The sequence below is a fragment of the Chionomys nivalis genome, chromosome 8 (genome assembly GCF_950005125.1).
Source record: "Chionomys nivalis chromosome 8, mChiNiv1.1, whole genome shotgun sequence".
Taxonomy (NCBI): Eukaryota; Metazoa; Chordata; class Mammalia; order Rodentia; family Cricetidae; genus Chionomys; species Chionomys nivalis.
Window position 1 is genome coordinate 96,358,030 of NC_080093.1, and position 129,122 is coordinate 96,487,151.

At 51.0% G+C, this 129,122-nt stretch overlaps 3 protein-coding genes across 8 annotated transcripts in view; all 3 read left to right on the plus strand.

Moving 5' to 3' along the window:
- The first annotated feature begins 32,061 nt into the window (after positions 1-32,061).
- On the plus strand, positions 32,062-54,147 carry P2ry6 (pyrimidinergic receptor P2Y6). Of its 3 annotated transcripts, none has more exons than XM_057778113.1 (4): positions 32,062-32,142; positions 48,666-48,753; positions 51,996-52,197; positions 52,628-54,147. In XM_057778113.1, exon 4 carries the CDS (start codon positions 52,662-52,664, stop codon positions 53,670-53,672), a length of 1,011 nt encoding a protein of 336 aa, XP_057634096.1. In that variant the 5' UTR covers positions 32,062-32,142; positions 48,666-48,753; positions 51,996-52,197; positions 52,628-52,661; the 3' UTR covers positions 53,673-54,147. The 3 variants fall into 3 exon arrangements, with proteins under 3 accessions (XP_057634096.1, XP_057634097.1, XP_057634098.1); XM_057778114.1 differs by lacking the exon at positions 32,062-32,142 and adding an exon at positions 48,287-48,394; XM_057778115.1 differs by lacking the exons at positions 32,062-32,142; positions 48,666-48,753 and having other exon boundaries at positions 51,944-52,197.
- Positions 54,148-58,382: 4,235 nt separating this feature from the next.
- On the plus strand, positions 58,383-116,377 carry Arhgef17 (Rho guanine nucleotide exchange factor 17). The gene is made up of 21 exons (XM_057778112.1): positions 58,383-62,031; positions 96,045-96,122; positions 101,119-101,301; positions 102,924-103,040; positions 103,246-103,338; positions 103,487-103,663; positions 103,993-104,043; positions 104,290-104,399; positions 104,504-104,589; positions 106,383-106,501; positions 106,797-107,010; positions 107,466-107,539; positions 108,032-108,228; positions 108,402-108,703; positions 109,109-109,358; positions 109,601-109,687; positions 110,015-110,082; positions 110,443-110,591; positions 111,315-111,489; positions 111,568-111,837; positions 114,183-116,377. Exons 1-21 carry the CDS (start codon positions 58,855-58,857, stop codon positions 114,377-114,379), a joined length of 6,174 nt encoding a protein of 2,057 aa, XP_057634095.1. The 5' UTR covers positions 58,383-58,854; the 3' UTR covers positions 114,380-116,377.
- A 9,304-nt stretch (positions 116,378-125,681) lies between these two features.
- Relt (RELT TNF receptor) overlaps positions 125,682-129,122 on the plus strand; it is a 16,415-nt gene continuing 12,974 nt past the window's right edge. For 2 of the 4 annotated variants that reach the window (XR_009057615.1, XM_057779812.1), the window contains exons 1-2: positions 125,682-125,957; positions 127,368-127,506. The gene's annotated coding sequence lies outside the window, so the exon portion shown is untranslated. The remainder of the gene's footprint in view (positions 125,958-127,367; positions 127,507-129,122) is intronic. The other 2 variants (XM_057779813.1, XM_057779814.1) reach the window with 2 other exon arrangements.

Here is a 129,122-nt window from a genome sequence, read left to right on the forward strand (position 1 = left end):
GAAAACAAATATACCTTCTTCTCAGCACCTCATGGAACCTTCTCAAAAATTGACCACATATTCGGTAACAAAACAAACGGCAAGAAATATGAAAAAATTGGAATGACCCAAGGTACCCTATCAGATCACCATGGTTTAAAACTAGAAGTCAACAACAATACCAATTCCAGAAAACTCACAAACACATGGAAAATAAACAATGCTCACCTGGGTCACGGGCGAAATAAAGGGAGAAATTAAAGACTTCCTAAAATTCAATGAAAATGACCACGCAACATACCCAAATTTATGGGACACAATGAAAGCAGTGATAAGAGGCAAGTTCATAGCACTAAATGCCCACATAAAGAAGCTGGAAAAACCCACACTAGTGAATTAACAGAGCATTTGAAAACTTTAGAACAAAAAGAAGCAAACTCACCTAAGAGAACTAGATGGCAGGAAATAATCAAAGTGAGAGCCGAAATCAACAAAATAGAAACAAAGAAAACAATACAAAGAATCAGTGAGACAAAGAGTTGGTTCTTTGAAAAAAATCAACAAAACAGGCAAATCTTTATTCAAACTAACCAAAAGGCAGAGAATATCCAAATTAACAAAATCAGAAATGAAAAGGGGGACATAACAACAAACACGGAGGAAATATAGAGGATCATCAGGTCATATTTCAAAAACCTGTACTCCACAAAATTGGAAAACTTAAAGGAAATGAACAACTTTCTGGATAAATATCACTTACCAAAATTAAATCAAGACCAGATAAGCAAATTAAGCAGATCTATAACTGCTGCAGAAATAGAAACTGTCATCAAAAGTCTCCAACCAAAAAAAGCCCGGGACCAGATGGTTTCAGCTCAGAATTCTACAAGACTTTCAAAGAGGAACTAATACCAATACTCCTCAAATTATTCCACACAACAGAAACAGAAGGAACATTGCCAAACTCTATTTATGAGGCTACAGTTACCCTGACATTCAAACCATAGAAAGACATTACTAAGAAAGAGAATTACAGATTAATCTCACTCATGAACATTGATGTAAAAATACTAAATAAAATACTGGCAAATCAAATCCAAGAACACATCAGAACCACCATCCACCATGATCAAGTCGGTTTCATCCCACAGATGCAGGGATGGTTCAACACACGAAAATCTGTCAACATAACTTATCATATAAACAAATGAAAAATAAAAGCCATATGATCATCTCATTAGATGCTGAAAAAGCTTTTGAAAAATACAACATCCCTTCATGATGAAGGTCTTGGAGAGAGCAGGGATATAAGGAACATACCTAAACATAATAAAGGCAATATTTATTATTGCCAACATCAAACTAAATGGAGAGAAACTCCCAGCAATTCCACTAAAATCAGGAACAAGACAAGGTTGTCTACTCTCTCCATATCTATTCAATACAGTTCTTGAGGTGCTAGCTAGAGCAATAAGACACCAAAGGGAGAACAAGGGGATACAAATTGGTAAAGAAGAAGTCAAACTCTTACTGTTTGCTGATGATATGATAGTTTACATAAGTGATCCCAAAAATTCTACCAAGGAACTTCTACAACTCATAAACACTTTCAGCAATGTAGCAGGATACAAGATTAACTCAAAAAAATCAGTAGCCCTCCTGTACACAGATGATAAAAGGGCTGGGGAAGAAATCAGAGAATCAACACCCTTCACAATAGCCACAAATAGCATAAAATATCTTGGAGTAACTCTAACCAAACAAGTGGAAGACTTGTGTGACAAGAACTTTAAATCTTTGAAGAAAGAAATTGAAGAAGACACCAGAAAGTGGAAAGACCTCCCATGCTCTTGGGTAGGCAGAATTAACATAGTAAAAATGGCAATCTTACCAAGAGCAATCTACAGATTCAACGCAATACCCATCAAAATTCCAGAAAAATTCTTCAAAGACCTCGAAAGAACGGTACTCAACTTCATATGGAAAAGCAAAAAACCCAGGATAGCCAAAACAATCCTGTACAATAAAGAAACTTCTGGAGGCATCACAATCCCTGACTTCAAACTCTACTACAGAGCTACAGTACTGAAAACAGCCTGGTATTGGCATAAGAACAGACAGGAGGACCAATGGAACTGAATAGAAGACCCGGATATCAATCCACACATCTTCAAACACCTGATTTTTGACAAAGAAGCAAAAAATATCAAATGGAAAAAAGAAAGCATATTTAACAAGTGGCGCTTGCATAACTGGATATCAACATGTTGAAGAATGAAAATAGACCCATATCTATCACCATGCACAAAAGTCAAGTCCAAATGGATCAAAGACCCCAACATAAAGCCAGCCACACTGAACCTCCTAGAAGAGAAAGTGGGAAGTACACTTGAATGCATTGGTACAGGAAACCACTTCCTAAATATAACCCCAGCAGCATAGACAGAGAGAGAAACAATTAATAAATGGGACCTCCTGAAACTGAGAAGCTTCTGTAAAGCAAAGGACATGGTCAACAAGACAAACGACAGCCTACAGAATGGGAAAAGATCTTCACTAACCCCACATCAGACAGAGGTCTGATCTCCAAAATATACAAAGAACTCAAGAAATTGGACACCAAAAGAACAAATAATCCAATAAAAAAGTGGATTCCTCTCAACAGAGGAATCTAAAATGGCTGAAAGACACTTAAGGAAATGTTCACCATCCTTAGTCACCAGAGAAATGCAAATCAAAACAACTCTGAGATTCTATCTTACACCTGTAAGAATGGCCAAGATCAAAAACACTGATGACAACTTATGCTGGAGAGGTTGTGGGGAAAAGGGAACACTTCTGCATTGCTGGTGGGAATGCAAGCTGGTACAGCCCCTTTGGATGTCAGTGTGGTGATTTCTCAGAAAATTAGGAAACAACCTTCCTCAAGACCCAATAATACCACTTTTGGGTATATATCCAAAGGATGCTCAATTGTGCCACAAGGACATGTGCTCAACTATGTTCATAGTAGCTTTGTTTGTTATAGCCAGAACCTAGAAACAACCTAAATGCCTCTCGACCAAAGCATGGATAAGAAGAATGTGGTACATTTACACAGCAGAAAAAAATAACAACAGCTTGAATTTTGCAGGAAAATGGATGGAGCTAGAAATCATTATTTTGAGTGAGGTAATCCAGACACAGAAAGACAATTATCACATGTACTCACTCATTGGTGGTTTTTAAACATAACAAAGAAAACCAGCCCACAAATCACAATCCCAGAAAACCTAGACAACAATGAGGACACTAAGAGAGACTTACATAGATCTAATCTACATGGGAAGTAGAAAGTAGAAAAAGACAAGATCTCCTGAGTAAATTGGGAGCATGGGGACCTTGGGGGAGGGTTGAAGTGGGGAGGGGAGAGGCATGGAGGGGAGCAGAGAAAAATGTAGAACTCGATAAAAATAAATTTTTTTTTAAAAAAGAGTGCTCATTGCACAATAGTTAGAACCAGAGTCCGAATCTCAGCAGCCATGCAAAAGCTTCCTACCGTCTGGAAGCGGGAAGCAGGGACTGGATTGCTAGAGTTTACCACTCACCAGCCTAACCATAAACCACACGCTCCACGTTTGACCTTGGCTCAAAGGAAGAAAGTAGGCAGTAACAGAGGAGAGTGACCAATCTGTGCGAGCAAAGAGATGGGCACTAAAGCCCTATGTGGATTGGCGTACTACATGTGCTATCTGGGTGAATGTATGTGTGTCTAAGTATGTGCCGAGTTATCAGGTTGGTGTTGGAGGGACAATAGTAGTGAGAGGGCAGTTGACACCTGGAGATTGAAGGCCCAGGTGGATAGGCAGCTGATGGGATGTCAGAGCCACCAGGAGGTCCAGCTAAAACCAGGGGATGGCACTGGGAATGTAGCTCCATTGGCGGAGTGCTTGCCTAGCATGAAGCCCTCGGCTCCACCACTATCACCACAGAAAGCTGGGATAAGGGCATGTACCTATGATCCCAGCGCAGAGGTAGACACAGGAGGACCAGAAGTTCAAAGTCAGCCTTGGCTGCATAGTGTGTTAGAGCCCGCCTGGCATAGTGAGACCATGTTCCTCCATTCTCCACCAGAAAAGGTTCTGCGGGTCAGCGCGCATGATGCCATGAAGTCTGACAACCCGAGGTGGATATCAGGGACCCACATGGCGGAAGATCACAGACTCTCAAAACTGTCCTGACTTTCACCCGTGTGTACAGTACTATAAACAAATAAAATAGTGATAATAATAAAGCCAGGAACTGGCAGAGGACAGGCATGGGGGAGGAGCACGGAGTAGGGGCAGGGTCTCGCTGCAGTCCCTCCTCACGCCACTCATTCCTCTGGTTTGCACTTCCTGTCCCCACAGTTCCTGGCAGCAAAGGGATGCGGATGGAGGCAGGTCAAAGCTTACCTTTTACCCAATTGTCAGTCCTTAGCTATCCATGCCCTCTTTCAAGGCTGTGCTTCGACGGTGCAGGATCAGGGTCATTTTTTTTGACGCCGCACTGCTGCCCTCTGGTGGCCAAATCCTGCAGAGGCACTGGGTCGTCTATTTCTACCTCCGCCTGTTTGGCGCTCAGACTGTTGCTGGGTAAGGGGTGAGGGTGGGAAAGCGAGAGATTGAAACAGAGGACGCAATACGTTCCTTGTGATTTTCCAACTTGGTGATGGTGGCTGCCTCTGCCATGATGCCTGTTTCCTAGCTTCCTAGTCAGAGAGGAAAGTCATTCTGTCCTGGGCTCTTAGACACAGCGCATCTGTTCCTCAGGTCACGGTCATAAAAGGCTGCGGCCACAAGTAATCTCCAGACTGGGCTCTTCTCTCTGCCTCGTTCTAGTTTGAGACCCACCAGAGACCCCTGCCCTCTGTCTTCCCACAGTGCCCCTGCCAAAGCTGCACTCTCTGCCCTGGGAAGTGTGGCTAGCACGGCTGTTTCGGCAGCCTGTGACATCGTCTTCAGAAGGCAGAAGTTAGCCTTCATCCTATAATTTGGATAAAGAATATCCGACTGATGTAGACGTGGTGTCGAAACATTGGTCCAGGGAGGGGAACAAGATGCACAATGAGGAGCGAGAAGCCTTGACTAGAGCTCCAGGCCCCTCCTGTGTAGCACGAATTCTAATTGTTATTAGTAAGAAAACTCAGAGTCACCTACCAAGGGGCGAAAGCTGAAGGATCAGAGAAGCAGAGCTGCCAGTCACTCTAACAATGCTCAGACCAAAGGGGCGGTCCTGTCCTCAGACTGCGCCCTCAGACTGCACTGCTCCTCAGACCGCACTGCTCCTCAGACTGCATTGAGCTCCCACCGTGTCTTCCTCTTTCCAGGCAGCCACTTCTCGACCTCCCTAGTGCTGGGATTAAAGGCGTGGGATCCCAAGTGTGAGCTCTGTTTCTCTTTCAGACTGGATCGATTTTGTGTAGCCCAGGGTAACCTTGAACTCACAGAGATCTGTCTGTCTCTGTCTCACAACTCCTGGGATTAAAGGTGTGTGCCATCACTGCCTGACCTCTTTGGTTAACTAGTTAGTAGCTTAGCTCTGCACTGTGATCTTCAGTCAAGCTTTATTTGTTAAAACACAACCAAAACATCACTACACTTCGCTTTCCCTCCAGATCTGCTCATTGCTCGTCCCTGAGCTTCTACTGACCTGAAGACAGATAGAAACCCTCAAGTCCCGCATCGCACAGCCTTGAGTCTGAGCCCAGCTCTTACATCCATGCTGTTTAATTGCATCAGTGATGTTTCCACGCCTCATTAATCACATCTCCGTGTCCTAATCGTACAAAAAGGCAAAACTGTACTCATGTCATAGTTCTCTGTACCATCCGCCTCCTCCTGCTCAAATAAAACTTCCAGAAAGAAACGCCTCTCTGTGCCCAGAAGAGCGCATGCTTGTAGGTGACAGACAGCTATTTACGAATGAATGGACGCGGTTTGCAATGAGAAGTGGATGAATGCGTTGAATCCGTTGGCAAAATACCGTACAAAGGCAATTTAGGGGAAGGGATACTTTGATTCGCAGTTTCTGGACAAGCATGGTGGCCGAAGCTGGCGGCAGCTGCCATATTGTGTCTGCAGTCGCGCAGCGTGGAGAACGCTGCACTCAGCCCCTTCTCTTTTCATTCAGTTTGAGATTCCGGTTCACGAGCGTGCCACGAACCTTCAGGATGGATCTTCCTACCTCAGCTACTCCTCTCAGGAAATGCCCTCAAAGACAGGTCCGGAGGACGCCTCTCACGTGGGCTGACTCCTGCCCTCCTTACAAAGTAAGAACAACCCGGCTGCAGCAGCGCCTGCCTGCCATACCAGGGCAGGTGTGCAGTGAGCTTTCTTTTGGGCCACCGATCAGCTCCCAAATCATGACATGGAGACTTTATATCTTACACTTGTCCCACTAGCTCTTACAAACTAAATTAACCTGTTTCTCTTCGATTATGTTTTGCCTCAGGGTTTTTTTTTTTACCTTTCTTTAATTCTGTACATCCTATTCTGTGGCTTCCTGGCTGGCTGGCCTAGTCAGGGTGTCTCCCTCCCTCCCTCCCTCCCTCCCTCCCTCCCTCCCTCCCTCCCTCCCTCCCTCTCTCTCTCTCTCTCTCTCTCTCTCTCTCGTTTTCCTCCCAAGGCTAGATTCCTCCCACTTATTCTCTCTGCCATCCAGCCCCACCTACCCCTCTCCTGCCTAGTTATTGGGTGTTTAGCTTTTTACTGGACCAATCAGGTGCCTTAGGCAGGCAAGGTGTAACAGCAAAACATCTTTTTATCTTTTTACATAATTTAACAAATACAGCATAAATATATGCAACATATCTGTACATAATTAAACAAATACAGCATAAACAAACACAACACACCTTTACATGGTTAAAGTAATATTCTATCCTACAACAAAGGTGAAGGCAGGAAGATTGAAAGTTCAAGATCATCCTTAGCTGCACAGTAGCATGTGAGGTCAGCCTGAGCTAAATAGAGCCTGTCTGAGAAAGGAAAGAAGGAGGGAGGGAGATGGCCCAGTGGGCACAGGCACAAGCTGCTAAGCATGACAGCCCAAGTTTGATCCCCCACACCCACATGCTCCCCAGAGCCCCGGGAACCCTGCCCACTATTAGGAGATCTTTCTCACTTTTTCCTTAGTAAAGCTATGTTCCCTCTGCTAATAACAGCAATAATACTTAACAATACTATGTGCCATACTTTATAATATAATACTATACTATAATACTAGTGGCACACAACTTCAGTCCCTCTGCTCAGGAGGCAGGGAGAGATTTCTGTGAGTTTGAGGCCAGCCTGATTTACATAGCAAATTTCAGGTTAGCTAAGGCTACACAGAGAGAACCTGTCAAGAAGGAGGAGGAGGAGGAGGAGGAGGAGGAGGAGGAGGAGGAGGAGGAGGAGAAGGAGGAAAATAAAAAGGAACCTACTATCCATCAGGCATTTTCAATATGCTTGGAAATAAATAATTAGTGAATAAAAATATCACAGATGCTGTTCCTGTCTGTATAGGACAGGGGACTAATGATCAATAATACTAAAATATAAATTATATGCTGTAGTAGAAGGGGCAGTTGCTGTGGTAACAACCAAAGCTGGGAGAACTGAAAGCAGGGCAGGGGCAGCTGTGATGTTGGCAGTTTTCTCTTTTCTTTTCCTACAAGGTCTTGTGTATCCGGGACTGAACTCAAACTTACCATATAGCCCAGGATAACATTACTATTCGGATTCCCCCGGCGGTACGTGATTGTAAGCATGTGCTGCCCATGCCTAGACTTATGCAGTGCAGGGAATTAAATCAAGGCTTCATGCATGCTGGACAACCATTCAGCCCACCGAGCCACATTCTCAGCCCAAGATCCTTGTTTGTTGGTTGGTTGGTTGGTTGGTTGGTTGGTTGGTTGGTTGGTTTGAGACGGGTCTCATGTAGCCCTGGCTGGCTTCCCTGTAGCTGTGTAGCTAAGAATGACCTTGAACTTCTGATTCTCCTACCCCCACTTCTCCACAGCAGAGATTACAGACCTGCACCACTGTGCCCAGCTTGAAGCCAAGATCATAAAGACGTCTGATGAGGTGCCTTACCAATGGAGGAGAGGATGGGGTCCAGATGTAAGAAGGCCTCCAAGTTTGGGAGAGGCCTCTGCACAGGGAAGGGAAGGGCTCTTGTCATTTCCACTCACAAACCAGCCCCAGAGCAGCTGGGAGTTGATTTGATCTATGGTTTTTCCTCTTCCCCTGAACTCCCCTATGATGACCTTTTAATTGGGTTCATTTGTTCCCAAGACCATGGGCTGAGCTGAGCAGATGGCAGATTATTTTCCCGTTATTAAGTAGATTAGGAAATGGGCATCCGTCTTGGCCAGAGAAATGAGAGCAGCTGAGCAATGTACCCGAGGAGTGCACAACCCTCTGCACTCAGTACTGTGCCCTCCGGGCATCTGCTTTCCCCACCAGCCTTTGTCTGCAGGGCCCTTCCCTGGTTCAGCCCTCTCCTGTGGGTTGCAGTTCAGTGTTCACGGTTTATGATGTTGGAAGTACTGTTCCCAGCAACATCTCATCGTAACTAACTTCTACATCCTCTTTCTTGAAGAACTTTTATTTTTTCCTGGAGTTAATCATTCCTAAGTAGGACACAGTCTAAAGACAAAGAGAAGTATAAATGAATCATAAATAATACTTTCAGCTGGATGACTCAATGGTTAAGAGTGCTTGTTATGCAAGCCAAGGACCCGGGTTTAAGGATCTGAGTTCAAATCTCCAGGACCCGTGTAAGAAGCTACGCATTGTCACATGCATCTGGAACCCCAGCCCTGTGGGAGGTGGAGACAGGGTCACTCTGACTTGCTTGCTGCCGGCCTAGTTCCAGACACAGAGGGAGACACAGAAGTAAGGGAATAAGATCAAGTGATAAAGGAGGGAAGGGATGGTCTCCCATGGCCTGCTCCAGGACACACACCCTCTTACAGACAGATACACATAAATGAAAATAAAAGCAAATCTTTAGGGGCTTTTAACTCAGTGATAGACTGCTTGCCTAGCAAGCACAAGGCTGTGGGTTCTGTCTTCAGCTCTGAAAAAAATTAAGTTTAAAAATGTTTTCTTTTTTAGAAGTATAGGATCTACAGTGGACTGAGACAGACACGGATACTCATAATTCTCTTCCCTATAAACATTATAGGGATTACTAAAATGTCTAGTATTTTGATACTATATATATAATATATATATATGTTATGGAATTCTTAAATCAAGTGAAGCATTTCTTTCTTCTTATTTGAAGCATGAATAATAAAATCTCAGGGTCAGAAATTGGGACCCAACTGAACATCTGAAAAGCAAAACAGCCAGCCATTGCTTCTCATCTTCACCTCAGTCTAAAATGGCGATCCTGCCTCCAGGAATCTCAGAATGAGACTGTGTCTGGGAGCTGTCTCTCCCCATTTTATACTCCTCTCTCGGGCTGGGATGAAAGGCGTGCACCACCCAACCTCCATGGCATCTAGTGTGGCTACTGGATTAAAGGTGTATGCTACCACTGCCTGGTCTGTAAGGCTGACCAGTGGGGCTGTTTTACTCTCTGATCTTCAGGAAGTCTTTATTTATTAAATACAGTTGAAATGCCACTACACTTATTGGTGATTTTCACATGGTGAAGACTTTCCCAGAGGGCATTTGGTCATCCTGGTCTGGAGTACAGGAGATTGTGAAATACCAGACATGGGTACTGGAAGCCAAACTTGGGTCCTCTTTAAGAGCAGCAAGTGTTCTCAACCACTGGGCCATCTCTCCAGCCCCCTTTCTAGATGTTTTAAATGTACAATACGATTATGTACGGTGAAACTCATGATTCTACCCCAAAGCAGAGAGGGTCCTTGTAGCACACCTCTGTAACCCCAACATTTGAGAAGCTGAGACAGGAAGATTGAGTTCAATGGTTAACATGGGCTACAAAGTGAGTTTGAGGTGTTTTAACTAATACGTCTGTCTGATTATTTCAGATCCGAGCGGCCAGGAGTGAATGAGCAGCTTCCACCAACAGATTGGTGCCAGTGTGGTCGACTATATCCACGTAAAACCTGAGAAAAGGAATTCTAGACACAAAAGAACAGATTTAAGTGGGGCTTAAAAAAGCAGAGTTTAACACAGCTTCTTGCTCAGCACTCCCTGCCAGGGCAGGCCACAGGATTGGGTCTGCTAGGAATGCTCTGGCAGTAGGGCAGGCAGATTCCCACCACCATACACAGAGATATTTCCAGGCCTCGTAGTACGCTGCATGATAGATTTAGCTTTTACTCAGATAAAAAGGGTTTATATGCTGCACAGTGCTTCCCAGAGTTGAGGTGGCAAGGACGGCTCCCACCTGGCAGTCTCAGAGGCAGTGAACATGTCTCTGCCATGTTGGACTGGGCGGAGCCAACAGGCAGGACTGTTCCTGGTCAGAAAATAATTACAGATATGCATACAATAAAGACAAATCCAGATGGAAAAGATCTCTAAATGGGTCACAGTGTTGGATAAATGTACATAGGCTTGATAGAGAGGAAAAAGAGTATAGACTAGACAGTTATAATATAAATGAGTACATACAGTCATAGATTAAAGGAGTAAAGATAATAAAATAAATATTAAACTTGTAGAAAAAGAAATAGAGTAAAAGCAAGCCACATAAGATGGAAAATTCACAGAGAATCTGGATTGTGTTTATTATTGTATTTTCTTTGAATTTTTTGACTGTGAATGAGCTCAGTACAGAGAGATATTTTATTGTACGGGCTGCTAAGCTAAACCAAAATATAAAGATATCTTGATTTCAATTTTTGAGTCTAAGGATATGTTGCTTTGTAAAAAAGGTTCTACTTTTGTTTCCACAGAGGATGGGAACCTGTCGATTCCTTCCAGAATAATGTGGGTTGATCAAACAAGACCCCCTGAAACAATGCCCAGATGGTCCACCATTCGTGACGGCTTCAGGACTGCTGACTGCGATGGACCTACCACACAGGACACCCCATGACAGACCTGATTAACAGCTCCCCAATCAGCAGGAAGTAGTCTAGACAATAATGCACAAATTCCCTAAATGACTGCTTATAAATGCTTGTTTTTATTTAAAGGGGGATGTGCTATAGAGATGAATACTTTGCATTGATATGGATCTTGGTCTATTGAAACAAATTTAAGGTCAATTTTGTTATATGTGTATTTCTTTCTTTCTTTCTTTTTTTTTTTTTTTTTTTTTTTTGATTTTCGAGACAGGGTTTCTCCGTAGCTTTTTGGTTCCTGTCCTGGAACTAGCTCTTCTAGACCAGGCTGGCCTCGAACTCACAGAGATCTGCCTGCCTCTGCCTCCCAAGTGGGGATTAAAGGCGTGCGCCACCACCGCCCGACTGTATGTGTATTTCTGATCTTGATTAACGTATTGTGTTTGTGCAACTCATTTAAAAATGAAATGTATAATTAAGAAATACGAGTTAATAGATAGTCATCTATAATAGTCAAGCTTGTAGTCATGTTAGGTTTTCTAGACATACAAAGATATATTTAGATGGATAATCTTCAGATCTTTCAAAGACTTCAGAATATGGCATTTAAAATGTTCTAAGAATGTAGGATTTTTCATGACAATGAGACACATCTGCTCCTGGTAGCACCGATCTACTTCAAGAAGATGATGGGCATTGAAGAGGCTCCTCATGGAGTTGGTTAGCCATTTGAGCAATAAACTGCTCTTGCCTGGACTGCTTGATGCTATGCTGTATGAACTGGACATGCGGGACCCATGAAAAAATGACTGCTGAACTTGCATAAAGGTGAGATGGTCCTTTGGGGCTCCTGCTTCATGAAAGAGTTTGCTAGACATTCTTCAGGACACAGAAGAAAGTGATTGACACACTGCCTATATAGGTGGAACTGTCTTTGAAATTTCCTGCTCCATGGAAAAGTCTGCTGGATACTATGGGCCTGTAGGCCGAAGATAGATGCCCCAAAGTTACAGAAGAACTTTGGGTGACTGTCTAGGCAGTGAGATATCTCTGTCAACTCCAGACTTTTGGAAGTTGCTTACAATGCACTCCTGTTGACTTAGGTAATATTATGCTCTTCTGGAGTCTTTGATGGAGTTGAAGAATAGATAGTTATAATTATAGTTTTCTTTAGTTATGATAAAAGATAAAGTAGATATAAATATTGTAATTATAATTCTTGCTTTATAACTGTTTTGTTATATGTAATTCTACTATGTTAAAGTTAAAACCTTTTTTATTTAGACAGAAAAGGGGAGATGATATGGGAAGTCCTTCTGTATATGTGTTGCTTTTATTGGTTAATGAATAAAGAAGCTGCTTGGGCCTATGACAGGGCAGAAAAGAGCTAGGCAGGAAAACTAAACTGAATGCTGGGAGAAAGAAGGCATCATCAGTTGGGTGCCATGTGGCCACCAGAGGAGACAGACACTAGAACTTTGCCTGCTAGACCATGACCTAGTGGCGATACACAGATTAATAGAAATGGGTTAATTTAAGATATAAGAGATAGCTAGCAATATACTTAAGTAATTGGCCAGTGTTTTAATTAATACAGTCTGTCTGATTATTTCAGGTCTGAGTGGATGGGGAACAAAACAAGTGGCCTCCACCAACAGCTTGGAGTATATAACCAGACCTTGTCTTAAACAAACAAAATATTAAAATAAAAGCAAACAAATAAAAACTTCACAGTACATTTTTTTGGTTGTTAGCATGCAACTATGTTTTTCTGTACTATGAATTAGACAGAAAATGGGATTAACATTGTTTGTTCTCTTTGTATTATCTTTTTTAAATTTATTTTTCTCTGTTCCCCTCCCTTTCTCTCCCCTCCCCTTTAACCCTCTCCCATGGTCCCCATGCTCCCAATTTACTCAGGAGATCTTATCGTTTTCTACTTCCCATGTAGATTAGATCCATGTATGTCTCTCTTAAGGTCCTCATTGTTGTCTAGGTTCTCGAAGACTGTGATTTATAGGCTGATTTTCTTTGCTTTATGTTTAAAAACTACTTAAGAGTGAGTACATGTGATAATTGTCTTTCTGTGTCTGGGTTACTTCAATCAAAATGATGTTTTCTAGCTCCATCCATTTGCCTGCAAAATTCAAGATGTCATTTTTTTTTTTGCTGTGTAGTACTCCATTGTGTAAATGTACCACATTTTCCTTATCCATTTTTTGGTCGAGGGGCATTTAGGTTGTTTCCAGGTTCTGGCTATGACAAACAAAGCTGCTATGAACATAGTTGAGCACATATCCTTGTGGCACTAATGAGCATCCTTTGGATATATACCCAAAAGTGGCATTACTGGGTCTTGAGGAAGCTTGTTTCCTAATTTTCTGAGAAATCACCACACTGACATCCAAAGGGGCTGTACCAGCTTGCACTCCCACCAGCAAGGCAGAAGTGTTCCCTTTTCCCTACAACCTCCCCAGCATAAGTTGTCATCAGTGTTTTTGATCTTGGCCATTCTTACAGGTGTAAGATGGAATCTCAGAGTTGTTTTGATTTGTATTTCTCTGATGACTAAGATTTTTGAGCATTTCCTTAAGTGTCTTTCAGCCATTTTAGATTCCTCTGTTGAGAGTTCTCTGTTTATGTTTGTATTCCATTTTTTTATTGGATTATGTGATCTTTTGGTGTCCAGTTTCTTGAGTTCTTTGTATATTTTGGAGATCAGACCTCTGTCTGATGTAGGGTTAGTGAAGATCTTTTCCCATTCTGTAGGCTGTTGTTTTGTCTTGTTGACCACGTCCTTTGCTTTACAGAAGCTTTTCACTTTCAGGAGGTCTCATTATTAATTGTTTCTCTCGGTGTCTGTGCTGCTGGGGTTATATTTAGGAAGTGGTCTCCAGTGCCAATGCATTCAAGTGTACTTCCCAATTTCTCTTCTATGAGGTTCAGTGTGGCTGGCTTTATGTTGAGGTCTTTGATCCATTTGGACTTGAGTTTTGTGCATGGTGATAGATATGGGTCTATTTTCATTCTTATATATGTTGATATCCAGTTATGACAGCATCATTTCTTAAAATATACTTTCTTTTTTCCATTTGATATTTTTTTCTTGTCAAAAATCAGGTGTTCAGAGGTGTGTGGATTAATATTCTTCTATTCAGTTCCATTGATCCTCCTGTCTGTTTTTATGCCAATACCAGGCTGTTTTCAGTACTGTAGCTCTGTAGTAGAGTTTGAAGTCACGGATTGTGATGCCTCCAGAAGTTCCTTTATTGTACAGGATTGCTTTGGCTATCGTTTTTTAAAAATTGTTTTTTACTTTTCCATATGAAGTTGAATACTGTTCTTTTGAGGTCTTTGAAGATTTTTGCTGGGATTTTGATAGACATTGCATTGAATCTGCAGATTGTTTTTGATAAGATTGAAGGGCCTAACATTTATCCTTTCCAAATTACATTATACCGAAAATGATGAGGCAAGTTCAGTTTTTGGCCTCTGTTTATGTTTTTCTTTTGGGGGAGGGTCTCTTGTATTTCAGTCTGATCTATGTAGCAGAGGATGATGTTGGATTTCTGGTTCTCCTTCCTCTGCCTCCTGAGTGCTGAGATTGTAGTGTGCACCAAACCCAGTTTTATGTGACACCAGGGCTCGAACCCAAAACTTTGTGCATGGTAGGCAAATGCCCCATCAACTGAGTGCTCTAAATCCCCAGACCTCTGCGATTTTGTTTGTTAAATGAAGAAGAGTTGGAGTTTATTAAAAGACATTTTAATGCCAGGCAGTGGTGGCGCACACCTTTAATTGCAGCACTGGGGAAGCAGATGCAGGAGGATCTCTGTGAGTTTGAGGTCAGCCTGGTCTACAGAATGAGTTCCAGGACAGCCAGGGCTACACAGAGAAACCCTGTCTCAAAACAACAACAACAACAATCTAAAAGTCATTTTAACATATTCTGTATTTACAGTCGGCGGAGGATATGTAAACTGTCAGAGGATGGCTGGACGAGGTCAGTTCTTCTCTCCCCCGCCTTTCACTTCCCAGGCATTCAGAGCAAGCACCTTTACCTGCTGAGCCATCTTGCCATCTCTGAGCACAGATTTTAATCACGAGGGTTAAGAGGAAGACTCACAGGGTCTCACTGAAGAGCCCAGAATAAACTGGAACTCACCCTAGCTGGCTGCTTCAAACTCCAGACAATCCTCCTGCTGTGGCCTGTTGAGTATATATTTGTTATTATTATTATAATTATTAGTGTTTTATGGAGCCAGGGCTGGCCTAGAACTCCTGATTCTCCTGCTTCTGCCTCCTAGTGATGAAGTCACAAACATGAACCACCATATCCAACAATAATTGAGTGTTCTTATTTTATCTCTGTGTGTGTTGTGTATGAATGTGTGGTGTGTGTGCCTGTGTGTGTGTCTGTGTGTGTGGTGTCTTAGTTTAGTTTATATTACTGTGATGAAGACTGAGAATAGCAGCGATCTAGAAAGCAAAGAGTTCATTCATCCTCTCTACAGCCCATCATGAAGAAGAGTCAGGGCAGGACTGGGCCAGAAACTGAGGCAGATGCCATGGAGCACTGTACACTAGCTTGTTCCTCGGGCTTGCTCAGCCTGCTTTTTTATAGCACTCAGAACCGCCAACCCAGGGGCGGCACCACCCATGATGAGCTGGGCCAGTCTTTGGGGTGGGCTGTGAGACATTTCTTAATTAAGATTCTTTCTTCCAGCTGGGCAGTGGTGACACCTGCCTTTAATCCCAGCACTTGGGAGGCAGAGGCAGGTGGACTTTTATTACAGTCAGGTGCCTCATCCCAGCCCCTGGGACCCATCTTTGGAATGGAGCAGAAAGCTCCATTGTAAGCCCCCTGGGAGTTGCCTTGGTGCGGGATCCACCTCTGGGAAAGCCCACAAAGCAGTGACCCCTTCCCAGGGAGGGTCAGGACCACTCCCACAGGTTATTTAGGCTGTCCCCATAAAAGGAACACCGTCGTTTCCATGTTTTGCGTGGTCTGTCTCCCCTTCTCTCTCCCGCTCACCATGCTTTCTCAGGGCCGCCCAGGAGCACTGCATTAAACATGGGCATCTTTTATTTGGTCCGATTTTGTCTGATTGGAATTATTATTTGGTCCGATTTGGTCTGATTGGAATTATTATTTGGTCTGATTTGGTCTGATTGGAATTATTTGCTTCGGCAGAGAGGCTCGTCTTAAGAAACACTCCTAACAACCTTTATGAGTTAGAGGCAAGTTCCTGGAGAGCCAGGACCGTTATACCGAGAAAGATTCTCGCTCCCCTGATGTGTCTGTAGTTTGTGTCAAGTTCACATAAAAGCAATCAGCACGTGTAGTTTATGGATACATATGCATGAGAATGCTCACCCACCGTGGTGACCTGTATGAGAAGCGTCCTCCATAGGCGTGGGCATTTGAACACGGGTGCCCAGTGGGTTTGGGAGGTTGTAGGGAGACTCGGGCTTGCTTCGGGAAATACCTCTCTGGAGCCAGTCTTTGAGAGTTTGAAGCCTCACCGGACTTCCGGTTTGCTCTGATAGCTCAACGTCCCGCTCCTACTGCCACATCTCCCTCCAGAACAGGAAACAAACTTTTCTCCCGTAAATTGCCTTGATCATGGAGTTTGATTACAGCAGAGAAGAGTGACTAAGACATCCGTGCACTCAACTGCAGAGGCCAGAGGACATCCAACTCCTGGTCCTCCTGCCTCTACCTCCCAGAGGACCCAAGTTCCACTCCCAGCTTATAGCTGTATGTAATTCCAGTTCCAGGGGATCATACGCCCTCTTCTGGCTCCTGTGGGCACTGCAAAACAGACAAAGCACTCATACACATAAAATGAAAATAAATATTAAGAAGAAAAAAATGTCATCACTGCGTCCATGAAGGAGTTTTGGAGTCTTTCTAGACTGACATAGCCTTCCTTGCCTACACCGTGATTGGTGTCACTGGTTCCCTACTAGTAAAAACAGCCTGCTGATACAGACGTCTTCAGGAGCCAAGGGGACTGAAAACACTGGCTGTTCTTGACTACATACTTAGTAAAGTACTCAGTACTTTACTATTGGTGGGTGACTCGGCACTTGCGTGGGCAGCTGGGGTGCAACGAGACCATGAAGGGGCAACTTTTAGGAGGAGCCTCCCAGCAGGACAAAGGCTGGTCAGGCTGCTGGGCTACAGAACAGCTGGGAGCCATCTTGGGGCTCCTGGACCTCAGGAAGGGAGGTGGGTGCTGGGAACATGCTGGTTTTGAAAGTGCGGCACCCGAAGGCTGAGAATGACAGGGTTAGGGAAAGACTCAGTCTCTGGAAATGCCAGACATAGCCTGTCCAGCAGCACGTCTTGCTGGGTGCCTGCCAGCTGTTCTGGCAAGTCTCTCCAGGCTCTGAGGCAGAGGGCTGACTGGAGGAGGAAGGGGGAGGAAGTAAGTTCACTGCCAGGCATAGTTTGAGGGAGGGCTACTGACCTCTCCTGGGACTCAGGGCTGGGTCTGGTTCCTGAGCCAGCTCCTGCAGATCTCCCCCATCCAGGCCACTCACCAAACCTCAGTGACAGTGACCAACTCTCTCCTCTCACTTTGCTGGCTGCAAAGTCTGACTGGCCTTCAGTCTCAACCCGGGGCATCCCTTCTCCTTCACCTCTCCATTCCAAAGACAGCTCAACCAGTCTGGGGACCGCACCTGTGTCTCCAGCCAGTTGTGCTTTGAGGTGAGCATCGGGATCAAACCTCTCCCTGAGTTTCACAGTGATCGGGTGTGGCAACTGGAGCTCAGTCTCCGTAGAAGTCGGGATGATGCTCTGCACACTCAGGAGGATCAGGGACAGTGGTCAACCAGAAAGGATCGTGCTGGGCTTTGGAGCTTATGCTTTTATTACAACACTTGAGAGGCAGTGGCAGGCAGATCTCTGTGACTTCGACTCCCACCCTCCTCTACATAAGGAGTTTCAGGCCGGTCAGCCAGGGCCACACAGTGAGACTCTGTTTCAAAAAAAGGAAGGAAAGGAGAGAGGGAGGGCCAGAGGGAGGGAGGGAAGAGGGGTGTTAGGAAGCCGTCGGGGTGCTCCTGGTCCAGATCCATCTCCCACTATGGCTCTTGCAGACTTTTTCCAGGGACCACCTGGAGAGCCTGTCCCCCCTCACCCCGCAGCAGCTGCTGTGAGGTCATTTGTACCCACTGCACCCACCCCTGCCTTGGGCTCCTCACCAGGACAGATCAGCTCAGCTCTGCCCAGCGTCTTTCCCCAGCTTTTGAAGCACACAGGTCCTAGGATCAAGGCCCCCACGCCAGCCAGCATCAGGAGACAGATGTTTCATCTTTCCTGTCCTCAATGGAGGGTGAAGGGACATATTAGGGACATATTCTGTGGGGCTCCCCACCCAGAGATTCCTAACAGTTCTGCTGGGTCACCACCCTGAGTTGCTTCCTTCCTTCCCCTGGATCCCTCCCTAAATAAACCACTTGTGCTTGAACCTGTGTCTCAGCGTTCCCAGAATTCATTATATTCAACCTTACCCCAGGTTGGTTACTTGCTTTCTGCTCTCCAGAAACTCGTCCCCTGCCTCTGTCCAGAGAACCCTAGTCACTGAAAACTCAGCTAAAGACATTCTTGAGCCCTGAGGCTGGGCGTTTCCTATGTCTCTGCTCACGTCTCTCTGCCCCAATACCCACCACGACAGGCATGAACTTTCACCTTTGTCTACCCAGTGCCCTACACTAACAGGCATTAGTTAATAAATGAAGGATGAGAAGAGCTCCAAACCTCCAAAGAATCCTGTGTGATTCCTTCACTCAGACATCTACAGAGTACTGGGCCAAGTGTGGGGAGCCTGGCTCATAAATCATAGACACAGCGACTGCCCAAGAGAGGCAGCATTGGGCCAGAGTGGTGGGTGTTTGACAGAGGCCAACATGGAGCATTTCAGGTCCTGCGGGAACCTCCACGTTGTCTGAGGTGGAGCAGAGGTGCTGCCCTCCTTGTGGTAGCCCCACTTCATCCTCTTCATCCTCACAGAGCGGGAGAACCAGGGAGAACCGACTCCTACAATCAGGCCTTTCTTTCCTTCGAAGACAACATCTACCCTGCTGGTCTTGCCTAGTCATGTCTTCGCATGCTTTCTGTATGAGTATGATATTGTTTTGTATATGTTGTTTTTACTTGTTTGCTTACGTGTGTATTTATTTTGAGACAAAGTTTCACTGTCTAGTTCTGTCTGGCCTGGACCTCGGTATATAGACCAGGCTGGCCTTGAACTCAGAGTGACCTGCCTACCTCCCCTGAGATTAAAGGCCTGTGCCTTACTTTACATATTTTAAAACTTCATGGTCCTAATATCACACTGTGTGTACTCTCCTCTCTGTATGTACGTATGTTTTCTATTACACTGTGCTTTTGTGACCTTAGCTTTTTGATGTTTTTCTAGTTCATTCATTTTATCTAGTAATGCGTATTCCACCACTGTGTGTGTATACACATATACATATTACATATGCATAGCCCATGATTGTGTGTATACAGTCACCCTGAAATAATAAAATAGTCTATTCTTTTTATTATGTCTTCATTTATTTTTAATTAAAATTGCTTCTTATTTATTCATTTGTGGGAAGGGGGCACATCAGCACATCAGCACACATGCGTGCTAGAGGACAGTCTTATCTCTTCCTATCTTGTGGGTCTCTAGGATCAAACTCAAGTCACCAAGCAGTAAGTGCCTCTGCCCACTAAACTATTCCATAGGCTTAAAATGATATAATTTGTTTAAATCTATCCAAACTCTCAAGTTCCAAATATCATCACAATTCTTTAAAAATATTAGTAATCATTTCTGTATACTTTCAAGTTTTAGGGTCCATACGGCATCTATGAGTCACCTGGGGACAGGCGCTCTCTCTCTCTCTCTCTCTCTCTCTCTCTCTCTCTCTCTCTCTCTCTCTCTCTCTCTCTCGATGAATCCAGGGCCTCCCCACCTGCTCTACCACTGAGCTACATGCCAATTCACAGCTTATTTAAATATCAATTGTTGACCTCCTTGCTTAGAGTCTGTATTAGCAAACAGCAAACACACTGTGCTGGACTTGTCTTTACAGAAGACTAAAGCAGTCAACCCGATGACTTTGCTGGGATGACGCTTTAGAGACAGGAAACTGGAGGTCTCTTTCCACTAGCCAGATAGATCAGAAGAGTCAGAGCAGGAGGAGAAGGAAGGACAGGGACAAGCTGGGGAGCACCAACTCTGTCAGGCGCTGCCTGTTCTGCTGCTCTGCTGCCCATCGCCCTTCCCACCTTTAGTCTGAGGCTGAGTCACCACTGAGTGACCCAGAACAAGCCACAGTCTCAGAACTCCTCTTAGTCTGTAAAATGGACGGCTAACACTGAATTCTGGATGTCCTGAGCGCCAGGAGGCTGCTTACTGTGTGGAACCCGTGTAGAACATGTCGCAAACCCATACTCGGGCTCTGGAGTCGAAATACCTGGCTCCAGATCTTAGGTCTGCCACTTAACCAAGCCGTGTGACACTGATAAGTCACTTCAACTCTCTGTGTCCCAGCTTTTCCACTTTTAAAACATAGATCGTGAGAACCTAGTGGTGGTGGCACACACCTTTAATTCTAGCACTCAGGAGACAGACTTCGAGGCCAGCCTGGTCTACAGAGCCAGCCAGGACAGCCAGGGCTACACAGAGAAACCCTAGAAAACAAAACCAAAAGCAAAACACTCTCCTATAGCGGAGGACGCAGCTCCGCCGAGGACGCACTCCAGTGTTTGACTAGCCTGCACAAAACCGTGGGTTGGATCCTCAGCACTGCATAAATCTGAAGTGCTCACGCACGCGTGTCATCCCAGAGCACAGGAAGTGAAGGCAAGAGGATCAGAAGTTCAAAGTCATACCTGGGTACATATCAAGTTCGAGGTCAGCCCAGGATGTAAGAGACCCTGTCTCAAAATACAGACAAATACATAAATGATAAAATAAAAGCATAGCCCCTGACACATAGAAGATAATTGTAAAATTATACTAAACCTCTCCCTTCCCACCACTCCATCCTCATCACCACAGAATTATAAAACTCAGAGCTGGGGAGTTGGGGGAAATCACCATTCTCTCTCTCTCTCTCTCTCTCTCTCTCTCTCTCTCTCTCTCTCTCTCTCTCTCTCACACACACACACACACACACACACACACACACACACACACACCACAAAGTAGAAAGGGGGAAGAAGGAGGAGAGGAAGATAGGGAGGGAAACTGGACCAGGAGAGAGATGGAGTAGCTAGGGAATCCAGAATTCAGCAGAGCGGCACATTCCCAGCCCAGAAGCCCTCCTCTGCAGACTGCTGCTTGTTCAACAATCTGTCACCGCCTCCCTGCCCCACCAAGGGCGGGCAGCCCAGCCCTGTCCTGGCTGGGCGGGACTCCAACGCTCTGTGCCAAGGCCACCGGGCCACAGTCTTGCTCTGGTACCACAGGGGCCCAGGGACTCTTAGAGCTGCAGTACCACCCACGGCCCCTTATTCAGGTGGTGAGTTCACCTCCCAGAGCCGGAAACCCTGACTCGGGACCGCGCGGGCTGGCGCTGAGCAGCGCAGGTGAGCGTGCAGCGGGGCGGGACGCGCTGATGGTGGAGACCAAAGGACCGGAGTTGCGGGCGTTGGCACACGGCCGGCCTGTCGGCTGTAGGATCGTGGTCCCCTCCCGGGAGGAGAACTAGGGGAACAGTTCCTTGGGGTAACGATGTAAACAGTGCCTGATTACTGCGTACAGTTTGTGTATGTGCGTAGTGTGCCTAGTGTGCCACGTGTGGCGGACCAATTGTGCGCCTGAGTGACTCCAAGAAGTGTGTGGTGTCTACGGCTAGGAGTGACTTTGCCAGGGTGACACACAGGTTCCACAGCGTGGGTGCTGAGCACCATGGTGCATTGCTTTGCTAGTTGGGGTTGTGAGGCGTCTGCTTTGTCGGGTATAGGTGCCACCATTGCCGGGTGCTGCACTAGATGAAGGAAGGCGACCAGCATCTGTGTATTGGTACCACTGAAAGCCTCCTCCTCTCCCTTCGCCCTTTCTCTCTCCAGATGAGGGCTGCTGTTGCCCAGATGAGCCCTCCCTCCATCCACCTCCCAGTACTAGCGCAGTGTTTCTCGCCCTTCGCAACACAGTTCCTCGCGCTGTGCTGAAGCACAACCACAAAATCATTTTTGTTGCTACGTCATAACTGTAATTTTGCTGCTGTTATGAATGGTAATGTAAATATGTGTGCTTCCCAGTGATCTTAGGAGACCTCTGTGAAAGGGTGTGCTAGAGCTACTGCCCTCGACCAGCTGCTGAAAGGGCTTCAGAAACTGCAGGTGACTCTTGCTTTCGTAGGAGAGTGCAAGCTCACCATGAGTAAAGAGGGGTGTCAGAAGCCAGGCTCCCTGACCGTCTTCATCTCCCGCCCCTTCAATATGGAAGAGACAGTTCTCTGAAACCTCATCCTTTAGCTGTGCGTGTGCCTGTGGATTCCTCTCTAGTGTTCCTGCATTTGATCTCTGATGAGAGCATCTCTCCGACAGGGCTTTGTCTAGAGGGCGGGCTTAGGCTTGGCAGTATTTAACCAGGGATTGGGTCATCCAGCACCCCGCAGACAGACAGCTTCCCCGACCCCCAACTGACTTGGAAGGGCCAAGACTCAAGGACACATGGCTTCCAAGTCAGGTATTGTAGTGTGTGCTACAGGAGGGTGTCTTGTTCACTTCCAGTGCAAGAACAGAAGAGCTGAATTTCTAGGGAGAATAAGGGTCTCACTTTTATGGCACCTGCAGGACCCTGCAGAGCCATAGAGAAGGAGCTTCCATAACAGCCTGGAACGACAAGGGGACCTTCACATCCCAGTGTGTTTCAGCCCCCAGCTCTGCCTTTGTACGTACAGGACTTGGGGGAGGTGGTGATGTGATGCCCCCAGTACCTCAACTCTTTTCTTTGTAGAATAGAGATGTTAAGAGTATTTGACTTATAGGGTTATTGTGAGGCCTGGCCAACTTCCAGGAGAGAAAGTGTTTGTACACTACCTGACTCATTAAAACACTTAGCAGCTGGCGTCAAAACTACGACAGTAATGGAGGTCTCTGCATGAACGGGTCCCTGCGCACCTCCAGGAACTCACTTCTGAGTCAATGGCTCTGAGAGAATCTCAGAGTCCTCCAGTTTGGGTGTCTGTGGAGTCATTCCTGTCCCCAAACTGTATCATCTCAGTTACTTTCTCAGCGACTCTGTCTCCTAGCAAGTCACAGGCTAAGAGGGGACAGAGCGTGGGAGAGAGGCGGAAGGGACATGAGGGCAGCCCAGGCCTTAGATGGGTGTATCTCCATTCTGATAACCACTGTGAGGGACAGACAGACAGCCTGTACACTGTGAGGAGCAGAGGATAGTGTCCCCCTGCCTAGAACAAGAAAAGCTGAGGGGTGCAGGGTGCAGATGTTTGATCATATATCCAGGGCAATTCTTGGGAGTTGGGGGCAGGCTATGAGATCAGAGCTGAGCTACTGGTCCACACGGACCAGGAAAGCCCACAGGCTAGACTTTATTTCTGGGGCTAAAACATTTGTGTTGGCAGCATAAGAGTCCCTATTCCTGCTGACTTCACAGGGCCAGTTTGGAGATGGTGTGCTTTTATGGGGACATAAAAGGCAGTGTTGGGAGCTGTGGGGCTATTTTGGGGGAGGGTATGTAAGTACATCGCCTGTGTCGGGGTGCTGTGCAGACAGAAGCAGGGCCAGCACTGTCCCTGTTGTCCACTGTCCCCAATCAGTGGGTCCCTTGTGCTATATTCCAGTGGTCTGGAGGACAGAGCGCAGCTGAACAGAAGGTCTGCCCCTCACCAGACTTGCTGAGTGCCAGTGAGGCCAGTTCTTTCTTCTCAGCTGTTGGGAGGTGGGAGCTGGTGATGTCGACTACTTTTCTAGCCCGCTTGTCTTTAAACTGTGATTCTGGATGTACTTGCTTATGGCTCAAGTCCTAGTGTTACCTGGAGCTCAGATCTGTAAACCCACTGCCTCCATTTCTCTGTATTTCAAAAAGAAATTGGGAAATAGAGATCGGTAAAAGAAAATGAATTTATTAACAGTGTGGCCAAACTGTGGGGGGTGGAGGTCTAATTTCCACTATGCCTAGGACTATCTTAGAATTACAGAAAGCCACAAGAGGGCCAGGTGTGGCACAAGCCTTTAGTCCCAGCACTTAAGAGACAAAGCCAACCTGGTCTACACAGTGAGCTTCAGGATAGCCAGGGCTACATAGAGAGACCCTGACTCAAAAATAAATAATAAGTAAAAAGCCACAAAACAAAGGTAAGGATGCACATAAGTTTAGCTGTGAGACAGGTTAATGGATCTTCTCCAGAGCCGCAGGTGGCCTGGCCTGAGGTCGTCTCCATTCTCCCTTATACAGAGGTTTTCATTTAAACCCAAAGAGAAAGCAGAGTCTTAAAGATCCCGCAGGATTTTTTGCTTGCTTTTGGTTTCAGGGGTGTGGGGATTTGAGACAGGATCTTGTGTAGTTCAGTCTGACCTGGCTCCTGCCTCTGCCACCCAAGTGTTGAAATGACAGATGTGAGCCGCTATGGCCTGCAAGATCTGCCCCTCCTGTTTTGTGTACAGACAGGGTCTCATGTATCCCAGGATGGCCACGAATTCACTGTGGAGTCCACCTCCTGAGAGCAGGAATCACAGGCATGGACCGCTACACTCAAGTTGAGTCCAGGGCTTCATGTGTGCAAGAGAGGCTCTGCCATCTGCGCCTTGTGCCTGCTTCATGCCCACGTTGTGCCCAGCCGTAGAGAAAACACTCCCAGGGTATTGTGAAGGGTAAGATTCCTGCCTGTTCTGGGCCCAGAAGAGTTCTTAGTTGTTGGTTCTGCTTTTCAAGAGTGAAGAGAAACCTCTCCCAGTCTTGGGGGGTCAGCCTGACCCCCGCGTGCTCATGAAGTACACTCATTTTTGCACACGAGGAAAGAGTGGAGCAGGAAGAGACCCACGTGTCTTTTCTGTTTGTTGTTTTGGTTTCTTTGAGACATTGTCCCACTATGTAGCCTTAGCTGACCTGGAACTCACTACGTAGACCAAGCTGGCCCCAAACTAATAGGTATCCACCTGCCTCAGCTTTTGTGCTCTCCCAGCTATGGATAAGTGTCTTTTAGAATATTTCCTCTCCCATCAGGACTTCAGCATACTCACCCTGAGTCTATGACTATCCAAACATTCAAAATGGCTGGAGCCTAAACTCCAACTTTATATGCTCTTACGGTAACATACCCCGATTCCCGTTCTAATGCTCCAGAGTTCTGCACCCCAACACCTCCCACCTCCGTTGGAGAAGCTCAGGAAAGATCTCTTCCCTTCCAGGTAGACTGGATGAAGAATGGCCCAGGAATGATGACAGTAAGCCCCAGCCTCCCCCTGCCCCCCGCCCCCTACAGGCAGTGGCAGCAGGCAGTAAGCGTGGTTCTCGGGGTGACTGAACTCAGTGGAGAGGAACAACTGGGTGCTGTTAAGGTGACACAGGACACCCCTGAAGGCCGTTGAGAGGAGGACAGGAGAAAAGAAGGGATGCAGCCGAAGGAACCCCAAGGCCAGTCTGCTCCTCTGAGACAGACATACCTGCCTCCCCCATTGGATGGACAAAGACTCTCCAGTGGCACGTCAGGCTTGGGCTTGTGCAGCTTTAACTGTGTGTTTTTTATGAGTCTGATCCCCTCTCCTGGACTGAAAACTTGGCAAGCAGGACTAAAACTGCCCACGATCCTCTTTTCAAACGTCCGTGTGCAGCAGAACACCACAGAGGAGGGCAGTCCTCAGAAGCTAGCTGAGTTATCTGATGTGAGAACCAAAAACAACAAATACCTGGTCATCCCCTCCTCTACCAGCCTCCGCCCACAGAGAACCTGATCTCAGAACTAAGACCAACAGCCTGTGGCTTGGCTTGTCCTCTGGGATAACCCGGAACTGCTGAGAGTTCAGGTGGGGACTGGGCGTCACCCCCCCCCCCCAGGCATTTCCACACCAGTCCTGTCTGTAGCTTCAGGGGCAGTCCAGACAGCAGGCAGGAACACTCTAAAGATGGGGAATGGGTGGAGGGTCCTGGGTCCCACAGCTGGGAACCAGGATGAGTGTGGGGGTGGCCCAGGTCCGAGGAGTAAAAAGAGCCGGGAAGGGTGAGTGGGCGGCCCCGAGCTCCAGGCTCCCCACAGTCGGCTTCCCCAGTCTCTTTGGCAGGAAGAGCCTGTCGGACACATCCTGGGCCTCTGCCTTCATTTCCCCTGCTTCCCCGTCCAGCTCTGCTGGCATCTCTCCATCGGTTCTCTTATCTACACCCCTGGCAGGATCCCAGCTCTGGAACCCTCCCCAGCCTCTCCCACGCCCTTTCTTCTGTGCTTCCATCTAGCACAGAGCTTCTCCAGCACAGCGCCCCGCTGCTCGCTGCTCTCCGCATTCTTCACAGATGCCACTAGGCTCCTCACTGTCACCCAAGGTGACTCACCCCACTTAACATGTGTCTCTTCCAGCTGTGTTTAACACCTGTTCTTCCCCACTGCCTGCCGTGCCCTGAGGTAAGAGTAGAAGGAAAAAGAAAAGGAAACGTGGGTACCTTTTGGTGGGACCCTGCAAATGTGTGCCACCAAGCAAACACGCCCCGCTCAGCAGAGTTAGTGAAAGAGGTTTACTGGGGCGGGGCGGGGGGGGCGTTAAAGAGTGAAAGGGCTTGTCATAGTGGGGACAGGGGGAGGCAGCAGACAGACAGATAGACAGAAGGCAAGAGAGCCAGCGGTGCCTAGCGGGCACTTGTGAGGGGTGCACGTGCCGCGTAGTGGATGGTGGAGAGACACCTGGCGACAGGTAACTGCATTTGGCTTTGGCAGCAGAAGCAGGGGCTGCCATGGTGGGAACTACCAAAGCGTCATGGCTGCAGGTCCAGCTCAGCTCTCTCCACAGGACAGGCCCTGTAGCACACAAGCCCTTCCATGTGCAGCACCTGCATGCCATACACACCCTTAGTGAGCTCTGTCTATGGAACCCTTCACTGCCTCTGACCATGGCACACTGCCCATTCCTCGTGGCTAACCTTGAGCTCTCCAGAGGGCTAGAAAGTAGGGACATTGGAGAGAATCACAAAGAACCGTTCTAAGCCAGTGCACTGGCATCTGGAGACCCCCAAGCACTCGATCTTATGCGTTCTTTAGTTCTTCACTTAACTCCAGAGAAGAGTCTTGTTGTGAGTGAGCCTCTCTTGAAGGCCCATCACCTTGTCATTCCTGCCCCTTGACCAGGGCCTTCATCCCCAAGCCCAGGACCACAGACAGAAAGAGGAAAGCCCTCCAATCCCATGGGCCACTCAGCCTTCTTCCTGAGAGGCTCCTGGGCGCTGGAGTCCCCACCAATCACCCGAGGCAAAACTGAAAGGCGGCCAGAGTGTTTCCCCAAACAGGGCTCTGATCCTCATGGGCACACAGATACCCCTCACAGAACACAAAGACCTTCAGAGCTCAGCAAAGGACCTTCTCTTACGTTCTTCAGAATGTTCTTTGGCTCAAGGTAAAAAAACTTCTGTCCCATCTCAGTAGCCCTTGCTCAGTAGCCCATAGACGTTTCACCAAACACACATCCTTGATAGTAAAATGATTGTAGGAGTCTGTATGGTGACTTGGAAAGGTTACAACCTTGTCCTTTCCCTGTACCCTGTGGTAGTCTCTTTATTCCTATCTATCCGCCTATCTATCTATCTATCTATCTATCTATCTATCTATCTATCATCTATCATCTATCAATCTATCTATCTATCATTTATCATCTATCTGTCTGTCTGTCTATCTCTGGCAACTGGAGCTCACTAATGTTTAACTGGTTGTGGTGCCTTCCCAATGAACACAGGATTATCCCCATGGTTGGCTCCATCCCCTCAAGCAAATATTTGCTTTCTTTTTATCTGGGAGTTTTTCTCTTTCACTTTGGCTTCTAGAATATTTGGTTACCATCTTAGCCTGTGTTTCTGCCTTTGATGGGATCATGTGGTACACTTGGCTGTTGTCTGGGCCATCCAGCTCTTCTGAGAGAGTCCACTGGCTTCTTGGACTTTCTCCTTTTTCCTATTGTCTCTCCAGCAGCATGAGTAATGAGACGCTGCTCAAATGGGACAACATGGACCAGTTCAAGGTACTGTGCTCAGATCCTTGATCTGACTTGAAGCTTTGAGAGTGTCAGACAAATCACCCAGAACAGTGAAGCTAACACTGCAGCTCCCTTGGCTAGTATGGGAAGGCTAGCTGGGCCAGTCTCATCAGTCAGAACCTTCAGTTCCTGGCCCATCCCAAGTGTTGTCCTGGAGAGCCTCTGGGGAGGAGCTGACTCTGTCTGGAGCATCCTGCAGCTAAGCTCCTTGGATGTTGGAGATGCCTTCTGCTAAGTTAGGTCAGGGCTTGAGCCTGCAGCTCGCACACTTCACAGGATGCCCTCAGACACAAAGTTCACACTGTTAGTCGACTGAGGTTAAGCTGAACTGAGGCCAGGATCCTCCAATAGTTTCAGAAGGGAACGGAGCAGCCTGTGCCCTCGTGCCCACCCCGAGTTCCCCAGCGGCTGGATTCTGAGCTGGGCTCCGTACAGAGATTGGGTGTCCATATTTAGCCCAGATGGACCTCTGCCTCCCCAGTGTTAGGATCACAGGCATGCACTACCACATTCAGCAATAACTGTGTAGTTCTCTTGCTCATTGCTAAGTCTTCCAGAAGAGCCCACCAAGCACAGACAGCAGGAAAGTAGAGGGTGAGACTTCACTAGAGCCTCCTCTGCCTCCTCGGCCTGGGAATGGCCCTCTCCCCTGTACAGCCCCCACTAGCCCATTCTGTCCTTTGAACTCCAGAATGCAGAGTGACTTCCTGAGCTTTTAAAGATGTCATTTATTTTCACATTGGTGTGCACACACACGCCTGTGCCACGGTGCACACGTGGAGGCGGGAGGACGACTCCTTGTCTCTGTGGCTGCACTGTGTGCTTCAGGCTTAGCTGTCCTCGAGAGTTTTTGTGTCTCTCCTGTCATTGCCACCCATCTCAGTGCAGCGTTACAATGCGTTCCACCCTACGTGGCTTTACAATGCGTTCCACCCTACGTGGCTTTACAATGCATTCCACCCTACGTGGCTTTACAATGCGTTCCACCCTACGTGGCTTTACAATGCGTTCCACCCTACGTGGCTTTACAATGCGTTCCACCCTACGTGGCTTTACAATGCGTTCCACCCTACGTGGCTTTACAATGCGTTCCACCCTACGTGGCTTTACAATGTGTTCCACCCTATGTGGCTTTTTTTGTGGGTTCTGAGCTTAGGCCAGGCTGTGCAGTAAGATTCTGACCATTGAACCATCTCCCAGGTCTAGCACGTTACTTTGCACCAGCGACTGAATGGGTATGTGAGAATCACCTTCTGAGGGACTCCTTCTTGTTTTCTCTGTGTGGTCTGTGGGGTGATCAGAGAAGGTGGGCCCACCACACTGCTAAGTGACCTGTGTCTGAAGGAAACCTTATGGCCTGTGTGTGAAAGAGCAAGGGTCTAGCAGCCCTGTGAGAACTCAGATCCATTCCATTTATCTCTTTCCTGGTTCTGCCAGAGCCTTGCATCATCTTGCTGAACTAAGCTTAAACCCTGTGTGGGTTGGGCTGGACATGTATGTACACGTATGTGGGTGCACATGTGTGCTGTGGACCTGTGAACTGAGTCTGAGTGTGATGGACATGCTTCAGCGGGGGTTACGCCATGGGCACAGGCTCCCTGTTTCTCAGCTAGATGCCTGTACTTCCCTAAGATGGCCCACAGCAGCCCCTGGATCTTTGGGTGGGTTGGAGGTGTGGGACGGCTCGGCCAGAGCACCCCACCGCCTCCCAGTCTGAGTACACCACCTAGCTTACTAGCCAAGAGCTTGAAGTAGTGCCAGCACCCAGGGCTGCATCTCCTACAAAGCCCCTCCAGGCCTCTCTAATTCCAGACAGAACACTGAAGATAGTGCTGTCCCTCTCATACCTTGAGGGCAGCAAGGAGCTGCTGGATAGAGGTCTTAGAACCTAGGATATACAAGGGAGTGTCCCTGCCAGTGGCACTGGCTTAGTTCCTGCTCTGTGTGGGCAAGAAAGAGCTCCCATCTCTTGCTGTAGCGAGCACAATTCTAGGCGGGGAAAATGTACCCAAGTAAGGTCAGCCGGGAGACATGAGTTTGAGCTGGCCGTGTTCATCAGGATGGGGCTCTCAGGGGAACCTGACGGTATGGGGTCGCCTGACTTACGACGGATGATTCTGGCCGGAAAGGCATGTGAAAGGCCACTGAAGGTCTAAGGACTGTGGGGCTTTGACCCTTCCAGAGGAGGCCGTATCCAGGACTGAACGGGCAAAGCCTGCTTGGCCCTCTAAGCCTTCCTCCTTCTCTTGTGCATCTGCCTTTGTTATGGGAAAAGTCGAGGAGCCTGCTACCTCACAAATCTCCCATGACATCTTGGCTGCCACCTGATTGTGGCCCCGGGGTCCCAGGGCACACCAGAGTGAGGTGTGTGGGCAGCACAGGCAAGCACTCCACCCCACACACTGTGAATCCACATGCTGACTAGCCCCACACATGTGTGTACCCAGCCTTCCTCCACATTGGCTTCCATGTCATCTCCCCCCTGGGAGCCTGGCCCTCAGATACTTTGGGGCTGTGGCCCTGCTCCTGATGTCCCTTTCAGGGGGAGAGGGATCTTCCTGTCAGCGGCCTCCTGTTGTTGGGAGTGGCGGCATCTTTTTCTCTGAAGACTACGTATATCCCAGCAAGAGAACAGGCCTGTTCTGAGGTCTATTATCTTGGCCTGCACACTGCCCTTTCGTTGCTGTGATGACCAGTCTTCATGACAGCACTGAAATGCAGGCGCTTCAGTTATCATCATTTGATTTGATTTGATTTGATTTGATTTGATTTTACATCTTGCAGACGGGAGAACCGTGATCCAGAGAGGGTCGGACACTTGTTGAGGTTATACTATGCTTGGGTTAGTGGGAAGGAGCCATCAGCCTCTGGGGCTTAGGAAATGAACTTAGTTTGGAGCCTAGGGGATGGGGCAGACTGGGACCAGTCATGTGGGGACTCATCTTTCTCTGCTGGTGCTAGGCTCTCTCAGCCCGCACGGCAGGCTTAGGGCACACAAATCAAAGCCTTGGCATTTGGAACTGAAGCAGTCTGGCCTTAGCTCCTCTCCTGCTTCCTCCAGACTGGGGGGGCTTCTCCAAAGAAACTAGGAGGTGGTACCTAGGGAGTCCTGCTGTGCCCGCCTGAGGCCCCTGGATCTTAGCTCCACACTCTTCTCTACAGCGCTCCCCTCAGCCCGGAGCCCTGCCTTTGCCTTCCCCTCATCTTGATGCCACCAGAAAAGAGCAGGGGTGTGGTACATGTGAACAAGAAGAGGAAGGAATGATCCTATTGGCAGGGAGGGGTTGCCCAGGCCAGTCAAGGACCCATGGCCTCCTGGTCCTGCCCAAGCTCTAGTATAGACTGAGGCTAGGGATGGGGAGAGCTACCAGGGTGTTGCTCTTCTTCCAAGCTTCCCTCCCTCTGAGGATCCATCCATTCTTAGTCCCTCGGGAGTGGTGTCTGGACCTGCATGGTCACAGACAATCGATTTGTTAATCTGGGGGTCTGGATCTCTCTTAATGGGCTGAGAAACCACGGTAATTGTTCCCTGTGGCAGTAATGAGCAGGAGCAAGGCTGTGCCCAAACTCAAGAGAGACTAGGAGCGGAGCTGATGTGTAGCTAGGAGCCTCCTTGTGTCCAGTTCTCCATCCTCCCAGCATCCCTTGGGCTAAACAGGTAGTCCAACGGTACACATTGCTTGGGTGAGGACGCAGAGATGGGGTGACTGGCTCCTAGCTGGGCAGTGGCCCAGTCAGCCTTGTGCCAGACAGTTAAGCAAGATCTCCAGATCGAGCTTTGGTCCCGCCACTGAGAGCTCCCTGAGACGGTGTCACTTCCCCTCCTGGCAACACCAGTTTCCTCATCTGCCACCTCCCAGACTCCTGCCTTACTCGGTGGCAGGGTCTGCTCCAGGAGTCCAGCTTACTCCAACTCTCACGGATGGCAGGAGTTGCCGAAGCAGGGTGAATTTTCCAGGTAACGGTGCTTCTCTCCTCAGGGGCTGGCCCCGGTGCACACCACTGCAGCCCTGGCTGGTGCAGTGGCTGAGCAGGTGTGGGTGGGTGTGGGGGCCTCCTTCCTTCTCATTTCCTCTACCCAGTTCTGCCCAGAACTGCGCTGTACACAGGACTCGAGTGGAGGAGATAGGGCCGTGGAATACTGAGACAGGATTTGGAGATTTGGAGCTGTAGAAGTCTGAATTTGAATTCTGAATGTCACAAGACATTCTTATTTCCTGAGCCTGGACTTCTTTTTTGTTTGTTGTTTTTGATTTTTTTTGAGACAAGGTTTCTCTGTGTGACAGCCCTGGTTGTCCTGGAACTCTGTAGACCAAGCTGGCCTTGAACTCACAGAGATCCACCTGCCTCTACCTCCCGAGTGCTGGGATTAAAGAATTGTGCCACCACCACGAGGTCTCTAGGCCTGAACTTCTTACTTGGGGCAATGTCTAACTGAATTCTAGTAGCTGAGTATTTAAAGACTGCTCTGTGCTGGATGGTGTAGCACAACAGGCCTTTAATCCCAGCAGAGGCAGGTGACCTCTGTGAGTTCAAGACCAACCTTTTCCACATAGTGCATCTCATGTGAGTCCCAGACCAGTAAGACTCTGTCTCAAAAAACAAGCAAACAAAACAAAACCAAAAACCTGCTCTTTGTCGAATTCTAAAGAGTACAGAGGGTCCCTGGAGAGGGGCGGGATGGGGTTCTCAGGACCCTGCAGGCACCCCGGCAGAAACAAGCAAGAAGGGTGCCAAAACACAACGCAACCTGAAGCTGACCCCGCTGAGCAAACTGATTCCGAGTCCAGGCCTGATTGTGAAGGGGAGGAGAAACAGTGAATGGGTGGGTCTGGGGAGTGGGGCTAAACCTTTCTTGGAGGTTCTGTTGACACTGGACTCTGCTAGCCTGGATCCAGGGAAGGCAGACAGAGGCTCTGTGTTCACTGCTGGCCTCCTGAAGGTCTATGGGATTCATACAGCTCAGAGACTATTCTCCATCCCTCAGTATCAAATGAGATGAAAAGTGAAAGGGCCTTTGCAAGCTATGAAGTGCTGTGCTTTCTTCTTTTTAGATAGTCGTACTGTGTTTCCCGGGCTAGCTTTAAACTTGACTCAGCCTTCCCGGTGCTGGGATTACAGGCATGTACCAAGATGCACCTTCAATGGTGCGTCTGCTCATGTGTGCAAGGTGAAGGTGTAAACGTGTAGTTCGTGAGCATGTGTGCCCGTACACAGTCGCCAGGCTTGCCGGGGGCAGTTTCTCTACACTGCTGAGACTCATTTGGCTGGGGATGAGGTGTGTGCAGCAAAGCATGAAGCCCTGGGCTAGAGCTTTAGCATTACACGATACTGGGCGTAGTGGTGAGCGTCAACATCCCACAACTCAGGATGTAGAGGCGCAGGGTCACATGCTCAAAGTCATCCTCAGCTGTGTAAGGAGTTCCAGGCCAGCCTAGAGAAATGAGACTCTATATATTTTTTCCTTTTTGATATTTCCTTACTATTTGTTAATTTCCTAGGAATGGGGCAGGGACCACAGTAGCACTAGCTGCTGTCTCTAGCTTGTCCCCTTGCCTCATTCTTAGACTGCTTCTACAGTCTCCCCTGGGAGCTCCCTGCAGGTCATCTGCAGGGCTGGCAATCTGTCTGACTCCTCTGTGAGGTCCACCAGCCGCCACCTTCCCTTTGAGGCTCAGAGCTGACTGGGAGCCTCAATTGTCCCATTGAATCTTTGTGATATCCAGTGTCTTCTGGACGGACTACTAGTATCCCATTTTACAGACAAGAAGATGGAGGTCTGTGAGGGAAAATGCCAGTCTCGGGATTTGGGGATCCAGCTGGCTAGCAGTAATACTGGATTTCAACTCCTAACTCCAAAATTTAGTTTCATTGTTGCAGCCTAGTCAATGTGGGCTGTTTGGCGCCTGAACAACAGAATGAAAGAGGAAATGACTTCGTTGACCCAAAGCTGGAAGTGTGGGACTGGGGAGATGGCTCAGTGGTTAAAGCACTTGCCAGACAAGTGTGAGGATGGGAATTCAGATCCCTAGAACCCAAGTAAGCAAAGAAGCCCCCCTGTAATTCCGGAGCTCAGAAGACTACAGCAGTGCCAGGCTGGCTGGCCAGGTTAGCTGTGCTAATGAGGCCTGGGCCCAGTGGCGCCCACGCCCATGAATAAAGTGGAGAGCAACCAAGGAAGATTCCAGATGCCAACTCTCAGGATTCTGCGCGTTTGTGCAGCACACAGCCATGTGCCTGTTAACTTATTGAGTACCCAAGAGACGGCAAGTGTCTCCACGAAGTGTGCGCAGCCAGGATGAGCTGGAGCTTACAGTAACCGAAGCACCTTTCTGACTACAGCAGGGTGGCCACGGTGCAAAACCAGCCTGGCTCCATAGTGAGTTCAAGACCAGCCTAGACTATCGAGTAAGTCCTTGTCTCAAAAACAAAGCAAAACAATTACTCGGATGAGTAAATCAATCAAGCTAGGGATAGAGGCACATGTCTGTAATTCCAGCCCTTAGGAGGCGGAGGGAAGATCAGCCCTGTTCAGAGCTAGGGTCAAGCTGAGTTTTCTCCTGTCTCTGGAGGAGGAAGGAATTGACAGTGTGTGACAGGCTCCCATTTGGTCAAAGGACCTGGGGCCAGTCAAAACTCTTGTGGAACTAAGTCCATAGGGTGTGTCTGCCTGACAGGCCCCCTCAGCACCCCATTTCCCCATTTGTCTCTGAAGCAGCTTTCTATTTCTGTCTGGGTGGACTGGCAGCCCAGAATCCGACTCTTCCGTTCTGACTGTTGGTGTCTAGTTAGGGCCAGAACCCTGACCTGGGCATGTGGGCATGACGTGTTTACCTGCTTTCCCTGCTCAGTGCTGATCTGACGGTAACAGCTGTGTGGGAGGCAGGCCCTGTGCCAGGCACGTGTGACTACATCAGTGGCCTTTGTGCCCAGCCGTGTGCTGGGTACCAGAGCCCCAGGAACTAAGAGACCCACTGTCTGCTTAAGCACTCATAGGCCGGGGACAAGTGCAAAGAGTCTGCAGCGTGGACTGGTGAGACTTCTCAGTGGGTAAAGACACTTCCTGCAGATCCTCAACTGAGTCCAATCCCTGGGACCCGGGAGGAGCGATGGCGGAAAGACAGCCAGCTCCTGAAACTTGCCCTTTGGCTCCCAGATATGTGCTCTGGCAAGTGTACATACGCACACACATACATACACATATACACACACGAATATACACACATACATACACATGTATGAACACATGCGCACACATACACGCATGCACACTACACAAACATGCATGCATACATGCACACATATACACACACATGAACACATGCACACATGCATGTGAACACATGCATACCCGTAGATAATAAATAATAAGCGTAACGAGCAACAACAAAGTCTGCAGCAGCTGAGCCAGGCATCCCATGACAGCACTGGTTTCCACGGCCTGGGATAGGGTGGGACTGCATTTAATCCAGAGTGAGGGAAATGCTGTCTCTGTCACATCAGAGAACTGGGAGTCCTGTGGTCCTGAGTGCCTCATGCCTCCCAACAGCGGATGGCGGAGGTGCTAAGGGGCATTGGAGTCCAGGGGAAAGAGAAACAGCTGGGTTGGAATCTAGCATCAGCCAGTCATGTGGTTCTCATACACATTATTAAACCTTAGGATCTTAGTTTCTTCATCTGTAAAATGGGCTCCTAGGGTCTACCCGCCAAGCTCCTAGGGCAGACAAAATGAGAACATGTATTTAAGATGACTTGCAGGTTTTTAGGAAGGGCATCCTGGAGGAGGATCGTCTCTGGGCAGAGCTGAAATCTGAGGCAAAACACTAGACTCCTAAGATATTAAAACCTAGGGCCAGTCTCACTGCCTGCTGTGTTATGGTTTGGATCTTAAATGTTCAGACTCAGAAATCCCCCTGCCTCTACCTCCCCAGTGCTAGGATTAAAGGTGTGCACCATCAGTGCAGGCTTAAAATGTATTATTTTATGTGTGTAAGTGGTTTTACCTACATGTTTGTCTACAACTTGTGTGCAGCACCTGCAGAAGTCAGAAGAAGGCACTGGATCCTGAAACTGGGGTTACAGATGGTTGTGAGCCATCTTGTGGGTGCTGGAAATTGAACCAGGTCCTCTAGAACAACCAGTGCTCTTAACCCCTGAGCTATTTCTCTAGCCTAAGGGTTGCAAATATATATATATATTTATATAAAATATATGTTTGTTATATAAATGTGTGTGTATATATATATAGTGTGTGTGTGTGTATGTGTGTGCAGGTACCTGAGGAGACAGAAGATAGCACTGAACCCCTCGGAGCTAAGGTTATGGGCAAGTCGTGATCACGCTGACGACGGTGCCCAAACCTCTATAAGAACGGTCCTGGCTAGTGAGCCCTCTCTCCGGTCCCTCACTTTGTTTGGAGACTGCATCTCAGGCCATCCTCAAGTGGTGGCAGTTCTTGTGTCTCAGCATCTCGAGTGCCGCTGCCGCTGCGGCGAGCTGGCACCGTGCCCGGTTTGTGGGGCTGTTTTCACTTTTCTTGGTGTGAACCTGGAGTGGAACTCCTGCTCTATGTGACAATTTTAGGTTGATTTTTGAGGAACTGTTTGATTGCATTCCTAAGAAGCATCGCTGGGTTTCCTGGCAACTGACGTGGAAAAGGAGAAGCAGCCTCCAAGAAGAGTGATGGATCCTTAGAGAAGCTCACCTTTCAGGGGTGAGAGTCCCAGAAGGACCACTGCATCATAAAAATAGGTTTCCTATGCCCCCCACACACTCCAAGGTTCTGATGCAAAGAGAATCAAGAACGTAAGGGGCCTGTTTTTACCACATGTGTGTAGCCTGCTAGCTACATGCTAGCCTGCTCCACTTTCATGGATGCCGGCCAAAGACATAAAGCTGGTAGTTAAGGAACTTAGTTCCTCACAGCACCAGGGATGAGCAGAATATCAGCCCTTGGACCAGCTTTTGAGTTGCCACAGACCAAGGCAAAGGTGGCCAAGTAATATGTGTATATGGGCTGGGGGGACAAGAAGGAACCTGGAGTTTAGACATTGTGTCTTCTGTGATGGGCGGTCAGCATGCTTGAACTTGTCTCAGAGGAAGACATCTTTCCTGTACCTGTCAGTTGACAAACCTGACACGACCACCCTCTTCCAACGCTGTTTCTCTGCTCGTGAGCTCCGCCAAGCGCTGCTGAGCCAATGGAGAGCTGTCTCCAGGGCGGACGTGCTGGTCAGGGCTGGCATCCTTTCCTCCCTTCATTTCTTTGTTGTGAATTTGTTTAAAGCTGTACACAAAAAAACTTATCATTAACTTTTTGTTTGGTTTTGTCTTATTTTGAGACACGGTCTCACAGTGTAGGCTCAGCTGGCTAAAACTTGTTACACAGATCAGGTTAGCCTTGAACCTGTGTTAACCCTTCAGTGACTGTCTGATTCTGAAGGTTACAGGAACAGGACAACACACCCAGCTTAACCTCCTTAAATTTTTTTTTAGATTGTATTATTTTGTTTTATGTGTGTGAGTGTTTTTGCTTGCATGTATGTAAATGCATCATATGTGCACCTGAAATCAGAAGAAGGTATCAGATTCCCCGGAATTGGAGTCATGGATGGTTGTGAGCTACCATGTGGGCTTTGGGAACTAAACCCAGGTCCTCTGCAAGAGCAGTTAGTGCTCTTACTGCTGAGTCATCTCTCCAGCTCATTTAACCCTTCCTGGGAGCACACATACACATTATTGTACGGTGACTGCTGACATCTAACCCCAGAGCTGCAACAGAAGCCTGAGGCCAGCCTCAGCCACACAGTGAGACCTGCTCTCAAGCACAGAGTACTCTGGACGCAGAAAGCCATGGCTCCCCACTGCCCTGGGTCTGTGGACTCTCAGTTCTTCCTGTAACTACAAGGGTCCATTGCTTTCCTTGGCACAATATGTTCACGGTTCATCCACGTTACCGTTCCTTATCAGAACTTCCTCCCTCTTTAAGACTGTGGTTTGGATTCTAGAGGTGGAATTGCTAGACAATCTGCTAATCCTGAGGTATGCATTTATTTATTTTAAGAAACTTCCGTACTGGTTTTTTTTTTTTTCACTGTGGCCGTACTATTTTACATTTGTGCAAGTAATGGGAATTCAGATTTCGCCATCTCCTCATCAATATCAATTGATATTTTCTAGTTTGTATTTAGGGCTTTTTTTAAAAAGTATTTATTTATTTGTTTGTTTGTTTATCTATTTATCGTGTGTGTTGTGTGTGTGTGTTCACACTGGTGGGTATGTGGGTGGAGGTGATCATGAGCCACAGCACACACACAACCTCGTTGGAGTCAGTTCCCCTTCCACTCTGTTTTGGAGGCAGCCTCTCTTGTTTCCTCTGCTGCGCTGCATAGAAATGACCTTCCAGCCATTTTCCTGTCTCTACTCCTGTCTTCGTAGAAGTGCTGGGCCACAGAAGCGTGCCTCCACATCTGGCTTTATATATGCATTCAAGAAACAAGCACTTTTACTGACTGAGCCGTCTCCCTGGTGCTCATCCCCGTTCAGTGTTCAGTGATAACCGTTGCCCTGGGTACCTCTCGGCTTTGATTCGTGTTCCTCTGATGATGAGTGAGGTAGGGTATCCGTTCAGTACTTACTAACCACTTGCAGCTCTTCTTTGGAGAAATGTTCATTCAGTTCTTCACTGAGTTTGGTTGTTTTGGTTTTGGTTTGTTCTTTTGTGCGTGTGTCTGTGGTTTGTTTTTGTGTCTTGAGACAAGGTCTCTCCATGTACCCTTGGCTGGCCTGGTTTTTGTTCTGCAGACCATGCAAGCCTTGAACCTGTATTAACTCCTAACCAGACAAGATTTTCAAATACCATCTCTCATTTTGCGGAGCTTTCTACTCTGATAATAATGTTTCTTTTTGCACAAAGATTTTTAAGTTTTTTTTTTCTTTTAAGATTTATTTATTATGTATACAGTGTTCTGTCTGCAGGCCAAAAGAGGGCATCAGATCACATTAGGGATGGTTGTGAGCCACCATGTGGGTGCTGGAAATTAAACTCAGAACCTCTGGAAGAGCAGCCGGTGCTCTTAACTGCTGAGTCATCTCTCCAGCCCAAGATTTTTAGTTTTGATAAAATTAATGAATCCCATTTCATTGCCATCACCTGTGTATTTAGTGCCAGAGTGGCAAGGGCTGGTTTAATTGAACAGTTTGTCAGCTCACGTAACAGAAGGTTTGGGTCTGCCACATTCTCTTTTTCTGTTCTCCCTCTTATCTTCACTGCGTTTCTACACACTCACTTAAGTTCTTCCCAGAAGCACCAAGCTGTCGCCGTTCTCACCATAGCCTAGGAGAAAAGAGAGAAAGTCTTCCAAGCTAGGCACATAAAAATCCCTGAGGCACAGTCTGATTGGTTACCTCCAAAGCCATCACTGGTGAGTGGTCAGCTCTGGGTCAAGTGGAGTAAGATTACCACTGAGTAGGCAGAGCCCCCGGACAGGCAGAAGGCATGTAGGAAGCTGATGGGCATCCCAGGTTGGTCAGAGGGAGATTCCTTCTAGTTGGTTCTGAAGACTCCCTGGAGGAGGCAGCTCCTATGGAGATCCGAAACTCTCCGTCATCTCAGGTCCTCTGTAGCACAGCCATGGTGATACGGACCCTTGAGTTCACAGTCAAGAGCCGTTCCTCTGTGTGACTTGCGTCTCATCCCGAGGAGATAACGAGCAGTCCTCTCTCACAGGCTCTTATGAGACTGGAATGGGTACCATAAGCTCCAATCATCTGTCTCATGCTTATCTCTAGTTTCTGCCTGAAGAGCCCTTGGCCTCCTGACTCACTTAGCTGTTTCCCTGCCCCTTGCTCCTTGGTGAGGCTTCCCTGTCTGCAGAGCCCCTTCCTGCTGAAGTTCCCCTGTCTGTTTAGAGTTATGGGAAGAGTTCCGGTCCCCACCGAGCTCCCGAGGGCAGGACCCGGTTTCCCTGGCAATGCATTTGCCTTCAGTGGGAGCCTGCCAGCCACCAGTATGAGAACAGTGCAGGCTAGGGACAGAAACACACTGGCCACCCACGGAACGGGGCAAGCACAGCTGGTCCCAGGGGTTGGGGATGTCGCCTGCGTGTGAGAGACAGGGTGGGTGGGTGCTGAGAAAAGAAGTCAGCAGCCTGGATTATGTGGAACTTGACTCTGGGAAGTTAGTGAGGATGTCAGGGTTTTGCTGAGCCAGGCCTGCGGGTTTGCAGAAAGAGGATGAGCTGACAAGTGAAAACACAGAGGACCAGCAGAGCCTGGGGCTGCTGTGCAGCAGGGCAAGGCAACGGACAGGCTCCAGTCTGTGAGCCTCGTCTTGTATAGCCCAGGCTGGCCTCAATCTCACGGTGTAGCTGACTCTGGATCCTCCTGGGTCTACGTCTGCAATGTTAGGGCTGCAGATGTGTGTCACCGTGCACGGTTTATGCAGTGCTAAAGATTGAACCCAGGACCTCAAGAATGCAAGACAAATGCTTCACCAACGGAGGCGATCCCAAACTAAATAGTAACTATCTTCCTCGTGCCATTGCATAGGTTCTCTCTGTCCCTTCCCCACCCCGCGTAAAGACTCGGGGACTTGGTCAAGTTTGTAGGCTCCAAGACAGGAGCACACATCCCCATGCCAGGAGGACGGGGAGATGTAGGACCAGGACACCAAAAGTTGGTACTGTTGATGAGATCATCACACCCCAACTCCAATTGGCTGGGTATGACCCTGAGCTCCACCCCCCAAGAAGAAATCAGACCAGGTCCACAGACTCTGGAACAGATGGCTCAAGGTTCTTTCTTGTTTTTCCCTGTCCGGCCTGCCACTGCAGAGACAAAGCCTCTCAAGGGAGGGAAGAGCTTCCTGAGAGCCATGCTGAATGCCAGCGTCAGGCAGGGGCCAGAGGCTGCTACCATTTCAACTCTGCCCTGCCCCAGATGAATGTCTTTGGGGTTCATGAGCCAGCTGCCCGGACACCCACCCCAACAAACAGATGACTGTGCTGTCCCAGAACCAAATGCCTCACTTCCCTTGGTCTCAGTTTCCTCTCCTGCAAAAGTGGGTGCAACGCAAACAAATGGATTCTAGGGGCATCCCTCTGCTCTCAGAGACGGATGACCTACATGGGCCTCAAGGGAGATCAAGTACTGGAACCTTCCAAATTCCCTTGCTTTTCCCGGAGCAGGGAGCCAGACCAAAGCAGTGGGAGTGGGGTCGGGACACAGAGGTGCAAAGGTCCCTCCAGGTCGACCTAGGGCTCCTCCAGAGGGAACCACAGAGCCACCTAGTCCCAGAGTCCTGGTAGTCCTGCTGCCTCCTTTCTTTCTTTTATTTTTCTGTTTTTGTCTGTCTGTCTGTCTGTTTTTCAATACAGGGTTTCTCTGTGTAACCTTAGCTGTCCTGGAACTCACAGTGTAGACCAAAAATGGCCTCAAACTCACAGCGATTCACCTGCCTCCTGAGTGCTGGGATTAAAGTCATGCGCCACCATGCCCACCCAGCCTAGTCGCCTCTTTCTAAAGTTCCCATGCCCCTCCTATAAGGTCCAGGCAGGGGCTAGGCCTTTCCCCGGAAGCCACGGAACAGTGCTCCTCATGGGACCCCACATCAGCTTCACCTGCAGCCTCTGCACCCCTCACCCCTCCAGGCTTGTCAGGGCATTCTGGAGGTTTCTTTAGGAGCACCCCAGTCTCATCTTGCCTCATCTGGGGGACTGGGAGCTTGCTGTCTCTCCTCACTCTGTCCTGTGCTTGACCATGGGGGTGCGAGCAGCGGGTGCAGGCGGGAAGGGGAGGATTCATTCACAAGCTTGACTATGAAGGAGGAAGAGGCACAGCTGGAGAGACAAGTGAGGTCAACGGAGAACTTTTGTTGAGAGGAAGTGCAGGCTGAGGGTAAGGAATCAGCTTGGGGTGGCTAAGGAGGAAGGGTACAATAGAGGGGGTGGTGGGGAGCAGGAGGGAGGAGCAGATGGTTCATTAGGTGGCAGGAAGTTGAAGCCGGGTTATCTGAGGGCTGCTGGGATCAAAGGTGTAGAAGTGAGAAAAGAGATTAAGTAGAGGGGAGTGGTGAGTTCACGGCAGACCAGGGCAGCACAGGGCAGACAGCGGGACCCTCATGTCCTCCAGCCATGCTTAGCAAGGTGTCATGCTAAGGGGTATCGACTTATTAGCTGTGTACAGTAGGTCTGGGTCCTGGAGTGGGGTGCAGGTGGCATAGAGAGGTTGGGGTGCTACTGCGCCAGGGGCTGGATCAGAGGCCTCATATGGAAGTGGTGATTTTGAAAAGCTAGAATCTGGGAGCACCTGCAGAGCAGACAGAAGCCAGCCTGGGTGCCTGGAAGAGATTCCAATTAGAGAGAGAGGCCTAGAGACACCAGAGGACAGGGCAGAGAGTCGAGGAAGGCAGGCAGCCTTTTTCCCATTTCGGCTGGGACTCTTCCCACCCCAAACTGCTCAGAAAGCCAGACAAGCAGCTCCAGGAGTAGCCTGTACACACACCCATCTCTGCTGATCCTGGTCCCCCAAACCACATGCTGCAGGCTCTCCGCACCTCCCAGCAGATCTCTGCTCCTCGTGCCAGTGTCCACGCACTTGAGCCACGTCTGGAATTCAGTTCTCCCACAAGTACTACCGCGCACCTACTGCATGCGAAAGCCTGGCGGTTGCATCCCGGTGGAGAAGGCAAATCACATCAATCCACACACAAGTAGAACAGCTGTTCAAAGATGGTAATGTCCACCTGAAATCCAAGCACTTTAAGAGCTAAGACAGGAGGATCACCACGAGTTCCAGCTCAGTCAGGAGAGTGTTTATCTGCGAATCCCTGGGTCCATTGTCAGACTGCACGAGCTCGGTGTGGTGGCACACACCCAGGAGGTGGAGGCAGGAGGATGAGAAGTTCAGAATCATCTTCAGCTACATAGTGAGTCTGAGGTTAGCCTGGACTACCAGAGTCCCTGTCTCAAAAAAAAGGACCAGGCAGTGAGGGCAGACACCTTTAATCCCAGCACTTGACTTAAGAGGCAAAAGCAGGCAGATCTCTGTGAGTTCAAGGTCAGCCTGGTCTACAGAGCGAGTTCCAGGACAGCCAGGGCTACACAAAGAAAACCTGTCTCAAAAAAAAAAAAAAACAAAAAAAGAAAAAAAAGAAAGAAAAAGAAAGGAAGGAAAGAAGGAAGGAAGAGAGAGAGAAGAAAGGGAAGGAAGGAGGAGGATTGGTGAAGAGGGATTGCTGATGACATCAGGTAACAGAGCTGGCCCCCAAGCCTACCTAAGGTCAGTCTCCTAGACACGCATACTGACTGACTCTTCCGAGTTGTGGTCTGACATTAAAAAGCACACATATAAATAAGTAAATGTAGTAATAAAAGTCTAAAGGTACTGAGAAGAAAAATATAACAGATTGGGGAAATTCCACACATATGTAGGAGGTTGTGATTTTAGCTAGAGTGGCAGAAGAGAACCTCCCAGGGACAGTGACCTTTGAGTGGCACTTGAGTCACCGTACAGCCTCCCCCATTTCACACTGAGTCAGGTTTGATACCCTCCTAATGTCCCTCCCGGGCCAGCCTCAGACACCTACAAATCCCTCTTCCACCTCCATGGATTGGCCCCAGGTCCACACGGCTCACAGCGGAGGTTGAGAGCTGTATGACAGGAGGAAACGCCTACCTCTCTGGTGCTGAGACTCCAAGTATGCACCACACTTGGCTACAAGCTTTGTTTTGAAGTCTTCCTGTCAACCTAGTGTGCGGCCCAGGTTTCCTGGATCTGGATGTGAGTTCAAAATCCAGTGGTGGGAATGAGGAGCTGCTGATAAACGGTTTTGGCACGACCTCCCCAGAGTGTCTCAGGTCCCGGAGGCAGGCTGTGCCAGAGAGAACTGGAAACTTAGAAGCATAGCTCAGGGAGCTCCAGTCAAGGGGAATATGCAAACAGGGGCCAGACAAGTCATTGGGGGGCTTCAGGGGTCTCCTCTTGGGGGAGAAGAGGGTTCTCAGATGATCTTAAGACCTGTCTGGCCCAGCAAGTCCAGAATCCCAGAGTCTGCCACTGACCCTTGGTTCTGGTGTCAGAGGACATCTTGTCTCTGTCAGGTGGGATCAGGCTTCAGGATATATGAGGGATGTTGACAGCAGGTCTCAGACAGGACTGCTTCTCATGAGAAGTGAGGGGTCCTCTGAGGATCTCTCTAGCCTAGCCTTACACATAGAACCTTGCATGGAACCAGATACCTTTGCGCCTCAGTGTCTTGTCTCTGAAATGGGCAATAAACAGACAGTGTGTATGAACAGGCTGTGGAATCAGGTAGGCTTAGAGGTACAACTCCTGTGGCCATTCCCCTAGCCCCCAGCAAATATGTCATCAGTCAAGATGGCCCAGTGGGTGAAGGTGATGGCCACCAAGCAACCTGAGCTCAGTCTCACCTGGTGGAAGGAGAAAGCTGACCTGTGGCATGCATGCGCGTGCAGACACACACACACACACACACACTAGCATCGAGGATAGAGCCCTGTGGCTTATATTCATGGACAGCATTCACTCATCCAGGATTCTCCAGGATTTCCACGGAGCTCGAGACCTAAAAGCAAAGCAGGTCTTGTGTCCAGTATCTTACAAAGTAAGAGGGAGGAAGTTAGTCTTTCTGATCCAGACCCGTGGCCCTGACTCTTAACCTCCATTGTTTTAACCTATTCCAGGGAAACGGTGCCACGAGGGGTCTATTGTGTACACGAAAAACTCCTAACCACTTTGGCTTCAGGTTTCTGGTAGGGAAATGTCACCTCTCTTCCCAGCACAGACTTTATCATTACTCAAATCTGCATCCAGATCCCAACTGGCCACTGATTCACTGTCACCTTGGACAAGTCATCAACTTGTCTAAGTCTCGTCATCCCTGTGACGAAATCTGAGAAACAATCACTTAAGGATTTATTTTGGTTCATGGTTTCCAAGCTTGCCCTCTCTTGGCCTGCAGCAATGCAGAAACGTTATAGCAAAGGGCACGGTGGAACAGAGCCGCTCCCCTGTGGCGGCCAGCAGGTAGAGAGGGGGAAGAGGAGGAGGAGAACAAGGCTTTAACGTCTCACCCTTTTGACCCACTTCCTCCAACCTGTCCCTACCTACTCACCCATCCAATGGGAACTGTGCGAGAGCCAATGCATAGAGAAGGTCAATGCCCTCACCATCCAGGCCCCAGTCTAGTGTTACCAGCTGGGGACAAAGCTGTTAACACAAGGTTCTGTAGGACGACAACATCCAGACAACAGCTACCTGACTCCTTATCTGCAAAGTGGGACCAGTACAGCCCATCCCAAGTAAGATCCTGGTACCAGAGTCCTTATCCCAGCTCTGGCTTCCATTGGACAGTCACGAAATTAGCAGTGAGTATCAGGGACGATGGGGACCCAAGGATGTAAAGTGACCTTTCTAGAACATACAGCAAGTGGAGCCCAAATGGGTTCTGCTATCCCATCAAGAACTACTGAGGTGACCGTGGTCACTCTGAGAACTGCCACCGTGCTCCACCAGATGACAGTTCCTCTGCCCCACCGTGCTCCACCAGACAGTCCCTCTGCCCCACCGTGCTCCACCAGACGACAGTTCCTCTGCCCCACCTGCCCTCCTCTTCTAGTTTCCCAGGCAGAGATGATGGGATTCTTGACAAAACTCTGTGAGAGGAGGTGGAGCCTACTGTAGGTCAGAATTACGGGCAAGATGGTGATTTAAAATATATATATATTTAAAGCAAAGTGGTGGTGACTTGCGCCTTTAATCCCAAAACTAAAGAGAGGCAGAGGCAGGCAATCTTTGAGACTCTGAAGTCATCCTGGTCTACAAAATGACTTCCAGGACAACCAGGATTGTTGCACAGAGGAAACCTGTCCAGAAATACACATACACATTTTTTTTCTTTCTCTGTAGGAGCCTATCTTGAAACTAGCTCTTGTAGACCAGGTTGGCCTCAAACTTATAAAGATCCACCTGCCTGTGCCTTCCGAGTGCTGGGATTAAAGGCGTGCGCCAGCACTGCCCGGCCACACACATTTTAACTATTTGTATGTGTATAGGTGTGTGCAGATGAGTGTGGGTGCCTGTGGAGGTCAGTGTGCCAGACTCCCCAGAGTTATAGACAGTTGTGAGCACTTGATTTGAAGACTGCGAACCAAACTTTGATCTTCTGAAAGAACAGTATAAGCTCTGAACCACTAAGCCATCTCTCCAGCTCCTTCTTTTTTCTTTCTTCCTTCCTTCCTTTCTTTCTTTCTTTCTTTCTTTCTTTCCTTTTCTTTCTTTCTTTTTTCTTTCCTTCTTTCTTTCTTTTTTGAGATAAAAATTTCATGTATGCCAGGCTGGCTTTGAACTCACATAGCTGAGAATGGCCTTAGACTTTGGGTCTTCCAGCTCCCATCTCCCCATGCCTGTGCTGTAGAGCACTGTGAACTGGAGCCAGGGTTTGGTGAACTAACATTAAGCAAGAACTCCACTAACAGCTCCATCTCCAGTTCTTCTTTCTAATTTGCTAGGTAGCTGAGGATGACCTTGAACTCCTAATACCCCTGACTCTACTTCCCAACTGTAAGGATTGCAGGCCTGCACCACCACACCTAGTTTTGGATGGTTGATATCAAAGGACAGAAACCCGGGTCTAGTGGACTGAGGCAAAACAAGAATTGATTGGCTTGTACCACCACAGTTCAGTGGGAGGCTAAAGACTTCAGCATAGCTGGATCCAGAAGTTCCATGGTGCTCCCTGTCCTTACTCTACCACCCTTGGATTTTGACAGCCCGCCCCTCATGGTTGTATCTCCAGGACACAGCATCATGCCTGGCACACAGTCCATGCAGCCATGTCAACTCCAGCCTCATTCCTCACAGCTTTGCAAGCCTGACAAAACCTCTCTCCTTCTCAGCCATTGGTCAGAACTCCAGTCTGGACTTCCAGGTGCCCAGCGGGGAGTCCCACCATCCCTGAGGTGGTCATGGGGCCAAGGACCCCACTCTTTTCACATGGGCAGGTCGTATTCCCACATCCTCAAGGCTCTGAAATGATCTTTTCCAGGTCCATCCGCAGGGCAGGCCAAGTGCTAGGCCTGAGCCCTCTGGTTCCTGAGCCCCCTGGTTCCTGGGGCTCTATGCTCTGCAGTCCTCAGAGCTGAGCAGTCACTGGATCCACAGTGAGGGGAAGGGATGGGAGAGCCTGTGGTCCCGAAGGAGGGCTACGGAATTTCTACCCAAGGAAACAAAGGAAGGGGCCCCAGTCCCAGGCTGCAGCTGCTTCTTCATCCTCAAAATAAGCTTTCAGTTCCACTTGGTCCCTGCTCCACAGAGAGGGAAGGGGAAGTAAAAAGAGAGAAGAGAAAGCAGATGCCTGTCCCCTGCTGCCTTGTGCTGGCTTTGCCAGCTGTAGCCTGGTGGGACCAGAACTGTCCCAATGGGGATTCTGTCCCCTACCCACTGTCCCCCAGGTACCAGGGACTGGCATAAGGAACCGACCTCAGTCTGTCTGGAGGTGGGCTCCAGGGTTCTCAGGCTGATGCCACACAGGGTCAGGGCTGGGTGGTACCTGGAACAGAGGGTGTAACCCTGTAAGGAAGGGAACACAGCTACCGTACGTTTCTCAGGCTCAGAGGGGTTGGATAGCAGGCTCTAAGCCACACAGCAGGCTGGGTCTTAGTCTGACTCAGAAGAAGGAAGCCAAGTCTTAACCCCACCATCCTGCACCTTTGCTGCTAAATTCACAAGGCTGGGATACAGCAAGGGGGTTTCCCAGCGTGGCTTCCCAGCAGGCAGGGAGTCCAAGTTTGGAAGCCTCATCTCAGGTCCAGCGGGAGCAGGGAATGTTAGTAGGTGGTGACTCAGGCTTCCAGCTCCTGCCTCTGTCCCACAGGCTTCCTCGCCCCTCCAGACACGGAGGATCAGTCAAAGGGCGTCCTGCGACTCCGGGATCTAAGGGTACCAAGAGCGCTGAGTCAGTTCTTCCTGGCGTCTGCACTCCGTTGACGGTGCTGCAGAACCGACCTCATAGTTGTGACCTGGACTAAGAAAAGGAAGCAAGCAGAGGTTGTCCCTCGGTGGGGTGAGGGCTGCTGTGTTTTTGCTGGTGGTTTACCCAGGAACCTGGAGTGGAGATGGGCAGAAGATGAGGCATCATAGCGATACTCCGGGCTGGACACGCAAGTGGCTGCTGTGAGCTGCATTGAAGGGTGAGGTTCAGACAGAGGCCTGAGCTTATTAAGGTGGATAAATAAGTGGAAATCTGAGGAGGGCCAGAGGAACGGGGCTTGCTCAGCCCCGGCCTGACAGGAGGCCCCTGCAGCACGGGCTCTAGTCTTGTCCTCGTCAGCTGTCCACTAGCGCCATCTCATGGCTTCAGGCTCTCATTGCAGGAACCACCTCAGTCCCGGCAGAAGCCGCAGCTATTTAGAAGTGTTAACCCAGGCTTTGCTCCAGGGCCAGCACCCCATCTTCCCTTAGGTCTTCAAAGTTGCCTCAACCCTGAGCGACGCTGGGCCACAGGAGACTGTTCTGGGAACACCACAAGGAGCTAACTACTGGGAAGAAGGTAAGATTACCGAGTCTGCTTGGATCTCCTGGCACACACCCAAATAAACTGTAGGTGCCCAATTTATACACAGCTGGCCAAGTGTTTACCTGCTCTTCAACCTTGATCTCACTTTGGTTCAAAATTTTGGCTCTCCCTTGGTTTCCCGGTCCTGTAAAGTGGGCTTGGTAATCGTCTATGGTATTTCAACACACAGGTGGCAACTGTCACATTGTAGCCAGCAGCCGAGAGAGGCAGTGGGAGCAGAGGACCAGCCTGGATCCGTTCCCTGAACTGCCCTCCCGCTCCCCACCATCTTCAGGCCACCCCCCCCGAAGAGCCAGAGGAGTCATCTCTCATCCTCTCTCTCACCATTCCGGTGTCCCAGCAGCTCCACAGCCTCTTCCGCGCCCGTCTCCACACCCACTCTCATGGGCCTGGGTTTTTGTGCTGAGACTGTTAATAGGGATGTGTGGGGGAAGTTGATGACAAACAGTAGGCACTTAATAAAGGCTTGTGGCAAAGGGGCATGTGGGAAGGGCAGGTGAGAGTAGCTGGGTGAGGACGGACCTTACCAGTGGATTGCCATCTCGAGAGAGGTGCCGACAGGAATGTTAGTAGATGACCTAACAAATGAGTGGAAAATGGAGGATGGGTACAGGATACAGGATCAGAGAAGTGAATGGATTTCTGGTGGCTCAGGTGTTACAGCTAAGGGAGGACTGGGAACTGTCATAACCCATTTAACAGATGAGAACACTGAGGGAGAGCTGGGTCTGTGAGGCTGGGTCCCTTTGTGCCCTCCTCCCATGGCTGCACAGAGTTCTGGGAAGGATGCCTTTTGTTCAGCTGTTTCTGCCAGGCTAAGGTGTGGGAGTGGCAGGGAGGTGCCCTCCACACACAAGGGCTATTTCAGTCAGAGCCAGCAGGGTCAGAGAGCAGAGGAAGCTGTCCAAAGTGAAGCCAGAGGTGCTACAGCGTGGCTGAGGACAGGAGCGAGGGCAGCACGTGTCTGAGTATCCTTCGCCCCAGCGCACTGGTACCACGGACCCAAGATGGTGATGGATGCTGCTTGTCAGTCTGTGCCGTGAGCAAATGGGCCCATGCCGGGTGGGACAGGAGTGGCTGGGAACTCAGAAGGAGGGCCGAGATGAGACGGGCCCATGAGCACACTGTGAAAAGATCAGCACAGATGGACAGGCCAGCGATGGTGCTAGGTCTGTTGCAGTAGCCGTGCAGTGTTGGGAACAGTGTGATGACTGAGGAAGAGCAGGAACGAGAGGAGCGTGGAGAGGACAAAGCCAGAGGACTGTACAAGTTTCCTCGAGAGCAGAGGAACCTCTTGAAGGTTCCTATTGCAGGCAGCATAGCTGGAGTCCGGGCAAAAGCTGTGATTTGAGACAGTCTAGGCCTTAGGGCCCGAGAACGAATGACAGATACGATAGCCAAAGTCAGTTACTGCTCACAGTTGGGGTCAAAGGATCCCTCCGTCTCTTCACCCCCTGCAGGAGGGGAGCACTCAGCTCTTGGTCCTCAGAGACAGAGGGGAGTGTCATCAGGGAGCAGGTGGTGCCTGAGGCCTATTCAGAGTCCTTCTTCTGCAGCTCTTGCTCCTTCCCAGGGGATGAAGTTTTAGAAGGACCAGTCTCCCCCGAGGCTGGAGAAACAAGAGGCCACTTCAGTTTCATCCATGTGAGGCCAAAACTCTCTCTGGCAGTGTGGTCAGAGAGCCCCCCACCTGCTAAGGGAGGGACACAGGAAGCTGCACCGGATGCACTGTGAAACATTGGGTCATCTGAGCCATCTGTTCCTACTGGAGATTTCTCAGGGGGTCTTCCTTGATCAAACCTTATTTTTCTTAACCCAGAATGAATCCATAGCCTCTCACTTCCTGTGGAAACAAAAGCAAAATCTCTTCTCCAAAGTAACATATCCATTGATTTAAATTTTGAAATCAAGGCATTTTCAAAATATGTAGGTTGCATTAATCCAGCAGCATTAATAATGTCTTTTAGCAGCTGTTGCTCCTTCCTCAGCAGTCAAACAATTCAAAGACAACAGAGTAATATACAGTATCCAGATGCTCTGTGTATTTTCCGTCTTTACCTGGAAGCTAAGCTGAGGCAGATGGGAACTGGGAGAGTTAGTTTTTCTCTTGAACCAAGGTTTGGGTTCCAATTCCTAGAGCTGAAATTTCAATCCCAGCTCTGGCTTGGGCTCATGGCTAGAAAGCCTCAGTCAAATGACTTCTTCGTAAATTTGTGCCCTAAAATGTTGGGCACCAAATGAAGAACGATTAATAAAAACTCAGGGTCAGAAATTGGGGTTCAACCTGAAGATCTGAGAAGCAAAGCAGCCAACCACTGGCTCTTATCTCTGCCTCGGTCTGAAATGGCGATCCTTCCCAGGAATCTCAGAAGGAGACTGTGTCTGAGAGCTGTTTCCTCCCGTTTTATAATCCTCTCTAGTGCTAGGATTAAAGGTGTGCACTACTGGGATTAAAGGCATGCACTGCCCAGTTTCTATGGCAACTAGTGTGGCTACAGAGATTAAGGGTGTATGTCATTATGGCTACTGAGATTAAAGATGTGTGTTACCATAACCTGGTCTCTAAGGCTGACCAGTGGGACTGTTTTACTCTCAGATCTTCAGGTAGTATTTATTTATTAAAATGCAATTGAAATGCCACTACATACAGATGAACACCGTCCCCAGCCAGGATAAATTTCTCCTGGGAAAGTTTTTTATTAGTTATAACATTTACATCTAGTCTCCATCTCTAATGCTTGGTCAGTGTGATTCCTGATTGGTTTCCCCTGAGAACTGGAGTTTCCCTCTGGCCACCAGGGACCACCTCTGCTTGTTTTTTATGCCTTTTGTGAGTATTGCTTGCTTGTATGTCTTTGTGAGGGTGTCAGAGCCCCTGGAACTGGAGTTACAGGCAGTTATGAGTGTAATGTGGGTGTTGGGAGTTGAACCTGGATACTCTAGAAGAGCAGTCAGTGCTCTTAACTGCTGAACCATCTGCATGTATGCCTGGGTATGTTCATCCATGTGTGCGCAAATACCAGAGGTACTGACTCCTTTGAAGCTGGAGTTACAGACAGTGTGAGCCTCCTGGCTTGGGTACTAGAGCAGCGGTGATCAACCCGCGCTGCTCTAGCCTCTGCCCCACACTCATCCACACAACCCCGCTCCCACCCACTAAAGTCGACAGGAAGGAAGTTTCCCGGATCACCTGAGTCACCTCTCCTGTTTTACAGATGAGCTGTGACTGAAAGAACATGGGTTTTGAAGGTGGCATTCAGGCTGGCATCATTGGCATTTTCCTCGGTGAGCTCTCAGTGTGTGCACTGTCCACAGGGGTAAACTAAGAGCCACCAGAGAAACGTGGAGGAACGGAGGACGTGGAGAAACACCAAACCTGGTACTTCCTCATAAAGGTCTTCCATCTGCATGAGACAGGTACATACCATTGCCACAGTCCTACCCCCAGAGATCTCAGACATCTTCTAACTTAATGACAACATTCTTATTCCTCCAATAGGGAGAGTGAGGAGGTAAATCCCCACTCCAAGGTCACAGCTGTGATTTGAACTCAAACCCACCAATCCCGACCCCCCCCCCCAACACACACAGAAGAGACGATTGACTAGGGTTGTGCGAATTGAAGAAGTTCATTAGGAACACTGAGAGGAAATAAAATACTAGAGAAACGAAATGACTTTGATTTCTCTCAAGCTTGAGCTTCATTGGAACACACATTTCCATAGGAGTTCTGTATGGATCTTTATGGGACAATGAGCCTTAAGAGGAGACAAAGTTAAGGACTCAAGGCATAGTGCGGAGTGAGCTGGTGAGCGTGGCACTGACAGGGTGTGTTTTACATCCCCAGGTTCTCCAAGCGTAGGAAAAGCAGTTGGGCAGTAATGGAGCTGGGCAATGGCACCATCCAGACACCAGGCTTGCCGCCCACTACGTGTGTCTACCGTGAGGATTTCAAGCAACTGCTGCTACCCGCGGTGTACTCACTGGTGCTGGCGGTCGGCCTGCCGCTGAACGTCTGCGTCATCGCTCAGATCTGCGCATCCCGTCAGACCCTGACGCGCTCGGCTGTGTACACCCTGAACCTGGCAGTGGCAGACCTGCTGTATGCCTGCTCACTGCCCCTACTCATCTATAACTATGCCAGAGGGGACCACTGGCCCTTCGGAGACCTGGCCTGCCGCCTCGTGCGCTTTCTCTTCTATGCCAACCTACATGGCAGCATCCTGTTCCTCACCTGCATCAGCTTCCAGCGCTACCTGGGCATCTGCCACCCCTTGGCCCCCTGGCACAAGCGTGGCGGTCGCCGTGCCGCCTGGGTGGTATGTGGAGCTGTGTGGTTGGCCGTGACAGCTCAGTGCCTGCCCACAGCAGTCTTTGCTGCCACGGGCATCCAGCGCAACCGCACTGTCTGCTATGACCTGAGCCCACCCATCCTGTCCACCCGCTACCTGCCCTATGGCATGGCTCTCACGGTCATTGGCTTCTTGCTGCCCTTCACAGCCTTACTGGCCTGCTACTGTTGCATGGCCCGCCGCCTGTGCCGCCAGGATGGCCCAGTAGGGCTTGTGGCCCAAGAGCGGCGCAGCAAGGCAGCCCGTATGGCTGTGGTGGTGGCGGCTGTCTTTGCCATCAGTTTCCTTCCTTTCCACATCACCAAGACAGCTTACTTGGCGGTGCGGTCGACACCTGGTGTCTCTTGCCCTGTACTGGAGACATTTGCAGCTGCCTACAAAGGCACCCGTCCCTTTGCCAGTGCCAACAGTGTACTGGACCCTGTTCTCTTCTACTTCACACAGCAGAAGTTCCGGCGGCATCCACATGAACTCCTACAGAAGCTCACAGTCAAGTGGCAGAGACAGAGGCAGAGTCTGAGGCCCCAGGGCAAGCCCTGAGGCACTGGCAGCTGCGTATTTGCCATGGGGGCCATGGTGCCAGGAGCTTCCCCCACAAGCCCAAATTTTACAGAGAACTTGGTTCAACAGGCCTGGGCCCAGCCCTAAAGAAGTTCTACATCAACCACAAAGCTAAGACACCTGTATTTCAGGGACTGGTCAGGTCATGCTTGTTACCCCAGAACTCAGGATGTTATGACTGGGGGATAAGAAGCTCCAGGCCAGCCGGATCTACGGGGAAACCCTGTTTCAGACAATCCAGAGTTGGGGCTATAGTTCAGTAGCACATGCCTAACACTGCAAAATTCAATAAAGGTCTTTTCCCCCGACCCTTCTTGTTTACAAGGTGAAGGGGAAGGCTGGGGCATGAACATGAAGGCAAGGTCTTGATCCCTGGGACCCACTTCTTACAAGGAGTGAGAAGCTGGGGGAGGCTCGTGTTCTCATTCATTTGCCAAAACTTTTGCATAAGAGAAATAAATAAATGTAATTGTGTGGGTTTTGTTATTTTGCTTTTGTTTTTAGGCCATGCCCCACCCCCAGTCAAAATGAACCCTTTAGTCAGATTTCATCATCCCACAGATAAAGGCAAAGCAGTGATTTAATTGGGACAGGGTTCAAGACATAGGCTGGAACCTGCAGGGAACGAAGGACTACGGGTTGGAAGTACCCAGGAGGCATCCTCCAGATGGCCGATGACCTGCAAGGGTCAACCCCAGTGTGGTTTGATGCTTAGGGGAAGTACATACATGTCATATAACGGAAAACCCGGATTACCCAAAACCATGCAGGGCTATTCCACCCTGGCTTTCAAGCGCCTCCTAATGTTGAACACTTCTGTCACATGCACCTTTGTCCATGAACTCAGAGTTATGCGGGAGTTCATTGATACTGCCAAGATCTGAATATCCATTAAGACAATGTATCAATACACTAGAATAGCTTATGCATCTAGAATTAATTACAGCAACACGCAGCACTTTAACCTTAGCAGTATACTATTAAGGAACAAGAAGTCTCTCCAAACTCTCTGTAGACAAGGCTCTTTCTATGAAGTTATGAAGAACTAAAGTGGGCACAACAGTTCACAGTATATGCCAGCTCAGAATACATAGTTAGCTGGAGGTGAGCCTGGACTATGACACTTTGTTTCTTTGCATTGTTTTCAATTTTAAAATCATATTTTATTTATTTTGTGTGTAGTGGTCAGAAGACAACTTTAGGAGTTGGTTTTCTTGATCAAACTCAGAAGGTCGGGCTTGGCAACAAGCCTTTACCCACGGACCCCACACGCATTCCAAAAACCTAAAGCAGTTACAGAAGTCTATAATCCTAGTTACTTGAGGGGCTGAGGCCAAAGGATGGAGATCAAGACCTGACTTGGTTACAGAATGAGTTCGGAGCCAGCTTGAGTAACTTACTAGAACCCTGTCTCAAAAAGGGGGAGAAGACATGTGCTGGGGACATAGTTCAGTGGTATAGAACTTGTCTAGTATGACTGAGGTTCAGGGTCCAATCCTAACAACACATACATACAGAGAGAGAGAGAGAGACATACACACACACACACACAGAGAGAGAGAGAGAGAGGAGAGAGAGATATACACACACAGACACAGAGAGAGAGAGAAGAGAGAGAGAGAGAGAAGAGAGATACATACACAGACACAGAGAGAGAGAGGAGAGAGAGAGATACAGAGAGAGAGAGAGAGAGAGAGATACACACACACACACACAGAGAGAGAGAGAGAGAAGAGAGAGGTACATACACAGACACAGAGAGAGAGAAAAGAGAGAGAGATACACACACACACACACACACACACACACAGACTATGAATGCTGATTAGCAAGGATCTTAGATAGTCTGAGGCTGTCCCTCAGCGGTGGGACACAGGAATGACACAAAGTTACTATAAAGACCCTGGCTGTTTTGTTTTTGGTAAGAGTCAACCGAGCAACTGATGAGAAAGTAAATCGAACAAGAGATGCTAACTAATAAATCCTATCCACTCTAGGTCTAATATGGGGGTACAGGTAGTGTCCAAGAGATCGTTTGCCTTTGGAAAGGAGTCAGAAGGCAGCTCTCCCCTTCAGGTAGCTCCTTTCCAAGGCCCATCCTGCACATGACCTTGGCCATCCAGCCTTTCCACACTGATTTTTCCCAAGGACTTCTACAGCTCTGACCTCCAAGGGTTACCTGCAGAGCGAGCGAAGAGCCATGGTGCTCATCCATTCTTCACAGATGAGAAGCCTCAGCTCACAGACACCCTCATGACATCTTACAATTCTCTGTAACTCCAGCTCCAAGGAACCCGGGACACATACAGGCAGGTAAAAACTCCCATACACATAAAGAAAAATAAAAAGAGGCCAGAGTGAGATGCCACTCTGCCTAGCCAAGATCCTTAAATATTCTCTGTCCCCACAAGTGGGGTCAGAGGCCAGGCTAGCGTACTCTAGCCAAATAAAGGTGGCAAGGCCTGTGGCTTGAGTCTCCAGTCTCCATTCCTCTCCATCAGCTTGCCCATTCATGGGATGAAGGCCTGTCTCAAAAGGGACACAAAGGCAAGATTTCCCAGTGTGTAGGGCCTGGAAAAGCACACACTCCGGAGACGGGGCTGCTGCTGGGCCGGAGAGTAACTACCAAGCATTCCCAAAGGCCTAGGTCTGATCCCATACAACAAAAGAGAAGAACACATCACGCCATAGGAACCATCACTATGGAGGGGTACAGTGACTTCATACACACAGGTCAGGTTTGGGAGAGACAAGGCAGTTGAGGCCCAGAGAAACATGGAGGTTTATTCATTATCACCAAGCAAGGCAGAGCAGAGAGGCCCACACCTGGCAGGGATCCCTTCCTTGCCCACTAATTTGCCAATGGTGAGGACAAGATTTACCACTTACAGCCTTTGAGGCAGAACTGAGATAAAATTGGGTAAGGGAATGGCAGGAGAAGGCTGGCTCAGCTCAGAAGGGTGGCCTCCTCACCTGAGACTTCCTACACACAAACGGGTGGTCCAGAAGAAAGACAAATAGCTTCTTACCCTGAGGTTGTGTGAGCGGCAAGTGCTCCTAGGGTCCTGCTAAAAGCTGCCCTCCCCTATTCTGCAGCCAGCATTCTGCCCTCTCCACATTCAGTTACTGCTGTCTGAGTGCCTGAGTGCTGATACGGTTGGGTAAAGCCAGCACCATTGACCTTAGCTGCTTATGAGGCGAGCGCGGGAGGAATAGGGCTTCCACATAACAGTGCTGAAGGAGTTTGTCCTCTGTTCCCAAGGAGGCTGAGCTCTGCCTACAGCCCACTGACAGAGAGGCAGAGCTGCTGGGGACAGACCCTCCTTCTCCATCAAGATCTGAAGCCGGGGAAAGCTGTCTGAAGGAGTGTGACGATTGCAGTCCTTGAAGTCTGAATCTGAGCCACACATTTGAGCTACCCATTCCCTCCGACTTCTGCAATGGCCATTGTTACCTTCTCAGTAGCATTTATCCCCAAGAAGGGTAGCTTGAGAATTAAATAAAATACATAAAATATTACCCGTACGTCCTAGGCAGTCCATATATCTCACTCATTTAGATGTAGAGTTCTACATTTAAACCGTCTGTGCAAAGAGAGACCTAACAGAAGCAGCTGAGGGTGGGAAGAAGTTGACGCCCCAGTAACCAAAACAATTTTAGACTTGCCAGACTGCAGCAAAGGTGGGAGGGGAGCTCTAGGGTAGATCATTGTTGAAGCAGTAGCGACCTACACCTTCCTGGTCTGGAGGGTAGAGGGTGGAGCAGCCGCAGGTAGGAGTATAGGTTTGGTGGTTGAGGGCGTTCCCGTCCAACTCCTTTTGTGCAGAAAGGGCAGAGTGCTTGGCAAAGTAGGGGGCGGGGAACGCCTGAAATCAAGTGAAACAAACCTTCCTAACTCTGGATGAGGTTTTATCTCTAAAGAGCTCGGAAGGAGAGGAGAATCCCGCCCGCAGAGGGCGCAAAAGCCACGTATCCCGACCGAAGGGAGAAGGGGGAGGCGGGGTGTAGAGATTAGCGCTGCCAGGATTTAAAGGGTAGGTGCGGGGCGTGGCAGCTAGGAAAATGGAGGGGGGAGTTATGTGTAATCGTCCCGAGAGGTGGGAATTCTAGAACAGCATTGGGTGGGTTAAGGGACTGTCAGAGATGGACAGGCCACAGGGAGGTGGGATATAGGTGGAGCGTTTGAGCGCGGGGCGGAACCTGGGCGTGGTGCAGCCGGATTCGCCGCTGAAGGGTGGGTGAGGGGCGTGGTCTGAGCAAGGTGGGGCGCCTCGAGCGCTCGGGAGGGCCTGCCCCGCCCACGTCACCCTGGGTCCCACCTCTTTTCCGGCCAGAAGAGTTTCTGCGTGTACCTGAGTATCGGTGTGTACTAGAGTCTGTGCATCTTGGGTTGCCATGTTGGAGCCCCTCCGGCAGAGGTTCCCCGTGAAAGAGGCTGAACCGCGGTGCTGCGTTCTGCGGAGTTGTCCACTCTCTGAGCTCCCGTGTGTCCGAACGAGTCCTCGCGGAGGGTCGGCCCGCAGCTTTCCCGAGGGAATCCTCTAGAGGGTCATTTAGGTCTACAAATATTCAAGCATCTCGTTTCTCCTTCGGCTCCTCCCCGATTCCCCTCCCCCTACAGTGTTCCCAGCCGCGCGCGCTCCCGGAGACCACCCCCTCTTTTAGGCGCCAGGCCCCGCCCCCCGCCCCCTTTCCACTGCCTCAAAGTTTATTTGCAACAAAAGGGGGCAGAGAGCGAGCAGTCTAGGGGGAGGGAGAGGGAGCTGGAGCGGGAGCTTGGGGAGGTGGGGGGAGAGGCAGGCCCGCCGCCGGGCTTTGCAGGCGGACTTTGTGAGCAGGAAGCAAGCCTTGGCCCCTCGCCGGCCGGGCCGCGATGCCCCTGTCTGCTCCCGCAGAGGCAAGGGCTGGGCCTGGGGTCGCCGCTGGGGCGAGAGGGGCCGCCCAGGATGAAGCCGCTGCTGTCCGCAGCCGCAGAAACTTGATCCTCGACTGATAAACCTCTGCTTAGTTCTCCGCACCCTCCTATCCAGCCGCCGCACGCCGCGGGTGCAGGATCCAGGCTCTCGGACCGCGGCCCCTGCGCGCCCTCGGAGCTGGGCTGCAGGGGGGGGGGTGGCCGCGGGGCCCAGAGGCCAGCCCCCCCGGAGTGACTGCCACCACCATGGCGGACGGGTCACCTCGGCCCCCACTTTATCGCAGCGTCTCGTTCAAACTGCTGGAGCGCTGGAGCGGCGGACCGGGGCCGAGGGAAGAAGAGGACGCAGACACCCCTGGGTTACGGCGCCGAGCTTCGTGCCGGCCAGCTGCAGCAGTCCCGGGCCAGCCCTCCCGGCGCGTGTCCAAGCTGGCGTCGGGGCCCCCGGCCGCCCCCGCGCAGCCGCGCCCGCTCCGCAGCCTCTCGCCATCGGTGCGCCAGCTGTCCCGGCGCTTCGACGCGGTGCGTTTGGACGACGATTCCGCTGGTGCTCGGGACGAGAGTTGCTACCCCGGCACGACAGAAGAAGCCGCTGAAAGCACTGACCGTGGGGCCTGGCCCAGCGTCACCGAGATGCGCAAACTCTTTGGCGGTCCGAACTCCAGGCGACCCAGTGTGGACTCTGAGGCCCTGGGGACGATCAGCCCCGACGGAGCTTCGTGGGAACCCCCAGTTCGCGAGCCCCGGCAGCCTCCGACGCCACCTCCTCGTACGTGCTTCCCTCTGGCTGGCCTGCATTCGGCGATGCCGCTGTCCGGGCCGGGGATCGAGGGGTGGCGACGTCGGCAGCAGCAGCAACAGGAGCGAGCGCAGCGTCCGGCGGATGGTTTACATTCTTGGCATAGCTTCTCCCAACCGCAGGCCGGGGCCCGGACCTCCTCCTCCTCCTCCATTACCTCCTCCTATCCTGTCAGCCGCAGCCGGGGTGCTAGTTCCAGCGAGGAGGAAGAGGAGGGACCGCAGCCTCAACTTGGGCCTCAGAGTCCAGCTTACCTCGGCGGCCACTCTTCGGGCAGTGACGAAGACGCAGACGGTGAGGATGGCCGTCGCTGGAGAGGGAGAGGGTTCAGGCCTGGAAGCTCTCTGTTGGTTCATGGCTGTAGCCAGGACAGTGGCGAGCTAAATTCGGGCGCTTTGGGATCAGCAGGGGGTGTCAAGAGCCTCGAACCTCCGAGGTCTCCAAGAACCTCTATGGAAGAGGCACTCCGGGAGTGGGGTACTGGCACGCAGCACTACGTCCCAGGTCCCCAAGAGAGCTTAAGGCCTATGTCTGACACTGGGGGAGCACCTTTCCGTGTGGCTAAGGTGAGCTTTCCTACGTACCTGGCCAGCCCGGGTGGCTCCCGAGGTAGTAGTCGTTACTCCAGTACTGAGACACTCAAGGATGATGAGCTATGGTCTAGCCGCAGTTCTGTGAGCTGGGGAGTGTACCGCTCCCCAAGTTTTGGAACCGGAGAAGGGCTCTTTCTGCGTCCCCAGACTAGGTCCCGCACTAAGGGACCTGTAGGCACCACCAGGCCACCGAGAGATGGAGGATTGGAGCTAGATAAGAACCGACAGCGCAAGTCACTATCGAATCCAGATATCGCCTCCGAGACCCTGACGCTGCTGAGTTTTCTGCGTTCAGACCTTTCAGAGCTAAGGGTTCGAAAGCCCAGTGGCAGCCCTGGGAATAACCCCCTAGACAGCAGAGACTCACCGTCAGTGGGTAGGCCGGTGGAGCAACTTGAGTCCTTGCCGTCCCAAAGTCCAGCATCCCCCACCACTCGACCCACCCTCAAGGACCTGACAGCTACCCTGCGCAGGGCAAAGTCATTCAGCTGCTCAGAGAAGCCCATGGCCGGAAGACTGCTCCGCACCGGTACCTTGAAGCCCAGCTCCTCAGAGCTCCTACTGGCAGGCTCTGGGGCAGAGGAGGACCCACTGACACTCGTGGTCCAGGATCAGTATGTGCAGGAGGCCCGTCAGGTTTTTGAGAAGATACAGCGCATGGGTGCACAGCAGGATGATGGGAGCTATGTCAGTCCTAGAAGCCCTGACTGGACCGGTGACATGACCCAAGGGCAGCGGTCTCAGGAGGAGCTCTCTGGCCCTGAGTCCAGCCTGACAGATGAGGGCATTGGGGCAGACCCGGAGCCTCTTCGTGCTGCCTTTTGCAACCTAGATCCTGCGGGGGTATGGCGACCTCTTTCCTCAACCTCAACTCAGACAAACCGTGGAGCTGGGACAGAAGACAGTCTGGATAGGAGGGCTCTTGTGTCTCCTGAGACCCCTCCAACACCAGGTGCCCTCCGCAGGAGACGAAAAATCCTACCCTCGGGTCCTAGCGGAACTGAACTAAGCAACGGGGAGGCAAGCGAGGCCTACAGATCATTGAGTGACCCTATTCCACAGCGGCACCGGACCGCTGCCTCGGAGGAGCCCTCTGGGTTCTCTGTGGACAGCAACCTTCTGGGCTCGCTGAGCTCTAAGACAGGGCTTCCAGCAGCCCCAACTGTAGATGAGGGCCTGACCAGTGGCCTCAGCGACTGGTCTGTGGTTAGTGAAGAGAACAAAGACTATCAGGAAGTCATTCAGAGTATTGTTCAGGAGCCTGGTGCCTTGGGGCGTATGGGAGAAGACAGGATTGCTGGCAAGACCCCTAAGAAGAAATCTCTGAGTGACCCTAGTCGCCGTGGGGAGTTGACTGGCCCTGAATTTGAGGGCCCAGGAGGGGAGCCCATTCGAGAAGTGGAAGCCATGCTGCCTCCATCCAACAGTGAACCTATCCTTGCAGAGCATTGGGTGGAGCCAGAAGACCCTGGCCCTGCCAGGGGCAGGGCACAGTCGGAGAGGGCCCTCCCTGCCCCACCTGCCTCCTCCACTGCCCACCATGACTTGGTCCGTCTTGACCCCAAACTGGCCAATGTTCTCTCCCCTCGGCTCACCCGCCGAGGTTCCAAGAAGCGCCCAGTCCGGAGCAGTCACCAGGAGCTCCGGAGAGCTGAGGACAACCAGGACCAAAATGGTAGCCTGACACAGGCCCGGTCTTCCTCCAAACATGTTCGCCATGCCAGTGTGCCCGCTACCTTCACACCTATTGTGGTGCCTGAGCCTGCGACTTCTGTGGGACCCCTTGTGGCTGTGCCAGAGCCTGTGGGCTTCCCTGCTAGAGCTCTTCCCGCATTGCAGGCGCCATCACTTGAAGATGCCACTAAGAAGTACATGCTGACCCTTCACTCCGGTGACGTTTCTGCCCCGGATCCTGTGGACTTACCCTTGCCTCCCTCTGCACCGCCCTCTGCTGAGACCAAGCCCCCTGGTGCTGCCAGGGCTCCAGATGAGCCTGTCCCAGCCAACAAGTGCTGCAGCAAGCCACAGGTGGTAAGTCTTCTGGAGAGATTTGGAGGTGGGTACAGCAGAGCCATGGGCACTCAGTGGGCAGATGTCCAGGTACTGAAGAGGGTGCTGCTAGTGTAAAAGATCTGCCTGCCCCTGGGTGTTCTGGGGTGGCCGCAGAGATCCTTGGGATGTTCTTCAGGGTGATGACATTCAGCCAATGCTTCGCTGATCTCCTCTGAGGTCACATTTGATCTGCTCTCTTAAGTCTGTTGGAGGGTCTCGGGTCTTCTCTAGCTTTCTGACATTGGCCTTTCTTGTGACTTAACCTTCCCCATCTGTAAAGCTGGGTTGGGGGAATGTAGACAAAGCAGCTTCCACCCAGGTGCTGTTGTGCAGAGGTGGGAGAGTCTGTTTTGTGACTTCTCAGAGGCCTGCCGGGGTGAGTCAGGCCCTTCTCCCGCCTGCGTCTGTTCACCTTCCTACTTCTTTCCCTTTGAGACCTCAGGATCTCGTTCCCACCCCCCACAAAGCTCTCACTTCTCTTATCTCGCCTCATCTATGCCTGGGTTTTGGCTGTGGGTTCAGATTGGCTCCCGGCAACACCTACCCTGGCATGGGAGTGTTGCAATTAGATTTGCAGCTCTGGGCTGCAAGCTGAGCTCAGGGTTGGCCTGGGATTATGTCAACTGTGGCCTGCCTCAGCTCCCACTGTGTGCTGACTTCAGAAGCTGGGAAACCCTACACCCTAGACTAATTTGGTCACTTGGCTCCTCAGAGCTCTTAAGGGCCCCTCTAACTCCCTGTCTCTGTTTCTCTCCCCTCCTTTTTGCTTCCTCGATCCCAGCACTGCTCCTTCTTATGCATGTGGCTGGGAGTGGGCAGAGGGGACATTTGGACCTGGCTTTTCTTCTGAGACCCTGTTAGGGGAGCCTGAGCACCAGTCCCAGTTCTGTGCTTGGAGCATGGGGGATGGGACCCCCAGCTTCCCTTTCCAGGTAATGCTTTCCTGTGGGAGTTGAGGGGCAACCAAGAAATTAGGGAGCCTGGGGAGCAGGCACTGAGGCCAAAGAGGAAGAGTTTCACAGGTCTGGTTTCCGCCCCCTTCACATTCTCCGATGAACCCGCCCCTCCTGGGAGCTATAATATGGAGCAGTCCTCTCATACCGAGGCTCCTCCTGTCCCTGAAAGAGACTTTCTGACATCTTACCTCCCCTAAGGAGAGAGAAGGGTGAGTCTGTAATTAGAAGAGCCAGCTGGGCTGGAGATCCCCAGGACCTGTTCCATCCCTGTTATGTGGATTGCTTTTCCTTTCTGTAAAATCGAGATAATGCACCCTGCCCAGAAGGCTCTGTAGGTCGGTGGTAGTGTGTCCATTCCTGGGAGCACAAGAGGCCAGAACAGGCTCTGCTGCCTCAGCTGCCTCTCAGTGACCAGGCTTGGCTTCCTCCTCTGCGACTGCCGCTTCAGGTCTCAGCGTCACCCAGTGGGCTTTATTAGGCTCAGAAAACATTTTCCACGCCTCATTCCCCATCCCCTCACTAAGTCTGGAAGTTCCTCCATCTGCTACCGTAAATTTTTTCTTGCTATCCCTTTCCTTCTGGCTTCACAAAGATGGGGAACCGCTGTCCTCTCCCCACTTGCTGCTGTCTTCTCTTGAGCAGACAGTGTTCCCTTGTCTCCGGTTTGGGGCTGCAGTCATGATCCCTGTCACACAGGTGGTGCGGCTTGGTCTGCAGAATAAAGAGGGGACGAGAGAGGAATTGCCATGTTCTGCCTATGGAGCATAAACCAGTATGAAGTGCTAAGAGGAGATAACTGTGGTCTCAGGCAACCCCAGGCTGAGTCCTTCACACTCTGGATGCTCCTGAGTCAGCCATCGCCCCACGCTGTGAGCAGGCAGGGAGTCACAAGAGTCCCAGGCACTGCTTAGCCTCTGACTCTGTCTGGACCTGCACAGTCATCTTTAGGGCCCAGTTGTCTCATCTTTGCATTGAGGAATTGGGCAGTCTGATTTTTGAGGCTCTGTAGGACGGGCTTATTCTGCAGCCTGTCCAAGGGGGTGGAGCAGGGAGAGTATGCCTAGAGGGGAGAGTCTGTTCTCTGTATACCGTGACTGAGGGGCAGCTCAGCTAATGCGTCTCTGAGTATGTTGCATGGGCCTTCCTAATTCTCCTGTTCCAGGCCTTTGGTTTTTTTTCCAGTTGGGTCCGTAGTTGCCGTTATGTTGTCCACAAACTGCCCTTTGCACCAAGGCTTCAGAGTAATCTTACATGGTTTATTTTTTTTTTCTGCCCCTTGATGTTTGTACCATCATATAGCCCAGAAACAGGAAGTGTCTTGTCGCTGAGACTGTAGATGCCGAATTCATGAGACTTTGGCATTTGACATAGCTGTGGCTATTGTTCATTGCGTGCCCGTTTTATGGCAGACACTGGTGGTTTCTTGTGTGAAAGATTGGAGTCACCCTGAATCCTCGTTTATCAGTGCCTTAAAGAAAAGGGACCAAGGGGTTGTTCCCAGTTTCCAGTGTGACTGGCCTGCCATCTGAAAAGGGGCATAAGTCAGGGACAGTTGGGCTTCACTCACGTGCCGTATTGTGTCAGCTTGAGAGTGTTCACAGGGCCTCCTGTTGGGCAGGCAGAGCTCTGAGACCCAGAGAAGAGAATGCTGAGTCCAAGGTCACACAATAAGGCTCTGCAGAGCTGGATCCAAGCCTGAGCCACTGGCCGCCTTCCTCTCCCACTCACCAGCAGCCCCTGACACCCCAGCTGCCCCGCTGCCCCTGCCCTCTGCAGGCCTGCCCTGCCGTTCTCCCCGCCGCTCCTGTCTGCCTGTCTCCCCTTGGCAGGGACTTGCAGAGACAAGTTTCCCTCCTGCCCCTCCTTGGCTCTTTGCTGTGATTCTTTTTCCCCATGCAAACTGCTTCCATGGGGAGGGAATGAGTGGTTAGGACATTTGGGATTCTGAGCAGTACCAAATATCTATAATTAATGTCACCCAGCAGGAGGGCAGGATGGGGGAGTACAGGCAGAAGGGTTGTCCCTTTCAGGGCTTATCCTGGCCCTGCCTTCTTCCCTAGGACACTGTGGTACTGGGGGAAAGGGGCTGCTCTCCAGGAATGAGTTCACCCAGCAGGGAAGAGTTATGGGAGGGACCAGAGTTGAGTGTGACAATTTCCAGCCCAACATTTCTGGGACCAGCTGGATTTGAGTCGCTGCAGCTAATCCTGTCCCCAGCCCCCACTCCCAATATAGGGATTTGTCCTTCCTTCTTCCCTCCCTCCCATCCAGTTGCTACGACTGCACAGCAGTGGGTGGAGCCATCCCTGTGCAGCCTGGGAGCTGAAGCACTCATCTGAGAATCTAGAAGCAATAAGGTCTTGAAGGAGCTCAGATGTTAGTCTGCATGCTGGCAGGGGAGGCTCCCTGGAGGCTGCTTCAGCCTGCATCAAGGCCTGGAAAGCTGGGGATAGGAAGGGGTTGGCATGCGCAGAGACTGGACGAGGCGTTCCCGGGCAGGTCGTGGCAGTAGCATCCATGCACTGAACAGATGCAAGACGACAGCTCAGAGGCCTGCTCTTATGGGCCTTCCAGACTGGTGAAGACGCATGTCTACAAAGAGGACACTGTCAGGGAACAGGAAGTTCGGGCGAGAAAGCTAGAATAGGGTAAAGAATTGGAGATGACAGGCTGGGGCTCTGTCTTAGAGCATGTGGTCTGGAGAGGCCTGTGGGAGGAGGAGAGGAGGTGATAGCACCTGGTGCCCAGGAGAACCGAGGGAGGGAGTCAGATAGCTGGGCTGTGGGGTTGTGGGAAGAAAGGAACAGCAAATAAAGGGCCCTGAGACGAGGAATGGACCTTGGGAGTGTAGGTAGACCTGAGCGGTTGGAGGTCGGCGAGTAGAAGTCACCCAAGGGGGACTTGGCATCTACCTGCAGTGAGAGCTCTGAGTGAAATAGCGACCCAAGCTGCTGTGTGGGGCTTGCAGGGCCCAGCATGGAAGCAGGAGAACAAGTCAGGAGGCCACAGAAGTAAGCAGTGATGCTAGGCTAGGCTAGCAGAGATGCAGAGGAGGGTGTTTCCGCTGAAGCCCTAACAGTCTAGACATCCAGCACCCAAGTGAACCAGCTGCTGCTACTTGCTGGAGGGGGTGACGCACACCTTTTATCCCAGCTCTCGGGAGGCACAGGCAGGCAGATCTCTGTGAGTTCGAGACCACCCTGGTCTACATAGTGAGTCCCAGGCTAGGCAGGACTATATAGTAAAACCCTATTTTAAAGAAATAAAAGATGCTACCACCCTCTGCTCCAGAGGCTGTGAGAGAGGTCATGGAGGAGGGCGAGATGACAGAGCTACCTACTGCCCTGTAGGGGCTTAGCTCAAAGACTAGAGAGAAGAACCTTGGGCCTCACTGGGGCCCCTCCCAGCTCTGACTTGTGACTTCTGGAATAGGGAGCTTGTGCCACAGCAGCCGTGGCCCTCCTCTAATCTCAGGCTTGGTGAGGTAAAGAAGCAGGCTTGGAGCCAGCAGGGTTTTGTCCAGGGCCCATGGCTCACGAATAATCTGGCCCTAGGTGTCCTGTCTCCAGGTCATACACTGGTCCCAGAATTCCCAGTGAGTCAAGTTGGCAGAGCTGGTGGTGGCAGTCAGGGAGAAGGGGAGCTTGTGTTTCCCAGAAAGACTCGTAACCCTGGTACATTCATTGGGAAATGTGCCCAGAAAGCTTGGCGCCTTGCTGGCAGCCTCTCAAATGGGGGCCCTAGGTCCTCTGGGAAGCACGAACTACTCAGAGATGATACCCTCTCCCACAGGAGTTGATGCCCCACCACCTCTCAGGCCTCTGGGGCCTCGCATGGGTGGACAAAGGCAGAAGGACGGTGTCAGGCTGCTCGGCTCTGAGCTCCAGTTCATGATGTACAGACTGTTTGAGCCCCCAAAAGGCCCCCCAGTAACTGTAGGGTTCAGTAGGGGTGACCTGGCAGGGAGTCAGGAGGCCAGGGATACAGCCAAACCTCACCCCTTCCCTCCTGTGAGGCCTTAAAGATTCACATACCCTTGGAGCCACAAGTGCCTTCGTGGCCCTGAGCCCCAAGATTTAACCCCCAGTGCTGCTGGGGCTGCAGCAGCTGGTCTGGACAAGAGCATCTCTTGCAGACCAGGAAGGGCTAGAAGTCTGGGTCCTAGGCTCCTGAGGACTCTGTTCCACTCATTCATTAGCTGCTACTCTTGGCTTCCCCTGCCACAGAAAGAAGGGTCTTTTCTCATAATTGGGGCAGGCCATGGTGCTTTCTCTGAGGAGGTCTGTCCCCCAAATAGTGATGATTCTGTGCACAGAACACTAAAACTTCTAACTCAGCTTGGGGAAAACACTCTTTTTTATTAAGGGTCTTCAAATTTTTTATTTTATGTGTATTAGTGTTTTGTTTGCATGTATGTATGTACTCCATGTGCACATTTCATGCCCAAAGAAGCCGGTAGAGGGTGCTGTGTCCCCAGGAATTGGTGTTATGAATTGTGAGTCACCATGTGGGTGCCTGAAACTGAACCTGGGTCCTCTGCTAGAGCAACAAGTGGTCTTAACCACTATGCTATTTCTCCAGCCCAAATCAGCAGACTTTAAAACCATCCCTGGGCATGGAGAGGGTGAGGGGCTATAGCAGGACCTGAGGTGGGGAAGCCTCGGCTGCTGCGGGACAGCTTGTCAGTTTCCCATCGCTAGAGTAACAGATCATTGCAACATTTTATAGTCCGTGAGGTTGGAAGCCTGATGTGGGACTCCCTGAGCTAAAATCCAGGTGCTAACAGGGCTGCTTTCCTTGGCTTTAAAGGAGAACCCGTATCCTTGCCGTTTCCGGGTACTGGTGGGTGCCGTACCTTGGTCTGTTGCCACTTCCTCAGTTTCAGAGCCAGCAGCATGGCATCTTCGAACCTGTCTCACCCAGAACTTCTTTTCTGCTTTCCTCCCTAAGGACTCTGTGATTCCATCAGCCCCTTACCCCCCAGGTAACCCAGGGCCTTAATGGCACTTGCAAAGTCTCTCTTGCCTTGTTAGATGCCATATTCACCAAGTTCTGGGGATTGGGACATAGCATTTTGAGGGGGACTATTATTTTGCCTATCTCACAGTTAAATAAGGACCAAGCTATCTGCTTCTGAGATCTAAGACCCTCTGTAGATGCTGGTCCTACGGACGCCTCAGGCCTGCTGCATTTAATCCTGCCTACTTCTTTCCTTGCTTCTTTGGCATCTATCTACGCAGCAAGTCCACACTGAACCATGCTGGCCAATGGGGACACACAGGGAAGGTTTGTATTCAGGAACCTTTTGTCAAAGGTCCTAGTCCCTGACTTAGGTGGACTTCAAAGGAAGGCTGAGCCCAGGCCTGGACAGGCAGGGACAAATGTGTCAGTGAGTCCTTTGGGACTGGGCTTGGCCTCTGCAGGTGGCTAGCCTAAGGTTTACTGATCAGACATTGAAGTGAAGCATCGACCAAGGGGGACAGTTGGCAGAAAAGCTCAGAGCCAGGGAAAGCAGGGAAGGTGGGAGCCTTGGGATGGAGCAGAAGCTGTGTCTGGACCAGACTGTCTTCACTGAGGGCAGAACTGAGAGCTGGGAGGCAGATGGAAAGATGAGAGCTACGTTCTGGAGATCTCGGCTTCATCCCAAGAGCTAGCCTGTGGTAGGAATCAACTGAGAGCTAGCCTGTGGTGGGAATCAAGACAAGCACTTCAGAATTTCCCCAGTGTAAGAGATGGGGCAAGGTCCATTCCATGATGTCTTATTGCTAAGATTAAGTGACATCATTCAAGAAGTTTGCTACCTAGTAATGCTCAAGAATATCAGTTCCACCAGACTGGCAGGGTTGCTCAGCAGTTAAAGGTGCTTGCCACCAAGCCTGACAAGCTGAATCTGACCTCTAGAACTCACATTGTAGGAGAGAACCAACTCACGTAACTTACCTGTCCCCTGACCTACATAGGTGCTGTGTATCATGTACATGCACATACACAGATAGCTAAATAAAATAATCTTTAAAAAGCAATCTTAATCCCTCCCACCCTTTGGATCGTCTGAGTTTCTGTGATTCAGCCGTGAAGCAGAAGACAGAGCTCTAGACGGGAGACCACATCAGCTCAGCAACCCAGATATTTGGAGTTTGGGGAGAAGGAAGAGGGACCAGCCTGCAGAGATGCCCATGGCCTCTTCTCTCTGGCTCTCCCTGTTTTGTTCCCACCAGCCCCAAGGACAAGCAAAGTGTGGGAGGCTGCGCCGAGCCAAAGCCCTCTCTGGGTCAGTGACCCAGGCCCCAGGGGCTCGGACCCTGTGCTTCCTTTTCTGGGCCCAGAGCCCACGTGCCTGGTGGGCCATCTTTGCCTTGCTTGCTGGGTGATATTTGACAATGTTAATATTTAACATTGGGCTTCAACTGTGAGTCTCAGTTTCCTGTTCTGTAAGAGGAATTATGAGGACAAAAAGGTAAGGTTCACAAGCCCTTCAGCCCAGGACCTCGGAGCTAGATAGGCCGCTTGGTGTGTGAAGAACTCTGACCACCACCACTCCCCCCCTCCCCTCCCACGCGCGCCCAAGAACCCAGACCTCTTAACTTGATTTTGTTGGTTGATTTAAGATTGATGTCCTTTGTCTTGAGATTCTGGAGGCAGGGAGAGGCAGGAAGGTCTGGGGCCAGTGGGAAGCCTGGAGGACCGAGACAGGGGAGCAAGTGCAAGATTGGTGTCAGTTTCCTGTTTATTGGTTCCCAGGGGGTGACAGGCCCTGCTCTCTGCAGCCCTGTGGAGCAGGGGAGAGGAGGCCATGCTCCTGGCTGCCAGCCAGCCCCAGAGCTGAGTCTCTTGGGACTGCCGAGACCCCATTCCTCCACCTCTGGACAAACATTCAGTTCTTTCCCAGGACGGGGCACTGGAGGTTAAGGAACAGATGTGGAAGGGAGGGGAAGATGAGAAGGACCCTCCCCCTAATAAAAACCCTGCAAACGCCATCTTTCTCGGCTGCTGGTTCTGGTTCTGGTTCTGGTACATGGTTGGCTCCCTGAGTGGGTGTGTTGAGACACTGCCTTGGCAGACCAGGAGACCAGAAGGAAGAAAAGGAGGGCTAGGGCCTTGGGTTCCGGGGTCGCCCGTCGGCAAAGACTCCAGACACCGGCCTTGTCTTCTCACCACCCCCTGCCCCTGCTTTATTAAGAAAGTGAGACTCCAGACTCCCAGGGATGGTGAAGCAGACTCGGTAGCCCTCTCTGTGGTTTCCACCATTGCTGCAGTCCAGCCAGTGGTTGGGTGGGGGGTCACTGAGAGTTCTGGAGGGGAAGCGATACAGTTCGCTGCCATTTGAGGGAACTGGTCCTGGCCAGAGCAGGAAAAGAAAGCCATTGTACGTGTCCAAGGTCAATGGAGAGCAGGGGTCTTGCTTGACCAGAAAATGGAGGGGGACTGTATGTGCTGAGTCCCACCCTAGGCAGTAGACGCTGTGGGGCACACATTGGTGCTCCATGACGGTGGTGCTCCGTGAGGTTCAGACTGGGCGGCGTGATGAGCCTGAGCCCATGAGTGCGGGACGTACCGACAGAGGACTGTGTGCAGAGAGTTTGGAGGTGCAGTCTGAGGGTTTGAATTTAGGCTTCGAAGCTCTGTGAGAAGCTGGGATGAGGGAGTGGGACTCCCTCCTTTACCTGAGTCAAAAATGGTGGCAGGGGCGCGAGAGGAAGGGCGAGTCGAGCCCCTTCCCCCAGCCAGAACTTCTGTTTGCATTCTGGAAGGGTGAAGGGTCAGCTTCGGGTTCCTTGCTGGTGGAAGTGCACTGCCACTCAGAAAGGTCCCCAGGGAACAAACAGCCAGGCTACACCTCCAATTGGCTCTTTTGGAGGAGACCTGAGGAAGGGAGCGTGGGGGGTGCAGGGGAGGGGGTGCAGGGGAGGGGCGCAGGCTGACTTGTCCCTGTTGACTCTGGTCCAGGCCAGGTCACCCTGCCTCGGTTTTCCCATCTGTGAGGTGGGGAAACCCCAGACATGGTTCTTAATATTCAGGCTCTCAAGAGGTGGGGTGTAGACCAAGCAGCGTGGGGATCTTAGGCAGCCTGGAAGCATTAGCCACAGTGGGGCCTGAGATGACCCCATCAGTGCTGGACTGTGGCCCTGAGGAGTCCTTGGGAGAGGTCTGGGTAGAGAATGAAGGGAGAAGAATGACTTGGATTTGGTGCTTGACTTGAGCCTATCTCCCCATCAGACGCCTAAGACCCCTGCTTGCTCCTTGCTGCTTAGATGACCCTCCCCTCCACCCTTGCCTGGACCAGCCACTTCCAGGCCTCTCCCTACGGCCAGCCCAACGGGGCGTTGCCTGGGGTGGGTGCGGAATTTCCGAGGGAATGGCTAAATTCAGCCCAGCTAAAAATAGCCCAAGGCTTGGTCCCAAGCTAGAGGAGGAGGAGGAGGAGGAGGAGGAGGAGGAGGAGGAGGAGGAGGAGGAGGAGGAGGAGGAGGAGGAGGAGGAGAGGCCAGACTAATCCCCAGCTACCTTCTTGTCCTACGGACATCATCACCTGGGTCTGGGCCTCTTGTGACCCCCCAGACATCTCTTCCTCTTTCCTCACACAGGCCTTCTCTCTCCTGAGGCTTCTCCCCACTGAACCCCATCCTTTACCTGCTCTAGCTCCTCAGTCTTGTGCTATGTTCTGTATGTCTCCCTGCCCTGTACGGGGAAGAGCCCCTGTATAGGTCTGTGTTCCTTGGCTTCCCGTCTCTTGTGTCTCTTGTGTCCTGCAGCAGGACACACAGCTACAGCCATGGAAGAGCCCTTGTAAAGGTCTGTGTTCTCGGCTTCCCGTCTCTTGTGTCCTGCAGCAGGACACACAGCTACAGCACCTCTGCCCCACTTGCAGGGCAACACACGTGGATGTCCTGGGGTGTGAAAATGTGAGTGGGGCCACCCAGTGCCTCAGTGCCCTTGCCAGACCCTGCTGTTCCTGGTACACAGTGGAACCCCAGTCAACATTTCCGGATGAATAAATGGTGTGGGAAGGCCTGAGGAAGCCAGCAGAACCCTGCTCTGGGTCTACTTGGTCCCAAGCTTCCCTGAGCTCCCCGATACCTGTGCAAGCCTTATATTCACTCTGGGGGAACAGGAAGTGAAAGCTCGCACAAGGGCCGCAGGGGCGGGGTGCAATCAGACCCTGAGGCGAGTGGTGGGAATTATAACCTAAACTGGCCTCATTTCAAGGCTGGGGGGTGAATTTTCTCAGATCCACAGTAGCTGACTGTGAGCTCAGGTCAAGGTGTTCATTGGGTTCCTGACATCAGGACTGCCATTGCCATGGTGAGCAAAGGCTGTGGCAGCCACGTCCATGGTCCCAGCAGAAAAGCTTGCCACACGTTTGACCAGATACAGTTCTGAGCACTTCTGTTCTTCTTAAAATTAACTTTATAGTCAATGCTGGAGATCTAGCCAGGGATCCGGCAGGCTAGACAAGTGCTCCAATCCCTAGCTTACGTCCTCGGTTTGATGGAGCACTTTATATGTGTTTGCTGAGTCCTCTCACGGTCCTGTGGGGAGCAGGGACCATCACTCTGTGAGTGCATGGCGCTGGGACTAGGCTGGGACAGCTGAGCAGCCTCACAGCCCTAGAACCCTGGCATCTGAAGGTGTTCATTGTGTTCCTGACTTCAGGACTGTCGTTACCTTGGTGAGCAAAGGAAGTGGCAGCTACGTCCACTGGACTCACAGTCCATGGTCCCAGGAACTAGCACAAAGCAGTTACTCAGTCAGTATCAGTGAGTGGCTCCCCTGCGCTGACAGGCTGGTTCCACGCTGCAGGAAGAATGTGCTCAGGAGGTTGGGAAGGTGCTGACATAGCCAGGAAGGCGAGTGGGTAGGCCCGGCAGGGCTGGCGCAGTCCTGCTTGCAGTATCTGGAAAGCAGATCTCTTGGGCCATGGCCGGCGTGACTCAAATGGAGACAAAAAAACCTTCCATATTTGGATAAAGAGCCCAAAGAGGCCCAGGCCGACTCCCCCACTCAGGCCTCCTGCCCTGGCTTCTTCTGGGCCCCCAGGCCTGAGTCTGTCTTTCAATTTTAAGTCCTGGGTCCAGGCAGCCATGTGCTCCCCTCCCCTCAGTCATCAGACCACCTTCTGTGTGGCCAGGTCTACGCTGCGGGTGCCATGTCCCGTGCCAGGACATGAAGAGAGGAGCCCCAGCAGAAGACACAGGCTGGAGTGCGAGCCTGTACCAAAATTGTTTCCTCACTGAGGCCCCCACAACCTGTACAGGTGACTCTTCTCGCGCCTTCCCGCCAGCCTGCTCCGACGGCAGCAGATGGGAGTAGGCAGACATCACGTGAGCTGGTGACACAAACAGGTCATCCTTCTGGAGGATGCAGATGGAGTAACTTGTTTCTGTACAGGAGCTCTGAGTACCTGACAGGGTGCTGGGCTGTAGAACCAGGATGGTGCGGGGTGGGCATCGTTCCCAATGGGAAGCCTAGTGTGCTTGCTGTGATTGGCTGACTGACTCACACTACCACTCCTAAGGTCTTCCCTCCCCTCCCCCTCCCCTCCCCCTCCCCTTCCCTTCCCCTCCTCTCCCCTCCAGGCTGGCCTCAAGCTCACAGGGATCTGCATGCCTCTGCCACCAGAGTGCAGGAGTTAAAGGCCTGGGCCACCATGTCTGTCTTACTCCTAACTTTTCTAATCAGTCCTGGTAGTTAACTCTGGTATCAGCTTTAGGTGATAGACCTTGGGAACCTAGGTAACCATTAGAACCCAATTTAGGTGCTGTCCACTGGATTAGCCTGTGGCAATAGCGTGGACAAGAAGAGATTCCATCCCTAGGAACCCGAGGGCTGTGATCAAGGAGCCCAGAGCTGATGAAGATAGGGGAGGCTGAGTTCAGGAAAGCAGGGCCACTTGGAAGGGCCAGTGGGTCTTACAAGTCAAAAGAAGGAACTGTGAAGGCAGAGATGTAGGGCGGAGCGGCCCTGGTGTGCCTGGGTGCTGCGAAAGTTCCCAGAGCCGTGTGTAGTCCTCAGAGGCTTGATGGCTAGGCCTGAATATCCAGACTTGATCCAAGGCCAGAATTCGTTAGTTTTCAAAAAGAATAAAACCCTTTCTCTGGTGGAACCCTGGCACAGACCTGTGAGGCAGGCCATCCATTGAATTACGTAAGGACAGGGTGTGTCTTATTCCCTGGACCACTTCTTCTCATGCAATGCCCTAGAGCTACCTTGAGCTCAGGGGTGTGGCCGGGCAGAGGGAAGCCCTGATTGAGGTGTAGAGAGCACAGCAGCCCTGCCCATCAAAACTCGAGTTCAGTCAGCCAAGTGCTCTAGGTCGGGAGCATTCTGTGGGACTAGGTCTCCAGGGGCCTGGCTGACAGCATCCCCTTGTCCTGGGCACTCCTTCAAGTAGGTGATGATCCCTACCCAGGCCTGAGCCAACTTGGTCGGGAGGACAGCTTGTGAGAGTGATGGAGGGGTCCGGGGAGGCAGGAGTTGGCAGCCAGCCACACTTTGAGAGCAGGTAACCCGCCTCAGTGCAGCTCGGGGCAGGCAGTGATGACGTGTTCTTTAGAAACCCAGGAATCTTGGCTTCTCTCTCGGGAGGTGATTTAGGTTGGAGGCTGGAAGAACTTTGTCGAAGCTAAGAATGAATGAAAGAAGTGTAAATGAAGGTTTCTAGGAAAAAGCCGGAGCCCAGAGGCCGGCAAGCCAGCGGTCCTTTAGGACATGGTCTTTGCCGTGTCGGACAGCAGCTGGTTGCACACAGCCAGGCCCCACTTCTTCACCACTGGATGAGGTCGGGTGTAGCGACTCATCCTTATAATCCCAGAACTCTGGAGGTGGAAACAGAAGGGTCAGGAATTCAGTCTCATTTTAGCCTACATCTCAAGTTCAAGGCCAACCTGGGCGCTAGAGACCCTGTCTAAAAAAGGGCAAAGGCTAGAGCCACAGGGCTTCTTCTTTTTCACGTGTTCATCTTCAGTGTGTGACCATGAGTCCTTAAGCTCACTGTGGTCCAGCATATGGCGTAGGTGCATGTAGAATGCGGAATATGACTGCACCTATTATAGGGTTGCTCTGAGAATTAAATGTGATAATGTCTGGTGGCTGGTCTGTAGATCGGTGGTAAACCATAAAGCAAGTTAGAAGGGGAGGGGAGTGGTGACTGGCCTGCCTGGCTTTGAGATGGTAGGGGGATGGGCCGAGCTCCTCGAGGAAACTTTGAAGTCCTCCCAACAGCTATTTCTAGGAAAATGTGTCCAGAGCGGGTCCAACCCTGGGGGCTCTGGTGCTCTGCCTGACTTTCCCTGGGACACCCTCCCCTTGCTCTGCAGCTCCCCGTTCCTAACTGGATGGGGGCCTGAACTCCTTACTCTGCAAGCTGGGGCCCAGAGAGGGGCATACCTTGTAAATTCTGACTCCAGAGCTTTCATCGTGCCTGGGGACTCATTCCAAAGCACCAGACTGTGGGAACTCAGTCCTAAAGCAGATAGGGATGGTACTTTGGCCTGAAGAAGGGTTCTAACTACCTCTGCAGGAAGAGGAAGCCAGGTCTTGGTTTGCATGAACTGCTGGGCTTCCTAAAGAAATGTCACCAGAGGCAGAGGCTGGGCCCCCAGTGGCAGCCACCTTGGGACCTGGTTCTGGGGTTAGGCTAGAGGCACAGCCCAGTGCCAGGAATACAGGAGACCGCCTGAGCCAGGACCCAGATCCTTTAGTCTGGGGAGCCTAGCAGTTCCTGACCAGGGCAGCAAAAAGCTGTTCTCAGATGAGACAAGGCCTGAGCGGCCTTCCATATTCTTTTTGTACATGTTTTTACTGTGTGATTACCCAGCTGCCTGGGGCCCCCCATGCCCCCCACCAATGGGCGTGTAGCTGGGTGTGGTGCATCATGCCTGTCACTCCGGCACTCAGGAGGCCGAGGCACCAGGATAGTCTTAAATCTGACACCAACCTGGGTTATGTAACAAAGACCATCGCAGAACAAAACAAAAACCAAACCTGAATAAGGCTGGCCTCCATGGGTAATGGCACTTGCTGCCACACACAGTAATCAAGTAATAATAATGAAAACACGGGCTGTTTTCGGGTCTTTTGCTGTTATAAACTGTTTGTTTGAGGAGCAGGGTCCCTTGGGGGCATGAATTGCTAAGACAATGTGATTTACATTTTGATGCTACCTCCAGACTGGTGCCCCTCGCAATAGGAGGAGGCATTTCCTCATGGCCTTCCTTACTAATCTAGACTTTTGGATAGCTGCCAGTCTGATAGGTACACTTGACATCATGCTGTTCTAATGCACATTTTTCTCATACCGAGCAGGATTGAGTCTCTTTCCCTCCCTCCCTCCCTCCCTCCCTCCCTCCCTCCCTCCCTCCCTCCCTCCCTCCCTCCCTCCCTGTCTCTCTCTCTCTCTCTCTCTCCTGGTGTCTGGCAGCCATTTCTAGGAATCCTTTAAACACTGGGGTGGAGGAGCTCATTCTGTGAGTTAGGAGTTGCAATGCCTCTCACTTGACCTTTGACTTTGTGTAGGATGTATTTTTGTCCTGCAGAACACCTTTTAGTGTCGTGAATTTAAACAAGTTTGATTAGTTTGTGTGAACACATGCCAGAGTGTGTGTGGGGGGGTCAGAGGGACAACTTTGTAGCATCAGGTTCTCTCTTGTCTCCGTTGAGTGGGTTCTGGGGATCCGCAGGCTTCTGCCATAGCCGATGTTAACCACGGGGATCATCTTGCTGGCCCAGAAAGGTTTTTGTTGTTTTTTAAATGTGGTCTGACTTATCAAGTCGCTATTTTCTGGCTGCTCGATTTGGAGCCCTGATTAGAAAGTCTCCCATGCCGCCGAGGCTGTAAAACAGTTCTCACAGGTTTTCTTCTGACGCTTCATGGGTTTTGTTTTGTTTTACATTGCAATCTTTGATCTACATGGGCTGTGTCCCATTGGGCAATGTGAATTACAGCACCAGCTCTCATTTTTTTGCCCCCCCCGCCCCCCGTGGCTGGTGCTTTGAGCTGAGAAGTCACAGTTATATTAGCTTCTGAGGTATGTGTGAAGGTCAGTGGGGGAGTGAGGCTATGACTGCCCAGGGTCAGGGACAAAAGGATGAAGAAAGAGCTGGGGTGGCGTTTGGAGTGGGGGCACAAGTTGGCGGCACAGCTTTCCTAAGTTCTATGTGCTGCCTGCCTTTGGACAAGTCCCATCCCCTCTCCAGACCTCCCGCAGTGCGGCTGATGGGTACCCTGGATATCTCCCCACTGCTGGGCTGGAGGTGGGGTACAGAGGGTGGTTTTGGATCTGGTACTTGCTGGGACTTGGTGGAAGTTGTGTTCCTGGAGTGGGCAGGTGGGAAGGCGAAGGGGTAGGGACCTGTTTAAAAATACCCACAGCAGCCTGGCACAGCAAGTCAGGAATGTCAAGGGTTACCCAGAGCAGACACATTATAAACTGTCTCAGGAGAGGTGACTCAGTCTAACCATAGCCATTCTTGGGGTGTCCTCTCGCCCCACTCTGAACAGGCACCCCCATCCTCTCTGGAGGTACAGGGAGCCAAGAGTAGACAGGTCACATCTCGGAAGCTCTCCCTGACACGGCTCTGGGCTTGGCATTTGATTTGAGTCCCTGGTTATCTATCAGAGGGGACAACTGGCCTTGCCTGGGCTGTCTCCTCCATCCATCAATTATGATGAAAAAGGGAGATGCTGAGGGCCATTTCTCGCCCCTTTACAGAGGGGGAAACTGAGGCCATTGGAGAGGCTTTGGATTCCTGTCTCCTACTTCTTGACTTTCTGGGCTTCTGGACCCTCCTCCCTGCCCCCAGCATGGCCTATACCAACTCCCCACCCCCACTCCAGGGCTTCAGTGGTCAAATTCCAGGGCTGCCATTGCTATGGCAACAGCAGCTCACAAGGCCTCTCCTCTGGGGTTTTCCACAAGGCCCTTGTCCAGAGAGGAGGCAGAAGGGCCTCCCGCCCTTAGGGACTAGGGAGTTGGGAGAGGAGTAGGGAGGAGGTCAGACCCCGCTGGCTTCTCATTTGTTTTCCAAACAAGAAAATGGGAAAGGCAGATAGTACTGCCAGTAAATGTTCCTCTTGTGGCACAGAGAGGGCTGGACAGAGGTGGTCATCTAGGCAGGGTATATGGCTGGACAGAGGTGGTCATCTAGGCAGGGTATATGGCTGGACAGAGGTGGTCATCTAGGCAGGGTATATGGCTGGACAGAGGTGGTCATCTAGGCAGGGTATATGGCTGGACAGAGGTGGTCATCTAGGCAGGGTATATGGCTGGACAGAGGTGGTCATCTAGGCAGGGTATATGGCTGGACAGAAGTGGTCATCTAGGCAGAGTATATGGCTGGACAGAGGTGGTCATCTAGGCAGGGTATATGGAAGCCACCCAGAAAACCAACCTTACTTGACGACTCTCTCCATAGAAAACCCCCAGACCAAAACATTTTGGAATGGTGGATGGAGGAAGATCCTCCTTAGGTCACAGCCATCCCCTTGACCTGAGCAGTCGAAACTGGTACCCAGAGACTGGAGGGTCCAGCACAGCTGACCTTCCAGGCAGACCTTTCCATAGGGTAAGAAGTCCCCATAGCACCACTGGAGCAGGTGAGCTCCACAGCTCTAGGAGCAGCAAGCAAGGACTGCCAGGGATAGGAAATCCTGAAAGAGGCTGAGCTGGTTGTGAGAGTTCTCAGAATCGTCTTCCTAATGTAACGACACTGTCTTATTCAGAACAGCCAGTGTTTGTTGAGTGCCCTCTTGGTTCCTGGCACTGTGCTAAATAAGCACTTTGCAGTCTATAGATTGTAGATGAGAAAACAGGCACAGATCAAACTTCCTGAGGTCAGCCATCAAGAGAGTGTCCCTGGCTGTACCTTCTTTTCCCCTGACCCCATCCGCTAGGCCCTGCCCACTGCTGACTTCTGATTACTTCTTACTGGTGTGCCTGGTCTCTCTTTGTCTTTATCTCCCTCTGTTTTCAAATTGTTGAGACTGTGCAGTATATGGATATGAGTGCTGCTTGCTTCCCGTACCTGAGCCCAGGATGGCACCTCTCAGCCTTCCTCCTGCCTGAAAGGAGCCCTTCTCCTGGCACTCTGGATGGATGTAGCCGTCCTAACTCCTCTTCTACCCAGGATTCCCTGGGACTGGAGTCCTGTCTGTTTGGAAGATCTCAAGTCCTGCCTTGTCCTCGGTGACACAAGGTAATAACAGGACCCACCCAGGAGCTTATTTTGAGGTTAAAACCAACACCTGTGAAGGTGTTGAGCACAGAGTGGGGGATCCCTCCATAGCTAGAACTGTTCTTAGATGTTTGCTGTCTTCCTGTCCCCAGATCTGTGAAGCTAAGAGATTTATCCAAAGTCCCAGCTGCTTGGTAGTCAGTGGCAGGGGGAAGATTCAAGACCCAGTCCACTGCCTTCTCTTGAGAACACAGTAAATTCTAGCTTGCGAGTCTCCGTGCCCCTGAATGGATGTGAAATCTTACGAGATTTGGGCTGTAGCGGCCTGTAAACTCTGTGGTACCCAGCAGAGCCACTTACTGTTAACAACCACAACAAGTCAGGAGAGACCCTGAGAACTCCAGGAGCTCAGGGTAGGGGAGTGCTGTCTGTGCTGTCAGGATGGCTTCCTGGAGGCCGTGACATTTGATCCCAGAATGTGAGGAGCGAGTTTCTCTGCCCATACCCCTCTGCCTACATGGCTGACCTTCAGATAGACTCTCCCACGAGCCTTAGCCCGGCCACTGGCTGGCCCGCCACTGGCTGGCGGAGAAGCACAGAAAGATCCCAGAAGCACAAGCTGCTGTGGTCAGGCAGAGGTAGACGTCACCTGTGCCAGTGTGACTCAGGCCCAGTCACCCTGTGCAGGAAGCTGTGAAAGCTGGCCTGGTGAGCTGACAGGAACTTCTGCGGGCTTTGAGTGAAGTCGGGCACACCAGGGCTGTAACCAGTGGGTAGCAGTGTTCCCTGGAATACAGGCTTGGGGTGAGGGAAATGAGGCCTGGCTACTTGGACACTTCTGGCCAAGCAAAGACTTGAGGTCCTGAGACATTTTGTGTTGGGACTTTAATGCCCATATGACCAGTAAAAAGAAATGGTCCCTCTGTCCTGTCATCTCAGGACAGTTGATCATGGACATCATGTCCTCGCTGTGCCCATATCGACACCCGTGTCCTGCGTGTGCACCCAGTGGGAACGGGGCTCTTTTCTAGGCCTTAGAGAGTCAGGGTACACAGTCAGGGTAGAGGGGTCTGGAACACCCAGATTTTGTTCCTGTCCGTTGGTGCCCTTGGTAACTTCCTAGTGCAAGTCTAGAACCGCATAGGTTTGTAGCATAGGAAAAAGGACAGACTGCTTGGGGGTTATCACAGTGCAACTGTCCTGGTCTGAGGAACAAGAGGTTGGTAAGGAGAAGATTTAAGGCTTCCTGGAAGAAGAGCATAGGAGCATAGATTACATGGGACTTGGTCCAGCCAAGATCAAGGAGCAGCCAGGGGGGTCCTGTGCTGAGAAGGGGAAGACATTGACACTAGCAGCCAGGACAGGCTGGCACGCTGGGCACGCTGGGCACGCTGGGCACGCTGGGCTGGAGGGCACATAGCAGCTGCTGGAACCCGCCCACCTTGTTTCCCTGGGCCTTTGGTGGCCTGAGTAAGATTTCTAGCATTGTGTAAGAGGGGAAGATGGCCTCCTTTGGTTGTGGGGCTTTGAGAGCCCCTGGGCTTTATACACAGCTCAGTCAGGCCCTGTCCTTTGCTCCCTGGGGCTCTGGCCTGAAGCCGGTTTGGCCTTTCCCAGGATGCCTGGCTCATGGCCCAGTGAGTCATCTTCCACCCTAGGCAAGACACCCCATCTCTATCAACAGTGCATAAATGGAGCCCCCCCATTTTTGCCTGAGTCTAAAGGAAGGAGGGAATTGGTGGGGCTGGAATCAGACCCTAGGAACTTCCGTTCCCATGACCTCTCACCCCAGCCTCCCTGCATGCTACCAAACTGGATGGAGAGAGAGGAAAGAGCCCTCCTATCTAGAGCAGCCACTGAGCTACAGTGTTCTGGCACATTCGAGGCAGGGAAACTGGGGCTGAGGAAAGATGTTTGCAGCTAGAAGGTGGTGGCTGAGGATTAGACCACGTGGGCCCTGGGTGGCCTGGGGAGTGTTCTGAATGAGGTTTGCATTTTTGAATGACTTTTTAGAGCTGTTAGGGGGTGTCATCACATCCTGGGGTTCTAAGCCAGGGCAGGGCACAGACATTTTGTCCAGGGCTAGCAGGTATATCAGGGGGCCCTAAAATTGAAACTTGCCAGAGTTAGCAAATCCTACTCCTCCCAGCAAGGTGTAGGGTAGCCTCACACGCAGGCATGACTTGGCTCGTTACTGATCAGATGGTGGGAGAGGAGGCGACACCAGGCAGAGATTGATTTCAGAGCGGACAAGCTCTTCAGCTGCTTTTCACATCTGCTAAGGTCTGAGGTCAGCTCCCATCTCCCACTTCTGTTATCTGGGATAAGAAATTTTTCCTTCTCAGCCTAGAAGGTTCGGCTGTATCTTCTTGAAACTGAAGGGGGCGGGGTGACAGAAAAACGAAAAGGGAAAAAAAAAAAACACATTTAAAAAGAAAAATCACAGTGGTTAAATTCAAACCACATGGCCTATAATCCCAGTCCTGCGGGCCTCTGCTGCCATCTATGAGTGTTCCATGGAAGTGCAGCCCTGGAGCCCCAGCTTTTTCTCTTGGGCTTTTCTCCTGTGCCTTTCTCCCTGTATGACCTCATCACCCTCTAGGAAACTTTGTGTGGGAATTTAAAGCCCACTTGAACCTTCCTGCCTCCCTTGTCTGTTTACAGAAGGGGAACCTGAGTCGCAGTAAGAAGTCAAAAGACATATAGTGTCTACTGTACGTGTATTATACACTACTCCCTATTTTTATTATTATTGTAGCCCTGGGGCAGGCAGATATTAAGACCTTTCTATTTCCATCTATTTATTAGCCATTCAGGAAAGAGGATACAGCCCCCACCCCGCCCTCACTTCCTGAGTCAGGGTGCCCTAAACTTAGCCTGACTTCTCATGTATTTGCTCTGCAGCCTGGTGAAGTCATCAACTGCTCTGATATGTTGTGACTCCTGCTTAGATCACTCCACTCGAGTTCTCTTTCCTCGTCTGTAACACGGTTTCAGTGCACACTTTTGGTGTTCCTGGGACAAGGCAGAGAGGTGCTCCTAGATGTTTTTGTCTTCTGGGGTCCTGGGTAGCCCTCTAGGGTAAGACAGGTACAGTGTAGATCTGTAACATGTTGAAGAATGGCCTGGGGAGCTATCACAGGGTACTCGAGATTAGCATGAGGCATACACAGGACAATGCAGAAAACCACCTCATTAAACATCAGCTACCTGTACAAGTCCGCACCGAGGACATGGTGGTGTATTCCACACTCTGGGGGTCTGGGACGGGCCAGCAATGTGGTGGTCAGGGGTTTTCTTCTGGACTGAGAGATGGGCCAGCCAGGTTCAGCCAGCAGAAGCCAAGCTTGAGCCCCAGTCTGGGTAGGGATGGCTGCCTCTTGCTTCTTTTGGGGGGGGGGGGTTTTGAGACAGGGTTTCTCTGTAGTTTTGGTGCCGGTCCCGGAACTAGCTCTTTGTAGACCAGGCTGGCCTCGAACTCCCAGAGATCCGCCTGCCTCTTGCTTCTTATAGCCCATGGGTCTCTGGTTTTCTACTATTGCCCATGCTGGAGTCCCAGTTGGACCTCTCTGGGTCAACAGATGATTTCAAGCAGAAATCTTCCTGGCTTCATTTTTCTGCAGTATATTGAGAGCTCTGGGTTTGAGCTCTGTCCCTTACAGTCTGCACAGCCCTGGTTTCCTTGTCTGCCTCACTGACTTCCGTTTCTTCTCACTGTGAGTCTTCTGGGCACTGTGGTCAGGTGGTGCCTGGGCTGGAGGCCATGGAGGATGGGTCATCTCCAGGTTGGCAGTTAATATTGATGTCTGGGGACTCATCAGAACTGTCAGTTAGAATACCTGCCTACGCAGGGTATGTGGCCTGGGCTCCCTCCCAAGATGAAGGCTGGACTGGAGAGGTGGCTCAAAGGTTAAGAGCACTGGCTGCTCTTCCAGAGGACCCGAATTTAATTTCTAGCAGCCACATGGTGGCTCACAACCGTGAGATCTGGCGCCCTCTTCTGGTATCCAGTACATGCAGGCAGAACACTGTATACTCAATAGATAAAGATTTAAAAAAAGAAAGAGAAAGAGAGAAAAGAATAAGCAGGCTGCCAGGCCCTGTGGCACAAGCCTGTAATTCTAGCTACTAAGGAGACTAAGATCAGCCACAGCTAAAAGGTGAGTTCAGAGCTAACTTGGGTAACTTAGTGAGACCCCATATCAAAATAAAAAATACTGTTTTAGGTCTAGAGGAAGCCAGATGTGGTGACATACACTTTTAATCCAAGCACCTGGTAGGCAGAGGTAGGAGGATCTTTGTGAATTCCAGGCCTACAGGGCTATATAGTAAGATCTTCTCTCAATAAATAAAAATAAATAGGGGCCAGAGACATGGTTCCGCAGTTTAGAGCATTAATTGCTATTGCAGAGGACTTGGATTTGGGTCCCAGCACCTACATGGTAGCTCAAAACCATCCATAACTCTAGTTTCAGGGGATTCAATAGCCTCTTCTTGCCTCCCAGAGCACCAGGCACACAAACATTTGTGTGTGTGTGTGTGTGTGTGTGCAACAAACAAACCTAAACTTTTAAAATAGACTAAATAAATACAAAGAAAAGAATAGAGGTACAGCTCAGTGGTGGAGTGCGTGCTTAGCACACAAGAATCCCTTCCACACAAAAGGGGAGCGTGGAGCAAGTTTTAGGTGTTACATAGCCTCTCTTCTGCCTGTATTCAAGGGCAGCAAAGGCCCACCTAGTCTGAAGGACCCTGGGTCTCATCCCCATATGAGAAGAGTGTCAGCATCTGTTGTAAGGAGCTGCTTGTTTGTCCCAGCCACCCAGAACCAAAATAATCACACAGAAACCGTATTAATTAAATCACTGCTTGGCCCATTAGCTCTAGCTTCTTATTGGCTAACCATTTAACCCATTTCTATTGATCTGGGTATCACCACGTGGCTGTGGCTTACCGGCTAAAGTTCCATCCAGCTCCGGTGGGGCTCCATGGCTTCTCCTGACTCTGCCTCCTTTCCCCAGCATTCAGTTTAGTTTTTCCCGCCTACCTCTATTCTGCCCTATCAGGCCAAGCCAGTTTTCTTTATTCCTTAATGGTAATCACAGCATACAGAGGGAGATCCCACATGAAGCATCATGCTGGAGGACGACCCTGTCAGATGGACAATTTCTTGGACACTAGCTTTGACAGATGTCACAGACACATCGACCAGGGATGACTGTGAGAAGAAATGACTCTGTCCTTGTCTCGTGTACAGCAAACGCTCTGTGAGTGAGAGCTCGCTCCTCTGCTGTTACTTTCTATTTGTGATTATTTGGAATGTGACTGGTTTGGGTTATTATTGAAAGACCCTTCAGTTTTTAGCCTCCGCCACATAACCACATGGTCATTTACCCCAGATGGCTGTGCAGTCATGTCTATAGATGGCCGCTGACGGAGAAGCCACACAGATGGGACATACTTCATGTCATCCATAGTCCTCTGTCTGTTTAGGACTCTGTCTTGAAAGTTCCGTGGGCCCTGGAGCTCTTCCTTACACCCCCACAGCACACTCTCCAGTCCCGGAGCTGCACCAAGCGCAGCTGGTCCCCAGAGAACTTTGCGTCTTGGACACTTTCCTTCCAGCGGCCTATGGTGTAGCGCACCACGCCCATCTACACTCTATGCGCCACCATACAGTTCGTGAACAGGGCAAGGGGCTGGAGATTGAAACATACAAAGACACACAGACAGAGACACAGGTCATCCTTGAAACAGAAGTGCCCCAAGAATGCCCCCTTTATTGTGTCCAGGGCCGCTTATATAGAGAATCTTAACTGATAGCCACGCTCCAACCAACTCCCCCCAGAAACCACTCCCGTGCCATCAGGAACTCCTGAGGGTCTCGTGCTCAGAGCAGCTGCAAGCATTACAAGTTGTTTACCAGAAATTCAGGATTTGGGGGGTTCATAGCTCCCAACACTCTGAGGCCTGGGAACTGAGAAACCTTGAGAGGCCTCTCCTTCCAGAAGGGAGAGTCTCTAGAGAGCAGGAAGTGGCCTAGGAAACCAAGGAAAATGGATGGGTGGGGGGAAGGAGGGGCAGAGACCCCAGGAAATGAAGTGTCATATCTACCCCACATCCTAAGTAAGTGGCCCAGTGAGGATTTGAACCTGAAATATGTGGCTTCAGAGCAGCCATCTTGGTGTCCATACCACAAATTCCTTTGGAAACTTTTGTCTCCTTGATGACTCTGGGGACCAGAGGAGGTGGCAGCCATTGGGGAACAAATGGGATGGCCTGTAACGCTGGGAATATGTAGTACCAACTCTACTCTCATGGGTATGGGTGGGGCCAGGAGCACCAGACAGTCTTTCTGGCTAAGAACCAGGGCCGAGTTCCCAGGGACGATCAGCTTTGATCCTGGCCTGACCTGTGCACAGCATTGTGTTCACCTCTAAAACATGCCTGTTTATATCATTGACTTGGAGCAGAAGAGACCAGAGGAAGGTGACTTGGATAGCCAGTGAGCCTGGGAAGTCCAGGGAGCTCAACCCCACAGGAAAGGGACTTGACGGCAGTTAGGAGGACCCTTACTAGCAAGACAACATCTCTAAGCATTGCTTTCCTGGTTTATAAAATGAGAGAGTCACAAGAAATTGAGCCCTGATGTAGGCTGGGGACCAAGGCGCCAGTTCTCGCAAAGCAGTGATGAGCCTTGGCCCTGAAGCTGTGCAGACAGCATTTGTGATGCTGAATAGCCCTCGTGAGACTTCCTATGTTACCAGGTGGGCAGCTCCGAGGTCAGACAGGCAGGAGAGGCCCCCGGAGCTGCGTGTCTCTCTCGGAACGGCCTTCGCTCTCTTGAGACAGGGTCTCATGTGTGTCTGGCTGGTCTCCATCTTACCTGTTGAGAATGACCTTGAGTTCTGATCCTCCTGCCTCCACAGGGCTGAGATTACAGGCATGTGCCACTGTTCCTAGTGCTAGTCGTTTGATTGGGTTAATTAATGAAGGGTTGTTTTCATTTATAATAATTGTTGGTGGAAAGCAAGGTTTAGTTATAAGGACAAAGTATATGTGATGCTGGGGGTCAGACCCTGAGCTCCATGCGTGTGAAGCAGGCCCTCCACCAACTGGGCTCCATCCCAGCTGCCTTTGTTTTTGTCATTTCTTTCAGGACTGTGGGGGGGGGGTGGAATGTGCGCATGTGCGTGACACAGTGTGTGGAGGTCAGGGACAAGTTCTCTGGAGTTAGCTCTCTCTCTCCTTCCACCTTTTTGAGGCAGGCTCTCTCTTGTTCTCCTGTTTTGTTTTGGTTTTTTGTTTGTTTGTTTTTGTTTTATTTTGTTTGTTTGTTTGTTTTTCCTCAAGACAAGGTTTCTCTATAGCTTTGGAGCCTGTCCTGGAACTCACTCCGTAGACCAGGCTGGCCTCGAACTCACAAAGATCCGCTTGCCTCTGCCTCCCGAGTGCTGGGATCAAGGTGTGCGCCACCACCACCCGGCTTCTCTCTTGTTCTTTTATGCTGCACTATACGTTCCAGGGTAGTTAGCCTTTAATCTTTGTAATTTCTCATTTCTGCCTCCTATCTCACCCTAGGAATGCTGGGGTTACAGGTGCGTGCTACCCCATCTGGCTTTTTATGTGGGTTCTAGTGATGGAACTTAAGTCATCAGACTTGAGTGACAAGTACTTTTACCTGCCCAGCCATATGCTTAGCCTTCTCCTAACCCAAGACCTTATCTTTAAATTCCTAGAATGATGTTTGGCATCTGATAGGTATTCATTAGGAGTCCATTGAATAAATCAAGTAGACGATACAAAACTCAGAGCAGCCGCTCAACACTGGGTTTACCTCTCTCCATTTATTTATCCGTCTTTAATCTTTCCGCTCTTTCATTGGTCCATCCTGCATCTAGCCTTTATCACCATTGATCCCATAGTAGCCGCAGGACCACAAATAGGGTCTTGTTAGCACTCAGACGCTGAGTCGAGTGGATGGTGTTTGGGGGCCTGTGAGCAGGGTGCGAGGATTCCTTCAGAGATGAGGGCATTCTCGACAGACCTGGTGGAAGTTGGAGGACCAGGGATTCCCTGGGACTGACAGAAGGGTGTTCTCAGAGCCAGGGGCCCAGGGGTCTTGTCTGGAATGAGTATTGGTCTAGTGTGGCTGAACCCTCTCGTGCCCCTGTCTCTTCCTCTGATCCACATCCCAAGGAGATGCCCAGGGTGGAATATGGGTGTAGTATGGAAGCAGGACAGGCCTTCAACTTAAAAAAAAATCTTCTTGGGGCTGGTGGGATGACTCAGAAGTAAAGTCTCTTGATGCGAAGCCTGAAGGTCCAAGTAAGGAGAGAATTGACTGCCAAAAGTTGTTCTCTGACCGCCACACATGGACATGTGTCCACCCACCCCCACATATAAAAAATAAATAATAGATAAATAAATAAGTAAATGTAAATTATGAGAACAAAACTGTTCTGTGACCTGTTCCAAACATCTACAGAACTCTAAGAGGGGATAAGCCGGGCAATCAGGGTGCATGCCTTTAGTCTCAGCCCAGACTGGCACTCAGGAACCACAGAACTTGACCTGCCTCAGGTGCTGGGTACCTGGTGCCCTCTGCCTCGCTCTGGTAGACCCTGTCCTGAAAGAGCACTAATGATGTCCTGTCTCAGCCGCTGTGTTACTGTTCCCTCCCTCAGCTTCCATTCATGTATCTGCCCCATGGGCACCCGGTGCCATGGCAACAGGCTTGGATCCAGTTATCCACCCGTGCACTCCTGTGTCTCTTGACCTCCGTACCGACTCAAAGGCCTCCCTTGACTGCTTTCCCCCAGAAGCCAGCAACGGTGACTTCATTCTTCTGAATGCTGTCCTGCTGGTACCAGTGAGGGATGGATGGATGGATGGATGGATGGATGGATGGATGGATGGTTGAGCTGCATTCTGCCAAGACCCCTCCCACCCCACACATACTATGCACTGTCTCTCAGCCACTAAGAAGAAATGAGGCCAAGATCAGATAGTTTGAGAGAGGGCCAAATGGGAGGAGGTACTTTGTTAGCCGAACATGGTTTAAGGATCTACAGTGGCCAGGCAGCAGCCCTCGGGCCACCTGTGAGTCCTGGCTGCCCACGCTGTACATGAACATTCTCCTTCTTTCTATCCTCCTCCAGCATGCCCACCCTGATGTGGTGTAGGAGGTCCTTCTGTTTGTGTGTTGCTTTCATTGGTTAAATAAAGATACTGCCTTGGCCTTTTGATAGGGCTGAACTTATGTGGGCGGAGCAGACAGAACAGAATTCTGGGAGGAAAAAAGCAGAGACAGGGATTGCTGCCGTGGAGCCAGCCACCAGGTCAGACATGCTGAATCTTTCCCAGTAAGCCACGACCTTGTGGTGAACACAGATTCTTAAAACTGGATTAAATCAAGATGTGAGAGTTAGCCAAGTTAGCCAATAAGAGGCTAAAAATAATGGGCCAGGCAGTAATTTAATTAATACAATTTCTGTGTGATTATTTTGGGTGTAAGCTAGCCGGGCAGAACGGAACAAAGGGCCCACTCTCTCTCCTACTACACTGATGAGGAAGAGGAGGAGCAAGCTGTGGAGAGGAAGTGTGGGCAAGGCAGTCCCTTGGGAAGGGAAGAGACAGATGCGTGCAGCTGGTTCCTGACTCCAACCTAGGGTAGAGTTTGAGATCCCTTGGCGGGGACACACACACACACAGACACACTGTGCTTTTCAGCACATCCCTAGGAGATCTTGGGCGCTCAGTCCAGGGACCAGGAAAGGGCCCGCCACACTTCTTCGTTGTTTCATTGAGCGGATCCAGGGGCCCAAGGGACGTAGCCGACTCCATTCACTGATGCAACCCAAGTTTACTAAGCACTACCCAGTATTGGCTCTGATCCATCTGTGCTGTTCTCGCTATCCCGGATCCTAGCCCCATGGCCTGCCTCTTCAGGTGCAACAGTATAATTCATCTGTGCCAGGCACAAGCATGCATGCTTGTAAGGCTCATACTCAGGAGGCAGGAGAGTCGTGGGTTTTTTTGTGTGCTTGTTATGCAGTGCTGGAAACTGAACCTAGGCAAGAGCTCCACCAATGAACTGTATTCCCAGACCTGTTTTTGTCTTTGTTTTTTTCTGAGACCCAGGCTGGCCTTGAACTTGCTATATAGTTGAGGATGACCTTCAACTGTTGAAACTTCTGCCTCTTCTACCCAAGTATTGAGATTATAGGTGTATACCATCTTGTATAAGCAAAAGTTATAAGCACATTTTTTTATTAAAAAGATGTATTTATTATGTATGTTTTTATTTGTTATGTATTTTATGTTCTGCCTTCATGTACTCCTTCAGGCCAGAAGAGGGCATTAGATCTCAGTACAGATGGTTGTGAGCTACCATGTGGTTGCTGGGAATTAAACTCAAGACCTCTGGAAGAGCAGTCAGTGCTCTTAACCTCTGAACCATCTCTCCAGCTCAGCACTTCGGAAGAAAAAAAAAAAGGTTCTGTGGGATTGGACTCATGACCTATGACCTCCCACAGGGTAGGCAAGCTCTCTTCTGCTAGTCTACATCCTCAGCAGGGTAGCCTGAGTTACACAGGAAGAGCCAGGATCAAGCAAACATCCACAGGAAGGAAGGAAGGAAGGAAGGAAGGAAGGAAGGAAGGAAGGAAGGAAGGAAGGAAGGAAGGAAGGAAGGAAGGAAGGAAGGAAGGAAGGAAGGAAGGAAGGAAGGAAGGAGAGAAGGAAAAGAAAGACCGTGTGCCTCTCGCTTGGCATTCGGGAGGTTTCAACCTCAATCCTCAGTACTGGTAAGGAAACAGGACTGGATTCAGGGATGAGGGATGGATGTCAAATGGATGCCCAGAAATTTGCACAGGCTGGCTGGAAAACAGAGGACAGCTCTTGGCGACTGGTCTGTCAACCAATCATCACATGTGTTCAGTGCCTTGTCTTATGAACGACGTGTGCCCTTACCTCAGGGAGCCAGCAGTCTCCTGGGAGAAGAGATCAATCTAGTCATTGCTCAGGGAACCAGAGAGAAGAGGTAGGAGAAAGGGGGTCACCAGGGAGCTTGGTGAGTGCGGGAACCCCCAACATTCAAGGAGAAGGAGCTAGCCGGGGTTAAGACACAGCTGCAGGGTGTATGGACCACCTTTCTAGTGTCTAGTGGGCGTTGGTGTCAAAGTTCTTCATCACCCATTCCAAGTGGGTCTGTGTTGCACAAATTCTAATTGGTTATAATAAAACCCAGAGTCAGGTATTAGGAGGTGCAAGCTGAGAGATCGGAGAAGCAGGGTACCCAGCCATTAGAGAGACCATTTATCTCTACCGAATCCTCTTACTGAAAAGGCGATCCTCTCCTCAAACTGCATCTCCAGATTGCTTCTGTTTCCACCAAACCTCAGACTGCAATGAGCTCCTGTCTCCTCCCACCTTCTATTTCTCCCCCGACCCAGCCATATCACTCCTGTCTCCACCTCCCAGGTGCTCTGCTTCTCCTTTACACAGAGTCAATCTTGTGTAGTTCAGTGTAGTAAGAGGGAGCTGCTTGTTCATCTCAGCTGCGCAGGACCGAAATAACCACACAGAAACCGTGTTAATCAAATCACTGCTTGGTCCGTTAGTTCTAGCTTCTTACTGGCTAACTCTTATATTAATTTAACCCATTTCTATTAATCTGTGTATCACCACATGACAGTGGCTTACCGGCAAAGTTTCAGCATATCTGATTCTGGCCGCAACTCCATAGCGTCTCTCTGACTCTGCCTTCTTCCTCCCAGCATTCAGTTCCGTATTCCCAGCCTACCAAAGTTCTGCCCTGTCACAGGTCCAAAGCAGTTTCTTTATTCATTAACCAATAAAAGCAACACATATACAGAAGGACCTCCCACACCAGTCCAGGGTGGCCTTGAACTAACAGAGAACGCCCTCTACCTCGGTCTCTTGGGATTAAAGGTGTGGGCCACCACTCCCTGGCCACTAGTGGCTTAGCTCTGCGCTCTGATCTTCAGACAAGCTTTAGTTGTTAAAATGCAAACAAAATATCACTACAGGTCTGGCCTTTTCCTGGGATTTGAGGAGAGGCACTGGAAGGGCTGAAGCCAGGTACACTGACTTAGCCAAAACGCTGATTTAGCTGGGTGAGGTGGTGGTAGGGTTAGGGGTGACTCAGTGTGGAGTGTTTAGGGTGACAGCCCCTTCTCTATTACATCAGAGCCAGTCAGATTGATTCCCGCATGGTTGCGTGCTCCTGCCATCCTGTCTGTAATTGTTGAACAAGGAAGTCCACATGATTGTGAGCTGTGTTGGGTCAGACACATGGGTGTCGGGATTTGGGATCTGTATGGGTAACGTACATATTAATGTGATGATTGCCCTTGACCCTGACCGACTCTAACATACCCAGCACCCGGCCTGTTCTGTACTAACTCAGTTCATCCGGCCCCTGAGTGTAAATCTGTGCGTGCGCGCCAGATACAGCAGTGGACGCGTCTTTGTCCGCGGGTGTGTGTGACTTGTGTCCTGGGGCGGAGTGCGAAGCCTGGCGGCGCTTTGCTTATTGCGGGGAGAAGGGGCGGCGCGCAGGGGGCGGAACTTTCCCCCGGCTAAGCTGAGCGCTCGCTCTCCAGTGCGGAGGAGGCCGCAGTGCCACCGCGGGCTGCGCTCACACGGACGCCGCTGCGAACACCGCCTCCGCGGCTGGGCTGAGGCCCCGGAGGAGCGCGGGTGGGAGGGGGCCGCCGACTCGGCGCAGTGTCCGCCCCGGCGGCGGCCCGGCCGCATGCTGCAGATGGTGAAGACCCTGGCCCAGTTCACCATCGCGCTGGAAGACATGGGCGATCTGGGCCCGGCTGCCGCCTCCGGGGAGTCCGCCGGGGGCGGGGGCTCTGACACCGCGGAGGAACCAGGGGAGGCCCAGGTACCGGGAGGGGGAGGGGCAGCCGGGAACCTGGGTCTTGGCCTAGGATGTCGCAGATACAGGGGACGCGTGCGTGGGCAGATGCTGGAGAACAGGGCCTGGAACTTGGATCAGGCACCAGGAACCTGCCTGCCTGCCAACCCTGAGCTTGGGGAGGGCTGACATCAGATGCAGGCAGAGAGGCTGATGGTGAGGACTGTGCTGCCGGGTTCTCTGGGCACTAAGGGTCTAGGCACGGGACAGTACTCCTCTGTAAAGAGAATCAGATGAAAGCAGATTTGTTGCTTGGGTACGCTGGGTCTCCAGGAAAGCCAGATTTTCAGCCTCCTTCAGGTTTGAATGTGCTGGGAGTAGCCAGCATTGCTTCCCCCTTGCCATCTCCTCACTGGAACTATGGAGCCTGGGGATGTCATACTTCGGTGCTGTGGAGAAGGTGGTGTCCCCATTCCTGCCTCCGGCTGCCTCTCTGGAAGGGGAGGGTTCCAGGGATGTGCCTTGTTTTTGTAGGTTTGTCTGGGCCGATCCTGTTCCATGCTCTGGGCTCTAACCTCAGCCGGAGACTTTACTGTGTCATGTACATGTGCCTCCATTGCTCCAGGGCTCTAGGCAGGAGGTCCTAGCTCGCAGCTGGATAACTGGGCTGCATTTTTATCTTGATACAAGGCAGCTTGCCTTCATGGCCTCTCTCTGTCTCAGTCTTTGGGTTTAATGACAGAAGAGTCCCCCACCCTTTTCCACCTTTCCACACGTCCTGGTCCCTGTGCTGGGGCCCTGCCTGTGGTGAGGGAATCTGGAGGGAAGCAGGGCCGAAGGGTTGGCCTTCCTGGAACAGGTGGGCCTGCCGATCTGGTTGACAGCTGCGTTGTCTCCTCCCCGCCCCCTCCCATCCTGCCCCTGTGTCTGGACACGTGCGGTGACAAGGAGCTGGCCTTGTTTTCTCTGTGCTTTACCTGACAGCTGAATGACGGCCCACTGTGCTGGCAGCAGGGAGGAGGCCGGGAGAGACGACAGTGCCGTGTCAGCTCCCTCCACCACCCCTGCCTCCTGGCCAGCAGGCCCAGCGCCAGCCCTGCCGCTCAGGAAACTTCTCTGACCATGACCCAGGTTGGGGCTGGCAGGCCAGTGAGTGTGGGCAGAGGGTGGTAGTGGTGAGGCCCAAAGGCTGATCTAGCTATCTTATAGTCAGAAAACACCCGTGAGATCTCAGTGATGTGAAATGAGAAGGGATGGTGTGTGGACACCTCCTGGTCCCCGTGGTCGAGCTCGGATGGTACCAGGAGCAAAGGGGTTGGGAACAGGGCCACCAGATTTACCAGACAGGAAGAGCAGCACGGGAGAACACTCTGTGGGCTGACGGTGCTGGTCTGTGGGAATGGGAACGTAGGGTGCCGGGGCCCAGAGGCTCTGCGTGACGTGACTCGAGAGGCTCTGGGCCTTGCTGTGTGGTCTCTTAGACAAGTCGAGTGGACTCGTGTGCAGTGGATGGCAGCTGTGTAAGGCTGAAATGAGGTTGCACGTGCTTTTGAGGTACTGGGGTATTCCGGGAGCTGCTCGCACAGGAGTGGACGAGGAAGAGCCAACACGGCTTTGAGTTTTTGAAGGCCCCAGAAGCACCCAGTATAAACTGGTCTGCTCATAGTTGGGGTCTCTGAGGTAGGGCCTCAGGCACACATCCCAGCCCAGAGCTTGCAGAGATGGAGCAACCCAGCCTTCTGTGTCCCAAGGAGATGTCACCTCAGTAGAGCTTCACATGGGTGCCCCCTTCTGAGTGCACCTCAGCTATTAAGGAACAAGACTGATTCCTCAACTCATTCCAGGGTCGGAGGGAGCAGCACCTGGGCTAAACTCACCTTGGTCAGAAAAGTAAGCAGGCAGCTAGACTGTGCCTCTGGCACGAGGGAGGCCGAGGCATCCTGGGCTGAATACTGAACTGCAGACCAAGACCTCGACGAGAAACAAAACAAATGCTAATAACTGGGGTCCCTGAGCAGACCAGGGACGGGCAGAGCAGTGACGCACAACAGCCCCGCTTGAGTGAAGACTGGAGAGATATTCAGGCATGAACACTCATTCTGGAATTTCCACACGAAAAGAACCTACAGGGCTCGATGACTGGAGCCCTCAGCACAGCCCAGCCAGACTGCGAGCCCCACACCTTGTCTAGGGCCGGTCTAGAGGCTTGAGGGTCGAGTCCCTGCCAGGGCAGAGGCTGCTTTGAGACGGGTGCTATGTTGTAAGGTTCCCTGGATAAGATCGGGGACTGCTGAGGTTGGCAGCAGGTGAGTTCTGCCTCGGGGCCAAGCCAGGACAAATTCCCAAACTTCTTCTAACAAAGTCTTCCCACAGGGTAGACCGTATCTTGACAGAGGCAGGAATCCAGTCCCTTGGGGCGTGTGCAGATGCTGAGCGACCCCCATGGGACTCCCGAGGAGCCGCAGTCTGGGTGCAGTGCTTGCCTAGAGCACGAACAGGGCTCTGGGTTCCTCTCCAGCAGTGCTATAAGCCAGATGTGCTGCTGTATACCTGTAACCTAGCACTAGGAAAGTGGAGGCAGGAGGATCAGGAACTCAAGGTTATCCTGGTCTTTTATAAGACCTTGCCTCGAAAGGAGAAAGAGGCTCGGTGAGATGGCCTGAAGGGTAAGCATGAGCACCTATGTTTCCATCCCGAAATTGTGAAAGTTGGGCAGAGCAGTGTGTGTCTGTAACCCTAGCATGCGTCTGTAACCCTAGCGTGCGTCTGTAACCCTAGTGTGCGTCTGTAACCCTAGTGTGCGTCTGTAACCCTAATGTGCGTCTGTAACCCTAATGTGCGTCTGTAACCCTAGTGTGCGTCTGTAACCCTAGTGTGCGTCTGTAACCCTAGTGTGCGTCTGTAACCCTAGTGTGCGTCTGTAACCCTAATGTGCGTCTGGAACCCTAGTGTGCATCTGTAACCCTAGTGTGTGTCTGTAAACCTAGTGCTGGAGAGCAGCCTGCCAGGCTAGCTGAAACAGTGGGGTCCAGGTTCAGGGAGAGACTGTGTGTCAAAAAGTAAATACGTAATAAATAAATAAATAAAATAATGTGGGAATCAATAGAGGGAGACACCTGACATTGGCCTCCTGTGTTCACACATGCGTGCGTGGGTGATCGAACCTATACATGTGTGCACACAGATCCCCGCCACACATACACATGTACATGCAAAAAAAAAAAAAAAAAAAAACAGAAGAAATGAGAAAACTATGTACTACACAGGTGGTCAAGAGTACTGGGAAGCCGGGCGGTGGTGGCGCACGCCTTTAATCCCAGCACTCGGGAGGCAGAGGCAGGCGGATCTCTGTGAGTTCGAGACCAGCCTGGTCTACAAGAGCTAGTTCCAGGACAGGCTCCAAAACCACAGAGAAACCCTGTCTCGAAAAACCAAAAAAAAAAAAAAAAGAGAGAGAGTACTGGGAAAAAGAAGTGCCTGGTACGAAGGAGGGTTCTGTAACCTTCTAAGCGTCAGAACTCTGACACTCCCGACTCTGTGACATCTAGCACCAACTTTCCTTCCCTGGGCTGCAGTGTCTTCACCTGGCAGGAAGTGACAGTGTCTACTCTGAGGGACGCTGCGACATACAGCCAGGTCAAACATGTCCTCCTAGCAACAAGCTGGAACTTGGCATTTCCAGAGTAGTTCCTGGAGTGGGTGTAGCTGGAGGCATCGTCCTTTGTAAATATGAGGGTTTATTGTTGTTGGGTTTTTGTCTTTGTCCAGAACCTGTTGGGATGGGAGAACATGGAATACCCAAGCAGAGACCTGGCAGGATGGAGGTCCAGGATGCTTTGGGAAACTATTTCTGGGGGCAAGAAGCAGGCAGGGAAAGGATCTCGGGGTGTGTAGATGAGCTTGCATGTAGCTGCAGGTGCAAGAGGCTAAGGGAACAAAGGCCCACTCACCTTCTACTCCTGTCCCCACAGGATATGCGGAAGCACGTCACCATGACCCTGCTGGACACGGAGCAGTCGTATGTGGAGTCACTGCGCACCCTGATGCAGGTGAGGCCCATGGCCGAGGGCCATGACCGAGGCCCGAGAGCAATATTCCAAGTGTGGGCAGCAGACACGTGGGATCACCCGTTGCACAGGGGTTGAGACCAAAGAGCTGTGTCCCTGGCACATACCACCAATGTGTAGAGAATCCCTGATGTGGCCACCCCGAAGGAAGCGGTCACCCCCTGCAGGGTAGGTGAGAACAGGAGTCATAGGGAGAGTGGGAGCCTCTACCCATTGCTCCCATGTTCCCGCAGCAGCCCTGGACAGCTTTGCACCCCCTTGAGCATGCCTTTTCTGAGACCAGAGTTAAATACTGAGTATCGACTGCAGGCAGGCCCTGGTCCAGGTGCAAGAAGCCCAAGGACAAGGGAAAGAAGAACCCTGCTGAGTAGATGGGACTCTCTAGTGATTCTCAACCTGTGGGTCTCGAACCCTTTGGGATGACATATCTGATCCCCTGCATATCAGATACTTGCATTACTATATATAACAGTAGCAAAATTATAGTTATGAAGTAGCAATGAAAATAATTTTATGGTTGGGGTCACCAGAGCGTGAATTAAAGCTTCGCGGCATTAGGAAAGTTGAGAAGCACTGCTCTAGAGGCGTGGAAGATGCTAGACCAGAATCCGTCAGAGAGGTGCAGTGGGTAGCATCTGCCGAGGGAGCCGCGTGGTGTGCAGTCTGAGGGGCTGGGTCTTGGGTGCTATTGCAGGAGCCAGCAGGGGTCTTGCCATGGGGTCCTTGAGCCCCAGGAGAAGGATTTGTACCACAGTGGGGTTCTGGAGATTCAGTAGAGAGTTTTGAGTCAGGTGGGCATGTGGTTGGACTCGCACGTGGGGAATTCTGTATGACTGTTGGAACAATGAGCGCAGGAGAGGAGGCCAAGCCAGGGCTATGGAGTTCCAGTAAGGGCACCGACCACAGGAGGACGGGGCAGACGCTTAGGGGGTGAGCTGCTCAGGTCAGGTGGGTTCCCGGGACTGCGTTATGGGCGTGGGGTGGGAAGTCAGGTCTATGCCTGGGCCCCTAGCCTGGGAAAGGTGGAGAATAGAGGAGGGGTGGGTGCATCTATGGCAGGACCAGCTCACAAGCACGATTAAAGATGAACTTGCTCTTTCCTCCACAGCTCGGGGTGAAGTAGAACCCAGGAAATACCTAGAGCTAATCAGCCTTCCTACTCCTCTCCCTCTCCTTCTCTGACTCCACAAATCCATATATAAACCAAACACTACTCTCTGGGCAGGACAGGGGGCGCCATCCTGCTGTGAGCCGGAGGGACAAGAGCCTGTTCCCTGGAGCTTACAGGCTGTTCAGTGGGACAAGTCACACCTCCTGGCTGCTGGGGATGCAGAATTCAAGGGCGTGTGTACGTGCGTGCGTGCGTGGGTATTGCCGCACTCGAAAGGGAAGTTGATTCCGCCCCACGCTGCAGCACTGACAGAGAGAAGGTGTGATGGTGGTGGCCGGGTCCGAGGGAGGCTGGGGCTGGGAACACTGCGGGGAGCTAGTGTGCAGTGGTCAGAGCTTCCAGCTGGGAGAGGAAGCTGAGGTTTGCACAAGAGTATGAATGCGTGTGTACTAATCTGTGCACTTAAAACTGATTACAGTGTGGCCACAGAAGTCGCTCAGAAGAGTGCTATCCAGCATGCAAGAAGCCCTGGGTTTGATCCCCAGGACTTCATAAACCAAGGATGGTGTCTCACACCTGTGGTCCCAGTGCTTAGGAGGCAGAGGCAAGAAAATCACAAATACAAGGTCATCTTTGACTAATAGATAGTTCAAGGGTAACCTGGAATTCATGAGAAACTATTTTTTAAAAAACAAATGAAAGAAATTTGTCAAAGTGACAAATTTTTTCTTTTGTCCTGTTTCACCACAAAGAAATACTTTACCTCTGTTTTTTTATTAAAATGTCCATAGATTTAAGAGCATAGAATGAACACTTCCTTGTGTGGGTTCAGGGAAGGTGACTCTGGCTTTGGAATGTCCAACAGAGACCTAAAAGATGGGTAGGGTATCAGCAGAGACCCCACTGGGGGGGATGGGCAGAGGGTACGCCAGCAAAGGCCAGGACAGCGGAGGAACCTGGAACATTTAGGAGATCAGAGTACCTAGTGTGACTGCCAAGGAGAAAGACAGGAAACCAGGCAAGGGCTAGGGTCTTCTGCAGGCAAAAGAAAACCTGAGGGGGGATTCCTAAGATGTCAGACAGGAAGAGTAAGGGTTGGTGGTGGTAGGGTCAGTTAGCCCTGGCTTAGGTCACTCCCTCCTTCTGGATGACAGGAGTTTGAGCCACCTCACTTTTCCAGGCCTTGGTTTCACCTGTAAAATGAAGTTATTCGCATATTCTCTCGGAGTATTCGAAGATGGAAAGATGGTGTTGCCTCTCGGGCCTGTTGGCAGAGAGGAGTGGTGGGGTACAGATCAGGCAGGCCTGGCGTCTGAGTCTGCTGGGCCTTATTAGCAAGCAGAACTGGAGGAGAAGGCCTCTGGGTGGGAGGGGAGAGGTAGCGGTGAGCAGTGGATTATTACCTGAACTTAAGGCCCAGGAGTACCCGCAGCCTGGGAGTATGGAAGGAAGACATCCCTCCAGGGTTCTGGAGCAAGACTCTGCTGCTCAAACTTTGCTTCGCTTCCTGGTCACCTGTGCAAGCTGGAACAAATCTTGGGCGCAGTCGTACCTCCCCTGCCCTGGCTATAGAGTGGAGATCATAATCGCCATTGCCCCAAATGCATATCTCAGGAGAGATGTGTGTAGCATCTCACATACTGCCTGTGTGTGTGTTGGCGTGAGTATGTGTGCAAAATTGCTTCAACCTTTGTAAACCTTGTGAGATAGAAATTATGAGTTCTCTGAACAAGGGAGCAAAGACTCTGAAACAGAGACGGCCACAATGACCACTGCCTCCCAAAGTGAGTTGGCAGGAATCCTGCAAGACAAGGATTTTAGTAAAATTAAAGCCTCTTGTGGTGGCACCTGTCTGTCATCTTGATATTTTAAAGGTAGCAAAATGGGGAGTTTAGGACTAGGCTGGCCTGCAAAGCGAGAGCCTGTCTCCAAAACAGAAAACAATACTAAAGGAGCCAGGTGTGGTGATGTGTGCCTGTGACCTCAGCTTGAGTAGGCAACAAGGGGATTGGGATTCAGGGCTGGGCTGACTACTTAGTCAGTTCAGATAAAAACAAACAAAACAACAGAAAGGAGCCACGTGCCCAGGTCAGCAGCCAGGAGATGGGATTTGAACCTGGGCCCTAAGTCTATTTCCTTTTCTGGTGTTACCCCATCCTGGAGTCCTGCGTTGAGTCCCAATCCTTTCAGCTAAGAAACAGCCTTTTCCTGGGCAGTTTTCTCCCCTTTGCTCCCTGCACCCCTCCTCTCCTGATTCCAGAGTCCTTACTCCGTTTGGCCTACTGTGTGATAGCTCATTTATTTCTTACATTGGGTGGTTGCCTCTGCTTGGGTTCCAGCTCAGGTGTGGGACTTTGGGCTGATACTCTTTGAGGGAATGTGGGTGTTAGCAGAGGCTGTATTGATGTTCAGTCATTTCATCTGCTATCCTGGGCCTGCTCCTCTTCAGGTGACCCAGAGGTGAGTGGTGTCACTTCTGCTCTGTGAGAAAGATCAGATCCTGACCCCGTCAGAGAGCCCTGATAGGGAGGCCAGCTGCCAGCTACTCAGTCACCCCGAGCCTTTTCAGAATCTTCAACCAGCCAAGAGAATCATATTCAGCTTGAATTTCAAATTTGTTTTACAAAACAAACTAAATGTTTTTAAATGTTTAATATAAATGTTATTTTATAAATTAGCATCACATCTGCCTTTTCAAGAACCACCTTCATCTTTTTGGCTTGCAGTTGCAGCATGGGCCAGTAGAGGGCGATCTCTCCATAGGCTTGCCCGTGGAGGGGCAGGCTGTTCATGCTTAGAAAACACCACTGAATGCAGATAGGTGTGGAAAACAGGAATTTTAGTCGCAGACTGCCCCGGAGATCCAGAAACTTTTTACCTAGTATTCAGTACAGGCCTCTAGTAACGTCGGAGTTGACTTCCAGGGCCTTGCCTGCCGTCACTTTAACTCCTCACCTGAGGTCGACCTGTGATCCCGAGATGGAAGGCCTTCACATTTCAGTGAAGCAGAGTTCCCCGTACAGTCGGTAGAAGAGCATAATTTAATTGAGGTGTTTTTTTCCTCTTAAAGGTAACTAAAAAATACCATAGTGTATCTTAGATTTGGTGAAATGAGGTTTTGTTTTCCATATTCAGTGCTTCATTTGACTAGATGTGTAAACTCTGCCAGGCCTTTTTATTGGTTTTCTCTTTCTTCCTTCCTTCCTCTCTTTCTTTCTTTCTTTCTTTCTTTCTTTCTTTCTTTCTTTCTTTCTTTCGTTTTGTTGTTTTGGGGTTTTTGTTTGTTTTGTTTTTTTTGTTTTTTTGGTTTTTTTTTTTTTTTTTTTTTTTTTGAGGCAGGGTTTCTCTGTGTAACTCTGGCTGTCCTGGAACTCACTCTGTAGACCAGGCTGGCCTCGAACTCACAGAGATGCACCTGACTGTGCCTCCCGAGTGCTGGGATTAGAGTTGTGGCCACCACCTCCTGGCTACTGGCTATTTTTTGAGATAAGCCCAAGCTGACCTTAAATTTATGGTAACCCTCCTGCCTCAATCTCCTGAGGCAGATTGCAGGTGTAAGCCACCACACTCATCTTTTGGGTCTTTCTTGTTCAAGGCCTAGCATGTGGTGATTATCAATAAAATACCTGTTGGTCTCCTGGAAAGCGCCCCACCCTCCCATCTTCTTGCTTCCCTCCAGTCTTTTCATGCCTCTGGCCTTCTTCCCCTGTGCCCCGTCCTCTGCTAAGCCCGGGGCTAGGCAAGAACACCATTTTAGGGGACAGACTCTTCTGCCACTGCCGAGTTGCAGGCCCTGCGGAAAGACAGTGCGGGTGAGGTGGGGGTGCCACCTCTGCAGGAGACACACTGATCCTGTGGGTCCTCCAGGGCTACATGCAGCCTCTGAAGCAGCCGGAAAACTCCTTGCTGTGTGACCCATCTCTGGTGGATGAGATCTTCGACCAGATCCCCGAGCTTCTGGAACACCACGAGCAGTTCCTGGAGCAGGTGCGGCACTGTGTGCAGACATGGCATGCCCAGCAGAAGGTGGGGGCCCTGCTCGTCCAGTCGGTGAGTGTCCTTGCTGCACGGATTCCAGCTGTGCACCATGGCCCAGTCGCTGTGCTGCCGCTAACCCAAGCCTCACGTTCACAGGGACTTGACGTTGATACTCACCCATCCTGGCTGCCTCTACTTAATAACCATAGTCCATACCCTCCGGCTTCTGATACGTGTATATCCTACACAGCATATATACCAGAGGCCCCGACTCTTGCATGAGTTTTTCAAGGTCCCTCAGTGGTGGCTCGAAATTTCAAAAGAACCACCACCAAAGCAAAAAACAAAGTTACTTATAAAAAAAATTCATTAAACTCCTGTAAACCTGCTATTTCTTAAAAATGGCACTTACTTATGTGACTTTAATTATATTTAAAAAACATTTATGCTACATTTTATAGTTCCCAAGAAACTCTTCTGTTGTTGTTTTGTTTTTGTTTTAGAGACAGGATTTCTCTCTGTAGTCCTGGAACTCACTCTGTAAACCAGGCTGACCTTGAACTCACAGATAACCACCTGTCTCTGTCTCCCATTAAAGGCACGAGCCACTATCACGTAACAAGAATTCTTGATGATAATTAATATATCATAACCAAACCCAAATAAATGGTTACTTAGAGCCACATAATTATAAAAGCAAAACTGTAGAGAATCCTTCCAGAAAGTTCAGTAAACCAAACCAAAAAAATGGTTTACATAGCAAGTTTAAAGCCAATCAGAATTACATTGTGAAATCCTATTTTAAAAAAATAATGATAAGTAAATCCAGACCTGGAGAGATGGCTCAGTCATTAAGAGCAGTTCTGCAGGTCCTGAGTTCAATTCCCACAGCCACATGATGACTCACAACCATCTGTAATGAGATCTGGTGCCCTCTTCTGGCCTACAATCATGCATGCAGGAAAAACACCCTATTCATTATAAATAAATCTTAAAAAACAAATCCTGTTTACTTTGGGATGTGCACATGTGTAAATGTGTTCTTTCTGAGGTGGAGTGTGGCCTTTAGCCTAAGCAGATCTTAGCTTGTCCTTTACGTGCTGTTATTCTCCATCCTCAGTGTCACCAAGGCCGACCTCTGTCTGGACCTGGGTCCTCCCTCATCCACTCAGGTTCAACCCTGTCCTGTCCAGAGACAGGGGCAGTTGGCACCCTAGATAAGAGGCACTATAACATCGTCTCTTAGCCTGTTCTTGGTATAGACAGGAACCCAGGAGTCCTCATTTGCAGGCAGGTCCTCGGCCTAGCACCTACCACCAGCCAAGCAGACGAATTAGCCACCAGCATGTACCCTGCCCAGAGTCAGAGTCAGCCACGGAGCAGGCTGCAGCTCGGCGCCCACAAGGGCTGACTGGGCTGGGAAGGGTGTTCCTGGTGGGTGGTGTTGGAGACCTGGTCCAGAAGTGAACAAATTAGGTCTGGGCTCGCACACACCCAGACACATGTGCGTGTGCTTACACGTAAACACACAAATGATATACCATGCACATACACACACATTTGCTCACTGTCATGTGTCACATATGTAACATGTATACATGTAGACAGAGACGGAGTAGTTAGATGGAGGGAAACTGGACAGGGTGAAGTGGGTGCGGGACCTGCGTCTGCCTAACCTGCCTTCTCGCCCACAGTTCTCCAAGGACGTCTTGGTGAACATTTATTCTGCCTACATTGATAACTTCCTCAATGCGAAGGACGCCGTACGCATAGCTAAGGAGGCGAGGCCAGCCTTTCTCAAGTTCTTGGAGGTATGTGCATTAGGGTCGGGATGGAAATACACTAACCTCAGGCTAGCTGTGGAGCATATCAGGAGCTCTTGACCAGAGCACCAAGGTGCTAGCAAGCGCGTCAGCCTCTGCCCCTGAGCTCAGCTGGAGGGACTTGCTAGGAGCCTTTCGTCCTGACATGCTATCCCTCACATGGGGACTCCCTCCACTTTGTCTTGGGTTTCAGCAAAGCATGCGTGAGAACAAGGAGAAGCAGGCTCTGTCCGACCTCATGATCAAGCCTGTGCAGAGGATCCCACGATACGAGCTTCTGGTGAAGGTAGGAATGGAATTGGTTGGGCAGGGAGGCAAGCACGGAAGTATGGGGCTGGGGGGTGCATTCTGTTCTCAGACTCCAGACAGAAAAGAAAGTCCAGTAATCTCTCCGGCTCCAAGGGCAGCTAAGCAGATTCCCATTTCCACCCCAGGACCTTCTGAAGCACACACCCAAAGACCATCCAGACCATCCACTCCTACTAGATGCGCAGCGGAACATCAAGCAGGTGGCTGAACGCATCAACAAGGGCGTGAGGAGTGCTGAGGAGGCGGAGCGGCATGCCCGTGTGCTGCAGGAGATTGAAGCCCACATCGAGGGCATGGAGGATGTATGTGCCCACCCTGCCAGGCTCCGCCCCACTGCTGTCTGTCTGCTCTGTCCCTGTCTGTCTGCTCTGTCACTGAGACTGTGGCCGTCCACATCCAGATCAGGGTCTGTGGTGTGCTTGATTCTGTGACCACAGTGCCCCACCCTTTTGTGTCTCCCTCGTCATCTGTCTGACCTTGTGTCCCCTGGCTTGGCAGCAGTACAGCATCCTGAAGAGGACAGGACATCGCTCTGACTGACCTGGTTTAGAGTGGGCCAACCAGATCATTGCAGGATTAATGACTAATAATGATGTAGTTTCTAAGACCCCTTGTTTCTCCCACCCAACAGCTCCAAGCCCCCCTGCGGCGGTTCCTGAGGCAGGAGATGGTTATTGAAGTGGTAAGAAGTATCCCGTTGGCTGCTTCCCCGTGTACCTCCACCCACCCAAGTTAATTCTTCCAGCACCTGCTGCCCTCAGGTCTCCCCCATCCACAGCAGGAGCCCCGATGCGTCCTGACTCAACATAAACTGGGGGAGAGCCCTTCCCCGCCTCCTGGGACTTGCTGTCCCTGTGGACACTAGGAGCATATGGGTAGGCCTCTGGGCTGTGCACACTCAGCCTGAATCCCACTTTGAACCCTACAGAAGGCAATTGGCGGCAAGAAGGACCGATCCCTCTTCCTGTTCAACGACCTCATTATCTGTACCACCCTGAAACGGAAGTCAGGCTCCCTACGGCGCAGCTCCATGAGCCTGTGAGTGGCCAGGGTGGGGCTGGGTGGTGCAGGCAGGAGAGCCATTGATCTACCATGGGCTCTACTCCCTGCCCCAGCCAGAGCACCCCATTGGCTACCCACAGGTACACAGCAGCCAGCGTCATTGATACGGCCAGCAAATACAAGATGCTGTGGAAGCTGCCACTGGAGGACACAGACATCATCAAAGGTAAGACTGACTTGAGTCTGTCAGAAAGATTCTGGTGTTGGGTTCTTCCTCCCAGAAGTCTTTCAGTGTGAGCTCTGTCTGGCCTGTCCGGCAGTTTTCCTGCTTTTGTGCCTTGCTCTCCATTCTATATGAGGGGCTGGTTTTGAAGGACCGGGTTAGCGCCCATGCAGCCAGATCCAGGTATTCATATAAACCATCCTCGTGGGGCTGCAAAGCAGTCACCGTAACTGTAGTGAGCCATTGAGTCAGCTGCTGATTGAAGACCTTCCATTCCCGCCTAACACCCAGGAGCAGAGTCCCAATAGCAGGTTGATTAAGGAGACTCCGGTGGCTTGGGGCTGAATCTGCCAGGAGCTGGACACCCTGAGGACCTCTTCTGCCGTCCTTCATCCCCTCTTGTCTCTGCTGGCTTGTCACTCCAGAACGACTCTAAGCCTACCTGAGAGGGGACTCAGATGGACCAGCTTGTCCCACGGGGACCCAGGGAGAGGACTGAGCCCGCCTCACCTCTTCTCACTAGGAAACAGAGCAGCTGATAGACCCTCTCCCGGGTATCCAGCTGTGTGGCCAGGAATAAAGCCGGGTGGAGACAGAAAAAAGCAGGCTTTGGCGTCGGAGAGTAACGTTCAGCAGTAGGAGACTGTCTTAGTGTGGCTCCGTGTAGCAACAATAAACACCAAACCAAACACCAAAGACCAAAAATTCCAAAGTAGGAATTTATTGCTCCCTGACCTGAAACCTTCCAGTGTAAGACACAGGCCCATCTGGTGTCCGCTGAGGGCCCGTTCCACTGTCCTCATTGGGTGAAAAGGAGAAACAAGCTGCCCCACGTTTTGTGTTGTTCAGACAGTATGGCGCACGCTCACTGTATAGACCAGGCTGGTCTTGAACTCACAGAAAGCTGCCTGCCTCTGCCTTCTGAGTGCTGAGATTAAAGGCATGAATCCCATTCATGAGGATACCACCCATCTGACCTTGTCACCTCCTACACCAATACCAGGGAAGTATTTCAACATATAAACTCTGAGGAGACACAAGCAACCACTGTGGCCAGGCTTTCCCAGGCTTTGTTGGCCTGTCATATCCTCTGAAATAGCATCAGTCTGTGTCCTTGGTGTCCGTGTCTCTGTAGGGAGTGCTGTCATGACCCCATGGTCATCTTCCCATTCTGTGACCCACGACAGCTACCCATATGTACTGTGTAAACAGGGGCAGAGAGGACAGTGAAACCTGTCATTTAGAAAAGAGTAAGAACAGCTTCCTGTCCCTTAATTTCAGTACTTAACTGCCCAGCCTTGCAGTGAAGACACAGCCCCTCTGATTATTTACTATCCTGGAGTGGACGTTCTGAGCTGGTCTGTAGGGTCGACCTCTTGGAATGGTCAGCTGTGGGAGAAGACCAGGAAATCAGGGCACCAGCTCCTTGTAACCTCCTTCCCAGGGAGGCAAGTCTCTTAGTCAGCAGACTGAACCACCAGGGCTGTCTGTTTGGCAATTCCCCCATGAGGCTGCACCCCGGTGTCTTCTGCAGCTCACATGACCTACTGAGCCATCTCTACTCTTCTAACAAGTTCTCCAAGAGTCAGATGTCCTGTGTGTGTGCTCCTAAACCAAGCCCAGTCCCCTCCTCCCAGGCTTGGGACTTTTCTGGAAGCCACCTGCTAACCTTGTTTCTGAAAGCTTAGGTCTGGAGACTTTCCAGTTGCTAGACCCGTCTCATGACCAGCTGCAGGAAGTGTGTGTCCAAGTCTGACCTTGTCTTCCCGTCCACGGCTTTCTTCTGTCCCTGCCAGGGGCGTCTCAAGCCACCAATCGGGAGAATATCCAGAAGGCCATCAGCCGCCTGGATGAAGACCTCGCTACCCTGAGCCAAATGAGCAAGCTCTCTGAGAGCCTCGGCTTCCCCCATCAGGTCTGTGCCCCGAGCTTGTGCCCTGACCTTGTCTGAGGGAGAGACAGTCTTGGCATTTGCCTGAGGAAGCAGTTGGTCCTGTCACTTATCTGAAGGGGAAAATTATAGTCTTGCTCCCACTTAAGGGAAGTGACAGGTCCCAGGTCTGAGAGAGGAGACATCTAGCAAGGGGAGGGGCCCAGCCCTGTCTGTGGAGGGAGGAAGCCATTGTCTGAGGACGGAGACAGGTCCTTATGTTCCAAGTGCAGATGCTCATGTGAGGCTTTGGTCTGAGGCCTGGGGTCTTTTCCCACAGAGTCTGGATGACGCGCTGAGGGACATCTCTGCCGCCGTGCACAAGGACCTGTCGGAAAAGCAGGCATTGTGCTACTCGCTCTCCTTCCCACCCACCAAGCTGGAGCTGTGTGCCACCCGGCCCGAGGGCACCGACTCCTTCATCTTTGAGTTTCCTCACCCCGACGCCCGCCTGGGCTTTGAGCAGGCCTTCGATGAGGCCAAACGGAAGCTGGGTGAGCCAGGGTTCAGGCTGGTATCTCCTCAGAGCCGTTGGGCAGTCTCCTGTCTTCCAGCAGCGGATTAGGACGGGTAGACTGAGACCTCTTCAGTGAAACCGCGGGCTGGGCATTAGCTCTGGCTTCCAGCTCCTCCCTGGCCGGGAAGGGGCTCCCAGACAGAGTCATTTTAGGACAGGGACTCCAGCGTGGACCTGAACAGCCAAGACCTTCCTCTTCCTCAGTATGGCTGATTCCTGGGAAGTTATTAATTCTGTAGCTATCTCCTCATTGTGCAGAAGGTGAAACTGAGGCCAAGACAAACAGGGTGTAGCCCATAGCCTCTCATTCTAGAAGGCCCTCCCTGGGGAGATTCTGACAGACAGGAGGAAATGGGATGGGGTGGGAACAAAGGCACAGAACAGTGGGTGCTAAACGTGTGTGTCCCCCTCTGCCTGTCTCCTCTACTACAGCATCCAGTAAAGGCTGTCTAGACCCTGAGTTCCTGAAGGCCATCCCCATCATGAAAACGCGCAGTGGCATGCAGGTGCGTGCGTGTGTGTGTGTGTGTGTGTGTGTGTGTGTGAGCCATGTAGATGTTATCCCTTCAAAGCTACTTGGGTATGAATCTTTGTTTTATGCGCCTCATCTTGTATGTTTGAAACCTTGTGATTGCCCCCTGTGTCTGAGTATATGCATGTGCACACTGCATGTGTATCATATGTGTACGAGCATCTATTTTGAACACAGACTGATTTGATTTAGGGTCTAGTCTAATTCATGCCCTTATATGAGTTTTCATACCTAGCCAACAGTACCGGCATCATGTATGAATAGAGTCATACATCCATGGTCCTACTCAGGGCACACTTATGCACGGTGCATGGTCCTACTCAGGGCACACTTATGCACGGTGCATTTGCTGTAGAGCGATATATGCAAGCTCGCCGCCCCTCTGTTCTGCTGGGGACTGTGGTACAGCGAGATACTGGCAGAATTCTAACATTCCCCTTTCCCCGTCCATTGGGGTTTCCCACAGTTTTCATGTGCTGCCCCCACCCTCAGCAGCTGCCCAGAGCCAGCACCAGAGGTGTGGGTATGCAACAGTGACGGCTACGTGGGTCAGGTGTGCCTGCTAAGCTTGAGAGCAGAACCAGACGTGGAGGCCTGCATTGCCGTTTGCTCTGCCCGCATTCTCTGTATCGGAGCGGTGCCAGGTCTGCAGCAGCGCCCGCGGTAAGGCCTTGGTGAGCCTAGGAGACTAGCCTCCGTCCCAGAACACAGCGAGGTTGACATCGGAGGTCGGTGGGCCGGGCCTGGTGGGCGGGCTGTCTGTGGGCGGGGCGGGTCAAGCGCTATCTCGGACGCCTCCTAGCGGCAGCGTTTGTTCCTTTCCCCTTTGTCTCCAGGGAGCAGCCAGAGCCCTTGAGGAGTCCGCCAGAGTCCACCCTGGAGCCCGCTGGGCCCGAGCTAGATGTGGAGGCCACAGCTGATGAGGAACCACCAACGCTGGCAGAGCCAGGGCCTCAGCCTTGCCTGCACATTTCCATCTCAGGATCTGGGCTGGAGATGGATCCAGGCCCTGCCAAGGGTGACCCCCAAGCTGAACTGGTGCCCTTTGACAGCGACTCTGATGATGAATCTTCACCTAGCCCCTCTGGGACGTTGCAGAGCCAAGCCAGCCAATCCACCATTGCGTCCAGCTTCGGCAGTGAGTGTGGGGGAAATTGGGCGCAGTGGGTGAGGAGACACGAATGCAGGCAGAGGCTAGAATCTGTTCACTAGGGGGACTGTGATAGTGAGGACTCAGAAGGCAGTGAGTCAGACGTGGGGTCCCGGAGGCCTTAAAGTACACTGTTAAGGGAGATGGGCATTGGGTGTTGGGAGACTGGCATATGGAGGCTAGTCCCTCCATAAGGGTGTGGCTGAATTTAAGACGGCCAGATGAGGACTAGGACGTGGAGTATGTGCTGAGAAGGCGCGGGGGAAAGGTCTTAGCACATACAGAGATCAGGGTCAGAAAGGATGTGGCCAGGAAGGACTCAGTGGGACCTAGGAAGATGTTAGATTTCTGCCCGTTGGAGTGGAACAGAGATAGAGACCTTTGTCCCTTCAGATGAGGAGACCCCAAGCTCCAAGGAAGCCACTGCAGAGACAACCAGCTCTGAGGAAGAGCAGGAGCCTGGCTTCCTGTCACTCTCTGGCTCCTTTGGGCCAGGCGGTCCCTGTGGCGCCAGCCCAATGGATGGACGAGCCCTTCGCCGCTCCAGCCGTGGTTCCTTCACAAGGGGCAGCCTTGAGGACTTGTTGAGTGCAGACCCTGAGGCCTACCAGAGTTCCGTGTGGCTGGGCACTGAGGATGGATGGTAGGTAGGGGCAGGGCAAGGTCTGGGACAAAGCTCTGGAAATCGTATGGTGGCCTGAAGCAGAAGCGAGAGTGGGGGGGTTGAATCTAGTCTTGGGGTTCTGCCAGCTGAGGATACTCAGGAGACGCTAGTAAGTTGTGTCAGTACCTGGTGTAGAGGAGGGGGGGAGAAGGCGAAAGTGAAGGAGCGGCTCTTGGGGCTGGTCGGTTTGCCTGCTTGTCACAGATGCCCCTCATCCACAGTGTCCACGTCTACCAGTCCTCTGAGAGCATCCGAGACCGCAGGAACAGCATGAAGCTCCAACACGCAGCCTCTGTGACCTGCATCCTGTAAGGCCCCGGGTTGCCCTTCCCATGCAGAGTCTTCTTGGCCGGCGTATAGGCCAGCTCTATTCATCTACCCCCTCTTTTCTGGGGAAGATGCAGAACAGAGGCCTGCACCCAGGCCAGCTGTGCGTCTCCCACACTGTTAATGTGGGAACGTCACTGCTGCCTCTCAGCCGCAGGTCCCCTCCCCCACACACACTTTGAGGGTAAACAATAAACAGAGGTAAACTCTCGAGACCAGAGCCAATGTCCCCTTGAGTCCCTTGGCCCCAAGATGCACACTTCAGCCTCTGGCATTGCATTGTTACATTGTTACTTCCTTTTTCTCAGGTATCTGAATAACCAGGTGTTTGTGTCTTTGGCCAATGGCGAACTTGTGGTTTACCAAAGGGAAGCAGGTATGTGCCCCACACACCCTTCCACCCTTAGCCCTTTTGTGGTAACTGAGCTCTCTTCTGGACAAATGGGAACTTGTAGGCCGCAGACTTCGGGCAGCTCCCAGGTCCCTGTCTTTCACTGGGCGGTGGCGGCTCACACTTCTATCTCCAGCCCTCAGGTGCAGAGGCCGGTGGATCTCTGAGTTCAAGGCCAGCCTGGTCTACGTAGTGAGTTCCAGGGTAGCCAGGGCTACACAGAGAAACCCTGTCTCTAAAACCCAAAGACAGAATGGAACAATTCAGGTTTCTTTTCAGGGAAGGCTGAGACAAATTTAGGACTACACTAAACTTTATGTTTTCTTTAACCCATTTCTTCTCTAGGGCGTTTCTGGGACCCCCAGAACTTCAAATCAATGACTCTGGGTGCTCCAGGGAGCCCCATCACCAAGATGGTGTCTGTGGGTGGACGGCTGTGGTGTGGCTGCCAGAATCGGGTCCTCGTCCTGAGCCCGGACACGCTGCAGCTGGAGGTAGCCGGGCTGGGGAACAGAACCGGTGATCTGGGATGAGCTGGGCTCACAGACGAGGGAGATGAGACCAGAGAGACAGAGAAGCATCCAGGCCAGCCTCTGCCCTTCCCTGAGGAAGACAGCAACTGCCCATATATTTAGAATTCCTCATTCATGCCCCTGTTGTACCCTATCTGTGCAATACTGGGATCCCTGAGGGACATAAGGGTCCTCCTTCCTGATGTCACCAACCCTTAAGATGAACTTTTGGCCTTCACTCCTGCTTTGTTTGCATACAAACCTAAGTTCCCAGCCTAGGCAGTACCTAAGGACCACAGATTTCATGGGCTTCATTGGCTGAGTTGAAGGTTGAGGCTTGGGGTCAGCCCTGGTTCTGTGACTAGCCCCGCATGTGACCATGGGCCTTTAGGGTATGACTTTTTCCTCCTAGGCTAACACTTGCCCATCCATCCAGGGAGAGACCAGTGACTGGTCTAAAACCCACACGAGCTTTAGTCACTCAAGTTTTGTAAGGAAAGGGCACCCCTTTTTACTTCTGGAGGATTAAGGGGCAAGCTTTGAAACTGATCATCCAGACCCAAGGCCAGGCCTGCCTTGGCTGTCATTCCGGGCAGGTATCTAGAGGGGTTTGTGGGGAGCTCTGTTTGGGGTGACAGTGGTGGGGTTCAGGCAGAAGAGCAGCTTTGCCAGCTACCACCTGATCTCTGCCCTCCTCCCCTACAGCACACATTCTACATGGGGCAGGATTCCAGCCGAAGTGTGGCCTGCATGGTCGATTCCAGCCTGGGTGTGTGGGTGACCTTGAAGGGTAGTGCCCACGTTTGTCTGTACCACCCCGATACCTTCGAGCAGCTGGCGGAGGTAGACGTCACCCCTCCTGTGCACAGGATGCTGGCAGGTACTGACTCCGCTCCCGTCCTGGGGGAGGCCTAGCCAGGGCCCGCCTCCAGCGCAGTGTTGCCGTTTCTCCCCCCAGGCTCCGATGCCATCATCAGACAGCACAAGGCAGCCTGCCTGAGGATCACAGCGCTGCTGGTGTGTGAGGAGCTCCTGTGGGTGGGCACCAGTGCCGGGGTTGTGCTGACCATGCCCACAACCCCAAGTACCATCAGCTGCCCGCGAGCACCCCTCAGCCCGACGGGCCTAGGCCAAGGGCACACTGGCCATGTCCGCTTCTTGGCAGCAGTCCAACTCCCTGATGGCTTCAACCTTCTGTGTCCAACCCCGCCACCTCCCCCAGATACAGGTGGGTCTGTGCCTTCCACTCCCGTCCAGGGGCTCTGCCAGGGGAGGCTCTGCCAGGGTGAAAAGAGCAGAAGTGGAGCATGTTATAAGAAAGACCGCAGCGCCCGCAGCTGAACCTGTGCATGAGCATGAAGTGCTGTAGGAGACAGGAAGTGAACCATAGCTAATAAGGGGCAAATGTGCTCATGGGAAGTATATCCTGTTGTGTGTGTTTCTTAACCAGGAAGTGGGGCTGGAGAGATGGCTCAGTGGTTAAGAGCTCTGACTGCTTTTCCAGAAGACCTGGGTTTAATTCCCAGCACCCACATGGCAGCTCACAACTGTCTATGTCGGGTCAGTTTCAGGGGACCCGACACCCATGGCCAAAGACCAGTGTACATAAAATGGAAACAAATAGATTTTTAAAATATATCCGAGGAAATAAAGCAGAGCTAGAAATGAGGTATAGGAAGGAAATGGACTCGGGAAGTGATGTCCAGAACAGGAAATAGAAATAGCACCAGAAAAAAGGATACAGAGAGGAATAGGGCAGGGAATAGGATTAGAGAAGGAAGCAGCAGGAAAATGAGGCACTTCACAGGAGCGGACAGGACGGGGAGTCAGGAGGGAGCGGTGAAGCCTGAGTCAGGAGCTGTGTGGATTGAGAAGACCTGAGCCGCACTGGGTGTCCGTGCGCTCACGCGTCAGGCAGCAGCAGCACACGTTCTGGGTGCTGTGTGCATAGCCCAAGGTGGTGCGAGCCCACACGGCTACGCTGTGCAGTATTGATAGATGAAGCAGCCCTGTTCCTGTTACTGCCTGATGAATGAAACACGATTTAGTCAAAAGCAAGAGACAATGATATCACCAAGAGCTACAGTAAACATGGGCGGACGGGGCTGCTGTACAGGAAACTCTCCCTTAAGGTGACCAGTAGGGTAGACTCTGGGAGAGTTAAAAACTTAGCATAGTCCTGTCATAGGAAAAGGCTGTGCACACACGTGCCTCTGGGATCAGTCCCCAACCCGAAAAACGGAGAAGACAGAAAGAAAATAAAGATGCACTACATACTCACAACACGTGTTCTGCGTATGAAAAGTGGCTGGCTGTTTATACCAGCATTTCCTGGACACGTGACTGGTGTGACGTGTTGCCCAGAAGATGGCCACCAACTTCCCTAAGAGATAAGGATTTTTCAGTTTCAATGACCAAAAGTTTATTATTATGTATAATTACAGCACATGTCTATATGCAGAAGTCAACAAAGATAGAGAGTGGCTAGGAAATCAATGTCATTCCTGACCGGAAAACATAGGTTGGGGTGGGGATGGGGTGGCAAGCGTGAGGACTCAAGTTCAAATCCCCAGCACCCAAGTAAAAGCCACAAGCAGTAGCCCTTGTCTGATTACAGTACTGGGGAGGCAGAGATGGGATCCGGGGGCTCATTGGCCACTCAGCCTAGACTAATGAATGAGATCCAAATTTAGTGAAAAACCCTGACCTGTAAAAGAAGAAGAAGAAGGGGGTCTCGAGAGATGGTCCAGCAGGTAAGAGCACTCTTTGCTCTTGTAGAGGACCAAAGTTCAGTTCCCAACACTCAAATCAGGCTACACTGTCTCCTGCAACTCCAGCTCCAGGGACTCCAATGCCCTCTTCTGGCCTAGGCAGGTACACACACGTGCCGCGCGCGCGCGCGCGCACACACACACAACACATACACACACACACACGTGCACAAATAAAAATAAAATAAATCTTTAGAAATTCCTTTAAGCTGGGCGGTGGTGGCACATGCCTTTAATCTCATTACTTGAGAGGCGGAGGCAGGCAGATCTCTGTGAGTTTGAGGCCAGCCTGGTCTACAAAGTGAGTTCTAGGACAGCCAGGGTTATACAGAGAAACCCTGTTTGGGTAGGGAAAAAAAAAAGAAAGAAATTCCTTTAAAAAATAAGTAAGAAAGCTGAGGGTTGTGACGCAACCTTTAGTCCCCATACTCGGGAGGCAGAGGCAGGTGGAACTCTGCAAGAGCCAGGCTAACCTGGTCTACACAGTTCCAGGCACCTCTGGTCTCCACACACATGCACGCACACTCATATGAATATGTATATGCACTATGCTTACAGAAAGCATAAATGCACATGTGTGTGCATTCACACATAGTGGAGATAAGAAACGTGACTACCGAGAGAGTGGACTTTTGTTCTGGTATGGGAATTCTTGGTTAACAGGAAGTGTGTGTGTCTTACTATCTTCTGGGACGTAGAAGGAGAGGCCTCAGCCTGGGAAGAGACAGACAGACTGAGGGCAGGTGGACAGGTGAAGCTACAAATTGCTTCAGGTTGACCAGTCCTCCTCTTTGTTCCTCAGGCCCTGAGAAGCTGCCATCCCTGGATCACCGGGACTCCCCTCGACACCGAGGCCCCACCTCAGCTAGGCCTAAAATGCTGGTTATCAGCGGTGGAGACGGTTATGAGGACTTCAGACTCAGCGGCGGGGGTGGCGCCAGTAGGGAGACTGTGGGCCGAGACGACAGCACAAACCACCTCCTCCTATGGAGGGTGTGAGCGTGCCCGCTGCGGCCCAGCACTGTCCGCCTGCCCGCAGCCTCCTGTTTTCCCAGGCCATATGCAGCCCTTGAGCAGTGTCCAAGCAGGGCACACCGTGCGGCGCTCTCTCACCCTTGTGGAAACATTTCCTGGTAGAATACTACCAGACGGGCCGAGGCCTCTCCTACTCGCTGACCGCTGGAACCAGGGTGGAGATGTGGGGGCTCCCCAGGACCTTTGTGCCTGGAGCTTCTACCAAAGACATAATGGGCCTGGACCCCACTGGGCTGGGAAGGCCATGTGCAATATGTGGAGGATTTCTGGGGCCGTGGGAAAGCTAAGGGACAGCATCCTTTCCTGTGTACAGTATTTATGTTACTTTTAAGATGAATACTTTCCAAAGCACTTATTTATGCAGTAACCTGGGGCCGGACGTGATGTGAGGAAGCGACAGAATGATAAAAGTCTGTTCTTGTGTGAGAGACCACCCTGGAACCCTAAGCAAGCTTTCCTGGAAGGACCAAGCCCATCACACACACACATACACACACACACACCACACACTCACTCTGCATGTTCAGGGCACTAAGACATGTCCGTTAAGATAAACTCCAGCCCTCCCTGACAGGGCTGCCCATCCTAACGCAGAAGCAAAGTTTGCTCAAGTGCCCTCAGACAGACAAGATGACCAGGGGCGGTAACTCTCACTAGGCAGCTTCCCAGCTTTAGCACTTCCAAGGTGTTGGTGGTGCCTAAGGTTCCTTAACTTGGGAATATTAGTGGATCTGGGACAGGGCTTTCTCAGGTAAGAGAAAGGGCCTTCCCTCCTCATGACTGGCCCTAGCCCAGCTCCTGCCTCCCCATGTCTTACGCATTGTCACAGTGGTCACCTTGGGAGCGGACCCATGGGTCCCCTTTCTCTGACCACTGAATTCTAAATGCCCCATCCTGCCAGGACCAGCCCCTTTAGGACGAACCCCCCTGCCAATGTTGAGGGACTAGACACAGCCTTTTTAACTGGGAAAGTTCCTCTTTGGGGCAGTCTCTCCCTCACCTCCAGGCTGCAGGGAGCCATCCTGCCCCTCAGCCCCTTGCTTCAGCTACAACTCCAAAGGTCTGTTTTCAGATAGGGTTGGTTTGTTCTGTTCGGTTTTGTTTTTCTTTGGGGTGGGTGGGTCATTGCGGTCTTAGAGTATGTTTCTCTTGCTACCAAACAGCCATGTATTAACTCTCCTCAGATGATGAAATTTAAAGTCAATAAATAGAAACACCAAATGATGGGTCCCCCTTGGCCTTGGGCCATAAGGGCCTACTGCCAGCCCCCTCCGGGCTCTGTCTCCCCAAGGCTTCCTGATTCTGACTCACTTAGACTGAAGGAGCAGATGAAAAGTACTGGGGTAATAGGGTTAACACTGGCCTGCTGTGTTTTCATGAGCAGGTAACTGCGCCTGTCTGGGCCTTAGTTTCAGAAGAGGAAAGCATTTTGAATGTTAGAATTACCTACAGATCGTACACCTCAATAGTGTATCAATCAAGAGCTTCGAAGTCAGCCTAGAGCTAGGCTTGGGAATCGGAAGCAGTCAAGGAGCCAGGGCAGTACAGGTCCTGTCTAAGGTCCTGTGAAGCAGAACTAGAACCCAGGTCTGTCTGATTCTGGTCCAGAGAGGTGTGCCGTTAAACCAGACTGCAAAGAATGCAAGCGCCCAGCAGCATGGGACAAGGAGCCCCTCACACCGTGGTGGCTATGCCTCATCTCCGCTTTGTTAATCCAAATGACTTCCTTCAAAAAACTTAGTTTCTGGGACGAGAACAATAATAGTTTAGTGGTTAAGAGCAACGACTGTACTTCCAGAGGACCAAGGTTCAGTCCCCAGCACCCACATGGCCACTCACAAACATCTCTACTGCAGTCCCATGGGATCAGATGCCTTCTGATCTCCAGGGCCACTGCATGCATGCACATGGCCACAGACCTACATGCGGGCAAGACATTCATACACACAGCATAATAAATTTTTTTTTTATTTTTTTTATTTATTATGTGTACAACATTCTGCTTCCCACACACCAGAAGAGGGCGCCAGATCTCATTACAGATGGTTGTGAGCCATCATGTGGTTGCTGGGAATTGAACTCAGGACCTCTGGAAGAGCAGTCAGTGCTCTTAACCTCTGAGCCATCTCTCCAGCCCCCAGCATAATAAATTAAAAAAAAAAAAAAACAACTAAGTTTCTGGTCTGAAAGGGTTGACAGACTGTATTATTGGCATGTGGGAAGGCTGAGGCAAGATGATCTTGAATTCAAAACCAGCTTGGACCAGGTATTGATGGCACATGCTTATAGTCCCAGCACTAGGGAGTTGGTGGCAACTGGATCTTTGTGAATTTTTTTTTCTTTTTTGGTTTTTCAAGACAGGGTCTCTGTGTAGCTTTAGAGCCTGTCCTGGAGCTCGCTCTTGTAGACCAGACTGGCCTCGATCTCACAAAGATCTGCCTGCCTCTGCCCCCTGAGTGCTGGGATTAAAGGCTTGCACCACCACTGCCTGGCTAAACTCTGTGAATTGAAAGCCAGCCTGGTCTACCTAGCAAGTCAGTGCTACATAGTGGGACACCCCTCCCATCTCAAAACAAAACTAACAACTTGGTCTATGTGGCAAGATCTTCTCCCCCCTGTACCCCCAAAAAAGGAAAAGAAAAGGGGGTAAATGTAGGTGTGTGTTTTGCAACTCATACACACCCCTCAAGGGTCTGCTGGGTCTCCCACACATGTATAGGATATCCTGTTAGCTTCGTTTTAGCGAGGAGAGGATCCTGCTCATGTGGATTCAAGATGAAGGAACGCAGACCGGAACTGAACAGATTCTGTGTGGAATCTTGACTGCCTCTCACCAACCATGTGACCAAGCCAAATTATTTCCTTCTTGGAAAAAGGGTCTGATGATCCTTTCTCCCCTACAGGATGTTTGACTGGTACATAGAGTTTTTGGAATGCAAGGTTCACTGTGGGGCTAAAATCAAAAGTGTGCCTGCTGCTAGAGACCTGAGCTGTCAGTCACAGGGCCCAGTGATCTAGACCCCAGGCCCCTCCCTCCCTGCCGCTAGAACAGTTACTGCGCTTCTCTGTCCGTGGCTGTCACTGTCCGCGACAGTGTTTCTGCTGCCCTTGACAGAGGCAAGAGCACTGATACACGGGCTGGGTCTGCACCGCCTCCCCAGTGTAACCACTCCTGTAGGAACAGAGCTGGCCGCTGCCCTGCCGGGTAGAAGACCACCTCCCAGGGTGTGGGCTGGCTGGACAATAAGTGCCTTTTGGGTCAGGCTCTCAGCCTGGGCCACTTTGCTCTGAATAGAGAAATCCTGAGGGAACAGGTTCACCCTAGGGAAGCTCCTGGAAGAATTGCCTCACCTAAAACAACCTGGGCTGTTCATTATAGTTCACTGGGGGCACAGGCCCACGGAAGGCCAATTAAATGCGAACCTTAGATAGGATCCAGGTATCAGTATTTTTATTGAAAACCACTGATATCTGGGCTGTGGTGGCGCACGCCTTTAATCCCAGCACTCCAGAAGCAGAGGCAGGCGGATCTCTGTGAGTTCAAGGCCAGCCTGGTCTACAAGAGCTAGCTCCAGGACAGGCACCATAGCCACAGAGAAACCCTGTCTCAAAAAACAAAACAAAACAAACAAAAAGGTACAGCTCAGCCGATGTATGTAAAGGCCAAGAGGCATCCATCAATCCACAGCTCCCCTTACAATCCTAGCCGCCCAGGCTTGAGACAACACGGAGTATGTGTTTCCCAGACATAGAGAACTGCCTCAAAGTGCATGGCTATGGGTGAGGGGAAGGTGGACCAGGGTTTGATGGAGGAGAAATGGGAGCGCTAGACAGACGCTCTGAGAGCAGAAGGTGTTCCCGGCCTCACACAAGCCTACCATGGCACTCGTCATCAATAAGTGTTCAATAAATGTTGATTTATGGTCAATGAAATAAATGTTGGAGAATCCAGTTGAGACACAGCTGCAAGTCTTTTTGCTTTTTGAGATGGGGTCTCTAGCTGAGGATGACCTTGAACTTCTGACCCTCTTACCTCTACCACCTGAATGCTGGGATTTGAAGTGTGTGCTAATACAACCGGTTTTATATAACGCTGGGAATCAGTCGCAGGGTGTTGCTCATGCTCGGCAAGCATCCTACCTCTGGCCACATCTCTGAGCTGGATGTAGGTCTTGCCAAAAGAGAGCAGTAAACCCATCTTCCTTTTGCTGCTTGCTGCAAGCCACAGCTGGACTCCCTAATCCTTAGTGGTCTCGGAAGGTTGTGGCCACAGTTTGCTTTTCTGATGAGGAAATTCAGTGTCTTCCTCAGGAGGCAGAACTGGATTTGCTCTGCTCAGGTCTTGACACGGCGTGGGAGATGGAGGTAGCCACACAGGGTAGCCGGAGTGAGTGGAGCTGCTGGAGCCGCAGGTGGTCACATAGGCTCATGTTTGTACTGCTCTGACATCAATTCCTGTTTGATCCCAGGGGAGGGAGCAAGTCTGAGCCAAAGGCTATCTCTTCAAGGAGTTGCTCCTGCAGATCCCTTGGGCTAGAGACAAAAGTCAGGATATAGCTAGACTGCCTCATAGGGAGGATGAAACCTGGAACCGGACTCAGTGACCACCATACAGAAAGGCGGGGTTGACACTAAGAACAGACTCTAGGCATGAGGATTTCTCGTGGTCAGAAAAGTCAGGAAATGTCTTTTAGGTCCAGAGGAAGCAGAAGGCTAGATTAGCTAGCCTCGGTCTCAGTCTTGGAGCGAGCCTCAGCATACTGAGAGAACTTGGTAGGAGAGCAGAAAGTGGTCAAGGGCCCTGTCTTAGTCCTGAGCTGAACCTGGGGAGGACATGGGGGTCCCCAAGGATCAGAAAGCAAGTCCAGCCCTAGCCTCTGCTTACTGGAACCTGGAGGCAAATTCTTGCTTTTGTGCACCCCACTGACCTTCGCATCTTTGCATGCTTGCCAGACAACAATTCTCCCTTCTTAAGCCACAACCTGGTCGCAGGAAGTGGCGAGGGGAAATGCTATTTTGGGCCCAATTATGGCCAGTGAGCATTGATGGGCAAGGCAAGTAGACAGGTATCCAAGGCTGGACAGGAGTTGACCGCAGGGCAGACTGGAGGAGGCGAGGGAGCAGTTTTCGAGATAAGCGCAGGCAGAGCCCTAGATGCTGTGCTTTGGGAAGTGCCCAGAGCAAATACTGAGCCAGAGAAGGGGAAGAGGGGAGCAGACCCAGGCTCCAGATCCCAGTGGGGCTCTTGACCTGATGTGCCTGACATGAACCTCTGCAGACAGCGGACTCAGAAAAATAACGTCACCTGCTTAAGGCTATCCAGCCTGTCACTGATACAACTATGACTTGACCTTCATCCATGTGACTCCAAAGCATGCATTCCTCAACTTCCCCTAAGTCCTTCCTCTGGGCTGCAAATCCTCAAACATTTCAGCACAGCCGCCTCCTTCCTAGGCATTACCCTTGACCCGTTCACGTCACTGACCTAGGTGGACCTCACCTCACCAACACCGCTGTCTTCAGTCAGTTCAGAGCTCCAAATTCCTGTCAGACCCCACCCCACCCCCAGGGGACAAAGGAGCTCCTACCTCTTCCTTCCTGAGCACAAGTCAAGTGGGTCAGTAGGGCTCCAAACTGTTCCTCTGAGGGAGAGAGGGAGTTGGAGAGGCCAGAGTCAGGGCACGATCCTACCAGTGGGATTCCAGACCTGGCCTGAGGTCTAGCCTTGAATGTAGACTGAGCCAAGTGAGTTCTCAGACCCAGACAGCCCCAGCTTAGTACCTGCCCAGTGCTGGGTCCTACCCTAGCTCCAGTTCTAACTTAGTCTAAGCCCCTCCCATTGATGTAGGCCACACCCATAGGATCTAAAGCATGCCAGGTGAGCTAGGACAAGGCCTACTGGGGCTTTTCTTCCAGCAAAACATTGAAACTTAAGCTGGGGTGCTGGAGAGATGGCACAGCAGTTAAAGCATTGAGTGTTCTTCCTGAGTTCAATTCCAGCACCTACATGGCTCACAACTCTCTATAACTAACTGTACTTCCATGGCCCCATGGGGTCTAATTCTCTCTTCTGGTGTGTATATGGACATACAAACAAAGCATCCATATACATAAATAAATTTTATTTTAATTTTTTTGAGATGGGGTTTCTCTATGTAGCCCTGGCTATCACTGAGGTCACTCTGTAGATCAGGCTGGCCTCAAACTCAGGGCTCTGCCTGCCTCTGCCTCTGGAGTGCTGGGATTAAAGGCGTGTGCCACTGATGTATGCTGTGAATACCATTGGTTAATAAAGAAACTGCCTTGGCCTGTTGATAGGGCAGAGTAAACTAAACTGAATGCTGGAAGGAAGAAGGCGGAGTCAAAAGAAACCATGTAGCCCTGCCAGAGACAGCCACAGCCTCCTGGCAATACACAGATTAATGGAGATGGATTAATTTAAGATATGAGTTAGCCAGAAATACACTTAAGCTATGGGCCAAGCAATGATTTAATTAACACAGTTTCTGTGTGGTTATTTTAGGAGTCTGGGTGGCCAAGAAGCTTCCTACAATATGTTTCCACTGCCAGAAATAAATAAATAAATAGACAGACAGACAGATAGATGAATGTATATAGATATATAGGTACAGATTTCTTTTTTTAAGATTTATTTATTATATATACTGTGTTCTGTCTGTATGCCAGAAGAGGGTCCCAGATCTCATTACGGATGGTTGTGAGCCACCATACGGTTGCTGGGAACTGAACTTAGACCCTTTGGAAGAGCAGACAGTACTCTTGACCTCTGAACCTCTCCAGCCTCCCAGATTTCTTTTAAAGAGAATTTAACCCTGAAATCTGTAACTTTAGTGGTAGCCTTTGGTATCCATGAGTTCTGGATCTTCAGAACTAACAAACTATAGATGGAAATTTTATTTTTTGTTATTATTATTTTTCTTTTAAGAGAGAGAGAGTCTTCCTATGTAGCTCTGACTGTCCTAAAACTCACTATGTACATCAGGCTGAGTTTGAACTCACAAAGATCCTCCTGCCTCTGCCTCTTGAGTGCTGAGGTTAAAGGCGTGCGCCATCATGCCTGGTGGATGGGAAATTTAGACTTACAAAAGTTGTATCTGTCCCCAGTAGGCCCAAATTTCGCCCATCATTATTCACCAAATAATATAACATTTTCTTATGTTGGGTATTACAAGTAATCTAAAAAGAATTTAAAATGTAGGGATGGATTGGATGGGCTACAAATATTCTATGCATTTTATACAAGGAACTTGAATATCTGCAGTGTTTGCTACCAGCAGAGTTCTGGAACTAACAGGAAAGGTAGCTTGGGTTTCCAGAATAGCCAGCAGGGGGCACCTGCAGCCACCTGTCTAAAGATTTCTTAAAACAACAGAATCCTGGTCATTCTGAAAGGGTGCTATAGGATTTCTACCTCAGCAGGCCTGGCAGGGACTTGCCTGTGGGTCACGGTAAAAACACATTCCAACCTACTAAGGTCTTATGCTGTGAACAGCTTAACACAAGACAGTCTCTGAGGCACTTAAGAGTGAGTACCAAGATTCTGTGAAGTCACCTGAGATACCAGGATCTTAGAGAACCTATGATTTTGAGTATCTTCTGGAGCCCAGTGACTCTCTGAGCGCCATGAAAAGCTAGCCCCAATTGTGTGGCTGTTACCTTCTTTCTGTCTCCTAGCAGCAGAGCTGCTCCAGAACCTGATAGTCTCAGTCAGCTGGAAACCCTGCAGGTTCCTGGAGGGGTGCAGCGGGCAGCGGGCCGTGAGACCACAACCACAGGCCCCTAAAGTGGCAGTGGACAGTGGGCAGCCAGTCCCAGGCAGGGACGGCATAGCTCCCCAAGTGGCTGCAGTGGGCAATGAGTCTCAGGCAGGGGCCGCATGGTGGGTGAGAGACCTCGATGGGCCAGCCAGTACCACGAGGAGAGACAGATGGGCACACCACGAGACCGCGCCGCAGTTCTCTGAAGGTGACTGGTCCCGGGAAGGAAGCCACGCAGTAGGCGAGAGACAGAGACATGGATAGGCTCATCGTGTAGAGCGAGGATATTTAGTGGGTTATGGAAAGGAAGGGGAGAAGGAGGAAGAGCAGTGAGAGAGGCAGAGGCAGAGAGAGAGAGAGAGAAAGAAGGGACTCAGGCTGGAAGCTGAAGATCAGCTTGCCTGAGAGGAGGGGGGAGAGTGGGCATGGCTTGTCTCTTAAAGGGACAGAGCAGACCATTACAACAAGAAGTCAGCAAGTCCAACTAGCAGTAAATAATAATTAGGCTCCTTGCCGGGCGGTGGTGGCGCACGCCTTTAATCCCAGCACTCGGGAGACAGAGGCAGGCGGATCTCTGTGAGTTCGAGACCAGCCTGGTCTACAAGAGCTAGTTCCAGGACAGGCTCCAAAACCACAGAGAAACCTTGTCTCGAAAAACCAAAATAATAATAATAATAATAATAATAATAATTAGGCTCCTTCCCAACTGAGGATGCAGGAGTGGAACCCATGCACTCCCAGGAATCTGATCTGTACAGGTGGCCTCATCCATATAGAAAGAGAGACCTGCAGGAAGGGGTTGAATACCCCAAGGTTTCCCAGAGAGTTGTTGGTAGAGTCAGATTAGCCGTCAGACCCAAACCTCCACTACTGTTCGAACTAGTTATTAAGTGCGACCTGAAATACCATCTTTTGGAATTTGAAAATTGGCATATAGAATGTCCTTATACCAAGAAAACATTTCAAAAAGGGTTGAGAGATAGCTTAGTTGGTAAACTGTGACCTGAGCACAATCCCTAGAACCCAAGTTCAAATAAAAATAATAGTAATAATAATGATAATAATAATAAGACTCAGGGTTAAGAACACTGACCTTTCCTCCAGAAGACCCAGATTCAGTTTCCATACTGTACTGACAAGGACTTATACCATCATGTATAACTTCGGATGCCTTGCTCTGGCCTCCTTGAGCACCAGGCATACGAGTGCCTATACACATAAAGTATAATAAAATAATTAAAAAACGAAATTTAGAAAGATGGGCATGGAGGCACACACCTTTATCCCAGCACTCAGAAGGCAGAGGCAGATGGGTCTCTGAATTTGAGGTCAGTCTGGTCTACATACATTGTATGTATGTATGTAGAGGGACCATGTCTCAAAAAGAGAGAAAAGGGGACTGGAGAGACAACTAAGAAGTTAAGAGCACTGGCTGCTCTTCCAGAGGCCCTGAGTTCAATTCCCAGCAACCACATGGTGGCTCACAACCATCTGTAGTGAGATCTGGTGCCCACTTCAGACCTGTATGCATACATGCAGGCAGAATATTACATACATAATAAATAATACATCTTTAAAAAGGAGAGAGAGAGACAGAGACAGAGAGAGAGAGAGACAGAGAGAGAAGAAAAACATTCAGAAGTAGAGGACCCTGGGCACATACTGTCCCCCCTGTGCGTTCCCTCCAGGGACTGTGAAGTAGGGTCCTAGCATAGCCCCCGTCCCCAGATTTGGGGGACACAATTGACATTGAATAGGCTAGGATCTTTTTTTTTTTTTTCTTCGAAGACAGGATCTCACTCTGTAACCCTGTCTAGATTGCAACTCACTATCTAGACCAGGCTGTCCCAGAACTCACAGACATCTGGTTGTATTTGCCTCCAGAGCTCTGGGATTCAAAGCCCATGTTACTAGGCTGTTGGGATCCTGATTTTGACACCATTAACCTGGGACTCTTTCTGTCCTGTTCCTTCTCTCTTCACTCAGGTGTCCAATTCTCCTCCTGCAATTTCCCAGACTCTGGGGACCTGACCTTTGCTCTCTGTTCTGTGACTCAGAGTCTGTGACTCAAGTTTGTTTAGAATACCACCCCAACCCATCTATTCCCAACAGACCTCTTTACCTTCCTCAACCTTTTTAGTGAGCTGTGATTATCCTGATCCCAGCCAGGCCTCTGTCCCCAGCTCTAGGTCCTCCGTGCTGTCTGAATTTCTTCCAGCCTTGGTCTCCTGGACACCTTTGATCTCTTTTTTTTTTTGGTTTTTCGAGACAGGGTTTCTCTGTGGTTTTGGAGCCTGTCCTGGAACTAGCTCTTGTAGACCAGGCTGGTCTCGAACTCACAGAGATCCGCCTGCCCCTGCCTCCCGAGTGCTGGGATTAAAGGCGTGCGCCACCATCGCCCGGCCACCTTTGATCTCTTGAACGTACGCGAGGGCGGAGGAGGGGCGCGTTAGAGGAGGAGGCTGTGGTATTTGAGTGGCTACTTCTAGTACTGACACAGCAAACCACACAAGGACACAATTTACAGAGGCAAAAATACAGTGTGTGTAGTGTCCTGGCTTCTACAGCCATGTCTCATAGTGTTGGGCATTCTTTGTTGTCGTCATTGTTTTTGTCTGTTGGTGTTTGTGAAACAAGGTCTCGATATGTCCATGCTGGCTTGGAACTCAGGAGCCTCCTGACTCAACCTCTCAAGACCTGAGGCTACATTTCTACTCCCGTCTCCACTGGGAACTTCGATGGCTGGCATTAAGGATAGGTGTTAGGGAGAGGCGTGTCCCCCGTCCTACTTGGGGGAGGGACCAACTACTCTGGAAGAGGGGGTATTGGGCCAGGTTCCAAAGGAATTCACTGGGTGAGCATTTCTTACAGACTCTCTTACTAACTAGTTGGGGGATTCCAGAAGCCAGACTGGGCCTTATCCAAGACGCGGTCGTCGTCATGGGCAACCAATTCCAAAAGAAAGAAAATTCCCAGGAAGTGGTCGCTGTGGCTCTAGTTACGCAGCCAATAATGACAGTACCTGAGTAGCATTTAAATCTCAAGCGCTGCCGGGCGGTGGTGGCGCACGCCTTTAATCCCAGCACTCGGGAGGCAGGGGCAGGCGGATCTCTGTGAGTTCGAGACCAGCCTGGTCTACAAGAGCTAGTTCCAGGACAGGTTCCAAACCACAGAGAAACCCTGTCTCGAAAAACCAAAAAAAAAAAACACAAGCCCGTTATTTCTTGGTTTGGAGCCCCGCCCCCCGCCCCCTCAAAGGGACGCGTCCGAAAAGCATCCCGGTCGCCCAGCGCAGCCCCTGCAGTTCCGAGGATCCCCGAGAGGTGGCGATGTAGAGCAGCGGGGCCTGGCGGGAGAATCGTGAGCCCTCGGCCGGCTGGGGGGCGCCGGGCTAGCGGCTGCGAGTCGGGACTCTGACGTCGGGGGCGGGGCCAGAGGCCGTGACGTAAGGGGCGGGGCCGAGCAGCTTTCCCTGCTGGGCCGGCGATTCATTCAAAAGGCGCGCACGGTGCGCGGCCGGCCCCCAGCACTCGCCTCGCGGGGACCCTGGCGCCGCGTCGGACGCGGAGCTGAGCTGGTGCTGCCGGCCAGGTAAGGAGAGCGCGTTCGGCCCGCAGCCCCGCTCTGCTCCTCTGAGGAAGTTCTCCCGCGCGGCGGATGCGGCAGCCCCACTGTCTTGCTCCGACCTGTCCCGTCGCGGCGCATCCCGGAGCTCCCCGACTGCGCGTCCTCCCCACACCCGGCGCTGCGCAGTCTGTCCGAAGGTGCGCGAGGGGAAGCAGCGGAACTTGGCTGCCAAGGGTCGGTGGAACCCGGGAACTTGGATTGACACCAGAATTGGTTGTAGGACGGGACGGCAGCGCCTCGGTGCGGCTGCAACGCGGGGCTGCCGGGAAGGGGGGGGTTTGAACGGTGTCAGCCCGTGACTGTGGGTGACACGGCGCAGGAGGCGGCCTGGCCCGGGTAAACGTGTGGCTGGGACCCTGGGCGGTGACGCCAAGCCTAGCGGGCGGCTCAGAGGGGCTCTGTGTCGGAGACAGGTAGACTGTATGTATGTGATTGTTTGTGAGAGACCCCAGGTCACTGGGGTCACTGTGTGTGGCCTGCAGTGTGACCGGGGCAAGGACCACTAAAATTATGAGTATAAGGTAGAAGAGACGAACCTTAAATAACTTGAGCAAGCCCTGAATCACGGGGTCACAGGGTGCATAAGGAGCCAAGTAGAGAGAGAGAGAGAGAGAGCGCGAGAGAGAATGTGTGTCTGTGTCTGCTTGACTCGGACAGAGTAAGGAGACAGGAGGAGGAACCTGACACCGTCCAGCAGCTGAGGGGCCAAGGAAGATGAGTCTAGGGAATAAAGATCTCTCGAAGGCACCCTTCAGGAGTTCAGGTTAGTGAGTTGTTGTTTGCATCCAGATACAACCTAGCAGAGGGAGAGGAGACCGAAGCTGGGCGGCACTGGGGGGCTAGCCCCTGTAGCACAGACAAAGACCCGAGGTGGTTTCAGTCCTTCACACTCACAACAAACCTCCAACATCTGCCAGGGGCACTCTGTTGTCTGGGTCTTATTATCAGAATCCGCCCCTGCTGGGCCTCAGTCTCCCAGTCTGCACCGAGGTGTGAATAGCCTGTGAATCATCACTTTGGGATCTTCTATTGTTTTGGGGTCAGTCTCTTCCATTCTCCTTTCTCCTCCAGACTGAAGGACTGCAGTGGGGGTGGGGGCAGGCTTCTGGTGGTTTGCATCCATGTGCTGGGGAAGGTTCGAAACAGTCTTGCCCACAGACTCCCGCTCAAAAGCCACCTTGTCTTTTAGATCCTGAAATCTCAATCCAAAGACACTCTCTACTCAGGTCTCTTTTCTTCAGGGGGAATATTTGTTCTCCAGCAATGAATGGTCTCTGATCTGGACTTGGAGTTCTTGCTTAATCCTCATCTGGGAAAGAGTACTCTGAGGCTCCTGCTCCCAGAAGAGGGTCAGTGCCATTCATGTAGAAAGGGTGGCAACTGGGCTCCCTAGCTCCGGAGGTGGCAGTGGGGTACCACACCTGATAGAAGATGTATGTGGAGTTCTGCTTTCTGTAATTCTCTGAAAATGTTGTTGGATTTTGAGGTGCAGCGGCTGGCCCTGCTGTAAACACTTTGTAACGTGCTGCTTTACTGAATCCTTGCAGTGGTCCTGAGACGTGGTGACTGTTGACGCGTTAGTACTTGAGGCTCAGAGAACCACAGTGACTTGTTCAAGGTTCAAAGTCAGGACGGTGCCTGGACTGGAGCCCTGTGAGGTGCTTGGAGAGGATCACCACCTTCCTGGTAATTGCTCGTGGCTTATCTGGGACCCCATCTCACATACTGGGGCTGGCGGACCTGGCACAAAGTTAGATTCGTGTGCACACACGGCTAGCAAATTGCAAGTGGGTGTTTTACATGGTCTTCCTGTTCCTTCTCTCTGCTGAGCCAGAGATCACCAGAAAGACCAGGGGTGGCAGGGATAGTGTCCTTCATCATACGTGAGAGGTCCCTCTCCCATCTGCTATGGTGGGGAGCAGATAAAGTGACCTTGTGCTTGTACCCTGCCCAATCTGGGTCTGTGTCCCCCCATTTTTCCCAGATACCCCTTCTTACCTGATCACTGCTGATGCTTGGCGTAGAGCTTGGGCTGGGGATCAGGGTGTCCCTCAGTCCTCCCTGGAATGATTGGAGCTGTGCTTTTGGGGCTGTTGAAAATAGCTGTCTTGGTCTCCAGGGGCTGAGCCCAAGTTATTTCCATCTCTAGCATAGAGGTAGAAATAGCTCAGGGCCAGCAAAAGGAGAGAGGGGAGAAGGGCTAACTAAGGGTTAACTCCCCCTTCTAGCCCAGCATCTGTGGAGCCCCCAGCTCTACTCAGTGCCCCACCCAAGCCAAACCATTCTGGGAATTTGGGCCTCTGGGGATGACACTGGGGCCAAGCTTGGTTTCTATTTGGTGTGGTAGCTGCTAGACGGAGGTGCCTGTGTCTACCATTGGTATAAAACAGAGGGACCCAACTTACAGAGCCAACAGGCTCAGCTCCACTTTACACAGGGCACAGCCAGCTCCTAGCCTTGCTGGTCTCGTCTCTACTTTACCTCCTTCTGCTTGACCCCTGGGCACTTGGGCGGCAAGGGAAGCAGGTTCTACCACAGCTTTGCAAACTTCTGCTCCTGCTCTGGCTCTCTCTGCATGCCCAACTGCTTTTTTGGATTTTGTGTTTTCAGTGCCATGGGTTGAACCCAGAGCCTTGTGCATGTTAAGTTGGGCTGGGCTAGTTAGAAAAGCAAGCACTGCAACCCTGCCAAGTGCTCAGCCCTTAAGGCTGTCAGCCCCGTCCTCCAGAGAGTCCTTCTAGACATAGGCTCGGAAGCCAGGAATCAAAGAGAAAGCACTTTCAAGACCCTAGTGCCACTGGGTCCAAATTCAGGTCTATGGCCTTGACGTCCAGAATTCTTTCCTGGGCTATCCACCCTGGGAAAGACGAACACTCTATAAATAAACTGCCCATGCGGCTCCCAGAGTGTGGTTGGTTGGTTGGCACAGATAGAGGGGGATGGAGGGGCCTTCTGTGGCCAATTAGAGGCAGGGTCCAAATGTGAGTTTGAGAGAAGGAACTGAACTTGTTCCTGTGTGTGCTCACAGTGGGAAGGACCTGAGAGCCCTGTACTCTGCCTCCTTCCTTGCCTCCCTGAGGCAGCTTCCTTACTACTGGCAAAGGTTAAAGGAGATGAAGAAGTGATAGCTGAGTGGGCGCCCTGAAGGGTGGGGTGGGGGCTGGGCTCAGGCCTGCTTGTGAAGAATTGCTGCTAGCCTGTGTGTTCTGGATCTTCTCCCTATACCATGAGATCACCTGAGTTATGGCAGGTGGGGCTGCATGGGAACCGCAGAACTGTCCCTTGCTGCTCAGTCTGCTTTC

What these genes read in the sequence shown, in the direction of transcription:
- P2ry6 (XM_057778113.1), top strand. Translation starts at nt 52,662, where the DNA reads ATGGAGCTGGGCAATGGCACCATCCAGACACCAGGCTTGCCGCCCACT.
- Arhgef17 (XM_057778112.1), top strand. Translation starts at nt 58,855, where the DNA reads ATGGCGGACGGGTCACCTCGGCCCCCACTTTATCGCAGCGTCTCGTTC. An exon ending in TGAGGCCAAACGGAAGCTGG is followed by an intron (nt 107,011 to 107,465) that starts GTGAGCCAGGGT and finishes CCTCTACTACAG; the next exon opens with CATCCAGTAAAGGCTGTCTA. An exon ending in GGTTTACCAAAGGGAAGCAG is followed by an intron (nt 110,083 to 110,442) that starts GTATGTGCCCCA and finishes TTTCTTCTCTAG; the next exon opens with GGCGTTTCTGGGACCCCCAG.